At 43.6% G+C, this 135,000-nt stretch overlaps 7 protein-coding genes and 1 non-coding gene across 9 annotated transcripts in view; 5 read left to right on the top strand and 3 right to left on the bottom strand.

Moving 5' to 3' along the window:
• dctn1a (dynactin 1a) overlaps positions 1–12,386 on the top strand; it is a 31,791-nt gene extending 19,405 nt beyond the window's left edge. Inside the window, exons 15-27 of the mRNA XM_063008269.1 lie at positions 1,114–1,282; positions 3,456–3,518; positions 3,733–3,945; positions 4,094–4,255; positions 5,298–5,429; positions 5,928–6,053; positions 7,478–7,620; positions 7,775–7,941; positions 8,074–8,201; positions 8,456–8,648; positions 10,243–10,316; positions 10,404–10,493; positions 11,873–12,386. Of these exons, the coding sequence (XP_062864339.1) occupies positions 1,114–1,282; positions 3,456–3,518; positions 3,733–3,945; positions 4,094–4,255; positions 5,298–5,429; positions 5,928–6,053; positions 7,478–7,620; positions 7,775–7,941; positions 8,074–8,201; positions 8,456–8,648; positions 10,243–10,316; positions 10,404–10,493; positions 11,873–12,013 (1,801 nt within the window). The 3' untranslated portion in view covers positions 12,014–12,386. The remainder of the gene's footprint in view (positions 1–1,113; positions 1,283–3,455; positions 3,519–3,732; positions 3,946–4,093; positions 4,256–5,297; positions 5,430–5,927; positions 6,054–7,477; positions 7,621–7,774; positions 7,942–8,073; positions 8,202–8,455; positions 8,649–10,242; positions 10,317–10,403; positions 10,494–11,872) is intronic.
• A 3,748-nt stretch (positions 12,387–16,134) lies between these two features.
• Positions 16,135–21,081, bottom strand: epdl1 (ependymin-like 1). The gene is made up of 6 exons (XM_063008758.1): positions 21,006–21,081; positions 20,273–20,307; positions 19,140–19,274; positions 18,197–18,383; positions 16,475–16,562; positions 16,135–16,337 (listed from the first exon to the last, which is right to left on the bottom strand). The coding sequence occupies exons 1-6, from the start codon at positions 21,079–21,081 to the stop codon at positions 16,220–16,222; spliced, it is 639 nt and encodes a 212-aa protein (XP_062864828.1). The 3' UTR covers positions 16,135–16,219.
• A 3,475-nt stretch (positions 21,082–24,556) lies between these two features.
• On the bottom strand, positions 24,557–41,035 carry alpk1 (alpha-kinase 1). Its single transcript, XM_063008747.1, has 14 exons — positions 40,892–41,035; positions 39,522–39,653; positions 38,198–38,352; positions 37,367–37,565; positions 36,424–36,483; positions 35,997–36,083; positions 34,877–34,953; positions 33,804–33,899; positions 33,505–33,609; positions 30,040–31,930; positions 29,267–29,420; positions 28,924–29,086; positions 26,923–27,109; positions 24,557–26,273 (listed from the first exon to the last, which is right to left on the bottom strand). The coding sequence occupies exons 2-14, from the start codon at positions 39,619–39,621 to the stop codon at positions 26,089–26,091; spliced, it is 3,459 nt and encodes a 1,152-aa protein (XP_062864817.1). The 5' UTR covers positions 39,622–39,653; positions 40,892–41,035; the 3' UTR covers positions 24,557–26,088.
• Positions 41,036–41,965: 930 nt separating this feature from the next.
• On the top strand, positions 41,966–42,057 carry trnar-ucu (transfer RNA arginine (anticodon UCU)). Its single transcript is given in 2 exon segments — positions 41,966–42,002; positions 42,022–42,057. It is a non-coding gene; the product is annotated as a tRNA-Arg (tRNA).
• Positions 42,058–44,663: 2,606 nt separating this feature from the next.
• On the top strand, positions 44,664–50,310 carry cldnd1a (claudin domain containing 1a). 2 transcript variants are annotated; one of them, XM_063008822.1, is made up of 5 exons: positions 44,664–44,872; positions 44,939–45,056; positions 47,917–48,024; positions 48,107–48,244; positions 49,923–50,310. In XM_063008822.1, exons 1-5 carry the CDS (start codon positions 44,756–44,758, stop codon positions 50,141–50,143), a joined length of 702 nt encoding a protein of 233 aa, XP_062864892.1. In that variant the 5' UTR covers positions 44,664–44,755; the 3' UTR covers positions 50,144–50,310. The 2 variants fall into 2 exon arrangements, with proteins under 2 accessions (XP_062864892.1, XP_062864891.1); XM_063008821.1 differs by having other exon boundaries at positions 44,664–45,056.
• Positions 50,311–53,313: 3,003 nt separating this feature from the next.
• LOC134326496 (N-acyl-aromatic-L-amino acid amidohydrolase (carboxylate-forming) B-like) lies at positions 53,314–61,567 on the bottom strand. Its single transcript, XM_063008675.1, has 7 exons — positions 61,413–61,567; positions 58,876–59,108; positions 57,744–57,939; positions 57,226–57,319; positions 55,200–55,307; positions 54,005–54,117; positions 53,314–53,824 (listed from the first exon to the last, which is right to left on the bottom strand). The coding sequence occupies exons 1-7, from the start codon at positions 61,446–61,448 to the stop codon at positions 53,627–53,629; spliced, it is 978 nt and encodes a 325-aa protein (XP_062864745.1). The 5' UTR covers positions 61,449–61,567; the 3' UTR covers positions 53,314–53,626.
• A 3,939-nt stretch (positions 61,568–65,506) lies between these two features.
• Positions 65,507–71,885, top strand: dctn6 (dynactin subunit 6). Its single transcript, XM_063008662.1, has 7 exons — positions 65,507–65,601; positions 66,624–66,688; positions 66,801–66,906; positions 66,977–67,065; positions 67,169–67,216; positions 68,839–68,981; positions 71,656–71,885. Exons 1-7 carry the CDS (start codon positions 65,564–65,566, stop codon positions 71,752–71,754), a joined length of 588 nt encoding a protein of 195 aa, XP_062864732.1. The 5' UTR covers positions 65,507–65,563; the 3' UTR covers positions 71,755–71,885.
• A 6,121-nt stretch (positions 71,886–78,006) lies between these two features.
• Positions 78,007–112,492, top strand: rbpms (RNA binding protein, mRNA processing factor). Its single transcript, XM_063008570.1, has 9 exons — positions 78,007–78,305; positions 88,208–88,285; positions 88,656–88,694; positions 92,447–92,509; positions 93,115–93,265; positions 104,712–104,839; positions 109,039–109,102; positions 110,277–110,454; positions 112,268–112,492. The coding sequence occupies exons 1-7, from the start codon at positions 78,252–78,254 to the stop codon at positions 109,093–109,095; spliced, it is 570 nt and encodes a 189-aa protein (XP_062864640.1). The 5' UTR covers positions 78,007–78,251; the 3' UTR covers positions 109,096–109,102; positions 110,277–110,454; positions 112,268–112,492.
• Positions 112,493–135,000: the final 22,508 nt, after the last annotated feature.

The following is a 135,000-nucleotide window of genomic DNA, read 5'->3' as shown; positions in this document are numbered from 1 at the left end:
TACACTTGTTGTTTTCAGATTGGTTCTGTGTCACACTTTTCGACTAGTCTCGTTATCCCTCGTTTTCATCGCACAGCCACAGGTGCCACGCCGAATAAAGTTAGCTTTATATGAGAATGATTAAAGCATCCGGGTGCAATTCGGCGGTCTCGCTTTCCTCCCAGGCTCAAATGCAACGGCTCGGTCTCTCTGGGTGAATAATTGAAGGAGGAGAGATGAAGCGGCCGATAAGCTGTTTCCTCTTCAGCTAGGTGTGAAAAACGGATCTGAGAACATCAGACGCCCTCTGTGTGAGACGGGAAAGGGCTGAGTGTGCGTTTCTGCTCAGTAGTGCTTTACTTGCTTTGTTTTATACACTGCACGGGCCAAAAGTTTGTGAACAGCCTTGACTATTTTGGTGTTGTTTGGTAGCGCTTTTAGACCAGTTGTAGCCTAGTGGTTAAGGTACTGGACTAGTAAGCAAAAGGTTGTTGGTTTAAACCCCACCACCACCAGGTTTTCACGGTTGGGCCCTTAAGCAAGGCCTTTTACCCTCAATTGCTTGGACTGTGTACTGTACCGTTTACCACTAGGTCTTGGGGCAGCATGGTGGTTCAGTGGGTCACACTGTTGCCCCACAGCAGAAGTGACCTGGGTTCGGTTCCAAGGCCCTTACTGTGTGGAGTTTGCATGGGTTCTCTACAGGAGCTCCAGTTTCCTCCCAGAAATCCCACAAGGCGTGTAAGTGAGGTGAACTGGTAACCTGTAACTATCTGTAGTGTCATAAATGTAACCCAAGTGTAAAACATCACCTTAAAATCTTAATAAATAAATAAAAGCACTAGATGATTTTACCCAAATTCTGCATCCAGTTGACTCACATCTAACCTACCAAACCATTTTGTAAACAGGAAAAGAGATTTCTTAAACTACTGCAGCAAAATCTTGTCTAGAATGTCATAGGAACGTTCCACAGCCCAGTAGCTGTGTGCTTGAAACCACTCTGGCTGCCTGGTGGCATTGTGGTTCGTGTGTGGCTAGTCAACCATGGAAACCAAGTCTGTAAAGCTTGTGTATGAAGTTTCAGTCGCTGTTATGTGTGATGATCTAGGTTTCTGCGTGTGTCTCCTCCAGGGCTCTGAACGAGTGTAACGTGGAGGTGTTTAAGCGGATGGGAACGCTGTACTCTGAGATGAGTGTGCACGAGCGCTCTCTGGACTTCCTCATCGAGCTGCTGCACAAAGATCAGCTGGATGAGACCGTGCAAGTGGAGCCTCTCACCAAGGCTATCAAGTACTACCAGGTATAAGAACACACATATACGTACGTATCGCTGTTCTGCTGCTGTCAGGCTTCCCAAAAATGTGCATTTCAATTAGTATTCTGTAGCCAGTGTGAGGGTGAGGGATCTATTAGATGTGGATCTGATGATACATGTGAGGGATCTATTAGATGTGGATCTGATGATACATGTGAGGGTGAGGGATCTATTAGATGTTGATCTGATGATACATGTGAGGGTGAGGGATCTATTAGATGTTGATCTGATGATACATGTGAGGGTGAGGGATCTATTAGATGTGGATGTGATGGTGCGTGTGAGGGTGAGGGATCTATTAGATGATGATCTGATGGTGCGTGTGAGGGTGAGGGATCTATTCGATGTGGATCTGATGGTGCGTGTGAGGGTGAGGGATCTATTAGATGTTGATCTGATGGTGCGTGTGAGGGTGAGGGATCTATTAGATGTGGATCTGATGGTGTGTGTGAGGGTGAGGGATCTATTAGATGTTGATCTGATGGCACATATGAGGGTGAGGGATCTATTAGATGTCGATCTGATGATACATGTGAGGGTGAGGGATCTATTAGATGTTGATCTGATGGTACATATGAGGGTGAGGGATCTATTAGATGATGATGATCTGATGGTGCGTGTGAGGGTGAGGGATCTATTAGATGTGGATGTGATGGTGTGTGTGAGGGTGAGGGATCTATTAGATGTGGATCTGATGGTGTGTGAGGGTGAGGGATCTATTAGATGTGGATGTGATGGTGTGTGAGGGTGACGGTGAGGGATCTATTAGATGTTGATCTGATGGTGCATGTGAGGGTGAGGGATCTATTAGATGTGGATCTGATGGTGCATGTGAGGGATTTTTTAGATGTGGATCTGATGGTGCATGTGAGGGATCTATTAGATGTGGATCTGATGGTGCGTGTGAGGGATCTATTAGATGTGGATCTGATGGTGCATGTGAGGGATTTTTTAGATGTGGATCTGATGGTGCATGTGAGGGATCTATTAGATGTGGATCTGATGGTGCATGTGAGGGATCTATTAGATGTGGATCTGATGGTGCATGTGAGGGATTTTTTAGATGTGGATCTGATGATACATGTGAGGTATCTATTAGATGTGGATCTGATGATACATGTGAGGGTGAGGGATCTATTAGATGTGGATCTGATGGTACATATGAGGGTGAGGGATCTATTAGATGTGGATCTGATGATACATGTGAGGGTGAGGGATCTATTAGATGTGGAGCTGATGATACATGTGAGGGATCTATTAGATGTGGACCTGATGGTGCGTGTGAGGGATCTATTAGATGTGGATCTGATTGTGCATGTGAGGGATCTATTAGATGTGGATGTGATGGTGTGTGTGAGGGTGAGGGATCTATTAGATGTGGATCTGATTGTGCATGTGAGGGATCTATTAGATGTGGATGTGATGGTGTGTGTGAGGGTGAGGGATCTATTAGATGTGGATCTGATGGTGTGTGTGAGGGTGAGGGATCTATTAGATGTGGATCTGATGGTGTGTGTGAGGGTGAGGGATCTATTAGATGTGGATCTGATGGTACATATGAGGGTGAGGGATCTATTAGATGTTGATCTGATGATACATGTGAGGGTGAGGGATCTATTAGATGTTGATCTGATGATACATGTGAGGGATCTATTAGATGTTGATCTGATGATACATGTGAGGGTGAGGGATCTATTAGATGTTGATGTGTTGAATGCAGCAGATCTGATGAGCATAAAGACCTGAAATACCTTCATATAAGGACAGAATCGTTATGACCAGACACCGGGCATCAGAACCGGACATCAGAGCAATGATTAAAAAGGCAACTGGTTTTGAGGAATGCTGTTTACCTGTTGAAATGATGTTCCTCTTTTAGGAGGATTCACCTCACAAAGTACAGAAGTTGAAGGACCTGGTATCAGACAAGACACCACAGAACCCTTTCAGATGTCTTGTGGAGTCCAAATCTGAGCTGGTCCTTATATTTTGGCTCATCAGTGTGCTCTATAGTTCAAAAATTATGTACTTAATTATAAAATTAATGCTTTTTTTACATTGTTTCAACAGTTTAGGGGGAAATAGGATGCAAGACAACCACATAATCAAGTGTCCCTGCATATTTTGTACTTATTTTTTGTTTTTTAATCTGTCGTAGCAACTCTACAGCATCCACCTGGCCGAGCACATCTGCACTGTCCAGCTGGCCGACCATATCAAGGTACACATCACACTCCTCATAGTCGACTAATACACAGGTCTAGGTGTGGAGGGGTGTGGGTTAGGTACAGCCCTCCTCGGACAGGGTCGTGGTCTGCAGCGGTAAGGAGGTACAACTGGGTAACTGGTGCTTCTTATATAGCGCCTCATATCAAACAGTTCGTCTCATGGGAGGCACTTCAGGTCAACATTTCCTTGTATGTGTGTCTTTTTAGTTCACCCAGAGCGCCCTGGACTGCATGGGAGCCGAGCTGGGGCGCCTGCGTTCGTTCCTGCAGCCCGGCCAAGAAGGGGCGGAGCTGGCTCAGCTGCTGAGGGACCTGGACCTGTCCCGCGGCGACATTCAGCAGTTCTGTAAGAAGATTCGCAGGAGGATGCCTGGCACCGATGCGCCCGGGATACCCGCAGCTCTGTCCTACGCCCCTCAGGTACGGTGTGCGTACCAGGGCTTAAGCCCCCCACCTTACCTGGGTAACACCTTGTGTTTAGAAAGTGGTCTCTCAGACACACACACACACACACACACTGAGTTCACACACTGCGTGAGGTTAATTTTAAGTGTGTGTGTGTGTGTAGGTGGGTGAGTCTCTGGCAGAGTGCAGGAAACAGTTGGGCTGCGTAGTTGCGGTCTTGCAGGAATCGGCCGCAGCTGGAGCGCAGCTCATCTCTACGGTCTCAGAACAGGAGGGGCTGGGCGCACCCACCCTGGAGGAAGCCATTTTCAAAGCGGTTGAGCAGGTACACACACACACACACACACGTTTTAATGTTTATATGGTTGTTTATTTATTTAATATGACATATCAGTGTAATGTGCTACGTGTGTGTGTTTAGGGCAGCATTAAAGGTGCGGTCAGCCACCTTGCTAAATAAAAAAATAAATCATGGTTTTAAATGTTCTCTTGTCTCCATATGGCCACGCCCACATACGACCACGCCCTTTAGTGTCATGCACAGGCAGAGCAACCTAGTGAAAACCTATCGACCCGCCCGATCTGCTCCCTCTACTACCTACCTGATCAGCTGCCTCAGTAGAGAGGATTCTAATAAGGCATTGAACTCATGTGGCAGATTATTTAGACGCTCTGCTTTTGCCCCAGCGTAGTTTTAGCTTACTAAGCTAACACAGTTAGCCTCAGGATGTTCAAACCCGCCCTCCGTGTACTGAAAACACGTAAGCTGTCCCTGACCAGCCCCAGTTTACCAATAAACGACTTGTGTGCACCTTTATACAGATTAAACATCGATGAGAATTTGTTTACGTTAGAAAAGAACTCCGTTGGTTGCTCCGCATTGATTCGTCCGCCATGTTTGTAGTTTTTGTGCCGCGCTGAATGCTGGGCTTGCCTTCAGCTATGCCTCGTCATTCAGTCAGATCATTACTGAGGCGCCTCAGTAGGAGCATTTTAAGGGATCTAAGGATTTAGACACGCCCCCAAACGTCTTGGTTCCAGATACCACAGGGCACCTTCGGAGGTCTTGTGGGAGTCCATGCCTCTTGGTCAGAGCTGTCTGGCCACACGAGAGGGACGTGCACGATATCAGGGCTGCTGGTTTTAATGTTTCTGAGCCCTGCTGTGCACCAGAATTCTAGTAAATAAAAATAGACACACACACACACACACACACACACACACACACACACACTTCACGTTTCCTCTGTGAACTTTCAGCTCTTACAGTGCCGATGTGAGAAGTTAAGTAAGCAAGTATGATACCCTTCTCTCTCTCTCTGTGTGTGTGTGTGTGTGTGTGTGTGTGTGTGTACGTGTGTGCGCAGGTTCACGGCACTCAAGATCTGAACCCCCGAGAGTGTCTGCGCCAGTCATGCAGCGCAGTCATTACAACCATGAACAAGATGGGCACCGCCATGCAGGAGGGCGAGTATGACTCAGAGAAACCACAACGTGTGGTAAGACACACACACACACACGAAAAAAAAATGGAACTTGCAGCAACGTACTGTGGTGTGAAAAAGTAAATGCCCCCTTTTCTGTGTTGCATATTTGTCACCTAAACAAAATCTGCTAGATTAAGGACACTAAGCACAGCACACACACACACACACACACACACACACACACACACACACACAGTCGCCAGTCAAAAAGTACTTTGAGAATTTGTTTCTTTCACATCGCTTTGAAGCGAATGTAGTTCCACTTTGCAGAACTGATTTAAATCAGAAACAAGCTTTCACACATGAACTGTTTGCTTTCTGTCTAAAGATCAAGAGTAAAAAATAGACGCACATTTCTTGAACACAAACGTGTCTGACTCCCGTGCTAAATGGCCAGTCTTGAGTCTTTTATTGACTGATTGATTGACGTCTGCGTAGTGAAAGTAGGATGTATTAATCCAGCGCTGTGTGTGTGTGTGTGTGTGTGTGTGTGTGTGTGTGTGTGTGTAGGTTCCTCCTGTAGAGGTTCGCGCTGCCGCTCTGAGAGCCGAGATCACCGACGCCGAAGGACTCGGCCTTAAACTGGAAGACAGAGAGACGGTCATCAAGGAGCTGAAGAAGTCTCTCAAGATCAAAGTAAGATACATAAACACTGACACACACACACACACACACACACACACACACACCTCACCCACATTCTGCAACTCTGAGCAACGGCTTTTCCTTTGTGTTACTCAGTGCATCATTCAGTGCATGATTACACTCATTTACTCTCATTTTTAAAAAATTTTTATTCTATAAATGTATTGTATTAAATCTCTTCTCTTTATTTTACTTTTTTATTATTTAAAGAATTTTTTATCTCATTATCCATAGTTACTTTGGTTGAAAATTCCTCTTTTCTTTTTCTTCGTCCACCATACTGTTGTACCAATAGTCTGTCTGTCTCTTTGTCTGTGTGATTGTCTCTATATCTGTCCATCTCTGTCTGTCTCTCTGTCTTTGTGTCTGTCTTTCTCTCTCTGTCCATCTCTCTTTCTGTCTCTCTTTCTGTCTTTCTGTTTGTGACTGTCTCTCTGTCTGTCTTTCTGTCTCTGTTTGTGTGTCTGTCTCTCTGTTTGTCTTTCTGTCTGTCTTTCTGTTTGTGTGTCTGTCTTTCTGTTTGTGTGTCTGTCTTTCTGTTTGTGTGACTGTCTCTCTGTTTGTCTTTCTGTCTGTCTTTCTGTTTGTGTGACTGTCTTTCTGTTTGTGTGTCTGTCTCTGTTTGTCGTTCTGTCTGTCTTTCTGTCTGTCTTTCTGTCTCTCTGTCTGTCTTTCTGTCTGTCTTTCTGTTTGTGTGACTGTCTTTCTGTTTGTGTGACTGTCTCTCTGTCTGTCTTTCTGTCTTTCTGTTTGTGTGACTGTCTCTCTGTTTGTGTGACTGTCTCTCTGTCTGTCTTTCTGTCTCTCTGTCTGTCTTTCTGTCTCTGTTTGTGTGACTGTCTCTCTGTCTATCTCTGTCTGTATGTCTGCCTTTCTCTCTATCTGTCCATCTCTGTCTGTGTAACTGTCTTTCTGTCTGTCTCTCTATCTGTCATTCTCTCTGTCTGTATGTCTGTCTTCTTCTCTCTCTGTCCATCTCTGTCTGTGTGACTGTCTTTCTCTCTCTCTGTCTTTCTCTCTGACTGTCTCTCTGTCTGTGTGACTGTCTGTCTCTTTCTCTGTCTGTCTGTTTGTCTCTCTGTCTGTGTGACTGTCTCTCTGTCTGTGTGATTGTATGTGTGATTGTCTGTCTGTCTGGATGTCTGTCTTTCTCTCTCTCTGTCTGTCTCTCTGTCTGTTTGACTGTCTTTCTGTCTGGATGTCTGTTTGTCTTTCTGTCTGTCCATCTCTGTCTATTTATTTGTCTGTCATTGTCTGTATCTCTGTCTATCTCTCTCTCTGTGTCTATCTCTCTGTCTGTCTCTGTCCGTATGTCTGTCTGTCCCTCTGTTTAACAATTTCTCCCTGATCTGCATTTGTTTATTTGTATTATTTATGAATTTCTGTCTCTCCGTCCGTCTCTCTGTTTTTCTCAGGGAGAGGAGCTGAGCGAGGCGAATGTGCGTTTGAGTTTGCTGGAGAAGAAGTTGGACACCTCCACCAAAGATGCAGATGAAAGAGTCGAGAAAATCCAGACCAAACTGGATGAAACTCAGACCCTGCTGAAGAAAAAGGAAAAGTGTGTACTGTGTGTGTGTGTGTGTGTGTGTGTGTGTGTGTGTGTGTACCGTGTGTGTACTCTGTGTGTGTCGCAGGTTGTCGTTCTGTTTTCTAAAACCTTATCATTACCGTTTCTTGTGTGTGTGTGTGTGTGTGTGTGTGTGTGTGTTTAGGGAGTTTGAGGAGACGATGGACGCTCTGCAGGCTGATATTGATCAGCTGGAGGCAGAGAAGGCGGAGCTCAAGCAGAGACTCAGCAGTCAGTCCCGGATGACCATCGAGGGGCTGCGCGGATCACCGGCATCTGGCATCGCCTCTATCGTTACGGGAACCACTGCGGGTGAGATACAAACACACACACACACACACACACACACACACACACACACACATAAATAATAATAAAATTAGGAATAAATTAAACTAGGGTGTTTGTAATGCTGAACCTGTGTGTGTGTTTGTGTGATCGTAGGAGGTGTGGTCCCCGGTGTAGGACTGTCGGGTTCTGTACAGGTGGTGGACTCTCCTCTTCTAAAGCAGCAGATTGACGTTCAGAGACTCACCATCAAACACCTCAAGAATGAAAACTACAGACTGAAGGTGAGTGGCGGAGATGAAGACGCTGAGATTCTGGTTAGCAGTGATGAGAATCAGGACCAGGAAGGAGTTTATTAGACTTTAAAAACTTTAACGAGATGCTCCCACCTAGGGGTGATGGGAGACAATGACACCCGAAGTGTGTTCCTTATGTCCAGTCTACTCCGTAACTTTGTTTTGGTTGCCGTCACTGTAGAAGATCGACTCGTCTTTAATTATAAGATGGTTAAAACTCTCTTTCTTTTGGTCACTGACAGGCAGAGAAGATGAAGGCTCAGCTGGCGTCTCTCACTCCCCTAAGTGTGCCCAGCACGACCGGCGTGATGAAGGACGGCGCCCTGAACGATGGAGTTTCAGGAACGCTGTACCGCAAAACGGATCTGCTGCTGAGCAACCTGCTTAAAATGAGCGCAGGGGTCAAAGTGGTGGACATCACCGGGAAAACGCCAGGTGTGTGTGTGTGTGTGTGTGTGTGTGTGTAAAAGATTAGATACATGCATAACGATGTTTACAGTGGCATTTAAAAGTGATAGATAGATAGATAGATAGATAGACAGACACAGACAGACAGACAGACAGACAGACAGACAGACAGACAAGATAGATAGATAGATAGATAGATAGATAGATAGATAGATAGACAGACAGACAGACAGACAGATTAGATAGAAAGATAGATAGATAGACAGACAGACAGACAGATTAGACAGACAGACAGACAGACAGGCAGGCAGGCAGATAGACAGACAGACAGATTAGACAGACAGACAGATTAGATAGATAGATAGATAGATAGATAGATAGATAGATAGATAGATAGATAGATAGATAGATAGATAGACAGACAGGCAGGCAGATAGATAGACTGATAGGTAGATAGATAGATAGACAGACAGACAGACGGATAGATAGATAGGTAGATAGACTGATAGACAGACAGACAGACAGATAGATAGATAGATAGATAGATAGATAGACAGACAGACAGACAGATAGATAGACAGACAGACAGACAGACAGACAGACAGACAGACAGATAGACAGCCAGACGGATGGACGGACGGACGGACGGACAGATAGATAGACAGACAGATAGACGGACGGACGGATGGACGGACGGACGGACGGACGGACGGACAGATAGATAGATATACAGACACAGATAACTTTATTAATCCCATAGGGAAAGTCAGTTATTACAGCAGCTGCAGGTACTTTAAAGCAAAAAGTATTAAAGTACAAATAATTTAAGTACACAAGTAATGTTGTACACACTGTGTAATTGAATAAATAGAATAAAATATTTAGTATGTCATATAAAAAACTTAAGAAGTACAATACAATACAATAAGTTCTTTCTGATTTCCAAACATATTGCACAAAGAGGACGTCATGAAATAAGCATCGTTTTATGGTAAAACACGCTAACAAGCTTGCGATTTAGAATCTCGGCTCGTTTCCTCATATTTGCTGTAATTACGACCTCTGCTGGCTGATCGATGGTGCTGCACAGAGACAGGGGATAAAGGGGATCAGTGTGTGACTCTCCGTGCACAATACAGATCTCCATATAAACCCGTCTGGTGCGTCGGAGGAGGGGGCGTGCGTTAGTTACGGCCCTCCTGGGTCAGGAGTGGAGGTGAAATACGTTTAGGGGATTGGATACGACTAGATTGGAAGGGAATTGTGGGAAATGCATAAAAAAAAAAACATTATTTTATTTATTTTAGTTATTAAGTTATTCAGTTATTCAACTCCTGTATCGTATAAGTCAGAATAGGAGACCTGCAGACGTGGCTAGACTGAGCTAGGGTCAGTTTTAATATCTGTACGAGAGGGACAGCTGATGACCGAAAAGAAAAGAGAGCTCCAGTTTGTCCACAGTGATGTGAATGACCAGTATAAAAATATAAGACATATTTAGTGCAGTCACTGCTGCTGTCCATGATGTAACCAGTTGCATTCAGCAAGAGAAGCCGTCAGTAAAGGTGCAAATACTTTTTTCCACACCCCTGTAAGCACTAAGTGTGTTGTTTGTGTGCAGTGAGTGCGAGTGCTCAGTTGTTGGAGCAGACGGCCCGGCTGCAGTCTCTCAGCGACGCCCTCGACAAGCTGAAGGTACCGACACGCCCAAGATTTCAGCATAATGCAGCTCTTTAATACACGTATGTTCACTCTCTCGCGTGTGTTTGTTGCTCTTTTCAGGGTGAGGTGTCGGAGCACGTGGTGAACCAGCAGACGGGAGCTCGGGTTCGCTCAGATTTTGCTACGTTCCCCTCTTCCTCCTTCGTCAAGGTGAGACAGACGGGCGTGGTCACCTTATATGGTCATATTTATGCACTTTGAATTCAGGATTCAGATTGTAATCGTAGTGGCGCAGCGGGATATTCTGCTAGCACACCAGCGCTGAGATTCTGAACTCCATCCAGCGGGCATAATTGGCAGTGCCTGCAGCAGACACGTTTCTGCTAGGGCGGGGATGACCGGACTATGCGGGTGGGGTCTTTAGACGCTGTACAAGGACCCTGATTAGCAGACAGAGATGCGCCTGTGCAGAATGCATGTGTGAAAAAGGGTTCCGTTAAGGGCTGTGCGCGGGTCTGCATAAATAAAATCATAAAATCATAATGTTAAAAGCATATCATTTACCTTATATAATTTTTTTATACAACTGTTAGCAGTGGGTGTGGTGAAAACACACCACTCACACAAAGTCCACATACTACTCATCATCCTACACTCCCGAGAACAGGGCGTGTCTAAATGCTTAGCTCCCTCAAAATGCTCCTACTGAGGCGCCTTAATTCTGAGTGATGATCTGACTGAATGACGAGGGAGCGTCCGACGCCTCCTCAGCGCTGAGGGCAATCCCAGCATTCAGTGCGGCACGACTTTCGTCATAAAAGACGACACATATGGCGGACGGATGGAATACGGGGCAACCAACAGAGTTCTTTTTAAATGTAAATAAATTCTCGTTGACGTTTAATTTGTATAAAGGTGTAATTATGCCGCTAAGGTGGCGCAGCGGTAAAAAGACGCGCTGCAACCAGGGCTGGATTGTGAGTACGTGGTATCGAATCCAGCAACGATTGGCCGGTTGCTCGGTTGGGGGGGGGCGGGACAAAGAACCGGATGTGGGTCCTCTCTCTGTCAGAATGCGATTACGACATTCTGCCGGCTGATTAGAGGCGCCTGCACGAGAGATGAGGAGGAGCGCCCTTAGGGTGTGTCTCTCCGCATGCAGCGCTAGGTGGCGCCAAACTCATAAGTGTGTGGGTGGCAAAAATGCATCCGGCTGCTGCTCGTGTTTCGGAGGGGATACGGGGTAGCTTCGATCTCCTCGGTCAGGGCGGGGTTCGGCATAGACAGAGAGGAAGCACGATGCAAAGTGAACAATTGTAAATAAATAAATGTAAAAAATAAAGGTGTAATTATAGGAGTTGTTTATTTGTAAATTGGGACGTCAGGGACAGTTTAAGCGCTTTCGGTACGCGGAGGGCGGGTTTGGAAATGTTTGAACGTCCTGAGGCTAACTGTTCGCTTAGTACGCTAAAACTGTGCTGACGTAAAAAAAGAGCGTCTAAATAATCTGCCTTATGAGTCCATATCTTATTAGAACTTAGTGTATAATACAGCACTGATTGGTTCTTGATTCTCTCTGTGTATATCAGGCGGAGGAGGAGAAGAAGACGTGTGGCACGGTTCTGGTGGGTAAGGTGATGTTCCCCTGCACCCGCGGTGAGGAGCGCTCTCACTCCCTCGTCCTGTCACAGCATCAGCTCCAGCGCGTGCACCGCCTCCTCATGACCTAAAGAGATGCTCCTACACGGTTCTTCCTGTCCTCTCTCAGGAACTTCCTTCACCGGGCTTTCGTTTCTGCCACGCCAAAGAATCACCTCAGTTCTGTTTCTGCCGCTCCGGTTCCTCTCCATTCTTTAGCCATTTAGAAAGAAACGCTCTGAATGATCAAGTGCTGGAAGCGAAACCATGAAGTCGAGGATTTTTCTATTCCAGCTAAATGGATTCTGATTGGTTGAGCAAGATCGGCACCCAGTTTGCACCCCAATTTTATGGGAACTTATTGGAATGCTTTTCTGATTTGTCGTTTAGTTTCTATCCCACTCGAACCCTCTAATAAGCATTTACACTAATAAATAAATAAATATGTTCGAATATACATCCATACTTATCCTGGTCAGGGTCGCACTGGTTTACGGTGGTTTATGTGGTTCTGGGCACCAATCACACACCCCTTCCTCAGACATAGCCAATCATGTCTGTATATGTCAGGGCAGTGATAGCTCAGTGGTTAAGGTACTGGACTAGTAAACAGAAGGTTGCCGGTTTAAGCCACGTCACCACCAAGTTGCCACTGTTGGGTCCCTGAGCGAGGCCCTTAACCCTCAAAAGCGTCTGCTAAATGGTAAAAATGTAAACGTATATAGATGCCCGACTGGTGGATAGCATTGCTGATTCGAACCCTAAATCCAAAATGTACCACAGCGCTCCATATTTAAATCTATGAATAATAAATTAATATGATGGGAGTTCAGGGTTCCGTTCTCAGCAGGTGCTATCGACCTACTCTGACATGATTGGCTATGTCTGAAGTGTCCAGTGCTTCCTAAGAAACCCGACACGCCGGTGATTAAAAACGAAATGAAAATGAATGAAGCGCTCGGCAGGTTTAACCTTCGTTGCAAGCCGCTATAAATGAATTTAAATGCTTGATTCAAACATTGGATTCTTTTTATCACGAATAATTTCTATATGCATCTTTAAATGCCTTTAAATCTGTCTGAGGAAACGTAGTCGCAGGTTATTATGCAGTTTTAGAATCTATATCGAAAGCACTTGTTTTCAAAGCCTAGAATCACATAACGTTTTCACCGGGGACGCACAGATCTCACTATTTTTTATATTATTATTATTATTAGACTGTTATCAAAGCCTGGACAACAACCTATTCGGTGCTGATCGTTGTCCGGTGAGGATGCATCATTTGTCGTGATTGACTTATAAGTTGATGATGAATTTAAACGGGAAATAAAGGGAGTAGTTTGACACCCTCATCCCTCCTCAATCAAATGTTCTCATTCAGCCTATCGATCATATACTGGCTTGGTGCAGCATAGTTTTTCTCTGATTCTAGATTCAAACCAGTCAGTCCCTTTAGGAAGCCATACAAATACACTCGTATTATTTTACCACTTTCTTTAGCTTTTCCCGGTTTCATCACTGTTCATACGTGAGCTCACAGGTTTCTGAGATTGGCTGATTTGAACACTTCTCTATTTCACTCGGAGAGCCGAGCCTGTTAGTACCGCTGTATCAGCCATCTGATCGGGAGTTATAGTTAGAAATCGTCAGCTATGATTGTAACACACTGCCCCAAAATAATAAATAAATAGTGCTACGAAAAGAGCCAAAAAAATGAGAATTAGTCACAGTGTGCAAGAATCACAATGAGATCCTGGTGAGATCAAAAGAGCTGTAATGTGTCGAGTGTAATGATCGATGGATTGTGGGTCGCTTTTTTCTCGTTTGGTCCATGAATTTTCCCAGGCAAAACAACACCTTGCTGTTATGCTCTACAATCTGGTCCCACTGCGGTTTACAAGATGTAACACTTTAGTTTATGTGGGTACAGAGTTTAAAAGACCCTGATCTAGAGGAAGCTGGGTGGACTAGTTCCATGAGTTCAGTAATTACGTAACAGCCTGATGAACGGGTGAATCTCTGTGAAGCTTATTGTTATTCTCTCAGAGAACGCACGACAGGACAAAATCAGAATCTCTCATCAGAGTAAAAATAGAAAGAATTTCTGCCGCAGACTTTGTCAGGGGGTGTAAAAATGCATCTTTGGCTTCCACTTCCCCCCTCAAATGACGTACCATGTACTACACAGGTTGTATAATGTCATTATGTCAGGAGCATATAGATGAAGTAATGCAAAACAAATCTAAAAATAGGCTTTTATGACAGAACTGTGACCTGGTTTGCTAAAAACCTGCAGGTAAAGAACAATCGGTGAGGTGACTTTAACTTCACTGGTCATTTGGCTCTCTGAGTAACCTGGCGAGAGGAATTACTTTGATTCTATGGATCACAAAAGATGCAAACATCAGGCGTCAAATATGTCTTGATCAGAAAATTAAATGTCAAATTCAGTATCAGTTCAGGATTCAGTAAATCTGTCCATCTTCAGCCCTCACGCTTACTAACATACTAATAAAACATGAAAAATGAAGCTCACTCTGCTTATTTACGTGTATTATGAGCGAATAGGACAGCAGACTGAAGGATGTATTAGCTACGGTGTAGGTTTGCACAAAATTACACCCAATAAAAGGACCAAACCAGCACCAGCCTAAAAACAACACTAAGAGTTCCTGCTCATAATGATTTTATTGACTAAAAAATGAATTTAAAAGATCCGTCACCTATCACTGGCATTATAATATCCGGCTGGGCGCATATACGGACAATGATTGGCTTGTCTCAGGGTGGGAGGGAGGGAGGGACGTAGGGTTTCCTGGTGACTGCTGCAGTTACGACCTCTGCTGGCTGATCAACGGCGCTGCACAGAGACGGGGGATAATGGAGATCAGTGCGTGACTCTCCGTGCACGATACGGATCTCCGTATAAACTCGTCTGGTGCAGACGTGTGTTTATCACGGCCCTCCTCTAAATTGGGGAAATTGAGGAAAATGCAAAATATATATATAAATATATACGTATATTATTTATAAACTCGACCATCTAGCGTATTCTGTTATAGTTTTGTTTACGTTATCATCACATTTCATTTCATACACCTCATTATTTTCTGCTCATTATTAATTTCTGACGGCTCTCAGATCCCTAGTGTTGATCCGTGTAACAATGTTTATCGGCTTTTGCATTTAAATTTCAATAATAAATGATAATAAAAATGATTTTATTGGGTCATTAATTTGAAGCACATGATTTATTTCACCAGCTGACTGAATTCTGCATTTGTCTTATCAGTTTTGGTTTCAGAAAGACGCTACAAGCCCTGCCATCGCCAAGTTGCCGCTGTTGGGCACCTGAGCAAGGCCCTTAACGCTTAGGAGCGGCATGGTGGCTCGCCTCACAGCAAGAAGGAGTTTGCATGTTCTCCCCGTGTCTGCGTGGGTTTCCCACAGTCCAAAAACATGCAGTCAGGTTAATTGGAGACACTGAATTGCCCCCCCCCCCCCAAAGCCCTAATTGGATCAGCGGTTAAGAAAGTGAGTGAGAAAAGAAGCTAATCATAAACTCCGCCCAGTCATTGTAGTGTGTGTGTGTGTGTGTGTGTGTGTGTGTGTGTGTGTGTGTGTGTGTGTGTGTGTGGGGTTAATAATTTAGACATGTCCAATTCCCCCATGCATTTTTAACCTTTGTATGATAAATATTTGTAATTTTGCTACAGTACTGTGACAAAAGTATTGGGACACCCCTTGTAATTATTGAGTTGTCTCCAAATATGTCATCATTTGATTGTGAGCGAGACCTTCTGGTTCACCATGGGTGCCTGACCTCGGAATAGGCATACATTCCCACAGACAGACTCCAAAATCTTGTGGAAAGCCTTCCCATAAGAGCAGATGCTGCTATTGCCTTAACAAGGAGGGTGGTGGTCCTACCAAATTAATATTAAACATGGTTGGGGCAGTTGTAGCCTAGTGATTAAGATACTGGACTAGTAATCGAAAGGTCGCTGGTTTAAGCCTCACTACTGCCAGGTTGCCAAAGGTGGGCCCTTGAGCAAGGCCCTTAAAACTCAATTGCTTAGATAATATACTATCACAGTACTGTAAGTCGCTTTGAATAAAATGTGGGGTGTCCAGATACTTTTGGCCAAAAAGTGTATATCAGACTTCATGAACTGTGACATTAATGATAAACATGTAAAGTAAGAAGACACACTGACTTCTGAAGCTCTGGTTTATTTTAAACAGTGATCACATGTATGTTAGGCGTGACTGTTCATTAATAGGATGAAGAAGTCGAATCAGAAGAAGACGCTGAAGAAATCTCCTTCCTTCTCTGTTTCCACAGCAGCATCCAGGCAGAAATCTGGAACCATCAACTTACCCGGGTCCTCGATACCAAGAACGATGTCAAAAAAGCTAAAAAAAATAAAATAAAATAAAGAAGATTTAATAAAAGAATATCAGACAGGACAGAGAAGTCATGAATGCGCTATGATGGTGCTATGATGGTGCTATGAAGGCCTAACGTATAGGTACAGTTGGCGCGCACTTACGTGGTGAGGATCCAGTCGGTCTGTGGCGCTTTATAGAGAGAGCTGATGGGGAGGCAGCCGAACTCGGTGTAACTGAGAATGTACTTGGCTACGGAGACAGAAACACGACACCGTTACAGAGAAAAACACATCGTACACCCAGAAGTCTCGAATGGACTTCTTTTGGGTTCTTGACACATAGATAGGAGAGAATAAACAACCACAACAAGAGAGCCAGGTCATCAGGACAAGTATGTACATACATAAAGGAGAAGGGACGCTTCTTGTATACAGAGATGGTTGGTTAGAAAGAGGAGTACAGGAGGCCATCTATGTCCAGTTAAAACGACCACCTTTAAACAGAGGTGGTGGTTTACGACACAACGAGGGATCTTCACAAAGTGAAGCTCAAAGAAGCTTTAAGGGGAAGAAGATTTTCTTGCGATGATGATGATGATGATGTGAAAGCAGCGCTGCATCAGTGGCTACGAGCTCAACCGAGAACATTTTTTGCTGACGGCGTTAAAAAGTTGGTACGACGCTGGAAAAATGCATCGGAAGGCGACCCACATGTTGGCAGGGTGGGCCAACGACTCTGAGGACCACCTCCAAGGAACAACCCGACTAGAAGTTGAATACATGGGGCTCCTCATCACGTTTACATTTTCAGCATTTAGCAGGCGCTTTTATCCAAAGCGACTTACAGTAGTGTGACAGTATATTGTCTTTTTTGGCATTTGAGGATTAAGGGCCTTATAGACCCAACCTGGTAGTGGTGTGGCTTGAACCAGCAACCTTTAGGTTATTAGTCCAGTACCTTATCCGCTACAACTGGCTACAACTGTCTTTAGAACCGAGGAAGCCTATGGTTCTTCAGGCCGTTGGTACTAAAGGTCTTCAAGAACCTAAAATAGAAGTCCAGTCTCCTCCTCAACTCAAGCGCTCAACACTACCATGACCTGGATGACTGAGAACCTCCACAGAATACATGGCCAGAAGTATGTCAACGCTCCCCAATCCAAAACCAAGGCCGTTAATATCACCCCAAACCCTCCTTCGCGGCTACGTTTACATTTTTATGGCATTAAGTGGACGCTTCTATTTAACACGACATACAATCGGATGGAAAATGGAAAGACTCTCTGCAAGATGTTGGAGAGCCTGTTGGAATTTGGGACTATTCTGTCTGGCTCACAATCGGCATTTCAGTTCATCTTTGTTGTAGCCTAGTGGTTAAGGAACTAGATTAGTAATCAAAAGGTTGCTGGTTCAAGCCTCACCACTGCCAGTTTGTCACTGTTGAACCCTTGAGCAAGGCCCTCAACCCTTAATTGCTTAGACAGTATACTGTCATAGTCTGCTAAATGCTGAAAACGTAAGTCATTTATTTATATAGCGCTTTTTGCAATAGACATCGTCTCAAAGCAACTTTACAGAATCCAGGACCAACAGACCAAAAAAACCCTGCTGAGCAAGCCGAGGGCGACTGCCTTTATAACTACAGGAGGTAACCTTGAGAGGAACCAGATGGGTAGAGTTAAAGTCCACTTGGGTGGCACTTGGGATTCAGTGTTTCCAAAAAGTTAGAAGCATATAATTTCTATGAGTTATTCTACACACCTTTTAAAAGGGGCGTCCACATAGTTTTGTCCATTCAGTGTATGTTTAAATCAACTTCCCAGATCTAATTCTGAACACCAAGCTTGTGATTATTAGTGCTGTTCATGTGTGAGTGGTGTTTACCTTTATCTTCGGGTATTTCACCAATCCAGGAGTTGGCGAGGAGACCCTGTCCAGGACCAGCGAGGCTCCCCAGCACCACCTGTGCCCAGAATTTGGCGTCGGACGGGATCTGCATGGGCTGGAATGAACCGGTCAGTTTCTGTTTCTCACACGTCTGCTTGGCTTCGTCGATCACAAATATCACACCCTGAGGAGAAGGTGAATGAGAGGAGAGTCAGTTCAGTCGTCAGGTCGACCCGGTCCTTCTTTCCTTCTTATCGCTAATGTGGTGGTTTTTCATCAGTGACCTGATGTTAGTGGTCATCACACTGGACGAGGCTACAGTTACTCCATCGGCTCACCAAAGGGCTACGACAATAATTCGGGAGCCTGGCGACATCTAATCCTTGATTTGGTGACTCTTTGAGAGATCTTTGCCTTCCTAAGCCTCCTCACCACGCATGGGCATTAAATGCATCCTTTTCAAGGTTGGTGCAATCATTTCCTGACCAACATCCATTCAAATGCTGTCATATTTTGACTGAACGGGCACAAATTCCCACAGACCCACTTCACAGTCTTGTGAGAAGCCCTCTCAGAAGAGCGACTATTCATCTACAACAACATGGGTCCTGGAGAGCTGGGTTAGATCCTCACCACCTTCTCTCCACCACACTAGAGTCTTTTAAACTTTGAGGTACCATGTAGGCACCCTCTGGTTTTATTTCATCTGCCAAAACATGCCAGTAGATGGACTGGCTTGTCAAAATTGTCTCTAGTGATGTGTGGTGACCTGCGATGATTTGGCAGCCATCCTTGACCAGGACCAAGCAGTTATCAAGCACAAGATCAGTGTCCGTTTTTAATAGTTTATTTGTAGGTGTAGTAATTGTGTGTGTGTGTGTGTGTGTGTGTGTGTGTGTGTGTGTGTGTGTGTGTGTGTGTGTGTGTGTGTGTGTTGTACCTCTTTAAAAAGGAGCAGAAAGTCCTGATTGAACGTTTGGTTCTTTTCATGGCCGATCTCTCCGATACGAATGCGCTGGCCGATAGCGTCGTAGACGTACTTCCCAATCATGTCAAACTCTAACTTTTGACTCGACTGAAAAAGAGACAAGTTAAAAATCAACATTGCAGCAACAGTTTAAGGAAGGCCCTTTCCTGCACAGAGCCCGGACCTCAGCCCCACTCAACAGCTCTGGAATGAACCGGAACATCGACTGGAGCTTCTTGATCAACGTCAGCACCCAGCAATAGAAACGCTGTCATGTTTTGATTAAGCGAGCACAAATTCCCACAGACATTCTGTTAAAGTCTTGTGAGAAGCCGTCTCAGAAGAGCTGCTGTTCAGTCTCTGGACTGGAGTGACAGAATGGGAATCATCTACAGGCAAGCCACAACAGGACAGAATGGCTTTCTTAAGAGAGATATTACAGGAGCAAAAGATAATGAAGCTTACGAAACATGAAACATAAAGGAGGCTCAATGATGTTTTGGGGTTGCTTTAATGTCTCAGGCACTGGGTGCCTCAAGTCTGCAGTGCACAGTGGTGGAGCAGAACAATCCGCTAGCACACCAGTACTGGGATTCTGAACCTCAGCACTGCTACCGGTCAGCTGGGCGCCCCCTAGCGGGCATAATTGGCAATGCCTACAGCAGGCAAAGTTGGCAATCAAAGCCTAAGTGCAAATTCACCGAAAAGTAAAGGTGAATAAAAAGGGATTGTGGATTGTGCACCTTCCTCGGACACGACCAGAGTTTCCAGCAGCAGAAGACCAACTGACTTTGCTAAATTGGGAAATAAAGGGAGAAAACCTACAGTCCAGTGTCAGAAAGCTGTGTTTGAGTCACAGGACATGGGTCCTTCAGCAGCACACTGACCCAAGAACAGATGAGTGGAAAACACTGGACCGTTCTGTTGTTCTGACTAAACAAATCAGCAGATAAGATCAGGTCTCATGATGGTGGACCTCAAAATGTCAAAATTTGCTGTTTCCCCCATAATACGACCACTCATGCATGTCATGCTGCTGACCCATCACTGGTTACACCATTTCTGATTGCTTAATGCTAATAAAACAGGAAACATTGACCACTTACCACAGTGACCTTTCCCTGGAGCAGTGGAGGAGTACCTGAAAGAAAATCCAAGGGTTTATTTCACTCAAATGAATCATTGTTTCCTCCCCAACACTTTCTTTAAGCTCCTTTGGCAGCAACATCTTGATTTAGGCAGTTTATCTCATTATTCATGGGCAGATCCTTCACAATTGCTCCGTCAGATTAGATAGTGAGTGTCGGTGAACTGTCATCTGTAATGTATTCCAGAGACTTGCCTCAGAGCCACTCCATTGTTGTTTTGACTGCATGCTTTGGGTCATTGTCACTTGGAAAGGTTAACCAACGCACCACACTGAGTTTGCATGGACTTTCGTCATTATTTGGCTGCATCCATCCATCCCTCGATTTTACTGGTATCCCTGCCCCTGTAGTCAAGAAGCAAGAAGCTTCTCGGCTACAGGGGCATGGTTACCAGTAAGCATTGAGGGATGGACGAATGCAGCATCCTAGAAGAAAACCCCCTCCAAAGTCCACGCAAACTCAGACTGGGGTGTGGGTTAATGACCTAAAGCATGCAGTCAAAACAACACTGGAGGACATTAAAGATATCTAATCTGACAAAGCAAATATAGCAAAACTGCCATGATTATTGGGATAAACTGCCTAAATCTAGGTGTGCAAAGGTTGTATTACAACATAAAGCATGCACACACGCACACACACACACTCACACACTCTCACACACTGTAGAGTTAACGTTAGTCAGACTTACGGCATGGTTGGGGTCTCTGCGCCGAACAGCCTCCCGCCACCAAGAGCAGCAAAGCAGAAAACACACCGAGCTGCATTATTACTGAACTGTACTGCCACTATAGCTCCCTACTTCTGCTACCGCTCTTTATACACACCAGCTTTTACTTCCTGCTTCACGTGGGTCCAATCAGAGACTTCAGGTTGTGTTTGTTGACTCGGTGTGGAGTCTCGTGATCACACCTCGCGTATCTCTGTAGTGTTACATCATGGAAACAGTGTGTAACCAAACACTCACCTTGCTTGGTCACCTTTGTGAGTCAAAGCAAGATCACAGCAAGAAGGACCTGGGTTCCATTCGCATGTTCGTGTGTCCGTGTGTCCGTGTGTCATGTGGGTTTCCTCCGGGTGCTCCGACAATGGTTTGCTTCCTCCGTCTAGACATTTTTGCCCAATAAATCAGGCCCACCACGACCCTGACCAGGATAAATCAGTGGTAAAACATACAGTGAATAATCGACAGCTTGTGTTTCTAAAATCATGACGATTACTCCAGCATCTCAACACAAACGCTCTCTCAATGTAACTTGATTTTCTTGTTTCGCAACTTAAAAAAAAAATCCCGTTTTATTTGGTCTTGTGATTGTGGTGGTGTGATTATCACGCTCGATTTTACACAATGCAGACAAGCTTATTCTTTAAATGTCAAAATTCTTTTAGCACCCTGAACAAACGGAGTAAATAAGAACACAAATCACACTCACCTCGCTATATAAACCACTATAAAAGTTCCACATTAATATTTACTGTCAAAAAATGTCCCTACACTCATTCATTGTCTGTTTTACCACCGATTTATCCTGGTCAGGGTCACGGTGGGTCAAATTCACTAGGCAAACGGCAGGAAACACCTTGGACAGGTCGCCAGTACATCACAGGGCACAAACACTCACACTTGGGGTGAGTTAGAATCTCCATTTCACATGATTGCTTTTCTTTATACTGTAGCAGACACGGGGAGAACATGCAAACTCCACACAGAAAGGACCCGAACTGCTCCACCTGGGAATCGAACCCAGGACCTTCTTGCTTTGAGGCGACAGTGCCACCCACCGAGCCACCGTGTAATGACTTGTTATTTTTATTTAACGCTTTTAGGGATGGCATGGTGGCTCGGTGGGTAGCACTGTCACCTCACAGCAAGAAGGACCTGGGTTCGATTCCCCAGGGTCCTATCTGTATCGAGTTTGCATGTCCCTGTGTGTCTTTGTGGGTTTCCTCCGGGTGCTCCGGTTTCCTCCCACAACTCCAAATTGTTCCACAAATGTAGGAACTGTTTTAGCACCCTGAACAAACGGAGTGAACCAGGATTCATTTCTAATACTAGTCACAGTCACCTTTCTAAATAAACCACGGTAAAAATGTCCTTACACTCATTCATTGTCTGTTTTACCACCGATTTATCCTGGTCAGGGTCACGGTGGGTCAAATTCACTGAGCAAAAGGCAGGAAACACCCTGGACAGGTCGCCAGTCCATCACACGCCACACACACACAACACAATAGGGTAGTTTAGTATCTCAAGTTAATCTGACTGTACATCTTTGTACTGTGGGAGAAAACCGGAGCTCCCAGAGGAAACCCACACAGACACAGGGAGAACATGCAAACTCCACACAGAAAGGACCCGGACCGTTCAACCAGGGAATCGAACTCAAGACCTTCTTGCTGTGAGGCGACAGTGCTACCCACCTAGACGCCGTACCCCTTTCCTAATTATTGGGTTCAGATATTTCGGACACACACACACACACATAAAATCATACATTCATTGTCTGTTTTATTTTGGTCAGGGTCCCCGTAGGTTTGATTCATCACAGGGCCAGTCCATCACAGGGCAAACACAGATGTGGGGAGAACATGCAAAATCCACACTGGGTTTGATTCCTCAGATTGCTCAACCTGGGAATTGAACAGGTGACAGTGCTACCCACTGAGCCTCACAGCAAAAAGGTCCTGAGTTCGATTCCCAGGTGAATCAGTCCGGGTCCTTTCTGTGTGGAGTTTGCATGTTCTCCCCGTGTCTGTGTGGGTTTCCTTCGGGTGCTCCGGTTTCCTCCCACAGTCCAAAAACATGCAAGTGAGGTGAATTGGAGATACTAAATTGTCCATGACTGTGTTTGATATTAAACTTGTGAATTGATGAATCTTGGGTAATGAGTAACTACCGTTCCTGTCATGAATGTAACCAAAGTGTAAAACATGACGTTAAAGTGCTAATAAACAAACAAACAAAAAAATACAAGTGCAAGCAGGAGTTTCATCTCAGATTTTATTTGTTTACTTCTTTTCCAATACACCACAATATACAGATTTCAAAATAATAGAATAAAATAAATCAGTATCATTAAATAAACCTAAATGCTGTAAACAAATCAAAACTGTCCCCAAAACTGAGTTTAAAACATAACAGTATTTATACAACATTTATACACTGGACTGGATCATTATTGGACATTTATTTAAGATGCTTATAGCTTTATGACAACAGTTTAGGGAAGGCCCTTTCCTGTGCACAAAGCAAGCTCTATATAGACATGATTGGACAAGGAACTCTAGTGTCCTGACCTCAAAAATGATTTTTTCTAACTAAATAAGCACAAATTCCCACAGACACACTTAAAAAATTGTAGAGAAAACCTTTTCCAGAAGAGTAAAGGCTGTTATAGCAGCAAATTGGGATGATGGGGTTGTATATATATAATCTGATCTAATTTCTTCAGCAGTTACAGTAGCTCGTCTGTTGGATCGGACCACACGGGTCAGCCTTCGCGCCACACGTGCATCAATGAGCCTTGGCCGCCCATGACCCTGTCGCCGGTTTACCACTGCTCCTTCCTTTGGACCAATTTTGATAGATACTGACCACTGCAGACCGGGGACACACCCCACAAGAGCTGCAGTTTTGGAGACCCGGTCGTCTAGCCGTGATGAAGATAATCAGTGCTATTCACTTCACCTGTCAGTGGTCAGAATGTTGTGCCTGGTCGTGTGCCTGTTAGTGCAAAACATGCTGTAATTCTAGGGAACCTGCACCCACCGTGACCCTGACCAGAATGGTGGAAAAACGTAAGAATGAAATACGTGGAGCGAACGTGAGAACAAATCACAGACATCACCATGACTTGCAGGACCGAACCTTTTAAAAACAGTAAAGAGCTGAAAAGATTAAAACACACAAGGAGTACAGAGGGTGTGTGTGTGTGTGTGTGTGTGTGTGTGTGTGTGTGTGTGTGTGTGTGTGTGTGTGTGTGTGTGTGTGTGTGTGAGTGTGTGTGTGTGTGTGTGTGTGTGTGTGAGTAAGTGTGTGTGAGTGTGTGTGTGTGTATGTGTGGGAGAAAGTCTGATAAGAACCATGCGTCCCATGATTTATTACTACACCGTCACGGTCACCTGAGTGTTTTGCTATTTCATTTCTGCATTTTCTCCCAGTTTAGTCATACCCAGTTCCTCTTCCTCTGCTGGAGCCCCCGATGCGTAAGCGCTCTACCGACCCCTTCTTAAACCCCCCCCCCCCCGTACTTCGGTGGATCGGCGCATGAGGTCGGTCTAGCGCATGGAGAGTCACTCGCTGCTCTCCACTTCTGTGCAGGCGCCTCGGGCTAGTGACCAGGGTCCTTACACGGCGTCGAAGACCCCGCCCACTTTTTAGTCCTGTCTTTTCCCACCCAGCAGACTAGTGGTCGATTTCATCCAGTTATAAATACTAACAACCACTGGAATTGTAAAAATATGAGTTAAATACACACTACATGTCCAAAAGTATGTGGACACGCCTTCTAACAATTACATTTATTGCTAACGGGTGTATGAAAATGTTATAAGGTAAATAATTTAGACAGTGGAAGCTTAGTGGTTAAGATACTAGACTAGTGGACAGGATGTAGCCTTGTGGTTAAGGTACTGAACTAGTAATTAAAAGGTCGCTGGTTCAAGCCCCACCACTGCCAGGTTGCCACTGTTGGGCCCTTAAGCAAGGCCCTTAACATGCAATTGCTTAGACAGTATACTTTACTTTAGATCAAAGCATCTGCTAATTGCCGTAAATGTAAATGTAGTGATAATAAGGTTGCCGTATATAAATGTAACATTGTCGCAACAGTTTGGGGAAGTCCCCTTTCTCTTTCAGCAAGCTCTATAAACACATCAACACAATACTGTAAGAAAGGACGACAAAATCAAAACGTTTATAAAAGATTCCTTGTGAACCGTCAGTGAAAAAAGCCTAAAGCTGGAGTGTGTAGTGAAGCACTGATGCAAAAGTGTTAAGACAGCTCGACAGATCTGCACAGTCGTTACTCTAATTCTCTAATTCATTCATATCACTGGCACAAAATGAACTCAAGTACTGAACTAGGACGGTCAAGGCTCGCTCTGACGACACAGACGGAACCTCGGTGCCGTTTTATACCGGACAAAATAACACGGTGAAGCTTCTGCTTCTGGAAAACCATCGAAACAATCCGCTCGCTTATCCTTCAGCTAAAGCGATACTATTTACATTTCCAGCATTTAGCTGACGCTTACAGTACTGTGACAGTATACAATCTAAGTAACTGAGGGTTAAGGGCTTTGCTCAAGGGCTCAACAGTGGCCACCTGGAAGTGCGTGGGGCTTAAACGGGCAACCTTCTGATTACTCGCCCTCCATCCATTTCTCCAAAGATTTGTGTCTCAAGGTGAATCGAGGAGAGCCGGATCATCACACGTCCCCTCCGAGACGTGTCCGATCTGCAGCCACTATTTATCACCTGCCGGTGTTGCTCTTTTAACCAAATTCCCACAGACACAGTTTAAAATACTGTGGCAAGCCTTTCCAGAAGAGTAGAGACTGTTGACAGTATACAATCTAAGTCATTGCTCAGGGGCCCAACAGTGGCAACCTGGCAGTGCGTGAGGCTTGAACCGGCAACCTTATGATTACTGGTCCAGTACCTTTACCACTAGGCTACAGCTGTAGCTATTTGTGTGCAAATCAGCTCCAGTCGCTCCACACAGAGCCCTGGTCTCATCTCAAACGTGTAGTAGTGTTGGCGTGTTGGCGTGTTAGCGTGTAGTGAGCGTGTGTAGCGCCGCGGCGCTGCAGATGGAGTTGCACTCGCCGTGTTGATCCTGCAGGAACTTGGTGATGCCGCTCAGGTGGAAATTGTTAGCAGATCTGGGTTTCCTGAGCGTGTGGATCTGAGGGTCAGTGAGGTACATCAGGCCTTTACCATTCCCCGACACCCAGCCTGAACACACACACACACACACACACACACACACAGAGGAAAAGACCTCAATTCTGAACACTCCATTTACAAAATACACTATGAGGCCAAAAGTATTTGGACGCCTGACTGTTTTAAAAACGAATGCGAGTAACTCTATATGATCTCCACAGGCTTCTCACAAGACTTTGAAGTACGTCTGTGGGAATTTGTACCCTATAAATTCTGCTGCTGCTGTTTAGCTCCTCTGCCCTCCATCCATTTCTCCAAAGATGTGTGTCTCCAATCTAATCTAGTCATAGAGCCGGATCAACTTCCAGTGTTTGGTTCCCGCACAGAGCCTGGATCCGAACACCTTGCTCACAAATGCTATTTTAACCAAATTCCCACAGACACAGTTACAAATACTGTGGCAAGCCTTTCCAGAAGAGTAGAGGCTGTTGTAGTCACAAGGGATTCCATATTAACTGATTAATGATTAATGTCAAACAAAGTCATGGTAAAGAATCTATACATTTCTGGCCATATCCTGGAACTCCTGCGTTAAGAGCTCGTTATCACGCCTTTTATCAGTGTTTATCATGAACACACATCGGTGTGACGTGGTATTAGGTGTGTGTGTGTGTGTGTGTGTGTGTGTGTGTGTGTGTGTGTGTGTTTGATGCGGTACCTTGCAGGTCCACCACCACCTCCTGCTGTTTGGAGAACATGTAGGTGAAGTGGCCGAAGGCGAGGCCAAACTCTGTGGTCGAGTGCTGCTTGTTGGTTTTTGATGTGTTGTTGGTGAGTTTGATGAATTTTCCCAGCATGTACGGCTCCACCGATACACAGGCCACGATGGAGTCGCTCTCCAGGAGCTACAGGAGAAAATATAAACCAGGGTTATACGGTTCCAAACTGTCCATACATGGATACAGGTGATCAGATGGATGGATGGATGGATGGATGGATGGGAGGGTGTGGGTGGATCGACTGATATACAGTGAATGAATGAAGGAGGATGGATGGATGGATGGATGAATGGGTAGGGAGGTTAGATAGATAGATGGATGGATGGATGGATGGATGAATGGATGAATGGGTAGGGAGGTTAGATAGATGGATGGATGGATGGATGGATGAATGGGTAGGGAGGTTAGATAGATGGATGGATGGATGGATGGATGAATGGGTAGGGAGGTTAGATAGATGGATGGATGGATGGATGAATGGGTAGGGAGGTTAGATAGATGGATGGATGGATGGATGGATGAATGGGTAGGGAGGTTAGATAGATAGATGGATGGATGGATGGATGAATGGGTAGGGAGGTTAGATAGATGGATGGATGGATGGATGGGAGGGTGTGGGTGGATCGACTGATATACAGTGAATGAATGAAGATGGATGGATGGATGGATGGATGGATGAATGGGTAGGGAGGTTAGATAGATGGATGGATGGATGGATGGGAGGGTGTGGGTGGATCGACTGATATACAGTGAATGAATGAAGGAGGATGGATGGATGGATGGATGGATGAATGGGTAGGGAGGTTAGATAGATGGATGGATGGATGGATGGGAGGGTGTGGGTGGATCGACTGATATACAGTGAATGAATGAAGGAGGATGGATGGATGGATGGATGGATGAATGGGTAGGGAGGTTAGATAGATGGATGGATGGATGGATGAATGGGTAGGGAGGTTAGATAGATAGATGGATGGATGGATGGATGAATGGGTAGGGAGGTTAGATAGATGGATGGATGGATGGATGGATGAATGGGTAGGGAGGTTAGATAGATGGATGGATGGATGGATGGATGAATGGGTAGGGAGGTTAGATAGATGGATGGATGGATGGATGAATGGGTAGGGAGGTTAGATAGATAGATGGATGGATGGATGGATGGATGAATGGGTAGGGAGGTTAGATAGATGGATGGATGGATGGATGGGAGGGTGTGGGTGGATCGACTGATATACAGTGAATGAATGAAGGAGGATGGATGGATGGATGGATGGATGGATGAATGGGTAGGGAGGTTAGATGGATGGATGGATGGATGGATGGATGAATGGGTAGGGAGGTTAGATGGATGGATGGATGGATGGATGGGTTCGGGTGGATGGTTGGATGGGTGGTTGGATGGGTGGTTGGATGGGTGGTTGGATGGGTGGATGGATGGGTGGTTGGATGGGTGGATGGATGGATGGATGAATGAATGGGTAGGGAGGTTAGATAGATAGATGGATGGATGGATGAATGGGTAGGGAGGTTAGATAGATGGATGGATGGATGGATGGGAGGGTGTGGGTGGATCGACTGATATACAGTGAATGAATGAAGGAAGATAGATAGATGGATGGATGGATGAATGGGTAGGTCGGTAAGATAGATAGATGGATGGATGGATGAATGGGTAGGTCAATAAGATAGATAGATGGATGGATGGATGGATGGATGAATGGGTAGGTCGGTAAGATAGATAGATGGATGGATGGATGGATGGATGGATGGATGAATGGGTAGGTCGGTAAGATAGATAGATGGATGGATGGATGAATGGGTAGGTCAATAAGATAGATAGATGGATGGATGGATGGATGGATGAATGGATGGATGAATGGGTAGGTCGGTAAGATAGATAGATGGATGGATGGATGGATGGATGATGAATGGATTACCAGCAGGATCTCGGAGGGGATGTAGAAGATCTGGGTGGTGATGTTGTTCTCATAAAGACGTTTGTTGAACTCCATGACATAGAACTGAGCCGTCATCTGTCTCTCCACATCGCTCAGGTGTGTGTGGATCTTCTTCTCCTTCAGATAGTCCTTCCCTACATAACTACACCATAAAACACACACACACTTCTGGAACATGCGGAGAATCACGCTATGCTCTAAGCATTTCTCCACCACTTACAAATTCTATCCAAACTTCCTTCTCAGACACGAGCGATTGTGTCTGTTGGGCACCTGGCTAGGCCGGTAGCACCACTGGCATTGGAACTTGAGAGGAACTGACCTGGCCAGCAGGAGCTCCTGGTGCAGGTACTGAACCCTGAACGGCTTCCTCTGGTTGCCTTTGATATCCACGTTCAGAACTTCACCCACGTACACGCTGGTTTCACAGCCCGTCCACGAGTCCGTACTCTTGGAGTATTTTAGCACCAGCGCACCTGAAACAACCCAACGTTCCCAATTTAGTCATTTCCAATTCCCGAACTGACCAAGAAGATGTGGATCACCACATACCCCTCCAACATGTGTCCAATCTGAGGCCACTTTTTATCACCCGCCAGTTTCGTGTTCCCAATGAGCCACATCATATTGTTTGATTCATTTTCATCAACTGCTTTATCCTGGTCAGGGTCACGGTGGGCCGGTTCCATGGGTAAACACTAAGCTTAAGGCAGGAACACCTTGGACAGGGCGCCAATCCATCACAAAGCTACGGTCAATCATGTCTGTGTAGACGTCCGAGGCTCTGTGATGGATTTGCGGCCTGTCCAAGGGCAGTTGTAGCTTAGTGGTTAAGGTACTGGACTAGTAATCAAAAGGGTACAGGTTCAAGCCCCACCACTGCCAGGTTGTCACCGTTGGGCCCTTGAGCAAGGCCCTTAAGTCTTGTACACTGTCACAGCACTGTAAGTCACTTTGGATAAAAGCGTCAGCTAAATGCCGAAAACGTAAATGGTCCGAAGTGATGTAAAGATTCCAAGGGAACCCGGACCCACCGCGACCTTGACCAGGATAAACACGAGGTAAAACATGAAAATGAAAGAAGCAGAAACATACTGTAGGCTCGGTCGTGGTGGCGGAGTTGGAAGGGTCTGCTGGGAAGTCTCCTCAGCAGGCAGGCCTGGCACACTCCTGAATACAGACTTTTGTAGTCCTGCTCCGTCAGAACTACACTTCCCATGATGCAACCCTGAAAACAACTACAAACATTCCCGCCGGAGGAGCTGGACGGATTTTGATCCTGCGGCGCCGCTGAAGACATCTGACGAGGTCTGGAGTCGTCATCTTCAGTCCCGACGTGATGAGGAACCTTCACGCTACCTCTGCTCCTCCCTGGCGTCTCCTCGGGCTGCACCAGTTCGAACGAGTCGCTGGACGGTAACGACGCGGGTCGATTTCCAGCCCCGTTTGCGCCGGCTAGCGCAGCCCTCGAGACGCCACGGCTCAGGAAAGACATCTCGGGATCTTCTGAGGACCCTGGCGCTCCGGTTGGCGACGCTGAAGGTTTGGCGTCTACGTACTCAAAGGGACTGTCGGGACCGTCGTCGGTCTCCAACGTCGCACATTTCTGGTTCGCTGCCTGCTCGCTACTTTGAGGTGACCTAGGAAATGAGATACTTAGCCAGGAGGAACCAAGACTACCGCTTAGAGACCCTGAGGAAGTTCTTGTCTTGGTGTAGTTGGTTCCTGGAAGGTTGTTCTCACTTTCCAAGGTGCTGCAAAGTTCATGTCCAGTCTGAACCTGAGTCTGTACATCTTTATTCACAGTTTCTGACCCGGCTATGCTATTTTGAGGGCTGGCGCTCGCTAGGAAGGAAAAATCATCGCTAGTATGATTGCTAGCATCAGCGACGTGGGCGGCTTTACTTTCGCCGCAGTCGTCCTCACTTAGCGAGGTGGTGCAGAACTCTTTCTGATGGTTTAGCGATCGATTCACGGTTTCTGACCCGGCTAGGCTATTTTTTGACAAATCAGAACTCGATGGATTGTTAGCGCTAGCGCTGTTAGCACCGTTGGAGTCATTTCCAGCGTTTCGCGCAGGTTCGTCCTGTGCATTAGCATCATCCTCTTCTGTAAAGCAGGCCGGATTGACCATAACGTGAGAGGACCAGCTGCTCCCGGACCAGTTCAGCCAGGAGGATCCCAAACTGCTGCCGCTCCGAGACGTTCCGGAAATCGAACCTCCAGTGATCCTCGACCCTCGATTCCCGGGCGGCTCCTCGCTATCCAGCGCGGAATCGTAGGTTTCCATCTGAAACCTTTCCAGGAGAGAATCTGTGGCCACTTGTTGAGGGATCTCGTTGGATCCCGGATCCACTTTGTCTGACTTGCAGTCTTTGGTGGGACAGTTGGTCGGGAGGGATTCTGTCCGCGTTTGGAAGGCGGTGATGCAGTTAGCATGGCGTGCATCCTGACCGCTTCCTGGATTCTTCTCCAGCGAAAAAGCCTCGCACACGGATCTGTGGTGCTTCTGGAAACCCTGCATTACTTTCCCAAAATCGGCGATGGTGAACGGGACGGGTGTGTCCTCCATGCTGCGGTAACTGTCCGGGATGAACGAACGCGGGTCGGAATTCGCGAAGAGCTTCACTTCGAGAAGCGTCTTCACGCGCCGCACCCTGGCCATCACCTCGGCGGAGAGCGCCGGCTTATCCGAGTCGTCCCTGAAGCAGTAGGGATACAGGAGCGCCAGGGCTTCCTGACAGGCCTGAAGAGCCGCTCTGACCTCTCCGCTTAGGCCGGAGATCCACTTGTTGGTCACGGCTAGGCAGTACGCCGCTCTGAGCAGCGTCTGCAGTTCCTGATGGCTGGTCACCACCTCTTCGTCTTTCTTGGTCAGCAAGCCGTTCTCGAAGGCCTCCTTGGCCGAGCTGAGGTGGACGTTCTGTCTCTCAGAGGGACAGTGTTTGGAGAAGCTGTAGGACAGCAGGCAGGTTCCTCGTGTCACCTAGAGGACGTTTGTGAGACAGGAGAACGTGATCATCGCCTGGTCTTACAGCGGCGGCCAAAAGTCTGAGACCGCCCTCTAACTGAACACCTCAAAGCTAATTTGAACTAGAAGTACGAGGGATCTTCAAAAAGTTTCCGCACTTTAAAACTCTTGTTTATTAAGAATTTCTACATCGTCGCTTTACGATGCATTTTTCCAGCGTCGTACCAACTTTTTAATACCATCATTTTGGTTAAGCGTGTAGCCACTAATGCGCCGCTGCTTTTCACATCATCATCACATAAAAATCTTCTTCCCCTTAAAGCTTCTTTGAGCGTCCAAAAAGGTGGAAATCAGATGGAGCTAAATCCAGACTATAAGCGTCTCTCAGTCTCTTGGACACGACAGATTACTCCTCCTCCCACCCTCAGCGCTTATAACCACAATATAAAAGTGAGGAAACTTTTTGAAGATCCCTCGTATTAATACGTAATTATATCCCAATAATACTGCTACGATGGAATGCTACTGCGTCAATTACATTGTATGACCTCCAAACCCCAGTTTTAACTGGTTTAGACCAGAGTATAAAGGGTGATTATTTCCTTTCCTTCTTATCACACTCTCCGAGTTTTCATGTGACTCTCTCAGTACGATCCTTCTCTACAGACAAGAATATTAATTTTTTTATTAGGATTTTAACAATATGTTTTACTCACTTTGGTTACATTCATGACAGGACAGTTAAAGGTTTTAATGTCAAACACAGTCATGGACAATTTTGTATCTCCAGTTCACTTCACATTCACGTCTTTGGACTGTGAGAGGAAACTGGAGCTCCCAGGGAGAACATGCAAACACCACACAGAAAGGACCTGTACCGCTCCACCTGGGAATCGAACCCAGGACCTTCTTGCTGTGAGGCGACAGTGCTACCCACCGAGCCACCCAGACAAGAACTCATTAAGGGTTTTTCCAGCACAGGACCTAAAACCCCATCCAGCACTTATAGGGGCACTTGAGGACAGAGGACTCTTTCAGAACCAAAGTCACTCTGGATCTTGAACTGGTTCCATTCAGGCTCCTTAGAACCTTTTACTGGAATCAAGGAGGGTTCTGCAGCAACACGCCCACAGATGTCGTCACTGTTTATCCTGAAAAACCTACTGTTCTTTGGTTCCTATTTATTTTTGGTGCAAGTGTACCAAATGGTTTGATATTTGTCGTGTGAACGGGATCACCAACGCTGGTCGAAAAGGACCGGGAGAAGGCCGAGCATTCAGTGACATCACAAGATGCTCATTGGGATATTGTGAAATATCGAGTCTGTGCAGCTTGACTTCACGTTTGTATGTGCTGATTTGTAATAAAATAAATAAAATGATTGTATTAAATTCTAGGAAAATGCAAAAAAGAAGCACTTTTCACCAGTGGGATCAGACTTCTGCACCTCCATTAGTATATTCAGTTTATTAATACATACAGTATAAACAGCAGCAAGGAAGCTTTCAGGTGGTTCCTCAAGAAGAAACGGTCAAAAATTAAGAACTATTTAGGTGACGTTTTAAACAAAACGAAGGAAAGTTACACACCATATGAGTGAGAACGTACAGAGACCCGTACTGACTGTACACCGCCGCCAGCTTAGCAACCTGAGCTGCGCAGAGCAGCCGATGACTGCAGTCTCCCAGAATCCCCTGCAAAATCAGTTCAGATGTTATTACAGCTAAAGCTAACATGAAGCTGAAGCTGCATGAAAAGAGCAACGCTGGCACGAACGTCGTTAAACCGTCGAACCACCACGGCGCTACGTTCAGACCTTATTTCAAAACGTTTTCCACCGTAAATAGAGAAACTGTGACTTTAGAACACGGGACTGTTCGATTCCTACCAGGTTAACGTGACGTGTCTTCTGGAGCGTAGCAAAATCTTCATCCGTCATCGAGATCAGAGTGTTAGCCAGCAGGCCGAGAGACGTTCCAATACCCTGTTACGTATGAGCAGAAACACATCAGCAATAACTCTGTTTATATCACCTGTCGGGTACACTCACTTAACCGCTTATCCAATTAGGGTCGAGGGGAGTGCTAGAGCCTATTCCAGCTTTTCAATGGGTGCAAGGCACACAGTAACACCCTGGACAGGGCGCCAGTCCATCTGAGTCCATACACACACACACACACACACCCATTCACCTACAGGGCAATTCAGTGTCTCCAATTAACCTGGCTGCATGTTTTTAGACTGTAGCAGGAAACCAGAGCTCCCGGAGGAAACCCACACAGACACGGGGAGAACATGCAAACTCCACACAGAAAGGACCCGGACCGCCCCGCCCCGCCCCGCCTGGGGATCGAACCCAGGACCTTCTTGCTGTGAGGTGCCAGTGCTACCCACCGAGCCACCGTGCCGCCCTGCCGCCCTGTTGGGTACACTGTATGGTCAAAAGTATCTGGATGCCTGACCATGAGCTTGTTTTATATCCCATTACGCTGGAGTTCCTTCACATCAGACCTGTCAAATTAAATCTTTAATTAATCCCACACGCCCCTCCATCCTAACAAATAAGATCTGCTATTAAGAGGTGGCGAACACCCACCAGAGTGCCCATGCTAGCATAAAAACAAATTTAACAACAGTTATGATGGTTTATATTTGCATTTCTGGCATTAAGCAGATGTTACAATTATGACTGAACACAATTTGAGTAATTAGGGGTTAGAGGCCCTGCTCGGGGGCCCAATAGTGGCAGCTTGGCAGAGATGGAGACTGAACCAGCAACCTTTTGATTGCTAGTGCAGTACTTTAACCACTGAGCTACCAGCCCTGTTCTGGCTGTGTCCTGCCATGAGCGCCAATTCAGATCAGAGCTGTGCTGTTACAAGAAATGACCACACACTCATCAGCCAATCAGAAGCCAGGATTTTATTAAATTATAATGAACGTAAAAACGAATGTTTGTACCTTTTTATCAGGAAGAGGAAGCACATGGAAACCAATCAGTGAAGCCCAGAAGAGTTCTGCTGCCTCCAGCCACAAGCCTGAAACACACACACACACACACACACACACACACACACCTCTGACCACTTCTTACAATTACAGCTACCACATATCATTATTATTATCTTTATTATTATTATTAATAATAAGAGTAGTGTGTCAGCACTCGTATCTCTGGATTGTGTACACACAGAAATAAAGAATGAATAAAACCTCGCAGATAAGAGCAGCGAGTTTAAATGTTAATGGACTTTATACTTGGTAAACGTTAGCAGATAACACAATTTACTCTCAAGTTCAAACGAACAGCCGGCCAGACGCCTACACGGACGATGATTAGCTCACCTAAGAGAGGGAAGGCTGCAATTACGACCTCTGCTGGCTGATCGATGGCGCTGCAAATAGACGGGGGATAACGGGGATCGGTGCGTGACTCTGCGTGCGATACAGATCTCCATATGAACCCGCCTGGTGCAGGTGAAAAGAAGCGGTCGTACAGCACACATGTCAGAAGGGGGCGTGTGTTAGTTACTGCCCTCCTCAGTCAGCAGCAGTAGAGGAGAAATACCGTCGGGGGAATTTGGTATGACGAGGTTGTGAAAATGAAGCTGACTGAAGCAAAATGAAGCATCAAAGGAATGCTCAGACGAAAAAGGGGCATCATTTTATTAAAAAATAACACGACACCCTTTTTTCTTCCAATTTAGCCTAGCCAATCCGCTACCGGGGACCCCAACGGCGCCCAAGGAGGGTGTATATTCGCCTGACACACACTCCCTCCGACGTGTGCGCGGTCCTACCAATCCCTTCTTATTCGCCCGTACTTCGGTGGAGCTTCACGTACAGAGAGCCACGCCCTGATCTCTTTCAGTACAGGCACCCTGTGGAACCAAAGTCCCTACACAGCATTGATAACCCCACCCCTTAGTCTGGTCTTTCTCGCCCAGCAGACTGGAGGCCGTTTGTGCCCGAGATTCGAACCCGTGCCAATTGTAAGCACGCGAATGGATCTGTTATGCTGTAGGGTCGTGTCACATCTACACGCTGTGAGATCTGCTACTGGGGGGTCACACATACACACCTAGTTTCTGCAGCACCTGCCCTCGAACCTGCACGCTGACCGCCTGTACCAGAACCTGATCGCTGTCCCGCTGGTACTGCCAGCATCCTGTCAAAGAAGTAAGTACAATTACTAACTGTATCTGGTACAGCATATTGATGTACGCTACAGGGCCAAAAGTATTCGGACGCCTGACCGTGACCTTGCTGGACGTCCCGGTCCTAAACAAACAGTGGGAACTGTCAGGTCAGGGCTCTGTGCAGGATGCTTTTCTTCATGCTGGAACAGGAAATGACCTTCCCTAAACTGTTGCTGCAACATGTGAAGCATGTCATTCCCTTTATATTACACCTGTTAGTAACTGTTGTGGTCGAAACGCATGAACTCAATCCTTAAAAAAGGCGTCCCAATACTTTTGGCTGATAATCTCCTGGTGTTTTGGACTAACCGGTTGCTCCACTGTTGTTGATCAGACTGCTCAGTATGAACTCGGCTTTCTGCAGTTTACCTGAAACAAACAGGTTAGGGAGTTACCACTGTGTTTCGTTTTCCACTCTTTACCTCATTCGCCAGACAGATGCACCTAGTGGGCAAACGATGCATCACCAGTAAGAGGAACCTCTGACCGAGACGAGCACTGACCAAATGTTATTCTGCTAAGAGCGTATCAGGTGCAGGAGTGTTGTTGGGATTTTTAAACACACCAATGCTGGGAGGAGGACAGCGCTCCAACCAAAAATATAAAGCCAGCAGCATCAAACAGTGGTCAGTGGTAGCTCAGCGATTAAGGTCTAGGACTAGTAATCAGAAGGTTGCTGGTTCAAGCCCCACATCTGCCAGGTTGCCACTGTTGGGCCCTTGAGCAAGGCCCTTAACCCTCAATTGCTTAGACAGTATACTCTCACAGTGCTGTAGGTCACTCTGGATAAAAGCGTCCGCTAAATGCAGAAAATGTAAATTTTTGTGTTCCTAATAAAATCCCAACAACACTGCTGCACCTGATACAGTCATACCGGAACAACCCACTTTACCAAGTCTTTACCACTCAGTGCCACGGCAGCGCTGGGAATGAGAGCGGTCCACCACCCAGACACCATTCGGTCAGCGAGGGTCCTACAAGAAGGTCCTACAAGTCATACATTACGCAATGAATGTACACAACGTGGCAGTCGGTTAAGGTGCTGGACCGGTAATCAGAAGGTCGCTGGTTCAAGCCCCACCTCTGCTAGGTTGAACCCTGGATTGCCAGAAATGTAAACGTACACAAGACAAGTCAGGTGTCCCTAATAAAGTGGGTGATGAGTGTTCACACTACCGAATACAAAACCAGTTCATTCATTTGGGGGCAGTAATGCTGCTACTGGGATTTAGTACCAGAACTATGATCCTACCGGCGTTGAGGTAAACTCGGGCCTGCCGAATGACGATCTGAGGCGCGACCGGGGTTTCTGGGTAGCGCCTGTGTAGCGCTTTAGCGATCTTCAGCAGCGTGTGAGAGCCGTCCACCAGGTAGAAGAAACGATCCAGGAGAAACACCACCGACATGGACCAGCCGGGTTCTCTGGCCCTGATGGACTCCCTGAGGAGAACCTGTACAGAGGAATGAAAAAAATCATTTAATCATTCATTCATTCATCATTTCAAATGTCATAAATGTGTTGTACAGTTTATGAGCAAAAGTATTGGGACACCCATTTACCAGCATTATTTTAAGTGACTTACAGTACTGTGACAGTATACAGTCTGAGCAATTGAGGTTTAAGGGCCTAATCAAGGGCCCAACAGCAGCAACCTGGCATTGGTGGGGCTCGAACCAGCGACCTTCTGATTACTAGTCCGGTACCTGAATCGCTAGGCTACAACATCCCTCCTTCTAATTCGTGTTTCTGCATGAGCTGCTAACAGGTGTAATAAATTAATTATAAAAAGGCAGTTATGTGCTTCCAACTGTGCAGCAACAGTTTAGGGAAGGCCCTTTCCTGTTCCAGCATGAGCGAGCACAGAGCCCTGACCTCTCAACCAGCTCTGGGATGAACCGGAACACCAACGTCAGTGCCCATGCCATACAAATGCTCTTCTGACTAAATGGGCACGAAATCCCACGGACATATTTCAAAGTCTTGTGAGTGGTGGACACAGCCCTAATGCTTTTAAATCAAGGTGGCTATGCAGAACCCTGGACCCAGATGCACCCATGATGCATCCCGTTCATTCATCAGTACCAGCAGTTGGGGCAGATGTTTGCCGATCAGCTGTGTGGTGTTCACTTTGTCCTCTGATGTCACAGAGCGCTTGTACTGCCACTTCTCCTCCACGAACGGCCACTTCATCTCCACGGCCTCCTGCAGGAGCGTGCTCAGCTCAGCCGGGAGCTCGCCTGCAAGAGAAAGGTCATATCGGTCAATCAGGCATGGAGCTGGACCATACGATTCAGGAATACACACACATTCACTCACCTTCTGCACCCGAGAACCTGTAAACCCACTCGGATATGAGTCCCAAACACCTTGAACCCAAATTGAACCCAAGTGCCTATGAGTATGTGCACCCGCTCCACCAGCTGCGCCACTGTGCCGTAATGATGACATTAAATCGTTTTGCTTAATTTATTACAACTAAACATAGACGTTGATCTGAGGTGTTTATCCTTTTGTATAAGACTTGAATGAATTATAACTTCCGGATGCCCTTCCTGAGGCAACCCTCCTATTTATAGGGACTTGAGACCTGCACTAGTGGGTAGAGCCTTGGGGTATTAATCTGAAGGTTTGGGGTTCAAACACTGTTGGGCCCTTGAGCAATGTCACATAACTACTATACTACTATATACTATAACTACTATATCCTTTATCTCTCAATTTAGTCATTTCCGATTCCCAATTGTGAATCCGATGTTGCCTGCACAACCCCCGATCTGATCAAGGTGAGCAGGATTCCATGTATCACATATGGAAAGCCACGACCGGTTGTGTTTGTGTGGATCTGCTCAGCTGAGATTCGAACACTCTGCAGTGGTGTGCTGGCACGTTAGCCTGCTGCGCCACCCAAGTGCCCACAAGTTTCCCGTTACCTGTGGCAAATTAGAATGTCTCTTTGTCCCTAATTATGTAAGAATCTATCACATATTTTGCCAAATTTGCCTATTAAAGGTTGTGTAGGTGCTGCACAACAACATCTGTCCTAAGGAGATGGGTTAAATCCTCTACTCTGGTCACCGTATGTGAGGAGTTTTGTATGTTTTCCCCATGTCCCAGTGGATTTACTCTGAATATGCTGGTTTCCACTCACTCCGCTGCACTAAATTGTGATTGATTGGTTAAATTAATTAATAAATAATAAGTACGTGAGTAGAAATGGAAAATACAACAAATTGTGTTGTGTGCAAAAGTTATAGCACAATTTGTCCATGCCCTGTGATGGACTGGCGACTTGTCCGGGTGTTTCCTGCATTTCGCCCAATGAATCAGACCCACTGTGACCCCTACCAGGATAAAGTGATGGTAAAACAGACACTGAATGAATGAATGCAAAAATGTCTACGATTACCCTTGGAATGATCGAACGTCTCCTTGTTCTCATCAGTGATGTTTGACCCCGCCAGGCGCAGACATTCCTCCAGCTGTACCGCCAACTCTGAGGTGTTCATCACTTCACTTTGCTCCGTCTCCTTCCAACTCACTGTTTAAAACATGTAGATTAGAACTGAATCAAGCTGGGGAAACCCGGGGTGAGTGGGATTTACTGATTGTCTTCATGGAAAAACCACATGTTAAAGTAACACCTACAAACGTCAAAAACGTATTATTGTGCATTGTTTCCTCTTATTTCTTTCTGGTTCCTAATTTAGCCAAATCCCTACTGCTACTGACTTTTAACAGATACAAAAGAACACACTATGCTCTCTATATTTCATTGCACACCAGACAGTGACTCCTCGTCCTTTTTTCCATCCCCCAGGCACAATTCTGTCTGCAGAGGGCCCAACCAGGCCAGTTGCACTGTTAAAACTGGAGCCTATGTCTCTGCCAGTGACGGGCTAGCGCACCAGACAATTTCACTACCTGTGCGGCATTGCCGTGTTGTTTCTCTTTCTATTCTTCATAGGGACAACACAAAAAGCACAGGGCAGTCTTCAAATGTTAATGCTTTTGTAGAAGTGGGCACAGTGGCACAGTTGGTGTAACATGAATCCCTGGGACCTGGGTTCAATCCCTGCCTAACTGGTCACTGTTAACGAGGAGATTGGTGTGTGACGCCTCAGGCTTGATAGATGCCCTGTCCAGGGTGTATTCCTGCCTTGCACCTTGTGTTTTTAGGTAAACCAGAGCTAGGACGAAGCAGCTACTCGAGATGAATGAATAAATGAACTCATTTGAGTCTATAAAGAGAAGGAGAAGCAAAGGTAGGAAACTCCTGTGAAGATGGGGAGAACATGCCACACTTCTAGGTGTACATGGGACCCTGGAGTTGTAATTGATAGATTAGATTAAATTTGATAGATGAATAAATCAATAGATAGATAGATAGATAGATAGATAGATAGATAGATAGATAGATAGATAGATAGATAGATAGATAGATAGATAGATAGATAGATAGATAGATAGATAGATAGATAGATAGATAGATAGATAGATAGATAGACAGACAGACTGATAGATTGATAGATAGATAGATAGATAGATAGATAGATAGATAGATAGATAGACAGATAGACAGACAGATAGATAGACAGACAGATAGACAGACAGACAGACAGATAGACCCTTTTCCGTCACTGTAAGAACTTAGTTACCTGCTAAATGAAATAATTACAATAGAAATGAAAAGTTGTAGGTTAATTCTAGGGTGTAAAAACTGATCACCCGTTTCATTTACATTAGTTATGAATGTAGTGAAGTTATTATGATTCTTACCGGGTATAAACTTCTGTTTCTGTTCAGATCTGTGTTGTTTAAAGGTCTGCTGTGTTGTGATTATATCTGGGTTGTTTGTATGAGTGTCACGTATTTTCCATGTTGTTGTAGCTCCGGAATTTCCTCATGTATCTGCTGGGTTATATGACTCCCTGAACCGATTCAGCCAAACGATTCAGACAATGCCTCGCTTAATCCAAAACTGATCCAATCATTTAACGATTCACTGATTCAAAACGGGTCGATTCACTGCTTCAGAGCTGATCAATTCAGCTAAGGATTCGAAGATTTAAAATGTAAAGACTTAATCGATCAAGTTAGCTGTTAATGATTTAGTTAGAAATATAATCTTAAAAAACAGATCGATTAAGATACGGATGAGCTGATTCGAAACTGTTCAATTCAGACAGTGATTCACTGAATCGAAACTCTTAAACACAATACATTGACGCCACCTGTTGATTCGATTCTGTAACTACAGACTAATATAACGTCGGTCTTAAAATGCCACCCAAAATGCAGTTTTTACATTATTAACTTCTCCAAACACACTTATCAAAGCGATATAATTGAGAGTTTTATTGTTAAAACGTCTGATTAATCAGTGAAAACTATGCGAGACACGATAGCGGTAACAACTGCTCCCCGATCATTACGGAGTCGTTTGACTGAATCGGTCCGTATGAATCAGATTCATCTAGACTGATCCTGGATCAGCTGAACTGGACACGGGTTTGTTTCGGTGATGTAAAACTTTTGAGAGTGTCAACAAACTTACAATGTAGAGAAAATTTCGTAAGTATTTAAATATTTTAATGAAAAATAATAAAATATGAGTATTATACGAGTATTATTAGCGTTTTGGTTTTCAGTCTGAACTAGCTCAGTTTGTTAGCACGGTGAATAATCGTGCTAACAGTTTGTTCCTGTTTACAACATTCATATTACAATAAACTAAATCACTTTATAAACACATAATGCGACTTAAAATCTACTTTTGTGCGCAATTAAACTGTTAAACTCGAGTTTAAACCTGCCTTAGTTAAAAGGCTTCGGGAGCTTCATGCAACAAGTGGCTCCGTGGCGCAATGGATAGCGCATTGGACTTCTAGTCAAACACTGGAGAGGTGATTCAAAGGTTGTGGGTTCGAGTCCCACCGGAGTCGCGTTTTGACTTTACTTTTAATTACTGTTTTATCTCTAGAGAAAGAAACTTGAACTAAAATATATTTATAGATTTAAAAAATAAACTCACTAAAAAGTGTAAAAAGACACAAAAGTTACACGAGTCTATAGAATTCAACACGGTCACATCTTACATCGATTATTTACTTCATTTGTCCTATTTATTCTAAATAAAATTTACAAAGTTATACTACATGTCCTGTTAGTCTCTCGATTCAAATCTATATTCAAAACTATTAGTTTTAAAGTCATTGTTTTAGTTTAAATGAAGAACTACAACTCTCTAACACAACAAACTACAATACCCAGAATTCCGTTCAACTCAGCCGACAGAAGCAACGAATGCTGGGTAATCGTAAATGTAAACTTCAAGGCAAGTTGTTTTCTTAAGAGAATACTACTTTTAAGTTCAAAAAGTGTATGTATTATTGTTATTATTACTATTATTATTATTATTTAAATAGCTCAAATAGGTCAAATTCTTCAAAAATATTTATTTTATTTGTCCTATTTATTTTAAATAAAATACATAACGTTATACTACATTTACTATAAGTATCTAAAACCTAAATAAACTTCTAGTTTAAAAGTCATTGTTTTAGTTTAAATAAAGTACTACACCCCTCTAATGCAACAAACTACAGTACCCAGAAGCAGACAGAAGCAAGGAATGCTGGGTAGTCGTAAATGTAAACTTTAGGCAAGTTGTCTTACGATTTTTTAGTTAAAAAGATTTTGTATTATTGTTATTATTTCTTATATTGTTATTTTTAAATAGTTACACGAGAATTCAGCTCAGTCAAATCCTTCAAAAATATTTAATTTATTCGTCCTATTAATTGTAAATAAAATTAACAAAGTTAAACTACAAGTAGTGTACTACAACTACAAGTACTACAACCCTCTAACACAACAAACTACAGTACCCAGAATTCCAGCTCAGCTGACGGAAGCAAGGAATGCTGGGTAGTCATAAATTTTAAATTTTTTACATTTTTAGCATTTAGCAGACACTTTTATCCAAAGTGACTTACACAGTGAGCGGAACACGATGAGCAATTGAGGGTTAAGGGCCTTGCTCAGGGACCCAACAGTGGCAACTTGGTGGTGGTGGGGCTTTACTAGTTTACCAGTTTACTAGTCCAGCACCTTAACCACTGAGCTATCACTGGCAAGAACAAAGATATTGTATTATTGTTATTATTGCAATTATTATTTTATAAATAGTTACACAAGTAAATAAAATAAATATAACACGTGCTGTAAGTGTCTCAAATCTAAAGAAACTTCGTTTTTAAGTCGTTTTAGTTTAAATAAAGTCACACGTACATAAATCTACACACACTTGCACATATACATACATTAACGCACTTAGATTCTGACACACAGTTATGCTTACTCATACACACACACACAAACTAACACACATACACTCACATACTTAATTGCACACATATCTACACTGTGACACATAATTACTCTCTCTCTCTCTCTCTCTCTCTCTCTCTCTCTCTCTCTCTCTCTCATACATACATACATACACTCATATGAACTAACACACACACTCAAACTTACATGCACATACACTTACACACGCACAACCAACACAGTCTTGTTCCCTGGACTCCAACACATTCAGCTACTTAGTGACTGTATTACTTGCATCTTTTCACAATATTGCATTTGTTTTGCACCTCACTTTTTAATATCTGCTGTTATGTAAACTCTACGCTGCTAACTGTATATCAGAATATGTGTTAATCTCACTTATAATTTACTCAGTACCCTGTACTGGCCAACACTCTTGTCTCACTTAATTACTTTTTAGATTAAAAAGGTTTTTTGTATTTATTGTAGTGGTTGTTTATCTGCACTGTGTATATTGTCTTGTTTTGCACTTGTTTGTTCTATGTTGCACCCTGGTCCTGGTCCTGGAGGAACGTTGTTTCGTTTCAGTATGCACTTGTGTAGAGCTGAAATGACAATAAAGCCCCTCTTGAACCCTCTAACACTATAAACTACAGTACCCAGATTCCATTCAACTCAGTGGACAGAAGTAAGGAATGCTGGGTAGTCGTAAATGTAAAATTCAGGCAAGTTATCTTATTTTGTATTATTGTTATTATTACTATTATTATTTTGTAATATTATTATTGTTATTATAGATATTTTTAGGTTATTATTGGTACTGTTGTTATTGTCGTTATTATTGCTATTATTATTTATTGTTGCTTTTGTAGATTCACATTTAAAAGAATAGAATCCTACATACTTCACAAGCTTGAAAACCCTTCAAAACAACAGTACCCACAATCCCATGCTCTAGTCTGCTGACCGGGATATGAAGGGATTTATTTCCAAAAGCTCAGCAGCTCAAACAGCAACATTTTGTGGATTTTCTAGATTCTTTAGATTATTCGGTGCTGCGGTTTATCGGTCGGTCTGTGCGGGTGTGTGACCGCAGTGCTGGTTAAAAACACTCTGGTGTGTTGATGTGAATGCTGGAGGGTCGGATGGATGCAGGAGTGGAACAGATGGACTGAGGATAAACACACACACACACACACACACACGCAGTAATCAGGTCACATCAGCTCTGAGACACAGGGGTGCAGGGGAACCGCAGTATGCTCCAGGACCGGTTATAAGCTCCACAGTACCAGCACATAACGCTTCAGTATGGTGGAGAACCGCTCGGTGACGGCGCTGGTGATCGCCGCGGTGCTCAGCCTGCTCGCCTCGGTTTACCTGTCCGCCGCCGTGTGCACGCGCTACTGGTACCTGTACACGAGCCCGGCCGTGCGTCACGAGCACAACGCCACCGAGCTGCGCGCGCTGCACGAGGAGTTCAGGAACGGAGAGGAGTTCGACGAGAAGAGCACCAGCGACGGGCTGTTCCTGCTCAACGGTACCGTGGGTCTGTGGGGGGTCTGTGTTAGTGTACCTGCTGATACCACAACCCAGTGGTACAAGGAACCAGGTGAGATCAGCAATAATAATAATAATAATAATAATAGATATCAGTCTGTGGGGGGTCTGTGTCACTGTACCTGCTGATACTAAAACCCAGTGGTACAAGGAACCAGGTGAGAACAACAATAATAATAATACTAATAACAATAATAATAATAACAGTCTGTGGGGGGTCTGTGTCACTGTACCTGCTGATACCAAAACCCAGTGGTACAAGGAACCAGGTGAGATCAGCAATAATAATAATAATAATAATAATAATAATAGATATCAGTCTGTGGGGGGTCTGTGTCACTGTACCTGCTGATACCAAAACCCAGTGGTACAAGGAACCAGGTGAGATCAGCAATAATAATAATAATAATAACAGTCTGTGGGGGGTCTGTGTTAGTGTACCTGCTGATACCAAAACCCAGTGGTACAAGGAACCAGGTGAGATCAGCAATAATAATAATAATAATAACAGTCTGTGGGGGGTCTGTGTTAGTGTACCTGCTGATACCAAAACCCAGTGGTACAAGGAACCAGGTGAGATCAGCAATAATAATAATAATAATAACAGTCTGTGGGGGGTCTGTGTTAGTGTACCTGCTGATACCAAAACCCAGTGGTACAAGGAACCAGGTGAGATCAGCAATAATAATAATAATAATAACAGTCTGTGGGGGGTCTGTGTTAGTGTACCTGCTGATACCAAAACCCAGTGGTACAAGGAACCAGGTGAGATCAGCAATAATAATAATAATAATAACAGTCTGTGGGGGGTCTGTGTTAGTGTACCTGCTGATACCAAAACCCAGTGGTACAAGGAACCAGGTGAGATCAGCAATAATAATAATACTAATAACAATAATAATAATAACAGTCTGTGGGGGGTCTGTGTCACTGTACCTGCTGATACCAAAACCCAGTGGTACAAGGAACCAGGTGAGATCAGCAATAATAATAATACTAATAACAATAATAATAATAACAGTCTGTGGGGGGTCTGTGTCACTGTACCTGCTGATACCAAAACCCAGTGGTACAAGGAACCAGGTGAGATCAGCAATAATAATAATACTAATAACAATAATAATAATAACAGTCTGTGGGGGGTCTGTGTCACTGTACCTGCTGATACCAAAACCCAGTGGTACAAGGAACCAGGTGAGATCAGCAATAATAATAATACTAATAATAATAATAGATATCAGTCTGTGGGGGGTCTGTGTCACTGTACCTGCTGATACCAAAACCCAGTGGTACAAGGAACCAGGTGAGATCAGCAATAATAATAATACTAATAACAATAATAATATCAGTCTGTGGGGGGTCTGTGTCACTGTACCTGCTGATACCAAAACCCAGTGGTACAAGGAACCAGATGAGATCATCAATAATAATAATAATAATAATAACAGTCTGTGGGGGGTTTGTGTTCGTGTACCTGCTGATACTAAAATCCAGTGGTACAAGGAACCAGGTGAGAACAATAACAATAATAATAATAATAGGTATCAGTCTGTGGGGGGTCTGTGTTAGTGTACCTGCTGATACCAAATCTCAGTGGTACAAGGAACCAGGTGAGATCAGCAATAATAATAATAATAATAATAATAATGGGTCTCAGTCTGTGGGGGGTCTGTGTTAGTGTACCTGCTGATACCAAAAACTCAGTGGTACAAGGAACCAGGTGAGAACAACAATAATAATAATACTAATAACAATAATAATAATAATAACAGTCTGTGGGGGTCCTGTGTTAGTGTACCTGCTGATACCAAAACCCAGTGGTACAAGGAACCAGGTGAGAACAACAATAATAATAATACTAATAACAATACTAATAATAATAGGTATCAGTCTGTGGGGGGTCTGTGGCACTGTACCTGCTGATACCAAAACCCAGTGGTACAAGGAACCAGGTGAGATCAGCAATAATAATAATACTAATAATAATAATAATAGATATCAGTCTGTGGGGGGTCTGTGTCACTGTACCTGCTGATACCAAAACCCAGTGGTACAAGGAACCAGATGAGATCAGCAATAATAATAATAATAATAACAGTCTGTGGGGGGTTTGTGTTAGTGTACCTGCTGATACTAAAATCCAGTGGTACAAGGAACCAGGTGAGAACAATAACAATAATACTAATAATAATAATAGGTATCAGTCTGTGGGGGGTCTGTGTTAGTGTACCTGCTGATACCAAATCTCAGTGGTACAAGGAACCAGGTGAGATCAGCAATAATAATAATACTAATAATAATAATAATAATAACAGTCTGTGGGGGGTCTGTGTCACTGTACCTGCTGATACCAAAACCCAGTGGTACAAGGAACCAGATGAGATCAGCAATAATAATAATAATAATAACAGTCTGTGGGGGGTTTGTGTTAGTGTACCTGCTGATACTAAAATCCAGTGGTACAAGGAACCAGGTGAGAACAATAACAATAATACTAATAATAATAATAGGTATCAGTCTGTGGGGGGTCTGTGTTAGTGTACCTGCTGATACCAAATCTCAGTGGTACAAGGAACCAGGTGAGATCAGCAATAATAATACTAATAATAATAATAATAATGGGTCTCAGTCTGGGGGGGCCTGTGTTACTGTACCTGCTGATACCAAAAACTCAGTGGTACAAGGAACCAGGTGAGAACAATACTAGTAATAATAACAGTTATATTAATAGCAACAACAATAATAACAGTTATAATAATAATAACTAATAATAGTAATAATGACAACAATAATAATAACAGTCTGTGGGGGGGCTTGTGTTACTGTCCCCGCCGATACCAAAACACAGTGGTACAAGGAACCAGGAAAGGTTTGTGTAATAGTGTGTGTGTGTGTGTGTGTGTGTGTGTTAGACCCTCAGATGGTGATGGAGTGTGTGAGTTTCACCCTGTCTCACCAGTTCACGCCCAAGTACAAAGAGCCAGGAAACCATAACAGTGGAGAGGACATGATACGCACCTGTGAGTACGGTTTTGTTTATTATAGTGCTTGTTTATGTGCTGTATGTAGTTCATTTTTATCTCTTATTTCTGTTCTGTGTAGATCTCTGGAGGAGTCAGTTCCTCCTGCCGCTGCTCTCGTTGGCTCTGGTGTTTTTGGGGGGGCTCGTTGGATTCTGTGCTTGTATGTGTCGTAGTTTCAGTCCCACCCTGGGCATCGGACTCCTCCACCTTCTCGCGGGTGAGTGACCTGTTCAGTATGAATAATTAACGACAGGAGTTAGAGCTGTGCTCACGTAACAGAGCTTTAATTCTGAAGCTATTGAGACTACCTGCTAGACCGGTGCTGGAGCCTATCCCAGCTTTTCAATGGGCTCAAGGCACACAGTAACACCCTGGACGGGGCACCAGTCCATCGCAGGGCAGACACACATACACACACACACACCCCTTCTTACCTTCCTACTGAGAGGCGACAGTGCTAAAATTATTATATTATTATAGTATTATAATATTAAAATAAGTATCATATATTATAATATTATTATAATAAAATAGTATTAAAATAAGTATTATATTATAGTATTTATATAATAAAATAATATTAAAATAAGTATTATATATTATAGTATTATTATATTAAAATAGTATTAAAATAAAAAGTATATATTATAGTATTATATTAAAGTAGTTCTAAAATAAGTCTTATATATTATAGTATTATTATATTAAAATAGTATTAAAGTAAAAAGTATATATTATAGTATTATATTAAAGTAGTTCTAAAATAAGTATTATATATTATAGTATTATTATATTAAAATAGTATTAAAATTAGTATTATATATTATAGTATTATTATATTAAAATAGTATTAAAATAAGTATTATATATTATAGTATTATTATATTAAAATAGTATTAAAATTAGTATTATATATTATAGTATTATATTAAAATAGTATTAAAATTAGTATTATATATTATAGTATTATTATATTAAAATAGTATTAAAATAAGTCTTATATATTATAGTATTATTATATTAAAATAGTATTAAAATTAGTATTATATATTATAGTATTATTATATTAAAATAGTATTAAAATAAGTATTATATATTATAGTATTATTATATTAAAATAGTATTAAAATTAGTATTATATATTATAGTATTATTATATTAAAATAGTATTAAAATTAGTATTATATATTATAGTATTATTATATTAAAATAATATTAAAATAAGTCTTATATATTATAGTATTATTATATTAAAATAGTATTAAAGTAAAAAGTATATATTATAGTATTATATTAAAGTAGTTCTAAAATAAGTATTATATATTATAGTATTATTATATTACAATAGTATTAAAATAAGTATTATATATTATAGTATTATTATATTAAAATAGTATTAAAATTAGTATTATATATTATAGTATTATTATAATAAAATAGTATTAAAATAAGTATTATATATTATAGTATTATTATAATAAAATAGTATTAAAATAAGTATTATATATTATAGTATTATTATAATAAAATAGTATTAATTTAATAAAATAGTATTTCAATAGTATTAAAGTAAGTATTATATATTATAGTATTATTATATTAAAGTAGTAGTAAAATAGTAGTACAATAGTATTAAAATAGTGTTATATATTAATATATAAAGGGAATTACATGCTTCTAACTTTGCAGCAACAGTTTAGGGAAGGCCCTGTCTTGTTCCAGCATGAGCGAGCTGAAGAAAAGCTCAGTTTAAAGAAACTCCAGTTTTTGTCACCGATGTTTCTTTATAACTCGACACTTCGGTGGTTGTAATTCCTTACGCCCGACTCTAGATCAGTTCTGTAAATATTATCACTAATGACCTAACTGATGCTCCTCCTCTCCTCCCGTGTCAGGTGTGTGTTCTCTGGCCTGTGTGTGTTGTTTCATGGCCGGGATGGACCTGCTGCACCGCGTCTCGGTCATCCCCGATCAGGTGGACGGCTCTCTGGGTTGGTCGCTGTACCTGGCGCTCATCTCCTCTCCCCTGTACATGATGGCGGCCGCGCTGCTGATGTGGGCCGCACGGAACCAGGGCAAGAGCTACGAGCACATCGCTGCCTACCGGGTGGCATAGAGCCTGGCATCAATCCCACAATGCCCAGCACTACACGTAAATACACTGTACGGACAAAAGTATTCTGTACCCCTAATAATATGTCTTTCCACAACAGTTGCTAACCAGTGTAATAGATCAATCATATAAAGGGAATCATTTGCTTCTGACTTTGCAGCAACAGTTTAGGGAAGGATCTTTCCTGTTCCAGCATGACACAAGAAATGAACTGGAACATCAACTGAGGCTTTCTCACCCATACAAATGCTGTCATCTTTGGACTGAATGAGCACAAATTCCCACAGACATACTCCAAAGTCTCATGAGAAGCCTTTTCAAAGGAGCGGCTGCTGTTCTATCCCATAGAGGTGGGACGTCAGACAAGCTCATGGTCAGGCGTCCAAGTACTTTTGGCCATATAGTGTGTCATATTAAAACCACTACATGGCCAAAAGTATGTGGACATCCCAGACATCGTGTTCCCAAAGCCACTTACTCAGTAGATTAGGGAACATGACTGCTGGGAGCATTCCGATTCATCTCAGAAGTGTGGGATTTGGATGGGATTAGGATTAAGGCTAATTTAGAAGCCTAACCCATCTATAAATCATCCCTCCTTTAACTAAGGTCACACCCATTTCAGACTTCTGGACTGTAAGGTGTTTCTGATCCCTCCAGAGTCCAGTGGTGGTGTGCTTTACAACACTCTGGCGACTCAGATCCAGATGAACGGTTCTTGTGCTGATAAGACCTCTGAGTCCAGATGAAGGGCCATGTCCTGTTTATCATGGTTGAGCTGTTGTTACTCCTGGAAATCTGATGACTAGAGAGCTGGTGTGGCTCGATTTGTCGCACCTGTTAGCAATGAGTACGGTTGAAACATCCAAATCTACACAATAAGTGGCGTCCACATACTTATGATCATTCCATGAACTACATAAAAATCGTACGGTAGGGTCGGGGTTTGGGATAGAGCCTAAACTTGGCATCTGATGAATGTTTACTAAATGTGGACGCTAGGCTGTTGCATTGTGGGATTTCCCGGCTCTTATAAATCAGGCGTGGGATTGATTGCAGTGCATAACTACTGTACTAATTCAGGGATGGATTAGTTTCCCTTTAATTACCGGCTGCAGTGTTTCATTAGCTTTACCTGCATGGCTGTGCCAGTCTTCACCTCCTTCCTTTCTGGTCCAGAACCGTGTGTAGGTGTGGCTCAAACAAGATGTCCGGGTCTAGAGAATCCCAGACCCCTCACAGACCTGGGTTCAGTCTCTAAGCGAGAGTTAGCCAGTTCAGTAGGTGTAGTCGGCACTAGTCATGAGTAGTTAAGGAACACACGGGCTGTAGCGTGACAGTTCTCTTGGGCACAATGGCACAGTTCTTTGTGTGTATCCGCCGCCGGCTGGTGTAAAGAAGCTGCCTGAGACTTCACATGTCAGAGAGAGCAGGTACTGAGTTACGGTGCAAATAAATACGAAGGAAAAGAGACAGAAGGGACGAACTCAAGCACAATGTTTATGTTTCGAAGTACAATCAGGTACAAATTCGGGCACATCCTTTAGTACTACTACTACTACTACTATTATTATTATTATTATTACAATTAGTCCTCTACATACCAACCGTTTCGAGAGCTCGTTCGCATAGAAAAAAAACACAGAGTTCCTTACATTTACTTTGACTTTTATTAGATGTCAGACAGGATGAACCCGAGATATTTCATCTTTTATCTGCTCAACTTCATTTAATTTATTAATAAACATCCATTCCTGCATTTCAGGCCTTCAACACATTCCAAAGAAAGTTAGGACGGGGGCAGTTTAGGGCTAGTAATGAGGTTAAAACACTAAATAATGATGTGATTATAAACAGGTGATTGTGATCGTGGTTTGGTACAAAAGCAGCATCCAGGAAAGGCTGAGAGTCTCTGATGAGTAAAGATGATCAGAGGATCCAGTTTGTCCACAAATGTGTGAGAAAATGATCGAAATGTTTAAAAACAATGAACCTCAAAGAAAGATTGGAAGGGATTTGCATGTTCTCCCTCTACAGTGCAGAATATCATTAAACCATTCAAGGAATCAGGAGGAATTTCAGTGTGTAAAGACCAAGGACACAAGCTTAATCTGAACGCTCGTGATCTTCCATCCCTCAGACGGCGCCGCATCAAGAACCTCCACTCAACACTAGCTGATATAACCACATGGGTGAGGGATTAGTTTATCAAACCTTTATCAAGCTCTACAATACAGAGTTACTGCACAAATGATACTTAAATGTTTACTGTGCAAAAAAGAATCCTTATGTTAACCATGTCAGCATTCCAGGACGCCGTGTGCTCTGGACCATCCAACACTAAATCACTGAAACACTAAATCACTCGGTCTCCTCGGTGCCAAAACGTCTTTTAAGTGGTGAAAAGGAACGGCAACATTACAAAGTGGTAAATGCTTTACTGTCCCAACTTTTTTTGGAATGTGTTGCAGGCCTGAAATGCAGGAATGGATGTTTATTAATAAATGAAATGAAGTTGAGCAGATAAAACATGAAATATCTCAGGTTCATCCTGTCTGACATCAAATAAACGTCAAAGTAAATGTAAGGAACTCTGTGTTGCATTGATTTGGGGTTGTACATGAAATAATGTGTAATTATTTATAATAATCAAGAATTTGTAATCGCTCCTGGGAAAAGTGGTGATGAAATACATGAAATAGAGTTTATGTATCCATATCATGTATGATTATGCTACGCTTACAAAACCTGTATAACACGCTGTCGCCAAATTTGGAATTCCGGCACAGTTTGGCATTTTGCACTTACAGTATTTAAACACACAGACATGGACGTTCATATGTTTGAAAGTTCACGAGTTGAAGGTTGGTATGTGGAGGACTTACTGTGTTTTTATACTAATTGTTGTTGTGTTATTTATTGTGTTGCTGTAACAAGATGTTTGTGATAATACCAGTTATTTATTTATTTATTATTAATTTATCCACAGTATGTATTTATCCCGTTTTTTTATAATCTTTTTTTTATAATTTAATAGTCTAGCGTTTTTAACTTTGATTTAAAGCCTGAAATAACACTAAGATGTGAAACATTACTTCTACTGAACTTAGCTGGACTGACTGGACAATCGGTGGGAAGAGCGTTGACGTTTAGCGTGTGATAATCCCGCGTTGTGAATGTATCCCGTAATGTTATTATGCAACACCGTGACGTTCTTTCCTGAGGTTTGCATGTAGTGTTACGTGTAAAACTGTAATATAAAAACTCCAGCGTGTTCTGTTGTCTGGTCTTGTGTTTATATGGTGATGGGGAGCCCAGTTATCACACTCAGCGCCTGAGGGAGGGAGGCTCGACGCTTATCTCTACTTTACATTAAAACTAACCGTGCACTCACCAACACTTCATTTCTAATCTACACTAATTAAAAGTCCAGTACATCCTGTAATCACCAGTCCATCACGTCCACGTTTATTCTGAGTCTCTTCTTCACGTCCTGCTGCACCGGATGGTCGGGATCTCCACCTTCCTTCTCCTCGCCAGAGACAGAGCCACGCCCTTCTCGTAGCGTAAGCACTCGTTAATGAAGAACGGGTAGAGCGCCTCTCTGCCCTTGTACCTCAGAGTCTCTCCGGAGAAAGAGAGGAAAACCGGGTCGCCCGGGTGCAGGAGACAGAAATCACGATCCTAAAACAGACAGATGTGGGAGATGGTGGGGGTCATGTGGTACGATTTGTTTTGGGTTATCTTGCTCGTATAATTTTAATAATAGTTAATAAAGCATAATTTTGTAGCAATATACGTACAGTAACACTTGCAGTCAACTTTTAGCAAAACTATATATAGACAGTAAGTATGAATGTAGACCTGAAGTTCGGGGTGCACGGCGGCTGTGATGTGGCGTGTGTCAGGATCCTGAGGGTAATCGATGTTTTCCACCATCGTATAGACGTCCACCGAACCTCCTTCAAACTGGCTACCTGTAACAGAAGATCACAGTCATAAGTGACAAAACCAGTTAGGATTTAACATGCCGGTTTAGTAGTAAAAGTACTGGATTAGAGATCAGAAGGTCCACCTTCGTCAAGTTGCCACTCTTGGACCCCTGAGCAAGGCCCTCAACCTTCAAATGATGAACATGAGGATCGCCACAGTGGATCATTCATCTGCATTTGATTTGGTACAGTTTTTACATTGGATGCCCTTCCTTTATCCGGACTGGGGACCTGCGCTAAGGGTGTACTGATGTGTGTCCTCACAGTGGCTAAATTCATGTACCGCCATGTGCCCTGTATTTGTGAACCCAGCCCAGATTTCTGGCACTTACGCTTGAACGCTTGATGTCATAATTGTACGTCAGTTTGGATAAAAGCGCCTGATAAATGCCATAAATGTAAACATACATCCTATATGTAGTAGATGGATGTACTGTATAACAATGGCGTCTTTCACCCCTCATGGACACTTGTTACAGTTTTATAAAAAGGTTTGTAAAAATCTGTTCATTTCCTTTCATTACTTTAGCCTGCTGCAGTATAGTGGTTAAAGTACTGGACTAGCAATTGGAAGATTGCTGGTTGAAGTCCCACCAGTGCCAGGTTGGGCCCTTGAGCAAGGCCCTTAAACCTCAAGTGCTCAGACTGTATACTGTCCCAGTACTGTAAGGTGCTTTGGATATAGGCATCTACTAAATGCTGTAAATGTAATTTCCTTTATATAAAACGTATTTATAGGGCAGTTGTAGCCTAGTGGTTACGGTACTTGACTAGTAATCGAAAGGTCACTGGTTCAAGCCAGGTTGCCACTGTTGGGCCCCTGAGCAAGGCCCTTAACCCTCAATTGCTTAGACAATATAGTGTCACAGTAATGTAAGTCACTTTGAATAAAAGCGTCTCCCAAGTCGAGGCAGGAGTTCACCCTGACCAGGTTGCCACTCACTTACACACGGGGCAGTTTTGAGCAGGTAGTTTACCATCCACATGCTTCAAAAAGTAGGACAAAACCAGAGTTTTAGCAAAGCAAATTTAGCAAAGCACTCTGGGTAGCGAAGTCTTTCTGGTACCTGAGTTGAACAGCCGCACCCAGTCGAGCGTTAGCTGAACCGCTTCCTGCATGGCGGTGAAGACGCTGGCTCTGATGACGCCGTGCGGCTGAGGGCCGATCTCGATGGCTGCGGACGGGTGAAAACAGTCGATCAGATAAAAATAAATGACTTTAATTATGATGTAAGAATTTAGCAAAGTCAGCGCAACAGGTCGCGCGACTCTTTCGTTCGAATGCCGGCGGAAGCACCGGGTCGGTTTCTGCGCACGGTGCAAAAACGAAACGTATCGAGGCCTCTCAGACGAATCCCCTCAATAAAAGTCATAATGAAATGGAGCGCGGCGAAGCGCTGGGCAGCGGCTCCATAAATTAATACATCTGCATAATTCCACAGAGTGCTGGAGTCAGCGCCGGAGGTTCCTTATCGCTACAGCGGCCATGAAAACTGACAGAGCGAATCGGCCTCGAAAACGCTTATAATAAACGGACGTTTATTCATCTGGCAGATATAATAATCTAAAGTGGAGTGTAGGTGACGAGTCGAGCTCAGCACTGAGCAGTCAGTGATTTACTGTACAGTCCTGGGATCTGAACTTACAACCTGGCGGTCACTAATGCAGAATCCAAGCTGATGAACCAGCACTACTGGGCTTTCATACCATTATAAAGTCTTTTAGGGGAAATAATGCTTCAGTAAGGAGTTAGATACTGAATTTTTTATTTGAGCTGATTGGTGTTAACATTAAAACCACCTCCTTGTTTCTACACTCACTGTCCATGTTATCAGCTCCACTTACCATATAGAAGCACTTTGTAGTTCTACAATTACTGACTGTAGTCCATCTGTTTCTCTGCATGCTTTGTTACCCCCTTTCACCCTGTTCTTCAATGGTCAGGACCACCACAGAGCAGGTATTATTTAGGTGGTGGATGATTCTCAGCACTGCAGTGACACTGACATGGTGGTGGTGTGTTAGTGTGTGTTGTGCTGGTATAAGTGAATCAGATACACTCACTGTCCACTCTATTAGACACTCCTACCTAGTCGGTCCACCTTGTAGATGTAAAATCAGAGACGATCGCTCATCTATTGCTGCTGTTTGAGTCGGTCATCTTCTAGACCATCAGTGGTCACAGGACGCTGCCCACGGGGCGCTGTTGTCTGGATATTTTTGGTTGGTGGACTATTCTCAGTCCAGCAGTGACAGTGAGGTGGCACAGCAGGCTAATGCTGTGTTGGTAGCACATCGTCACTCGAGTCGTTTGGAATTTGAAAGTAGTTAAGATACCGTAGAGGTTAAAGTACAAGACTAGTAATCAAAAGGTCACTGGTTCAAGCCCCACCACTTGAGCAAGACCTTTAACACTCAATTGCTTAGACCAGCCTTTCTCAACCGGGGTGCCGCCTGGCTTCGTCAGGGGTGCCGTCAAAAATATTCTGACGTTACTGATATTATGAAATAAATTTAAAATACAAAAAAGTCAACTTATCATGAAAATGTAGACCATTAGCCGCCTCAAACATCAAAATTTGTCTCACACGCCCCTTTCCCCATGCTACAACGTCAAGTGTAAGTTGTTTAATACATTTTAGACAGGGCTGACTTGAGATTTTGCATACTTTTAAAGGGTGCCGTGACTGAAAAAAGATTGAGAAACACTGGCTTAGACTGTATACTGTCACAGTATTGTAGGTCACTTCGGATAAAAGCGTCTGCTTAATGCCAAAAATGTAAATGTAAATGGGTGGCACAGCAGACCAATGATGGGTTGGCATTCTCCACCACTCAAGTCTTGGTGGTAATACCATCCTGGCTGGGCGCTCAACAGACTGAGACTGTGCTGAGACTTGTGTTCTACATCACGGCCTCCTTCACTACATTGTTCTGTGTTTTTATTAAATAAAGCATGAAGACGTGTTGATGTGAGGCTGAGTGACGTGGTTTATATTTTAATTAGATGCTTAAAGCTCGGTTGACCGTCATTATTTGCATCTTTACTGATATTTGGTGATGCCGTGTGATGGTAGCCGTTCATAGACTCACCGAATCCATGTTTACCGATCGAGCACAGTGAGCTGGATTCACTCTGAGGAACATCGTAGTGGACGTACCTCACCGGAATAGTGGCCATCTCCCTCTAAACACACACACACACCAAGATGTATTTATTCTTTCATTGTCTGTTTTACCTTCACTTTATCCTGGTCAGGGAGTTCTATTTACTGGGTTAATGGTAGAAAACACCCTAGACGGGTCGCCAGTCCATCACACATTTATGCACGTCTTTGGGCTGTGTGAGGAAACTGGAGCACCCAGAGGAAACCCACACGAAAATGGGGAGAACATGCAAACTCCACACAGAAAGGACCCTGACCGCCGGAGCACCCACAGACAGCAGTCCGAGGAGGGACAAGCCACAATTTGCTGACAGATCGTTGGTATCTGGTACGGACCAGACCAGTGCAGACCAGTTTCTGCTGGTAACATCCTGGTATGAAGTTGTCTTGTGGATAAATAATAATAATGTAATGAATTATTGCAGTGCGTGTGTTTGCTCTCACCTGCAGATGTTTGCAGATGTGTAGACAGATCCAGTCGTGGTCGGAGCAGGTGATGAGACACAGCCCCACGTTGGCTGTGCTGCTGTGTAGATCACAGATCAGATCCACGGCAGTCGAGCTTCCTTTAGGTCCGAGCAGAGCGTTCAGCTCCTGAGCACGAACCACCTCGTACGCCGTCTCATCAGAGACACGAGCGCTGAGACGCAGAGGGAAGAGGATACGACTAAAAAAAACACGGCTTACAGCTTATACACTGTACTGACAAAAGTGTTGGGACACCTCTTATAATTAGTGAAACAACAGTCGCTAATAGGTGAGAGATTACATGCTTTCAAGTTCACAGAAGCAGTTTAGGGAAGGCCCTTTCCTGTTCCACCATCAGCATTATGTGTGTATGTGTGTGTGTGTGTGTGTAACCTCAGCGCTGTGTGTCTGTACGTGTGTGTGTGTGTGTGTATAACCTCATTGTTGTGTGTGTATGTGCGTGTGTGTAACCTCAGAACCTGTGTGTCTGTACGTGTGTGTGTGTGTGTATAACCTCAGTGTTGTGTGTGTGTGTGTGTGTAACCTCAGTGTTGTGTGTGTGTAACCTCAGTGTTGTGTGTGTGTGTGTGTGTGTAACCTCAGCATTGTGTGTGTAACCTCAGCGCTGTGTCTGTACATGTGTGTGTGTGTGTGTATAACCTCAGTGTTGTGTGTGTGTGTGTGTAACCTCAGCGCTGTGTGTCTGTACGTGTGTGTGTGTAACCTCAGTGTTGTGTGTGTGTGTTTGTGTGTGTAACCTCAGTGTTGTGTGTGCGTGTGTGTGTAACCTCAGCATTGTGTGTGTAACCTCAGCGCTGTGTCTGTACATGTGTGTGTGTGTATAACCTCAGTGTTGTGTGTGTGTGTGTGTGTAACCTCAGCGCTGTGTGTCTGTACGTGTGTGTGTGTGTGTAACCTCAGTGTTGTGTGTGTGTGTTTGTGTGTGTAACCTCAGTGTTGTGTGTGCGTGTGTGTGTAACCTCAGCATTGTGTGTGTAACCTCAGCGCTGTGTGTGTGTGTGTGTGTGTAACCTCAGCGCTGTGTGTGTGTGTGTGTGTGTGTGTGTAACCTCAGCGCTGTGTGTGTGTGTGTGTGTGTGTGTGTAACCTCAGCGCTGCGTGTGTGAAGCAGTGGTCCAGGTCCGTCTCCGTGTAGTGCACACACTGCTTCACGGCACGCGGGTTGGACATCACTGTAACTACGGTAACAGGCTCCGGCGCTCCACCCCTCCTCTTCCTCCTCATCCTCTCTCGGAGCAGGTAAATTCCCGCCAGCTCATTGCCGTGGGTACCAGCGCACAGGGCCACGCGGGCTAGCGCCGGTGACGTGGCCGTGTCCACCTGCATCACATGACCACAGGGGTCAGACAGGTCACATGATTACTGGTCAGTTAGAATTACTGGCTCGTACTACATAAATTCATTACAACAAACAAATCACTTCAGTTGAATGGACTCTGGTCACGGTGGTGCGGTGGGTATCACTGTCACCTCACAGCAAGAAGGACCTGGGTTCAATTCCCCAGAGTCCTTTCTGTGTATAGTTGGCATGTTCTCCTCTGGAAGCTCTGATTTCCTCCCACAGTACAAAGACGTGTAGTCAGATTAGTTGGAGCTACTATAAATTACACTGTTTGTGTGTGTGTGTGTGTGTGTGTTTGCTCTGTGATGTACTAGTGACCTGTCCAGAGTGTTGGGCTTTTTGCCAAATGAATTGGACCCACCGCAACCCTGACCAGGATAAAGTGGTGCTAAAACAGACAATTAATGGATGAATAAATGGACTGGTGGTTGCTCAGTGGTTTCAGTCATTAAGAAAGCACCTGGGTTAGACCCTCACTTCCGGTCACTGTCTGTAAGATGTTTAACATGTTCTCCTAGCATCTAAACATCTCCCACTGCAACCCTGACCAGGATAAAGCACTGCTAAAACAGACAATGAATGGATGAATGAATGAATGAATGAATGAATGGACTGGTGGTTGCTCAGTAATTTCAGTCATTAAGGAAGCACCTGGATTAGACCCTTACTTTTGGTGACTGTATGATATTTAACATGTTCTCCTAGCATCTAAGCATCTCCCACCGCAACCCTGACCAGGATAAAGCACTACTAAAGCAGACAATGAATGAATGAATAAATTAATGAATGAATGGACTGGTGGTTGCTCAGTGGTTAAGGTCATTAAGGAAGCACCTGGGTTAGACCCTCACTTCCGATCACTGTAAGATGTTTAACATGTTCTCCTGGCATTTAAGCATCTCCCACTGCAACCCTGACCAGGATAAAGCGGTGGTAAAATAGACAATGAATGAGTGAATTAATGAATGGATGAATGAATGGACTGGTGGTTGCTCATTGGTTTCTGTCATTAAGGAAGCACCTCGATTAGACCCTCACTTCCGGCCACTGTCTATAAGATGTTTAACATGTTCTCCTAGCATCTAAGCATCTCCCACTGCAACCTTGACCAGGATAAAGTGGTGGTAAAAACAGACAGTAAATTAATTAATGGATGAATGAATGGATGGACTGGTGGTTGCTCAGTGGTTTCGGTCATTAAGGAAGCACCTGGGTTAGACCCTTACTTTTGCTGACTCTCTGTATGATGTTTAACATGTTCTCCTAGCATCTAAGCATCTCCCACCTCAACCCTGACCAGGATAAAGCACTGCTTAATCAGACAATGAATGAGTGAATGAATGAATGAATGAATGAATGAATGGACTGGTGGTTGCTCAGTGGTTTCGGTCATTAAAGAAACATCTCGATTAGACCCTCACTTACAGTCAATGTCTGTGAGATGTTTAACATGTTCTCCTAGCATCTAAACATCTCCCACTGCAACCCTGACCAGGATAAAGCGCTGCTAAAACAGACAATGAATGGATGAATGAATGAATGAATGAATGGACTGGTGGTTGCTCAGTGGTTTCGGTCATTAAAGAAACATCTCGATTAGACCCTCACTTACGGTCACTGTCTGTAAGATGTTTAACATGTTCTCCTAGCATCTAAGCATCTCCCACCGCAACCCTGACCAGGATAAAGCGCTGCCAATGCAGACAATGAATAAATGAATAAATGGACTGGTGGTTGCTCATTGGTTTCTGTCATTAAGGAAGCACCTGAATTAGACCCTCACTTCCGGTCACTCTCTGTAAGATGTTTAACATGTTCTCCTAGCATCTAAGCATCTCCCACCGCAACTCTGACCAGGATAAAGCGCTGCTAAAACAGACAATGAATGAATGAAGGAATAAATGAATGAATGAATAGACTGGTCATTGCTCAGTGGTTTCGGTCATTAAAGAAACATCTCAATTAGACCCTCACTTACGGTCACTGTCTGTAAGATGTTTAACATGTTCTACTAGTGTTTAATTCAGGTACTTTGGTTTCTTTCCACCTTGTAAAACATGCAGAAGGTGGATTTGCCGTGCTAACTCGCCTCTGTTATTAAGTTATTAACCAGATGAGAGAGTGCTAGTGCCAGGTGTTTCATAATGGTGCCGGACCCACCATGACCCTGACCAGAGAGTTTGTTTTATAGAGAGTGGCAGATGAGGGTTGCTCAAGGGTCCAACAGTGTCTGCTCTTCCAAAGCTCCAGCTACGTAGCAGTTGCAGATGGTGAGATCTTACCTCGTGTCTCAGATGCCAGGGTCGTTCAGTTTCCATCTCTCACCCCTGCCAGTCTGGATGCCACCGCTGATGCCCGACCTACAGATGAGACGGGACGAGCCGATCCTGACGTGAAGGTGGCATGAGCTGAGCTCTCGCTGGATGAGAGAAGTTTGGTGGTCCGGTTCCTCTGCTGCAGTTTCCCTCTGACCATTCTCCTCGCCTCTCTACTATAGTTCAACTGAGTCAGCAATCACACACACACACACACACACACACTCACATTTTCTCACATTCAATCACATATACTTGCTCTTACTCATACACACTCACTATCACACACACACATAATCACATCAAACTCTCTCTCGCTCTCTCTCACACACACACACACACACACACACACACACTTATGCCTCCTCTCTAAATTTATAGTGAGTTTGGGTGTGTGCTCTGCAGTGCACCCCCCAGTTACCCTGCTTTCTCACCCTCTCTCACTCTCTCTCTTGCTTTCACGCTCTCTCTCTCTCTCTGCAGATTTGTGCGCTATGCCAATATTCTGCCCATCGTATTTTACTACCTGCCCTGCTCTAACACGCTCATTATCACCTCGTAAACATTCTATAGGAACACCACAGAAACACTCCAGGGTTTCTAAACATGTTCTCCATCCAGCACCAGCACATCTGGATGGAATCATGGACCCCAATCATTTCAACAAATTCGTACCGAACTCCGTCTCGCTTCAGGATCTCTCACGTGTGTTTCAACAGAAGCTGTAAATCCTATAGACTAAACTGTCATCAATCATATATGGATGGCTTGGTGTCCTGTCCGGGGTGTGTTACTGCACTGCGCCCAGCGATCACAGGGAAACCAGACCCACTGTAACCATGACCAGGATAAATTGGTGATAAAAACCTGAAATTAAAATGAATTGAGCTGAATTGAACGTGCAGTTTAATCGCTCGAGTCACTCAGTACTGTGGTAAAAGTTGTAAAACGTAAACAATACAAAGGTCAGGGTGGGTTAAAGTGTGTACGCAGGTTTATTTTTGATTAAATTATACATCTGAGTGCGTTTTATGTAAAATATAGTTCATTTATTTGGCTGGTAATGATGAAGTGCGGTAACACTATAAGAAAACATGCTGGGTGCCCAGGTGGCGCAGCGGGATATTCCACTAGCACACCAACACAGAGATTCTGATCTCCTCGGTTCGAAACTCAGCGTTGCCACCGGTTGGCTGGGTGCCATCTGGCGGGCATAATTGGACTAATTGGACACCGTATCTGCAGGGTGGGGGCCGGACTATGTCTGGGTGTGTAAGGACCCTGATTGGCGGAAGAGACGCCTGTGCAGTATGCAGGAGCGAGAAGAGGAGGGCTGTACACGTGTCAGAAGAGGCGTGTACAGCGACGTGCTCTCCTCGGTTGCAATCGGGTATCCCTCAGCAGCGGAAGACAAAATTGAGTCGCTAAATCGGGAGGAAAATGGGGAGAAAATGCATTAAAAAAAACAGTAAAGATTTGTTTTTCCTGCATTGGTCATTTAGGGGCAGACTGTGGGCACAAACTGGGCTGATTGGGATAGTGGTATAGGCTCCATCCTATTGGCCTTGGGCTGTTTTGTATTCATTTTGTTTGGTTTTTTGGAGACTATATGTACATAACATTCACATATTTGTAATCTAGCAGATGCGACACAGTTGTGACAGTCTAAGCAATCAAGGGTTAAGGGCCTTGCTTTAAGGGCCCAACCGTGCCAACCACTAGGCTACAGCTGCCCTGTTGTGTATTTGTCACATATGTATATATGACAAATTTAACTTTGTTGATTCTCTGAGACTGAAGCTAATTACTATTCCAATCTCTGGTCCAGTCTGAGAGGGTTGGCAACCCTGCATTGGCTCTCTGTGAAAAGACAACTGACAGCATTAAAAAAAAGGGTAGCACACACTGGCCCAGGACTATTTACTATTGTGGCTTTGCCCAAAGTTACTGGCAGCTCTAAACAAGAAGTATATTTTATACAGGCTTTTCGTGTAAATCCCATAATGAACCCAAAATTAAATCAACAAACAATGTGGTTTCCTTTGATGTAGCTTTTAAAGAGGTGTTAGGGACAATGGTAGCCTAGTAGGTAGAGCTTTGGGCTCTCAACCGGAAGATTGTCAGTTCAAATCCAGGCTCTGCTGTGCAGCCATTGTTGGGTCCTTGAGCAAAGCCCTTAACCCTGTCTGCTCCAAGGGCGCCGTACGATGGCTGACCCTGCATACTGTACATCTGTACTGTATATGTATATATGACAAGTAAAGGATATCTTATCTATCTTATCTTAGTAAATTAAATGTTCATTTTACTTAAGTAAAGAAGGTCTTTATTATTCTTCAGAAGACAGCAAGAGACTCTGCTGATCGACCAAGTGAGGAAGTTTATTTCAACACCTAGATGCCTGTCTTCATAAAGTTCTGATGGGTGGATTTAAATGAGCCAGACTTCTGACATTGTATTAAATTAAATGCATGCAGCTACATGAAGCCAGAATAGAAAACGCTCCAGTGGGATAACGTGGCAGGTCTGATGGTGGACGTGGGAAGAGTAGTCCAGGTGGGAGTTCCAGTAGTCCAGCTGTGAAAAGAGAAGAAATAGAAGATAGAGAGAGGATGAGAATCTGAGTGTTGTTCATACCATAGAGAAGTATGGCCCCATCTTTCTTATGCTGTGGGCTAGAACCGACATAATCAGATTAGGTTGGCAACATGAGCCAAGAAGGATAGCTGGCTATTCATGACAACATCAATATATGTTCTGATGGGTGGATCAAGGGGTGCATTAAGTGAGATGACAAGATCCTGGTGTTGTGATATAGTCCCAGGAATATACACAGATCAGTCATAACATTAAAACCACCTCCTTGTTTCTACACTCACTGTCCATTTTATCAGCTCCACTTACCATATAGAAGCACTTTGTAGTTCTACAATTACTGACTGTAGCCCATCTGTTTCTCTGCATGCTTTGTTAGCCCCCTTTCATGCTGTTCTTCAATGGTCAGGACCCCCACAGGACCACCACAGAGCAGGTATTATTTAGGTGGTGGATGATTCTCAGCACTGCAGTGACACTGACATGGTGGTGGTGTGTTAGTGTGTGTTGTGCTGGTATGAGTGGATCAGACTGCTGCTGGAGTTTTTAAATACCGTGTCCACTCACTGTCCACTCTATTAGACACTCCTACCTAGTTGGTCCACCTTGTAGATGTAAAGTCAGAGACGATCGCTCATCTATTGCTGCTGTTTGAGTCGGTCATCTTCTAGACCTTCATCAGTGGTCACAGGACGCTGCCCACAGGGCGCTGCTGAATGGATATTTTTGGTTGGTGGACGATTCTCAGTCCAGCAGTGACAGTGGGGTGTTTAAAAACTGTCTGATCCACTCATACCAGCACAACACACACTAACACACCACCACCATGTCAGTGTCACTGCAGTGCTGAGAATCATCCACCACCTAAATAATACCTGCTCTGTGGGGGTCCTGACCATTGAAGAACAGCATGAAAGGGGGTAACAAAGTATGTAGAGAAACAGATGGACTACAGTCAGTAATTGTAGAACTACAAAGTGGACAGTGAGTGTAGAAACAAGGAGGTGGTTTTAATGTTATGGCTGATCGGTGTATACCAGCTCAGTCCTGTTGGAAATAAGCATTAGATGATAAGATGAGATTTATAATAAGTTTTCTGCCAGACATACTGAGATGCAACCTGAAACCTGGGTGTCTGGATATAAAACGGTAGAAGCAATAGATAGGAAAGCAGAAAGCAGCAAGAAAGCAGGTGTATATGGAACAACTAAGTGATTAAATGTTGTTTTTTTGTAAGAATCAATGACAAACTGATATTAGTCATGTTTGTATTGTCATTGTGTTATAATGGATGAAGTGTTATTGTTGGGGAATTTTGCACTGATTCTGAGCCATGTATCGAGTATTTTGTAAAATTAAACATGTATACAAATTAAAATACGTGTAAAAAACACTGTTAATGTGTTTAAAGAAAGTATTTACACGAAGTAGATGCTAGTGAAAATTCGTGTAAGTCCTCAGACATGCTCAATCAATTCCTTCACTCGCCTGTAAGCAGGCTGTGCAATCGAGAACCGATAGTCATGGCGGACCCGAATTCTAAACAAGCCAACCAGAAAAGGTTTGTGACTGATTCTTTTATATATATTTACTTTGTTTTCCCAGAAATTTTCTCTCTAACGTCCCTATTTTAAGGATTGTTTGTTAATATATCTGCGTAACTCTGATTAAGCTGAAAAGTTACCACACCCATTAAAGATGCTACATGCTAACAGTGCTAACAGTACCAGCAGTGTGTTTTGTTATTTTAGTTCTAAATTTCTCTCTGCTGCACATTTTTAAGCTTTTTCTCTTTCTGACTTATAAAACATGTTTGTTTTTGAGTCAGATCATATCATCAGTATATACAGTATATAGATAGATAGATAGATAGATAGATAGATAGATAGATAGATAGATAGATAGATTATACAATAGATAGATAGATAGATTATACAGTATATAGTTAGGTAGATAGATAGACAGACAGACAGATAGATTATACAATAGATAGATAGATAGATTATACAGTATATAGATAGATAGATAGATTATACAATATATAGATAGATAGATAGATAGATAGATAGATTATACAATAGATAGATAGATAGATAGATAGATAGATAGATTATACAGTATATAGATAGATAGATAGATTCAACTTTGTCATTGCTCAGTACAGGTACAAGGCAACATAATGCAGTTAACATCTACCAAAGTGCAAATAGTAGCATTGTGCAAAAAAAAAAAAAAACGCCCCCCAGAGAATAATAGTAAATCTATATATCTATGATTAATATATAATTATAACTATAGCTATTTACATTTATGGTATTATGTCTATGTCTTATGTCTACATAGTACTATATACATAATAGTGAGTGGCACAGTGCATAGCACTGTCGCCTTTCTGGGTTCGATCCCCAGGTGGGGCAGTCCGGGTCCTTTCTGTGTGGAGTTTCCTGCTTTTTGCCCAATGAATCAGATTCACCGCAACCCTGACCGGGATAAAAAGCAGACAGTGAATGCGGTTTGTTCGTATAAAGTGTTAAATGTAAATATAAATGTAAGGTATATAATCATGCTTCTGTGTTTGTGCAGTGTGAAAATCGCTGCTGGTGGGGTGGTGTGTGTGGAGAGTGAAATAAGAGGAGATGTCACCATTGGTGAGGAGCTTCATAATTATAACTACACACAGATGTTATGATGTCCTGTACATGCAATATAGTTATTCAGACTTAGTCTGATATAATACTGTGTGCTGTGTGCTCGCTTCAGGACCCAGGACGGTCATCCATCCCAAAGCTCGGATTCTGGCAGACGCCGGCCCTATCGTCATCGGAGAGGGTAACCTGATAGAAGAGCAGGCGCTCATCCTCAACGGGTAAGGTTTCATCCAGAAGACGTTCAGGGATGTAGGACGTGTGACTGAATCGCTGCTTGTTTGTTTGCAGTTATCCTGAAAACATCCTGCCTGATTCTGAAGGATATGAACCCAAGACCATGACCATAGGCACCAACAACGTTTTCGAAGTGGGCTGTGGTACGGTCGCCACCCTAATTTAGCATTACTACAGAAATATATATCCAAGTTTATTTTTTAGACACCTAAATGATAATATCTGTGTTTTATTTGATGTCTGCAGTGTCCCAGGCGATGAAAATTGGGGACAATAACGTCATAGAATCAAAAGGTAATGCAGCTTTAAAAACAAATCTGTGTTTTTGAGTTGATCATCGTTACTTTGTGCAATATTCCAAAAACAGTGCGTCGAAAAAAGACGAATTTAGACGATTTTAATTCCACAAGTAAATACTAGTCCAGTGTTAGCAGTGTAGCATCAGTTTATCGAACCCTTTTTCTTTGGGTGTGTGAGGTGTCAGAGCTGCGTTCATTCAGTTAGCAGTGCTAGGAAATAATTAGACATATCTAGTTTATTTAATCTCATTCTAATTCATCCGGATGATCCTCCATACCAGGCCAGGGGTTTTCAAAGAAAAATGGGTTGCAGGGAAAAAAAAGAAGATAAAACTTAAATAAACTAGTGTGTGAGCGCCCCCTTGTGGAGGCTTTATGTTACATCTTGAAAACCGAGTGATGCCAAGTTCACACTACACAACTTTCCAGTTGTTCAGATGGCTGTACAGTTCACACTACACGACTGGAACTCTTGTAATCGGGAGTCTTTTGAGTCGTTGTGTAACTACGTTTTGTCACGTGAGAAGTGACGAGGGGTTTAACGATACCACGTCCGAAAATGCACGTCGACAAGTAGCGAGAGATCAAAGTTGTTTGTGCGCTGATGTGCAGCGTAAACGCATGTAGGAAAAAATAAATGAACCAGGGTGAAGGAGTGGGTTTTGGCTGCACGGCCAGCGGGGATCGTCCGTTCTGTAGTGAGCTGGAAGGCAAATAAATATCTTTTGCAATGCAGCGTGGGTATTTTGGTTTGGCGTAGACGTTAAGTCACAAACACTGTAAAGCTTGTGTGTGTGTGTCGATGTGTTCTGATAGAAACTATATCATGCCCCACACATTTACACCCCGCCTCCCCCGGGTTTCCCTTCCGTATCTTGCGTTCAAAACGATCACAACCTGATCGCAGCACCTTTCACTCTATGTGATTTTGTCACGACAGGTCCAGATATATAACGTTAAAATCAGGGCAGAAATCGCGTAGTGTGAACCAGGCAGAAGTTGCATTGTGTTGCCTGGGTCGTGTTAAAAATCATGGACAAAGAAATCCTGCTCTAGGCCACCCAGGGTGGATGGAGGTCCCAGTTGTGTCTGTTTCCTCACAGACTCACAATTGACTGTGTGTCTTTAGGGGGGCTGAAAGGGGGCTGAAACAGGGTTCACACTTTGTAAGATCTCTCCCTTGAGTGTGTGACAGCCACGGCCTCAGCCTATTTGATGGGGGATGAGTGGTGGCGGTACTGATAAGGTTTCATCAATATTTAATTAGTCAAGGGGGCGATTACTTTTATGATTAAAACCCTTTAATGGTCTGCTCAGCCATTTGGTTCAGCTTACTTTGAGTAAAAATAATCTGTATTTTAATAATCTTGTATCTACTCCTTGGTTGACGTGTTAAACTCATAAATATTGGTAGATGGTTTTAAGAGAATCGCCTTTCTAACCTTTATGTCAACTTGAAGCTGCAGCTGAACAATCATCCATGAAAGTTTCATTATTTTTCTGATCATCTCATTGAAACATGATTTTCATTATTTTGAGACCATTAAAGGTTTAATATGCATGATTCAGAACTTTGCGGCACGTTAGTTTAGCGCGTGTACCCTCCGATCCTTCTAGCCGAGGTGGGCCGGAACGTGATCTTGACTAGCGGCTGCATCGTCGGCGCCTGCTGTACGGTCGACACGTGTGAGGAGATTCCTGAGAACACGGTCATCTACAGCAGCAACTGTATGAGGAGAGTACAGACGGAGAGACCGCAGGTAACACACACACACACACACCCATAAGAATTTTAGAATTCATATGTTTTAGCCACAATAGGTGCAGTAAATCAGTCATATAAAGGGAGTGATATGCTTCCAACCTTGTAGATACAGTTTAGGGAAGGCCCTTTCCTGTTCCATCAAAGCGAGCTCGGTTTATAGAAACTCTGAGTTCTGACCTCGATCGCTGGAAGCTTTCTTGATCAGCATCATCGTCTGAATGGGCACAAATTCCCATACACACACACACATACATACATTCAAAGTATTGGGGAAAGCCTTGTCAGGAGAGCGGCAGCTGTTCTAGATGAAAAAATCAGTCTGTTTTAATGTTGGTTTTTTAGATGGGACGTCCAACAAGCTCATGGTCAGGTGTCCCGATACTTTTGGCAACTTGCTATTGGTGAAGGCAGCAGCTGTTCAGCCTGATACATAAGGTTCAGAAACATGATAAATGCTGGAGACACTGCAGGCTAGAGCTCGCAGGTTTAAGTCACACACCGATCCCCATATAAACCTGCCTGGTGCAGGTGAAAAGAAGTGGTCGGCACTGCACAATTCCATGAATGTGACCTTTCGTGTAAACGTGGCGTTAAGAATGTAGTTAAATAGGTAAATAAATAATCGGATACGACTTAATTTGGGGGAAATGGTGGTAAAAACATGCTGGACAATATTGAAGCCTTAGTAACTGTATCATGGAGGCCTCTCCAAAATTAGTCTGCCACACTTGGTCCACATCTTTATACCCTTCTACTTTATTTCCTACATATGCCCAACACATTAAAAGAAATCTTCACCCAAGATAATTCACAAATAATCCTTTATCCTTAATAATATAAAACTAAACACACACACATATACAGTGTATCACAAAAGTGAGTACACCCCTCACATTTCTGCAGATATTTAAGTATATCTTTTCATGGGACAACACTGACAAAATGACACTTTGACACAATGAAAAGTAGTCTGTGTGCAGCTTATATAACAGTGTAAATTTATTCTTCCCTCAAAATAACTCAATATACAGCCATTAATGTCTAAACCACCGGCAACAAAAGTGAGTACACCCCTTAGTGAAAGTTCCTGAAGTGTCAATATTTTGTGTGGCCACCATTATTTCCCAGAACTGCCTTAACTCTCCTGGGCATGGAGTTTACCAGAGCTTCACAGGTTGCCACTGGAATGCTTTTCCACTCCTCCATGACGACATCACGGAGCTGGCGGATATTCGAGACTTTGCGCTCCTCCACCTTCCGCTTGAGGATGCCCCAAAGATGTTCTATTGGGTTTAGGTCTGGAGACATGCTTGGCCAGTCCATCACCTTTACCCTCAGCCTCTTCAATAAAGCAGTGGTCGTCTTAGAGGTGTGTTTGGGGTCATTATCATGCTGGAACACTGCCCTGCGACCCAGTTTCCGGAGGGAGGGGATCATGCTCTGCTTCAGTATTTCACAGTACATATTGGAGTTCATGTGTCCCTCAATGAAATGTAACTCCCCAACACCTGCTGCACTCATGCAGCCCCAGACCATGGCATTCCCACTACCATGCTTGACTGTAGGCATGACACACTTATCTTTGTACTCCTCACCTGATTGCCGTCACACATGCTTGAGACCATCTGAACCAAACAAATTAATCTTGGTCTCATCAGACCATAGGACATGGTTCCAGTAATCCATGTCCTTTGTTGACATGTCTTCAGCAAACTGTTTGCGGGCTTTCTTGTGTAGAGACTTCAGAAGAGGCTTCCTTCTGGGGTGACAGCCATGCAGACCAATTTGATGTAGTGTGCGGCGTATGGTCTGAGCACTGACAGGCTGACCCCCCACCTTTTCAATCTCTGCAGCAATGCTGACAGCACTCCTGCGCCTATCTTTCAAAGACAGCAGTTGGATGTGACGCTGAGCACGTGCACTCAGCTTCTTTGGACGACCAACGCGAGGTCTGTTCTGAGTGGACCCTGCTCTTTTAAAACGCTGGATGATCTTGGCCACTGTGCTGCAGCTCAGTTTCAGGGTGTTGGCAATCTTCTTGTAGCCTTGGCCATCTTCATGTAGCGCAACAATTCGTCTTTTAAGATCCTCAGAGAGTTCTTTGCCATGAGGTGCCATGTTGGAACTTTCAGTGACCAGTATGAGAGAGTGTGAGAGCTGTACTACTAAATTGAACACACCTGCTCCCTATGCACACCTGAGACCTAGTAACACTAACAAATCACATGACATTTTGGAGGGAAAATGACAAGCAGTGCTCAATTTGGACATTTAGGGGTGTAGTCTCTTAGGGGTGTACTCACTTTTGTTGCAGGTGGTTTAGACATTAATGGCTGTATATTGAGTTATTTTGAGGGAAGAATAAATTTACACTGTTATATAAGCTGCACACAGACTACTTTTCATTGTGTCAAAGTGTAATTTTGTCAGTGTTGTCCCATGAAAAGATATACTTAAATATCTGCAGAAATGTGAGGGGTGTACTTACTTTTGTGATACACTGTATATACAAAACAAATAGAACCAGCATAAAACACTGATTTATGCCATGAATGTCATAGATATGAAAACATGGCATTATAAAGACAAACAAACAATCAAACTACTTTATTTACCCGTCAGCGTAGCGTGTTGTTCTCACTGATGCATCGCTGTGTTTATTTAAACAGCCTCAGACTCTGCAGCTGGACTTCCTGATGAAGATTCTACCCAACTACCACCATCTGAAGAAAACGCAGAAGATTAATCCCACTCCAGCCAGGACCTAAACCAACACACGTCATTCTCATACTAGTAGCACTTTCATTCATCACCTAGTTATGCTCAGTCCGATTATATAGTCATTAATTATCTGCTATTTTTATTTATTGTTGCCTCAAATTAAAGCTTTTCCATTCCAGTCATCCTCCCACTGTTGTTTCTGTGGTGTGTTAGATCCACCAGGGGGCGCCATAGCCAATCGCCAGCATTTACTATGGGTATTACAATCACTGGAGATAAATCGTAAATAGTGATTTGCATTAATGAGCCTTTATTCATTTTAATAGGGTTTGCTCACTGGTGCAGTGCAGCTTAGGACTTTGTGCAGCTCATGACCCCTTAATGTGCAAAACAAATAGATTTATTATGTTATTTGTACCATGATGTGAATGTTAAGGATGTTTAATATGTGTAATTTAGCTTTTGTGATGCTTTTTATTGCATAAATGCATCACAAATTCAGCTCCTCAAGTTTTTATTGCTGTTGGCTCTCTATTTCCTCGGCTGCTCCCGTTAGGGGTCGCCGGTGGATCGTGATCCGCATTATTGATTTGGCACAGTTTTTACGCCTCCCTATTTATCCGGGCTTGGGACCGGCACTACGATGCACCGGTTCACCGGGTACCGGGAACCTATAGGACAATTCAGTGTCTCCAATTAGCCTGACTGCATGTTTTTGGACTGTGGGAGGAGACCCACGCAGACACGGGGAGAACATGCAAACTCTGCACAGAAAGGACCCTGACTGCCCCGCCTGGGGATCGAGCCCAGGACCTTCTCGCTGTGAGGCGACAGTGCCGCCCCAGGAGAAGCTGTTGGCTGTTATAGCTTTATTATTTGCATTAGTACGAGCCCTCTAAATAAAGTGACCAGTTGCATACGACTGTATTTATAAATTACGTTTACATTTATGGCCCTTCTTCTTATTCTTCCGCTGCTGGGGATACCAACTGCGTTCGAGGAGGGTATATTTGCCTGCTCTACGCCCCGTCATTGTCAGTTGTCTCTAGTGCTTCGCACATGAGACGCATCCGCTTCCGTACAGGCGCTTCGCCTCGGTCTGCTAACCAGCATTTGAAGAACCCCGCCCAGCCTTTTCCACCTAGCAGACGCTGCCGGAGGCAGTGCCAATCGTGCCCGCTAGATGCTGCCCAGCCGACCGGTAGCAGAGCAGAGGTTCGAACCGGGTTAGTCTATTTTATCCGAAGTGACTTACAATTGTGATTGAATACAGTTTGTGCTTTTGAGTCTTAAGGGTCTTGATCAGCAGCGGTGGTGCTTGAACAGGCAACCTCCTGATTACCCTAACCAGTACCCTAACCAATGAGCTACCGCTACATCGCCGGCTCCACTTCTCATGTCAATACACTGAGAGGAAATTTCTCCAGATGATTAGAAGCTCTATATCTGCACGGGCTTATTCTGCTTCGACTTCAGCGGACCATTTTTGTGGTTCTTGAATTACATCTGAGCATCTAGCCGGATCACCTCCCAGTATAACATTTTTTTAAGATGTAAATCTTTGGCCCCCGACTGTAAGTACATCAGTTGTGCGCTATCTGATCGCTCAGTCGCCGTATCAAACCCCACTGAGCCACCGGAGCGCTCGTGTAAGCGATCTGTTTTTCTCTGAGGAGGCGTGTTGTGTGTTGTATTTATTGAAGGTCACTTGTTAGGCAGCGCGTGCTATAAAACCATCGTGACAGGCGACCTTCGGCTTGTGGTCTCTCTCCTGCAGATGTATGACCTTCAGTTTCTCTCAGCATGAATAACAATCTGCATTTTAGCATGTAGGAATCTCCAGTGATGCTGATGAGCTGTAACGTTACCAGCAGGATCAGTCAGGAATCAGTGTTTCTACACACACTGTCCATTTTATCAGCTCCACTTACCATATAGAAGCACTTTGTAGTTCTACAATTACTGACTGTAGTCCATCTGTTTCTCTGCATGCTTTGTTAGCCCCCTTTCATGCTGTTCTTCAATGGTCAGGACCCCCACAGGACCACCACAGAGCAGGTATTATTTAGGTGGTGGATGATTCTCAGCACTGCAGTGACACTGACATGGTGGTGGTGTGTTAGTGTGTGTTGTGCTGGTACGAGTGGATCAGACACAGCAGCGCTCCTGGAGTTTTAAAACACCGTGTCCACTCACTGTCCACTCTATTAGACACTCCTACCTAGTCGGTCCACCTTGTAGATGTAAAGTCAGAGACGATCGCTCATCTATTGCTGCTGTTTGAGTCGGTCATCTTCTAGACCTTCATCAGTGGTCACAGGACGCTGTCCACGGGGCGCTGTCGGCTGGATGTTTTTGGTTGGTGGACGAATCTCAGTCCAGCAGTGACAGTGAGGTGTTTAACACACACTAACACACCACCACCATGTCAGTGTCACTGCAGTGCTGAGAATGATCCACCACCTAAATAATACCTGCTCTGTGGGGGTCCTGACCATTGAAGAACAGGGTGAAAGGGGACTAACAAAGCATGTAGAGAAACAGATGGACTACAGTCAGTAATTGTAGAACTACAAAGTGCTTCTATATGGTAAGTGGAGCTGATAAAATGGACAGTGAGTGTAGAAACAAGGAGGTGGTTTTAATGTTATGGCTGATCGGTGTATGTTATGAGTAAAAAGAGGAATATGATGTAGACATGGGTGGCACCTACCAACACACTGTTTCAAGGCAGAACAACACCCTGGACAGGGAACCAGTTTATCTAAGGCCATCAAACTCTCAACCAGGGATTTGGAGCACACAAAAGAAGGCCATGCAAACACTGGGAGAACATGCAGAACTGAAACTGAGCACTCTCCTGTGCTATGGCTCTGTGGGTGGGTGGGTGTGGAGTACTGCCAACAGCTGACTGGATTAGTTATAGAAGATAAGGAGGAGAAGGAGGAGGTCTACCCTGTTCATGTCAGAAACAGCTGGAGGTTATCCACATCCACTTATCCACAAGTGTGTGTTTGAGGGGGTCTGTTTACCAGCCTCGACCACAGATATGAAAGCAGTCTCGTTCCAGTCCTGCTTCCTGTCGCTCTGTCGGGCCGCTGACCCTTTGCTGGGACACTCCGAATTGTGGTCAGTTTGATTTAGAGTGTTTAGAACTAGTTCGGAAAGGTCACAATGATACAAAACACTGTCTTAAAGCTTTGAGTATCCCAAAGACCACAGTGGCTTGAATAATTTTGAAGCAGAAGAGGTTGTTTGGCACAATCTCAAACCTTCCTAGAGTTACCCTGGCAAGATTGGTCTGCGAAGAAGGGCCTTTGACGGGAAATTAAGAATGAACCCATCGGACACCCTTAAAGAGCTCCAAATGTTCTGTGCTGAGATGTTGGATGGACAATAATCTCTTTACTGCTTCAACTATCTAATCCAAACATTAATGGCATGGTAGCAAGATAGAAACTGTTGAATAGAAGTCATGTGACAGCCTGCTTTAATATACTGTATATTAACTCTATATTAACTATATTAAATGATTTACAGTACCAGTGGTACATGGTAAAATCGCCTCTCTTACACTAACAGGAAATAAGCCTTGCAGTTAAGGTACTGGACTAGTAATTGGAAGATTGCCGGTTCAAGCTTCACCAATGCCAGGTTGTCACTGCTGGGCCCTTGAGCAAGGTCCTTAACCCTCAATTGCTCAGATAATATACTGTCACAGTACTGTAAGTCGCTTTGGATTAAAGTTCTGCTAAATGTCGAAAATGTGAATGTAAATGACCACACATGAAGCATCCATCAAGAATGACCCAATTTAACAACAATAAAGAATAAACTCACTTATAAAAACAGAATAAACCGAGCCAACCTTAAAATCAATACTGCTTATCACTATTATTACTAGTTATTTAGGGTACTCAGTCCAGCGTTAACACACATGACGGCACAAATGAAATAAATTCTGACATTAAGCCGTGATATTGAGGTGTTTATTAAAAATAATGTAAAAAATAATCCCAACTGCCTTAAATGGATATAAATATTTTAAGGAATGTTTTCTATGCAGGATGCTGTGGCACCCGTGTTCAGTGGCGTAACTCATGGGCCCCAGTGCAAAAAAATAAATAAAAATTGGGCCCCCTCAACAAATTTCATACATATATATACAGTATATATATGGAGGTGTGGGAATAAAGGCACACGACAAGGCTCCAGCACCCAAACTACCTATTGGGTCCAATGCTGGGGCCATACGGCAAGTCTCGTATACAAAACTAACTGCAGGACGTCCGAACGCACATGTATAAACCGGGTGCTGCATTCTGATTGGTTGAGCTGAATGTCACTCACATATCGCCGCTACAATATTGTAATATAATAATAAAAACCTGGCGAGTGCAGCATGGGCCCCAGTGCACCTGCCCCCCCGGTAGTTACGCCACTGCCCATGTTGAATCTCCTAAATATGCCTTCACATTTAATCTAGAACATTACAGAAGTGGTAGTTAATGCTTAAGCCAAAACAACTGAATTCAGTAGAAAGTCGCAGTTAAACAGTAACTCCAAGCATAAAAAGTCTCAAACTGGGCACAAGGAGCTTCTTTGCACTCTGTACCGAACCACGAACCACGTGAAAACAGCGTCTATCACAGGAATGAAGACGTGTAGGGCGGAGGCTCTGTGAGGAGGTGTAAAAACTCAACACGCATTAATTATGCACCGAAACCATGCATGTGACCAACCATGTCTGTAGCACAAAGTTCAGTTCTAGTAAATTTACCCAGTTCAAACAATCCCATCCCTATTCATACACCTGCCAGTGCTGAGGCTTCAAAACACAGATTTATTAACTTCAGCTAACAATGGGGAAGCTTCACTAACTTAAACTAGTGTATTTTAGCCTTAACAACTAAATACACTTGCATAAAGTACAGAAACATCCAACCATGAACTTGTAGACCTATGGACGTCCCATCCACCGCCCTCCCTGTGACCTTCGCTTTTCACAAGACTTTGGAGTGTCTGTGCGAATCTGTGCACATTCGTCTGAAGGTCTTTTGTGAGTTCAGGCATTAATGATGGACAGGAGACCTAGTGATCAACTTAGTGTCAATTCCAATTCATTCCTTTGGTATTTAATGGTTTTTAGGTAAGGCCACTGGAGTTCTTCCACATCAAACGTCCAATATTTCAAAAGTATATACAACAATAATCTTTGTGCAATTTAAATTACAAACTTAGAACATTTTCTTTAAATGTTGACTGTTTTTCTTTGATTGGAAGATGTATAATGAACAAACTGTACAAATAGGGCCAGTGATCTTGTCAAAACAGCTCTGACCCGCCCAGACATGGACTCCACAAGACGTCTGGAGGACTCCTGTGGTATTCTACATGTTGTGAGGTGGATCATCCTAAATCCTGGTGCATCTCCTTCGCAGCTAACCAAATGACTTGTCTGACCAGTTGACCTTCTTCCATTGCTCCGATGTCCAGTTCTAATGCCTCCGTACCTACTGTAGGTGCTTTTGATTGTGTTCAGGAGTTAGCATGGGCACTTTAACTGGCCTGTGACTACGCAGCCCCATAAACAGAAGGGTTCGATCTGCTGTATGATGGGACACATTAACCTCATCATCTGCAGTTTAATACACAGTAGATCTTCTGTTGGTTCAAACCAGACGCTGCAGCGTTCATGTTCTTTGGTATTAATGAGTCTTGGCCGTCCAACATCTGGTTGGGGGGTCATGGCTTGTTCCTTCTTGGACCACTGTTGGTTGGTACTCACCAAGGCTGCCTTTGACACCCTTCAACCCTTATCAGATTTACTCAGGTCTTTATTTATATTCAGTTTAAGAGATCATTAAAATACACTGTCATTGATGCGTAGGACATCAACACTGTGGTAAACATCAGCGTCTGAGTGGGTTACAAGCCAGATCCATGAGATGTTACATTTTATGACATTAGGATTATGTTAAGTTTTGTAAAGTATGAAATATTAAAATGAACAGAAGTATCTGAATCAGTCGAATGTCTTTCTTATCAAAAATTATAGCCAAAAACGGTACGAACAATGTAAAGATTCATTTAGAAGATTCGGCTCTTTTACATCTTATTCGATTGAACGTGACAAATCAGCGAGTTAAACATTCGAATCTTTTCAGTGTACTGTACAGTATTGCGTGTATAAGTGAGTCGATTCACTGAAAAGAATCATTTGAACATCGCAGCAGTGTGTGGTGAAATAACCGCCCATTTACGCGCCCCATGGCAAGTGATGCGCGCGAGGCAAACTTTCCCCTAGGACTCACGCGCACTCAGCGCAAGCAGAATTAACGGTTTCGCTATTTAAAAAAAATCAAAGCTCCTCAGCGCGAGACTGCGTAACGGTCGTTAGATAGTTAACACGGTAAATTAGTCTCAGATTATGTCGTTTAGTCGGTTTTTGTTGTAAATTAATACTTTGTTTTGGATGTTTACAATAAAATTATCATTACCGGAGGCACTGAGAAGGTTTTTCGCCGAGTAATTTCTGGTCAAGATGAACAACACACTCGAAAACGACTCCGAATATAACAACGGAACCGAGGAAGAGGTGAGTATTAATTATAAAAATATATTGTTTTATATCATACTATAAACATAAACATAATCCCAGAGTATTAAACCGACCTTGTAGCTATTTAAAACCTATAATACGTACATCATATTAATACTTAATAGTATTAATCAGTTACATTACAAACGCTTTTCGATGGGCTGTGTCTCAAACGGCTGTGTGTAGGATACGTAGTGCACTTCATCGTAGGTGAGATGTAATTGCAGTGCAGTAAACGTAGGGCGCCTGTATAGGGAGTGTGGAGCAATTTGCGACTTGCCCTCAACGTTTTTCCCGAAGAGAACTGCAATTCTTTCTGAATTAGAGACAGCTGGGATGAATTTACTTGAGAAAAATGTTGCTTTTGCGTCCAGTTTAATGAAATTACATTTGTATTCTTAAATAGAGTAAATATGCAGCCGTATTCAAACGTCTAAACACCCCTGATAAATGTTTTGTTAATTTGTTGTAATAAAAAATAAACAGACAGGGATGAAACGTAAATATGACTTTTCTTTATTTTTAGTTCTTAGTTCCCATTTAAATGCTAAGTTTAACAAAACAAAAACATAAAATATTAAATGTGTCATATATTTATTTATTTATCTGTTTCTGTTTCCCCCAACACGTTAAAATAACCTTATTTTTAATTAGGAGTGTCCAAACATTTGCATAAAATATCACTTGTATAAAAATATTCTTTTTAAAACCACATCCTGTCCACTTTTATATAAATGCACAGCATATTAAAATCCCTTTCTGTCTTTTATCATGAGTTATTGCACTGCATGAGCCCAGAGTTTGGGGACAAAATGTTTTAGTAATTGGAAAAAAGGGTTACAACATGTTCTTATTTAAAAATAAAATAGAAAATATACTATTGCACTTTTTTTGTTTGTCTGCATTTATTGTTTTTTTTTCTATAATGAAAAAAATGATTGGATATGCAATGTTCTCTCTCTAAATCATTAATATGCATACATTTCATAGGCATATTTTTTCCTGTTTCATGATTTTATAGTGTTCACACTATAAATTTCTATAAAACTAGGTAAAAATGCAAAATATAACGGCTACATAATTGTGCAGTTCCTTTATTTATCCAAAGTGACTAAATACAATCCAAGCAACTTCTGATTATTAGTCCAGTAGCTTAACTGCTGAGCTTCCACTGCCCAATCAAAAATCCAAATGCAATAAAAAACAAGTCGCAGTGTCAATTCAATAAATGGTTGTGAAAGACATGAAACTTTAAGTCTTACAGTGTGTGTATTTTTAAATACTTTATTACAATATAACACAATAATGTTATTGTTGACACCACAGCTGTATTTAATTCGGGTGGAGGCTTTCTAAGTAGACAGTAATTATGGACTAAGTTTGTAATCCTGAGATAAAGTTTGATTCATTTCCTGAATTGGAGGTATTTATGAGAATTGGAGAAAGTGCCGGCATGAACAATATGCCAATTCTTTTCAGTGTTTACTCACGGGCACATCGTCTGCCATAAAAATACAGGTTGGATCATAATCGGTCAGTTCAGACACTGGTTGGTTGGTTGGTTGGTTGGTTGATGGCACCTGTATGCAATTTATTCTAAATTTGATGGCTACATATTCTTAAAGAAGGACACTGGGCGTGTTTACCACTGTGATATAAATCAGCTTTTTATTATTTAAACACTGTTTTGTAATCGTTCGGAAGCGTTTTGCCTGAACAGATGTCAAAGTTACCCACGTCATTTGCACACCTGCATAACATGATAGTAACTTGTTTTGTTTGTTAGTTAGTTTGTTTTTTAACCTGCATCGGTAACAGTTGTAATGGTCATTATCCTCTTTGTTCTGGAGAACACAGTGTCCATTATTTCCCAGAAGTCCCAAAAGGTGGACTCCTCAGACCACCGCACAAATCAGGAAACACTGGGCGCCAATTCATTGCAGGGCCTTGGCCATCCCTTGTAGACATGGGATAGACGTCCAGCTTGCCGATATCACTGCTCGCATTCGAACCCGGATCTCAGCGGTGCTGGTCTAGTGTAATAGAGTCCCGATTTACAGTCATCATAAGCCCATTCAAGAGTAAATCTGCGAAATGACATTTACCAGCGAGAATAAACAAACACGCATTTCAATTAGCTCATGTAGCATTCCTTAGTGTTCACATAAAGCTAGCGTGGATGAAAAACCCGAAAGTGAGGAAATCATTACATCATACGCCGAGATTAATCATCGTCACACTGTAACGAGCCGTGTATTAATTGGAAATGTTGAAATCTTAATAACTGCCCAACACTTGGTCATGCTTTACATGCTTTAAATATGGTAATTACATCTTCATCATCTGCAGCTGTTGTCATTTTAAGCACAGATAACCCTCGTGAACATCTCGTTCAGACTGTGAAGGACACATGCCATGCTACTTTCTAGTAACCTCAAAAGACCAGCTGTTTATATGCCGTCATTCAACAGGACAGGTTTTTCTCAAAAGCACAGTCGCTGTTTGATAGCGCCGTTCACCTGTGGAGCTTTTATCTCGAGTGGAGAGTGCGGGGGTGTGTGTGTGTGTGTGCGGTGGGGGGGGTGAATATATACTGAAACGCCTAAAATAACATCGTCTTGCGGGCTCAGTATAGCAACGTATAAGTGATAAACCGTGCAAACTGAGCGTGTGTCATATACCCTTTTTAAAGTCTCCCGTGGGAATAGTGCTTAAAAGCATGGTCTGGTCAGATGATGATGAACCATGTGACCAGGCTGACCTCACAGGAACTTCTTAGTGGAAAACTAAAGATCTCTGGTGGCTATCAGGATGAGAAGTGAGGATGATGTATGTGTTTTTGAGGATGGAGGATGTGTGTGTATGGTTTCGACTCTCCTCCATGTACCACGGTAACTTGTCGTTCTGTACGTGTGTGTGTGTGTGTGTGTGTGTGTGCCTGTCCCTCTGTGCAGCTCTACATGTCAGCACAGGGCCAGATGCAGAGCAGCCTTTGTAAAGTGTGTGTGTGTGTATAAAACCAGCTCTGGCTCAGATGGCGGGTTTATTTATAAAAGCTCCAGGGAATCGTCATCTTATCTTGCCCATTTGTCGAGCATTTAAAAGACAACAAGGCTTAGTGTCAGAAACGGCTGTTTGAGAATGTGTGTGTGTGTGTGTGTGTGTGTGTGTGTGTGTGTATGAGAAAGACACGGAGAAAGAGACCGAGTTGAAAACAAACTTGATCAGAAGTAGGTCGTAGGTTCAGAATCACATTTCTCAAATCGTCCTGATATTGAATTATTACAACACGCATGATGACGCACGATACACCACGTACACCTACCGGCTTTAGGAGTCATAACATCCCTCAATGTATTTTCTACTTACACTATCTTGTAGGTTAGGAGGTAGTTTGTAATTGGTTAGTTTAGTTATAAGGTTGATAATAAGGTTAAAACCTGATCTGCTTGAACTGTCTTTAGTCCAAAGTTGCTTTGGATAACAGTTTCTGGCGGACACCTAGTGAAGAGCGTAGTGTGAACGGTAAATTTCTAATCAACTGTCATTAGCTTGAATTAAATGCGTGAAGCTGATGAGCCAAAACATTAGCACCAAGCTAATTCACACTACGCTCTTCACTAGGTGTCCGCCAGAAACTGTTATCCCAAGCAACTCTGGACTAAAGACAGTACACGTGCAGCAGATCTGATCTGCATACACACAGGAGTGACTTCGATTAGGGCCAAATCGGTTGAATGATCTACGAAACATCAAGGGGTGCTCACAAACGTCCAGGGTGGGTCCCCACCGACATCGGTCTGAAAACGGACACAACACAAACCTCCGACTGATGAAGATCTACTGTGGCTCCAGCTGGAGATGATTCAACCCTGGTGATGAAGTGAATGTGTCACAAAACAGTTCTTCAACCCCTTCTGTGTACGGGACTGAAATGCTCATAATAACTCCAGTCCATCATTGAAACCACCTATAACAGGCACGCGTGCATCAAAACAGGACATGGAAGGCCGCTCAGGTGGCACAGCCGTAGAAACACACGCCGGAACCAGAGCTGGGATCTTGAATGCTCGGCTGGCTGATTGATGGCGCCTGCACAAAGATGAGAGAGTGCTGTCAGGGTGTGTCTCTCCGTACACAACGCCGAGCTGCACCGCACTCGTCAAAGTGTGGGCGATAAGATGCACACGGCTGCTGCCCACGTGTCGGAGGGGGCGTGGGTTAGCTTCGGTCTTCTCAAACAGAGCGGGGATCGGCATCGGTGGAGAGGAAGCGTGACGCAATCGTGCAATTGGACGCCCTAAAAAGGGGAGAAAATGCATAAACAAAATATAAAAAGAAAAAACTGGACATGGAAGAAGGTCAACTGGTCTGACGATTCAGTTTGGAGCATTCAGTAGAGAAACTTCTGGTAATGTTCTGGTACCAAATACCACAGGACCATGTCTGGGCGGCTCAGAGCTGTTGTGACAGCATATTTGGCAGGTGGTCTTAACGTTTTGGCTCATCAGTGTATTTAAATAAATTCCTACATAGCAGGAGCTCACATCCAGCAATGTTCTGCATGGTCCTTGGAGAAGAGAACGATAATAAGCTGAAGTGCTGTTGATCTTTCGAACAAGTTGGCATAGGTGTGGCCTTTGTGACTGGCTATAAGCAACATTGACGGCTCTGATATTCATCCTTTTGAACGGTTTTGACTATTTCCAGTTGAATAGTTGTTTTATTAGCACAGCTGGTTGAAGAACGGCATGTGGCCAAACAAAAAGAAAGAAACAAGAATGTTTTTGTTATATGCAGTGACTTAAGGAAGGACTTGTTTTATTCTGAAGAGCATGCAGTGACCGGTTTCTCTCTGAGCTGAGTTGCTGTTGTTGTGGAAATTGGAACAAAGTTTTTTATGAATTTTCCTTGTTTACAGAGCAGTTAGTTTGTTTTTCATTACGATTGCTTATTATGTTGTGTAGGTTGCAGGAGTGTACAGCTTAATACATGTTTATTGGTTTCTGTGTGCACTGCTTTTATTTGTTTTTTAAAGCACTACATGGTTTACCCCCCCCGTGATGTTAATAATCTGCTCACATTATATCCAAACACACATCGATCTCTGAGCTCATCCGCTTGCTTGCTTGTTTGAAACGTACAGGCGATTGTACAGTGGGAACAATCTTCCCCTCACTGTTCACCAAGTCCCTTCAGTCTTGGTTTTTAAGTCAGAGCTAAAAACATACTTGTACAAACCTGCTTTCGAACACTGAGAGAATCCTTAGTGTTTGTGTTTTGCTTCATCTTATCCTTTTTATATTCATATGTTTATATGTTACAGCACTTTGGTTAATCTGGTGCTTTATAAACAAATTGTACTTACTTGTTACTCTTGGTTTGTGCTGCAAGGGTGAGCAGGCATGATCTCAACAAGGAAAAGAAAAAAGAAACCTTTTATGGTCATGAGTCACTGAGGAGTGAGAGAGAGGGGGGAATGAAATTAGGGGAAAGTAGAGAGAGAGAGAGAAAGAGCGAGAGGAATGAAATTAGGAGAAAGTAGAGAGAGAGAGAGGGGGGGGGGGGATGAAATTAAAGGAAAGTAGAGAGAGAGAGTAAAATGAGACACGAGCCTCCTCGGACTTCTCAGCTTAGATTCAGGAGCTATTAGTCAGGTGAACGTGGCTCATTACGTGTTTTTCCACTGCACATTCAAAACAACCGTTCCAACACTTTTAAACACATTAAAGAAAACAGAAAGAGTCACCATTATGAGTAGAACCTTCTGTCCATCATCACCACGATGCTATTGAGAAGTCCATCATGTAAAAAGAGCTCAACATTGATCTTTTATTAACTCGCTTAGCTGAGGAATTCTGCAGTGCAAACTTAATTTCATTGGAGACCTTTTGGACCTTTGGTACTGGAAAAACAACCTCTAGTTCTTCAACTAGAACCTTAAATATTAAAATGTTTGTACAAACTGATAGATCATAAAAAAACACCACTGTTTTCCTTTCCTGTTTCAGTAGGTCTGGTATCTTGTGCTGTGGAAAAAGCCTATATTGTGTGTGTGTGTGTGTGTGTGTGTTCATTCAAGCAGCAAACTACAGGAAGTGTTAGGTCAGAGCTTCGACCACTAGACACTCTTTCAAACATTGAGTTAAATAATTATTAACAAAACAGACTCAGACAGAGTTTTGTTTTAGTTTTAGCTTCTTTGAGCCTCCTCAGTTGTAAAACAGTCATTGTGCAGCGCAGTCATGATTCTCCACACACAAATATGGAAATTCCAGTGTTTCATAACGTGGAATCATTTTTAATCCACCTGTAGATTTAGAACTAAACACCAACCTGTGCTGATTGATTGGCTAGTGCCGCTTACATATAAAACTCAGTATAAAATCAACATTCGTCAGCATGAGGAAAGTACAACGGCGTATTAAATAAAGCCACTGTAATAAAGTCGAAATGATTATGAGAATAAAGTGGAGATATTATGGCCAAACAGCCGTCGTAGGCTCGGGTCTCAGTACCTGGATCATCAGCCTCCAATTCACGTTACTGTGGTTATCCAATAACCCGCGGTTATTTTTGGGTCGTTGTTTGTATTGTACGCTTCCATCTACGTGACGTGACGACTAAACCCGCCAATGCAACCATTTATAGGCAAGGCAGATTTATTTGTATAGCACCTTTCATACACAGTGGCAATTCAAAGTGCTTTACATAAGGAAAAAAAATAATAAAAAGCATTCAAACATTCCTGAGATCTAGAACCTCAGAAAGACTTCTTGCAAACATTTAGTTACAGTTAAGAGAACATGAAATAATAAAAAATTAAGAACATGAAAAACTAAAGGAAAATATAGTAAAATATACCCTACAATTTAGAGGATATGAAATTAAAAGAAGAGAGATACACGTTATTATAAGGGATTAATTATACATATTAACGGGGAGATTACAGTACTAAATACTAAGACTATCCCACAGACTGACAGCAGACAAAGTAACTTATACTCCCGGTCGTCACTAATAGTACAGTGTTCCAGTTCTACTGCCACACAATGACGCTCATATAGCGATTTCGTCCATGGTGATATCTCTGTCTTACATAGACAGGCGTCCCGGACGTCTTTACTGTTAATCCTTAAACTACGGGTCAGGTGGAACACACGGCGTCACCTTCTCTAGTACTATGGGCCAGACGGTATAGCGATGCCATAAAGCTTTAGTTTATCGTACGAGTCCATAAGGCTGGACCGGTGGCGCACGTTCCTCTAAATAAACACAGTTTATCACAGAGCCGCTTCGGCGTCCTGATGCTAGTAACAAACTGGTGCTGATGTGCAGGAGATCGAGGGTTTCTTTATTTGTGAAACCGATACAAAAGTATAACTTTACCAAATCATGAACATCCCTCATTTAACACAAGGAGGCCGCTATGGCCATAATATTTCGACTTTAATCTTGTAATCATTTCGACTTTAATCTAGAAAAAGAGCTGCAGGACTGTGTAAAAATAATAAGCAACAAAAATAAGCTCTTCTCCACAGTCACCTCCGATACAATACCCCACACTGCTCAAAAAGCTAATTATTTCTTACAACAGATGCCTCACCTGTAATCATTAACAAAAGCTTCAAAATAAAGTACAAAACTGCATTCTAAACAAAGCAAGGATGGAATGTAATATGCGAAAAGAACTAAAATCGTGCTTTAGTTCACACGGCTTGTGCCTGTATTCAATGACGAGTTACAAAACCAAATACTTTCTGTCTCCTGTTTACTTGAGACCTATGAGATGCACCTTAAATCAGTGTGGTCAGCGAGATGAAGGCCAGCTGGTGCATTAGAGCTGAAAAATAACAGCATCACGTCCGACTGTAAGATGAGGTGACACACAAAGCCGAAAGTCACGGGAGGCGATGCTGATCCATGGTACATCATGTCTAGTGATGCTTCAGTGCTGTGTACACACACATCAAGAGGTTCGAGTTTTAATAGTACGATATTTTCTGAGCACCAGCTGTGTGATTGTGTAAGAACATCTGATTACTTGATGATCTGACTTTAGAACCAGAGGAAACACAGCTTGCTTCTCAGAAAGGTTTGCTTGTTTCCACACCAGAGCGAGTCCTGGTAAAAGGGCCATAGTTATTCTTTATAAGAACCAACCCTCGACTATTTATTTACTGATTAAACCTCTGATTTTTGTGTAGTAAAATTACTTGGTTGGAACTGTTTAATAGAAAGACAACAAATCACGAGATTGTTCAGATCTGCTGTGACAAAATTAAAGGTGTGATATTATTCTCAGTAACACACAGCCTCTCATGATTAATGCTTCAATATAACAGAAACAAAGACAGGAATTCTGCTCAGGAAGAAACATTCATTCTAAAACACGGCTGCTTACGTGAAACTTTCAGATAAGAGAGCTAATCCACTCAGGGCTTCCAAACTGGCCAGATCAGAGTACAGCTTTGCTTTGTTTTGATGACTTTCTGCTGGTTGATTTCACTCAGGATTCACATGATCAGATGATCAGAGAGTTCAGCACGTATCCTTCTGCCAAAAATTCGTTTCTAATCTTCTGTTTCTCTTCTGTCTGGGTCCAAACGGCCCCATTTACATTTTTACTACGTGGAATGCTGTTGTATCTGCTTTAAATAAAATTGTACAACGATAACTGTTTCTAAACCAGGTTAGAGTTTGGGTTAGAGTGCTTATTAGAGGCAACGTTGTGATTATTAGTGGCTGTCTAGTTCTTCTCATCTGCTACAGTCGTATGTAAAAGTTTGGACACCCCTGGTGTGTTATTTGATTTTCAAAGTGAAAATAAGGCAATGCATTTTTTCCCAAATAACAAATCTGTGCACATTTTAATGTTCAATTATCATTTATTTGGGGTGTTTTCTGCCTCTAGCCCAGTAAATCTGACTCACTGCGACTTTAACCAGGATAATTTTAACATTGAAGAAAGGATAAAATGTAAAAAAAAAAAAAAAAAAAGTGGAATTTTCACTTTTTATTAATTTTTTTACATCTTTTCTTCAATGTTTTTTTTAAATGCATTTTCTCCCCTTTAGCGCGTCCAATTGCCCGATTGCGTCATGCTTCCTCTCCACCAATGCCGATCCCTGCTCTGAGCGAGGAGATCGAAGCTAACCCACGCCCCCTCCGACACGTGGGCAGCAAGCCGTATGCATCTCATCACCCACACAGTGACGAGTGTTGTGCCACCTAGCGTTGTGTACGGAGAGACACACACTAAGAGCACACTTTTCTCATCTCCGTGCAGGCGCCTCTTATCAGCCAGCAGAGGTCGTAATTGCACCAGTCTGAGAGAGAGACCCATATCCGGCTTAGTCCCGCCCATGTCTGAACAACGGGCCAATCGTTGTCCACGTGGCCGCTCAGCCTCAGCCGGCAAGGCAGAGCCGAGATTCGATACGATGTATTCCAGATCCCAGCTCTGGTTCCAGCGTGTGTTTTCACCGCTGCGCCACCCGAGCGGCTTTCTTCGATGTTGAAATGATCCTGGTCAGGGTCGCAGTGAGTCAGAGTTACTGAGCTAGAGGCAGAAAACACCCCGGACAGGACGCCAGTCTGTCACAGAGCCGGGCAATTAGTACCAATTGACCTGAGTACATGTCAAGGAGAACATGCAAACTCCACACAGAAGAACCCTGGTCACCTAAGTACTTGCTGTCCTTGCTGTGCCGCCCAGGAGACACGTAGCCAGTGCTGAATAGTGAATCTGCACAGAGATTAAAAAGGCTGCAGGACTGTGGAGTCGGACTATTTCTATCGTTTATGTATCTGTACTTTTTTTACATTCGAGTTCGCCTGATTTCTTACTGACATCAGTAAGCAAGCGTTGATGATAAAATGTCTCCTCTACCGCGCAGGTTCGGACTCTGTTCGTCAGCGGGTTGCCTTTGGATATCAAACCACGCGAGCTTTATCTGCTGTTCAGGCCGTTTAAGGTGAGCTACTCAAACGTTTGATATTTGATGATATAATGAATACATTTCTACATTCTGCATTGCCTCAGGTCCTCGAGTCCTGGGTTCGAACCTTGCCTCTAATCACTGTCTTAAAAAAAGCCTATTCAGGCCTGTGTGGGTTTATTCATTGCATACTGGTTTTATTCAGGAGGTGGATCGGCTGCTCTAAATTTGCCCTAGGTTTGTGTAAGTGGGAGAATGAGAGTGTGTTGCTCTGAATCAGATGACCGGTCATTCACAGGCCAGAATGTAAATGTGGCAAATGAATGTATTGACCAGTACCACTGTATCGTCCTAATAATTCAGAGAATCAGTAACAATCGTTCTATTTGTATTTTTTCTCTTATAGGGTTATGAAGGCTCACTGATCAAACTTACCTCAAAACAGGTGAGATGCTAAGAGACGCAAATCTCTCATTTGATGGTGCAATAACAAAACCAAAGTGTGGAATTAGACATTCATCACATAACATGTTCATTAATGTAATGTTCATTACATGTTAAAGCTATTCAGAGTTTTGTTTTTGATAGTAACAGTTAGAAACAGTTTGCAGTTGAAGTAAAAATGCATTTGAGCATTAAAACCGGAGCATTAAAGTAAACATTCATCCCACTAACGTACATGTTCTCTAAATTAAACTGACTGGTAACCCACACAATTATGCAGCCGACCGGTGGCAACGCCGAGTTTTGAACCGGCGGTATATCCCGCTGCGCCACCTGGGTGCCCTATCAGTGGCGTAACTACAGCGGGGGCAGGTACACTGGAGCCCATGGCAGGGGGGTGGGCCCTCCACGACATGAACTCAACCACCCACCTCACTGCCCCCCTGTTGGCTGCATGTATTATGCACGTATTATGGCAAGCCAAACAGGAATTATATAGCAAACACTGATCTATATATATATGAAATAAAACTGATATATATGAAATTTGTTGAGGGGGCACAAACTTTTTTTTTTGCACTGGGGCCCATGAGCCACTGCGCCCTATTTATTTGTTTTTACAATTATTCATCAGGCATCCTTACATGTCCATAATAAATATGGTTTAAGCATTATTAAACACTGTGACCTAGTTAGTAAGGTGGCTTTCTACCACGCTTCCAGTGTTTCCAAGTGAAGTCTCACTGACACACTGCAGCCCTGAGCAGAATATAGCATACGTAAAAATCAACGAGCGTTGGAAATAAATCCTTGCTTCCATCCGGTTTGAAATGCATGATGGCAGCAGTACTGGGTGTAACTGTGTGTGTTTTAGCACAACTGCAACTGGTGTTGCTTGTCTGGTCGTGTTTTGATGACTGAATCTCCACCGAGGATCAACAGCGTTTCACATCCTGCTCTGGAGAATTACTTTCAGACCAAAATGCCAAACACACTCTGGATGTGAAAATTAACACCCTGTGGTGAGAGAAAAAAAGAAAACAGAACGTGTTTCTGTAAAAAAGAGTCTCGGGTCCCAGTTTTCAGGCAGTGGTAGCTCACTGGTTAAACTACTGAACTGGTAAACTGGTCCAAGCCACACGACTGCCAGGTTGCCACAGTTGGGCCCTCGAGCAAGTCCCTTGACCTTCAGATGTATAAAGTCTCAGTCGTAAGTTGCTTTGGATAATTTCTTTAACATTTCCCCCCCAGTTTTCCAATTATCCGATTGTATTTCCACTCCTGACTAAGGGCCGTAGCGAATATACGCCCTCTCCGACATGTGTGCAGTCACACACCGATCGCCATTATCCCCCGTCTCTGTGCAGCACCATCAATCAGCCAGCGAAGGTCGTAACTGCAGCAGTTATGAGGAATCTCATTGGCCCGCCCTCCCCTAGATAAGCCAATCATGTCTGTGTAGGCCCCTCATTTGGCCGATAGCAGAGCTGAGATGCAAACTCGTAAACTCGAAATGTCAGCACTTTTGGGCTAGTGTGCTAGTTGCACCACCTGTGCTTTAGATTAAATTGTTTACTAAATGCCTTACATGTAAAAGGGATTCTTGTATTGTTGGAACAGAAACAATATAAGACATAAAATGAAATGATTGGACATCACTCGCCACTCCGTTCAGGGTAGAACCAATCCTGGTGATTTCTGCAAAAAGGTCCTCGATATTATTCCCATGACGTGTTTCCGAACTGGCACGGTTAGCGTCTGTAGGAACCATAGTTTTCAAACGAGTTTGCACACGTCGCTTTGCTTGTTCCATAATCGAAATTAAAGTTATACTATTTTATATAACTTGTCACTTATAATAACCGAATTTGCGGAGAGTTAATAGCGCTTAAATGTAAATAATTTTCGAGCTTGTCTAAGGTGCTGCCATTTTCCAGGTCTTCCCCACGTGACTCCTTAAACCCAGTTCTTAAGGGAGGTGCACCAGCATACCAGACTGCTGCACTACTTGAGCGCCAATTTGTTTTACAATTCTGTATCAAAAATGTTTTATTATGGTGTATAAATGAAAGGAACAATAATCGAAAGCTCAGCTGTATGCTAGCAAGGATGCTCCATGGTTTACCGTTTTGCATCAAATTGAATTTCTCAATGCATGATTCAAATGAATTTAGAGGTTTCGCCATCTACAGTCCACAACACTATTAAAGATTCATAAAATGAATAAAAGTAAAAAAGTAAAATTACAAGGGTGCTGCCTCGTCTGGGCTTAAGCTCATCAGAGACGAACTGACGCAAAGTGGAAACGAGTGCTGTGGTCTGACGTGGCTTTTTTTCGTCTGTGGTGTTCAGTCACTGATAATTTCCCCTCCTCTGTACAATGTGTTAATCGCATTTAAAAGCTGGACGGAAGCTGTAGCTTTCAGTGTAATAAAGTGTCCACAGAGTTTAGTTCTAGAACTAGTCCTTATCAACACAAGAACAAAAGGAAGCAAGAACATCACCACTTCCTGTAAGGGATAGAAAAATACAAGTGCCCGTTTGGTACAGCAGTGACAAGACTGTGTGTGTGTGTGTGTGTGTGTTCTAGCCGAAGCAATAACTGCGTTAAAGTAAATGAGTGGATTCCAGATATCACCATATATAGCACTAGAGCTCACAGTCACTATTTATAGCCGGCCTGCGTTCTCTCAGTAGGGACGGATGGAGTGTGTTAGAGAGAGAGAGACGGTGTACTGGTACATGGCATGGCCAGAAGGATGCAGACACTCCTTATAGAGACTGAGTTTAGCTTTAATATTAATAATATTTTTTTTATTTAAACAGTGCCTTTCAATACACCCAATGGCACTGTACAATAAAAGTAAAGTAAGATCAGAGTAAAAATAGAAATAAGAATAAATATTTACAGACGTGGAACGATACGTCGTTAACTTCAGCAAAGACTTTTCCTGTTCCAACATGGAGCATCGAATATGTGCAAGAAGACGTGGTGTGTGGAAACTCCAGTGGCCTGCACAAACTCTAACCTCAACCCTACCTTAACCCAGCACCTTTGGGACAAAGTGAAACCTCGATGGCTAGCCAGGCCTCCACAAAGACTTATTCCCACAGACACACTCCCAACATCCCAATAAATAGCACAGCTGAGATTTAAACCCAGTCCTTAAGGGAGGTGCACCAGCATACCAGACTGCTGCACTACTCGAGCGCCAATTTGTTTTACAATTCTGTACTGAAAATATTTTATTATGGTATAAATGGTTTAGTATAAATGGCAGGATCTATCATTACACCTTAAACACACACACACACACACACACACACACACACACAGATTGAAGTTAGTAATAGTGATTGTAGTGTGAAATTGAGCAAGAGCCACTAGTCTCGCTCGACTTGATCCTCCACCCAGGACTCGAGGAAGACGAGCATCAAGGATCTTCTCTGTTCTGGCACCCGAGTGGTGGAACGAACTTCCCCCGTCTGTCCGAACATCTGAGTCTCTCGCTGTCTTTAAAAAACGATTAAAAACCTTCATCACCTCTTTACTAAACACTTAAGCTGACTTGTACTTACTTACTAACGCTCTTATTAAAAAAAAAAACAAGAAAAAAGTCTGCTTTAGTCTGCTTAAACTAGAGTAATGTAATGTTCACTATGGAAGCTCTTCTGTAAGTCGCTCTGTAAATATATCACACTTCTATATTTTGAATATTTCACACATTGTCCAACACTGCTTGTGTTCGATAGCCAGTGGGTTTTGTGAGCTTCGACAGCAGATCAGAGGCAGAAGCTGCCAAGAACGCCCTCAACGTAAGTATCAGATCACGTGTACTACATATAACGTTATTCTTACAGCCACTGAAATGAGACTAACAGGTGTGATGTTTCTATAACGTGAGCGTTAACGTAGACTTTACCGCTCTAAATTGAATTATGCAGCAGGTATTTCAAATGACGTGCTGAATTAGTAATGACAGAATGAACAGAAATTTTATTTTATCATTTATTGCCAAGATTTATTTTAATTTAACAGTAACGCATGTGATTGATTTGTCTTAAAATAAAATGAAAACCTGAAAACCGGTTTTTAATCAGTTTCATTAATTTAAACTTGACATGGATTATTCAATTGCAGTGATGGTTAATTCAGATTTAAATGGTGATGTCCTCAGCATCCTTTAACTTTAGAAAGAAAGGTCAATCATTTCTGAATTATAAATATAAATTAGCTTGGGAACATAACAATTCTAGTTCTATTTACTTCAATGAAAATGTTTTAAATGGCTCAGTTTGACCTGAGGGTTAAAAAGAAGGAAATCTGCATGACCAGCTGAGCACAGTATTCGATATGGACGTTTCTCTGGCTCTTATTGCTCAAGAAATCGTGTCAGAGTTGAACTTGAACGTTTCTATAGGGAGTTCGCTTCGACCCAGAGATTCCTCAGACCTTACGGCTGGAGTTTGCCAAAGCCAACACCAAGATGGCCAAGAACAAACTGGTGGGGACGCCCAACCCTCCTCCTTCTCAGCAGAGCCCCGGGCCTCCCTTCATTAGCCGGGATGCATGTGAGTAACACACACAAACGTAATAAATTATGAGCAAAAAATGAGCGTAAATGAGCACAGCTTTGTGTGAATATCAGAGTAAAAATAAAGACATGTCATACTTTTAGAAAACAGCTTGATTCCACCCACTAGCTGATTCTTCCTTATGCCTGACTGCAACCAGTCTGGAAGGGTCAGTGTGGGCTAACACGTGTTTCCTTTAAAAGTGAATCAGTCAAACTGTTCCTGATACACTATAACAGAACAGCTAAACATGCCAGAGGCCCCAACTACTTATTTATGTACCTAAACTAACAGACACCTGAGAACAGAACACTTGACTAGGCTCTTTCACCAGGCCCAGTTCATTTGTTTCTTGGTACCAAAGTGGACTTGGCTTATCTGAATAGCTGAAGTGCAGTTCTGGAATAAACTCTATTAATAAAGTCCAAATGAGGTCTAAAGTATAAAAGGTTGTATAAACGTTGAGACAAAGCTTTTCTGCGATTTGTAATGGTACAGTTACTAAAGAAGAAAGCTTGGGGTGTGTTTTCCACTCTAATAAGTCACGGACAGACTGAAATTGCACCCTTCCTCCCTTCTGAGATCTTCAGATCGTGATTCATCTAATACCGTAATTCCGGTGAGATCTCAGAGCGAAACATCTCGGCGTATAAACCGCTGTCTGTCTGTGAGTCACTGAGAGCTTAATGCCGACTGAAATGATATAAAGCTCTGGTTCTCTGGCTTTGTATCAGCGGTGGTGCTGGGTAGGGTTGGGCGATATTGCCGATTTTCATACCGTCATACCGTCTTCAGAAAATACCGCGTTATACGGTATTACCGCGTGGGGTTGCGGACGTCTCTCTGTTAGTAACGGGTCGTTCGCGAGCGATCCGATTCTACTGAACGGCTCTTTCAAACGAACCGAGTCGCATCTCTGGGAACCGTTATATATTTATATGTTTTATATGTTCTTTTCATTTTTGCGCCGTTCTTATTGGTATCAGTACGGGGAATTAATCAGTCATAATAAAAGCTGTTTATTGTCGGAATTCAAATCCGAAACACTTTTAGTATCGCGACGAGTGAGCGCGACACACACACACACACACACACACACACACACACACACAGATAATATTAGATTGTATAAACTTGCACAAGTGTGTTTCTTTTGCAAGTTCGGGCTTGTCAGTGAATGTAACCGTATTCGGTACACAGATGTTGTATTGACATGCCAGCGTGTTGTGCCACCCCATCCCATAGTTTTAAGTGGCAAGATACTAACTGTTAGCTTAGCAGGCAAAACCCGATGGAATCGCTGTCTAAGTAGCGCGTTCGAATAACCTGCCTTATAATAAGTCATTGACCTATCAGAATCCTATATACTGAGGCAGCTGCCTGTGTAGGCAGTAAGACAGCAAGGCAGCTCACTAGGTGTTTGAACACACCCTATGTGAGCACCCCCACAACCAATCAGTGAGCTCCAACCGCCTACAACTCCCGCCCCTCCCTTATTGTGGATGCGCGCAGGTCTTAAAGTCTCCGTTTTCAAGGTGGACCTGAAGCGGAAATTTGGCGCTTCACATTTTTAAATACCGCGGTATACCATAATACCAAAGATTTGTATCACGGCCTTTTTAAAGATCCTGACGTGTCGCGGTATATCACGGTATGTTTTAATTTGTATGACTGGGACTTTTTATATGTCTGTGGCTCATTCTACTCTCCTAAGTACATAGAATATAACGCAGTTTAATTTCAGCACGTATATAATGAAGGTTTTGGCCCCACAAAATGACACAATATATGTATTATGGAATACGCGTGAAACAGTTGCAATAAATTCACTTTTTATTGTTTATGTAATATTTAAGTATTGTACAATTACCCTCGGCTCTTTCTTTAACAAATAAAACCACATTTGCAAACTCCACTGTACAACTCGACCACAGGTCTGTTGTAGAAAAGTGGACGACTTTAAATCTCACATCTTTTCACCTACACTAGATCGAGATCAGCTGCGGATCAGCTCTGTGTACGGAGAGACGCACCCTGATCCGCACTCTCTTCCCAGAGCAGAGGTCGTAGTTGCATCAGTTATGAGAGAGTCCCTATCCGGCTTAATGCCACGCTTATAACTGAGGCTTTCTTGACTGACATCATTGCCCAGCCATACGAATGTTCTTTGGACTAAATAAACACAAATTTCCACAGACATACTTCAAAATCTTGAGAATCCTTCTCAGAAGAGCAGCACATAGCGGTCACTCTATTTCAACACCATTTGATGGTTGAAATTGGACATCATGGTCAGGTGTACAAGTACTTTTGTCTATGTAGCGTATTTTAATACTCATGCCCGTTCGTAATGTTTACGGAATGATCACCTCATGTATTCATTCAGTTCAGGGCTCAGCAGAAATGTACACAAGGACCAGATCTGTCTGTGAGCTAAACAAACCTCTGCAAAAACCAAATTCCCGTATTGTGTCGTGTGCGTTTGCGCTAATTTCACGGAGTCGCTGTTATGATTTTCCTACGGGTGGACTCAATCGCGGAGCGTCGGCCCGGGAGAGGCGGAACCGACGCAATCTAAACTCGCCGTGAACCTAAATTAAGTAGAGTGGCTGGAAAAGAGGGCGGGGCCAGCCCAAGCCAACAGAAATAACGAACTGAAGGTTCACGTGTGAAAACAAAACCCCAATAACTAAATAAACAGTTCTGGAGTTTAGTATACGCTTGATGCGCTAATAAAAAATAATATATTCACGCGCTGCACCTATGCGCGCTTGTCCAGCGAGTGAGTTTCGAACCGGGAACCTCGGACTCTATGACACAGTGACTTAAACCGGAGAGCCACAGCGCCACTGGTGTCGATGCCGACGGTTTGGGATATAAAGGGCAAACAAAAGAATCGCCTTCTTGCGAATTCAAACAAAAGATGAGTTCGGAAAATCAGGGAAACTTAGATTATTCTCTTTCAATTAATTAATCATTCTTTTCTGCATTATTAACAAAAACAGAAAAATAAAATAAAATTAAAGAGCAGGTTCACGCCCGGGAGCTGAGAAGTTAGAGGCGTGCTTTTGAACTTTAATCTCAGTACTCCCGAGAATGGGCGTGACCACCTCAAAAGTTACAGAGCACCGAGCGTGTTCGCTCGTGCCGGCAAAGAAAGGGTAACAACCTCGATCCCCGTAGGGAACGAGTAGAGAGCCTGGAAATGGCGAGAAACTCCCCGCTTCACTTGAAGGACGGGGAGAAGAAAGGTCTTAAGGCTCTACCTCTAGCAACGAGGCGGAGTGACAGAGAAAGAGTACTGCGGATCCTCTGGTCGAGGAGGAGGCGCATTTAAATGGAAAGAAAGAAAAAGCGTTTCTCCTAGTAAAATCAGGAGAACGCAAAGAAGTCACACACTGACTAAATCTTTCCCTATAATGCTTTTATTACCTCGGCCCCTGGGCCTACCGCAAACTCTCTATGAGACCTCGCGTTACCTGTGTCCCTGACAACTAATGTGCAAGAGAGCACGAGAGAGGGTGTGACGAGGAAGCCTGGCTGAGCGCTATCTTAAATACACGCTCAGCCAGGTGTTCCTCGTGAACGCTGATTGCCCGAGGGTGTTTTGGGAGTTGTAGTTCTCCTCCCTCGGGGCATGTTACGGGCTGTATGCCCTCTGGTGGCCACTGGTGGAGTTTCGCGAAGTTGGCTCCCTCTGGTGGGCGCAAAGGGAGTCGATCGGCCACCAGCCGCGCGGGCACCAGAAGCCGCAGGTTGAGCCACGGTCTGGCTCCCTCCAGTGGCCGTGGGGTGTGCAGGCCGACTCCTAACAGTACCCCCCCGTCTTGGAACGGCTCCCGACGTTCCCATGCCAGCTGCCCTGTTTTCTCGGAATTCTCGGATTAGTGCTGGGTCTAAAATGTGGCGCGCCGGGACCCAGGTCCTTTGCTCAGGACCATAACCCTCCCAGTCGACCAGGTACTGAGTGGAGCCCTGGACCCGTCGTGAGTCAAGTAGACGACGGACGGTGTAGGCCGGCGCTCCATCTATGACTCTGGGAGGCGGTGGAGGTTGCTGCTGTGGGAGAGTCCGGCATAAGTAGGGCTTTAATCGTGATACGTGGAACGTAGGGTGAATCTTCATCGCTGGAGGTAGTTCCAAGCGATATGTGACAGGATTCACCCTTCTGATGACTTTAAAGGGTCCCACGTATCGAGGCGCTAATTTACCTGACTCGCCTCTGAGTGGTAGATCACGGGTGGACAACAACACGCGTTGTCCTAGCCGAAAACAGGGGGCTGCTTGACGTCTCCTGTTGGCTGTGCGCTGCATGGTTGCGGAACTGGCCTCCAGTGCGGCTTTAGCCTTACGCCATGCCTGTCTGCACTGGAGAACAAAGTGCTGAGCCGCTGGGGACCCTACCTCTCTTTCCTGGGTTGGGAAGAGTGGGGGGGGGAAACCAAACTGGCACTCGAAGGGTGACATGCCAATAGCCGAGTGCCTGAGGGTATTGTGAGCATATTCGGCCCAGGGGAGTTTGTCGGGCCATGAGCTCGGGCAGCCGGAGGTCAGGCATCTAAGGGAGCGTGTAAGATCCTGAATGACTCTCTCAGACTGTCCATTCGACTCTGGGTGGTACCCAGACGACAGGCTAACCGAGGTCCCCATGAGGCTGCAGAAGGCCCGCCAGAACCTGCTCACGAATTGGGGTCCACGATCAGACACAATATCGGTGGGTATGCCATGGGGTCTAATGACGTGCTGAAGGAGGATCTGGGCTGTTCGCTTAGCAGAGGGGAGCCCAGAAAGGGGTATGAATTTACACGCTTTAGAAAATCGATCCACCACCACCAGTATTGCTTTCAGACCCTTAGAGGAGGGCAGACCCGTGACGAAGTCCATCGCAATATGGGACCAGGGTCTAGAGGGGACCGGTAGGGGCAAGAGAAGCCCCTGGGGTCGAGCCCTAGGTCCCTTGTTTTTGGCGCAGACATCACAGGCTGCTATAAAGGAACGAACCTCCTCTTGTATGGCCGGCCACCAGAAACGGCGTCTCAAAAAATCTAGGGTGCGTGAGACTCCTGGATGGCCGGTGAGGTTGGAGGCGTGTCCCCAGAGAAGAACCTGGCGGCGCATGCTGGACGGGACAAATAGCTTGCCCTCGGGACCCCCACCCGGATCTGGTTCCCTGCGCTGGGCAGCAATGACCTTTCTCTCAATGTCCCAGGTGAGAGGAGCTACAATCTGGGCGGCCGGAAGGATGGGCTTGGCCTCTGAGTTAGGTTCCGGGGGATCCCACTGGCGGGAGAGGGCGTCCGGTTTGGCGTTTTTTGAACCTGGGCGATAGGAGAGGGTAAACTGAAACCTCCCAAAAAACAGGGACCAGCGAGCCTGCCTTGAGTTTAGCCTTTTGGCTTGCTGAATATACGCCAGGTTTTTATGATCCGTCCAGACCAGAAACGGATGAGGTGCCCCCTCAAGCCAGTGGCGCCACTCTTCTAATGCCAATTTTACTGCAAGGAGTTCCCTGTCTCCAATAGGGTAATTGCGTTCGGCTGGGGTAAGCCGATGGGAATAGTAGGCGCAGGGATGTAATTTCTGATCCTCCCCCGAGCGTTGAGAGAGGATCGCGCCTACCCCCACATCTGATGCATCCACCTCCACTATGAATGGGAGCTCCGGGTCAGGGAGCCGGAGCACAGGAGGAGAGATCAAGAGCTCCTTGAGGGTGTCAAGTGTCTTCTGGGCCGAATGGGACCACTGGAAAGAGCCTTTTGACCGTTTGGTGAGCTCAATGAGAGGAGCTGCAACTGAGCTAAAATTCCGAACAAACCGACGGAAAAAATTAGCGAAACCCAGAAAACGCTGAACTGAGCGCAATGAAGTGGGAACTGGCCAATTCTTAACCGCTTGGTTTTTGGCTGGGTCCATCCTAAGCTCACCATGCGAAACTATAAAGCCCAAGAAGGAGACTGAGGAGGCGTGAAACGTTGATTTCTCCAACTTCACAAACAAATGGTTTTGGAGGAGAAGTTGGAGGATCCTTCTGACGTGGACAATGTGGTCTTTGAGCGAGGAGCTATAAATGAGGATGTCGTCCAGATAAACAAATGCATAGCGGTCCAACGCCTCCCGAAGTACCTCGTTTATGAACCGTTGGAAGACCGCCGGAGCATTGGTTAAGCCAAAGGGCATGACCCTGTACTCGTAATGCCCAGTGGGAGTAATAAAGGCGGTCTTCCACTCATCCCCCTGTCGTATGCGTATAAGATTATAGGCACTGCGAAGGTCCAGTTTCGTGAAAATCTGAGCCTTCTGCAGTGCCTCGAACGCGGTATGCATAAGGGGGAGAGGATAACGGTCCTTAACCGTGATTACATTGAGACCTCTATAATCTATGCAGGGACGCAGGGTTCTATCTTTTTTGCCCACGAAGAAGAACCCCGCGCCTGCTGGTGAGTTCGAATGCCGGATGAAGCCCAGTGCCAGAGCTTCTTTGATATACTCTTCCATTGCCTTCCTTTCCGGGGCAGCGAGAGCAAATAGGTGACCTCTGGGAGGTGACGTACCTGGAAGCAAGTCAATAGCGCAATCAAAGGTCCGGTGAGGCGGCAATTGTTGGGCTTTGGCTTTACTGAACACCTCTGCTAGGTCGTGATAAACAGAGGGGACAGTAGTGAGGTCCGGAGAAGGAGCCAACAGCTTGCCCGGCAGATCACCAGGCGGCACTGACCGTATTAGGCATGACTCCTGACATCTGGGGCTCCATGAGTAGACCGTGCCCAACTTCCAGTCAATGACTGGGTTATGGAGTCTGAGCCATGGGTGACCCAAAATAACCTGCATTTTGGGAGAGCGAGTAATAAAAAAGGACAATGTTTCCGAGTGGTTTCCTAACCGCATGGTGATGGGAGGGGTCTTAAATCGAACGGAGCCCCCCCCAAGGGGATGACCGTCAATAGCTACTATGGGAAGAGGGGCGGCCAATGGTTGTGGAGTAAGCCCAAGGTGGCTAACAAGTTGAAGATCCATGAAGTTATTGGCGGCTCCAGAATCTATCCAAACTGCCATATTATTAGACGTCCCCTTATTCCAAACGAAAGTAGCCGTTAATGCAAGACCTAAGTCGGGGGCAGTGAGCCGGCCTCGACCCGAGCCCCCACTTAGGGACGGGCCGGCGCGTTTCCCGACCTTGACCGTCCGCGTTGGCGCTCCGAAACTTCGGGGCGTGCGCGAGAGGTGCCTATTTGCATGGGTTCCTCCCCGACTGGGGATGGACCCAAGGAGGTGGGAAGTTGGGACCATGATCCCCGTGTGGTGGTATGCCGAGCCGTCTCAACCCGTTCACGGGCTCGTTGTTTTAGACGGAGGTCGAGACGACTGACCACCTCGTATAATTGCCCTAAAGAGGAAGGAAGGTCTCGGGTGGCCAGCTCATCTTTGAGCTTTTCGCTGAGACCTTTAAGAAAGATGGCTCTAAGGGCAGCCTGGTCCCAACCACATTCGGCGGCTAGGGTCTTGAACTCAATTATATAATCGATGGCTGGGCGCGACCCCTGGCTCAACTCTAACAGCCGGGGTCCTGCCTCCTTGCCTCCCCGTGGGGCATAAAAGGTGTCCATGAGTGCTTTCGAAAACTCCTCAGCTGAGCTACACTCTGGTGCTTTCTGTTCCCATAGGGCCGTGGCCCAGAGCAAGGCACGGTCCGACAAGAGTGAAATCATATATGCAACTTTTGACCGTTCAGTAGGGAAACGGGAAGCCTGTAGCTCAAAAACTAAGGAGCACTGTAGGATGAAACCCCTGCATCGTTGAACCTCCCCTGAATAACGTTCTGGAGGGGCTATCGGGGGCTCGGTGGTATGGGTATGAGGCGAAGGACTGGCCGGAGGTTGAGACACCGTAAGCGAGCTAAAGCGTTCGGCCAGTTCGTTAAGCATACTTTCGTGTCTATGAATGACTGACTCCTGCAGCGTGACGGCCTGCTGCAGGGTTGTGTGACCCGCTGAGTCCATTGTTGGTCACACCCTTCTGTTCTGATTTTCCTACGGGTGGACTCAATCGCGGAGCGTCGGCCCGGGAGAGGCGGAACCGACGCAATCTAAACTCGCCGTGAACCTAAATTAAGTAGAGTGGCTGGAAAAGAGGGCGGGGCCAGCCCAAGCCAACAGAAATAACGAACTGAAGGTTCACGTGTGAAAACAAAACCCCAATAACTAAATAAACAGTTCTGGAGTTTAGTATACGCTTGATGCGCTAATAAAAAATAATATATTCACGCGCTGCACCTATGCGCGCTTGTCCAGCGAGTGAGTTTCGAACCGGGAACCTCGGACTCTATGACACAGTGACTTAAACCGGAGAGCCACAGCGCCACTGGTGTCGATGCCGACGGTTTGGGATATAAAGGGCAAACAAAAGAATCGCCTTCTTGCGAATTCAAACAAAAGATGAGTTCGGAAAATCAGGGAAACTTAGATTATTCTCTTTCAATTAATTAATCATTCTTTTCTGCATTATTAACAAAAACAGAAAAATAAAATAAAATTAAAGAGCAGGTTCACGCCCGGGAGCTGAGAAGTTAGAGGCGTGCTTTTGAACTTTAATCTCAGTACTCCCGAGAATGGGCGTGACCACCTCAAAAGTTACAGAGCACCGAGCGTGTTCGCTCGTGCCGGCAAAGAAAGGGTAACAACCTCGATCCCCGTAGGGAACGAGTAGAGAGCCTGGAAATGGCGAGAAACTCCCCGCTTCACTTGAAGGACGGGGAGAAGAAAGGTCTTAAGGCTCTACCTCTAGCAACGAGGCGGAGTGACAGAGAAAGAGTACTGCGGATCCTCTGGTCGAGGAGGAGGCGCATTTAAATGGAAAGAAAGAAAAAGCGTTTCTCCTAGTAAAATCAGGAGAACGCAAAGAAGTCACACACTGACTAAATCTTTCCCTATAATGCTTTTATTACCTCGGCCCCTGGGCCTACCGCAAACTCTCTATGAGACCTCGCGTTACCTGTGTCCCTGACAACTAATGTGCAAGAGAGCACGAGAGAGGGTGTGACGAGGAAGCCTGGCTGAGCGCTATCTTAAATACACGCTCAGCCAGGTGTTCCTCGTGAACGCTGATTGCCCGAGGGTGTTTTGGGAGTTGTAGTTCTCCTCCCTCGGGGCATGTTACGGGCTGTATGCCCTCTGGTGGCCACTGGTGGAGTTTCGCGAAGTTGGCTCCCTCTGGTGGGCGCAAAGGGAGTCGATCGGCCACCAGCCGCGCGGGCACCAGAAGCCGCAGGTTGAGCCACGGTCTGGCTCCCTCCAGTGGCCGTGGGGTGTGCAGGCCGACTCCTAACAGTCGCTTCCTTTAGTTTGTTTACTAGATGCTGGTTTATGTGGTTAGCTTGTTTACTGGGGTTACCGGCGGACTGTAGGGAAGCGAAACGAGTAATGGCTGCTTCGTTAAAGTGGCCATGACGCCAGAGCCATGAAGTAACACACACACACACACACACGCACTCCTGATGGAGATTCGGCTGCTTGTACATTCCTGTTGTGTGACCGTATTTTATCTTAATCTGTCTGAGTAAAATAAAATGCCCCCCGTGGCCTCTGAGCAGAAATATGAGAGGAGACAAATACCGAAGAACATAACGTAACGAGACACCCGTCCAAAACGGAGAAATGATGCCAATTAGTGTAAGACTCTGATCTGCTGTACGTTTGTTCCTGCTTTTATTTTAGATAAGATTACCTAACGTCAGGGAATAATTACCAGAATGTTTAAATAAAGCTGGAATAAACACCATAACACACAAGATGGGATTTTTCTGCTTTTTTTCTTTAGGTTTTTGTTATTTACTTTACTTAAAGTCAGCTGACTGGTGAAGTTGGGAATTATTCTAGCCCAATACTGCTTGTATCCAGGGTTTAAATCTCCAGTCGGGCTATCGGCTGGTCGGGCGCCTACATACAGACATGATTGGCTTTGTTTGAGAAAGGGGGAGGGTGGTCGAGGCCCTGTGATGCCCTGGCGTAACTAAGACCCTGACCAGGATGAAGCAGTGGTAAAACATGAGAATGAATGAAATGTATACATCCTCTTCAAATTTAGCACGTTTTCCTAAGCAATATACAGCGGTACCTTGTAACTCAACGTCCCCTAAACTCAAAATCTTTGAAACTCGACGTCCTTCGTCGAGAAATCCGTTCCCTTAAACTCAACGTTTCCTTTCAACTCAACGTGTGTGGCGACTGCCGCTTTGTTCAGCGCTCGGCTTGAGCGGTGCGAACACGAGACCAATCTGCATCAGTGTGGAATGAGGTGCAGATCCAGGGTTACAGCTCCACGTGTATCTGTGTTTATCTGGATTCTCCTCCCTGTTTCACTTTTAAACTTGTGTTACAGCTCCAGCTTCTGAGAAACGGTGAGAATCAGAATCAGCTTCTCCCAGAGTCTAAAACGCTTCTGGTTGAAAATAAAGCTTAACGTGGTTTAATGTAGTAAAAGAAGGAGACAGAAGCACTAAACTTCTCTTCATTATTACTGCTCATAAGTTCTCTCTCTGATTAAGAAGCATAAGGAAACAATAAAGAAGTGTTTGTAATTGTATTTTTTATATTATTTTTGTGTTATTTTCAGTGTTTAAGTGTCAAAAACAACCTCATTATTTTACATGAGACTAAAATATCTGCAGCTCCACGGGACCATGGACGCATTAACAGGTTTCCCAAACATCCTTATGGGGAAGAAATACCTTAAAACTCAACCCCACTCCCAGAACCAATTGACGTTGAGTTTCAAGGTACCTCTGTATAAAGTTTACATAAAAATAAAATAAAACTTAGTTACGATGCTGCAAATTTGACTTGATTTCCGTACACAAAAATGCAACAAAGAAATATTAAACAACAATTAAATGAAAAAGCTACAGAGCCACCAGCAACCATTTTAAACCCATCAGTAAAACTGGGTTCATAATTCACTAGTGGAAAGTTCATGAAGCCACAAATCATTTACCGACAGGTGAACCACACAAGATTTCCCAACATGCTCTATAATTTATTGTTTAAAGAACGTGTCGGAGGGGGGCGTGTGTCAGTCTCGCTCTCCTCAACCGGGGCAAGGATCAGCATCAGTAGAGAGGAAGCATAATGTAATTTGGTAATTGGATACGCCGAAAAAGGGGAGAAAAAAGAAGTTTTTTTCTACCCACAAAACAAATAAAAAGCACTAATTTAGAATTAATTAAGGATTTTCAGCCGAACGTCAAACGTCTCCTCACTGGTCAGATTGCTGTAGTTTAAAGAAGGTCTTACTGAATAATGACATGCTGTGTCTCACCTGATGAGCCCAATATAATTCATGAGCTTTATTAATATGCATAACATAAGTTATTTTATAAATCAGTTTGTTCTTTATTCTTTTATGTTTGAGTCTGAATCTCAGTTTCGTTCCTGTTATTCCACGTTCCTAGATGAGCTCACAGTTCCTGGTCTGTATCCTAGCAACCCTGATGTGTGGGCATCATACCCGCTGTACCCCGCTGATCTATCTCACACCCTTACGCCAGCTTTCACCTACCCCTCCTCTCTTCATGCTCAGGTAACACACACACACAATGCCATTACAGTTACATAGACCAGAGTCACGAGAATCTCTTCTAATAAAGCACTTCAGTAGTTGTAGTACTCATCTCATATCACCCCCAGGTGGAAGCAGCGAAAAAAAAGCTCATCTGTGAGCAGTATAGTTATTCTATTTTAAGTCCCTCCGCCCCCGCCGGTCCGTGGAATTATATTTTATATGAAACCGGTCCGTGGTGCAAAAGAGGTTGGGAAGCGCTGCTTTAGACCACCTTCAGGTTTACATTAATTACTTTTTACTTTGTAGTTTCCTTCTCCGGGCGGCACGATGGCTTTTATCAGTTTCTTCTACCCACAAATAAATAAAAGGAAAAACTAAATGAATAATCTGGCTAAACATGTATCCAGCACACTATTTTTTTATTTATTTTTTTATTTAACCTTTAATTTAACCAGGCAAGTCATTAAGAACACGTTCTTATTTACAATAACAGCCTGGCAAGTAGAAGAGTCTACTTGAGGAAGAGGAAATACATCATCATCAACAGGGGGAAAAAACAGAACAAAAATTATAATCATAATTATAAAACAGTCAATTCATAGTAAAACAAGTAAAAATATTCCTAATGCTGTTCTTACATTTTGAGAAGTTTTCTGGAGTGTGTTCCAATCTCTAGCAGCAGATAACTGAAATGATGAAGAGCCAAAGGCAGTGTATGTTTTGGGAATGTTTAGTTGAATGATGCTAGATGACCCGGTGTTATATGTAACAGACTAGTCCATATCCAGGGCTTAAGCTACTGAACTAATAGGGTTGTTGTAGTAGTTTATAATAAAGTAAAATAAATCCGCTGTAGCTCTGTAGCTCTGAACTCCCAGTAGACCCCCTCACTCATCGTCAGTAACAGATGGTAATCGTGATGCCGAGCACATTTCTGGAAATCCATTAGTGTTTAAAATACTTCAGTTAATTACTGAACTGTGTGTCAGTGTGGGCATTCGCTAGTCTGCCGTCCACAGCCGGTGTGGGTGTGGTGCACGCTGCGGAGGAATTGTAAACAATTAGAATTAAAGAATATTCAGTGTTTGTTGTGTTCAGTTTCTTATAGTTTTCTTAAGTCAAGTCAAGTCTAATTTATTCATATAGCGCTTTTTACAATAGACATCGTCTCAAAGCGACTTTACAGAATCCAGGACCAACAGATATAAAAAAAACCCGTCGAGCAAGCCGAGGGCGACGGTGACGAGGAAAAACTCCCTTAGAATTACAGGACGAAACCTTGAGAGGAACCAGACTCGGCAGGGACCCCCGTCCTCTTCGGGTGGCCTGGAGGAAACTTTAAATAAATAGGATTTACACAAATCATAGAAACACAAAATTAAATTGAACATATTTCATAAACGATGGATTGAGTTTAAAGCTGAGTAAGAATCCAGCAATATTAGTATCTTATATTTAAAGCACTTTTTAAGAGTATCTTGGTCATCAAGGAAGACAAACAATCAAATCCTGGACCAAATTAAACCTCTTAAATAAAGCACAGATAACCAAACTTTATTATTATGGACACACAATGAGAAAAAAAAATATTTATTGGACAGAGAAAGAGGACGGCCAGCAACAAGATAGATGAATACAGCAGAAGACGGACAGAGCAAAGACCCAAACAGAGTCAGAGCCCACTTGATAACAATATATATTTATATATATATATATACCTGTATATACACAACTATAATAATAATAATAATAATGTACATTTATTTATTTTATTAGGATTTTAATGTCATGTTTTACACTTTGGTTACATTCATGACAAGATTCATAAGTTCAAGTTTAATATCAAACACAGTCGTGGACAATTTTGCCTCACTTGCACGTCTTTGGACTGTGGGAGGAAACCGGAGCACCCGGAGGAAACCCACACATACACGGGAAGAACATGCAAACTCCACGCAGAAAGGACCCTGTCCGAATCGAACCCAGGACCTTCTTGCTGTGAGGCGACAGTGCTTCCCTCCGACTGTAGCAACTGTACAACTGTAGGGCAGGTTCTGGACTAGTAATCAGAAGGTTGCCGGTTCAAGCCCCACCACTGCCAGGTTGCCACCGTTGGGCCCTTGAGCAAGGCCCTTAACCGTCAATTGCTTAGACTGTGCACTCTCACAGAACTGTAATTCACTTTGGATAAAAGTGTCCCCGCTAAATGCCGTTCACCCATAATAATAATAATAATAATAATATGGCACCGGGGCAACCTGGGTACAAATCCTTTCCCCCTAGAAAATCCTAATGTTATCGTAGCTGCTATAAGGTTCAGATTTGCATCCAGTAATACCACTAATACTTTAACACATTATATTTAAACACTTTATACTAAATCAATATCCTGGCTTAACTTTCATCCAGCACATGAGTCCATATCCAGGGCTAAGCTACCAAACTAATAAGGTATTTAGGTATTGAGCCCCATCGTCACCAAGCTGCCACTGTAGGGTATTTGAGCACGGCCCCTCTGCAGGTCTGAGTACGGTTACAGTGGGAACATCACCCAAACCACTTTTAATACCAGCACACCACCAACTGATCAATAGTTTTAACACTTTAATAGCTGTCTAGCCGCCCACTTAAACACTGCGCTAAAAGAACCGATGGGAAATCGATGCCTTTTTCTGTCTCTGCGTTTGGCAGCTCTCACGGTAGTTCAGGCAGCGCCGTGCAGACGCTGGAGTTTCTTTAAACCGAGCTTTTCTTCATGCCGGAACAGGAAAGATCCCTCCCTAAACTGTTGCTGCGATGTTGGAAGCATGTGATTCCCTTTATATAATTGAATTATTACACCTGTCAGCAAAATTTCCCAGAGCCCTGGGAGCCCACACACGGCCCTGTAACAATCCCGCTGATCTAATGCCCGAATCATTTAATTGCGTGTGAGCTTTAATGTGGAAAGTTATAAAAGCACAGCGCCGTACGCCAGATCTCCCACCCGTCCCGTCTTCTAATTTACCGACTCTTTTTAACATGAGCTCGTATCGATCCGCCCTCCGAGAGAGGAAGCGAGGGAGGGAGGACTGAAATAGGTCCATAATATCCTTCTATTACGATATTGGATATAAAATAGGTGGGGTTTGATTCTACACAGATTATAAAGCAGGTAGTATGATGCATCCGGAACGCTCAGCTCGCTTCCAGTATAAACAAAGAGCAGCGCGAGTCCTAATGCAGTCACGTTCTAAAACAACGCAGAACACGTTTTAATATTTAATTAATGATATGATGCATTAAAAAAGCAATTTAATCATACAGTGTCGAACCGTCAGAGACCTCTAGGTTTGTTTTACAGTTAAAACCTTAATGTTTGTTTGTTTATTACACTTTGGTTACATTCATGACAGGAACGGTAGTTACTCATCACACAAGATTCATCAGTTCACAAGGTTATACAAGCATGGTATGACTTAAATACACTATAGAAGTATGTCTGTGGGGATTTGTGCCCATTCAGTCAAAAGAGCACTGATGTTCCGGTTCATCCCAGAGATGTTGAGTGTGGCTGATATCAAGAAAGAGCCTTCCCTAAACTGTTATTACAACTTTCAGTAACTGTGGAGGCTGAAACGCATGAATTCAACGTTCAAAAGGGGCGTCCCAATACTTTTGTCCATATGATGTATGATCAGAACGATGAATGTGAATCTCACACATCCTCAAGCCTTACAATATAGTCAAGCACTGACCTTAAAGGTTCTACAGAAACACTATGAGGCTGTAGGACTCCACCAAACCACAATTTTGTGTCTCCAGTTCACCTCACTTGCACGTCTTTGGAAACCCACGCGGACACGGGGAGAACATGCAAACTCCACACAGAAACCTTCTTGCCACTGTGCCCGAACCTTAACGGGTTACGCGTCTGTGTTGCATCACTCACACACGCCGCCTTTAAAGGGAATTCACCAAGTTCTATTACACACAGTGGAATCTGTAATAAATACTGTGTCCCATTAATTTGCTGGATTTTACATTTTACTACGTCTGCATTCTCAGACTGGTTCATAGCTGTTTGGATTATAAATGAATTGTATTGATTACTTCAAAAAGAACTCAAAAATATGAAATAATGTGCCATTTGAGACACACCCTTTCAGTCTCCTCTGCTCTGAATGTGATGTTTGAATGTGTGATTTATTGATGTATTATTTATGAAACCCCTGCAGTTCCGTTGGCTCCCTCCAGCAGATGCTCAGGGCTGGAAATCCAGGCAGTTCTGCTGAAATATGTGTAAGAAACAAACACAAACACGACGTTTACTACACTCCTACTTCCATTAGTTTGAGCTGTGGACACGCCAACATTTTACTACATAACTGCAAACCCGCTGACATTTTCACACCTGAGATTCATTAGTGCTTTTTTTTTTTATTAAAAATCTATTTATTTATAGATACAAAAGGGCATGTCTTGTATTTTAATCCTCCGTCACTGCAGAAGCTGCTAGGTTACTTTTAATAACCTAAAGATGCTTGCTAAGATGCTAGGAAACAAGTCTTTTGGAGTGTGTCTGTGAGAATCTGTGCCCATTCGGTCAATAGTGCTAGGAAACAAGTGAGGTCAGGCACTTAGGTTGGACAATATTGTGATAGAAGGATATTACATTTCAGTCCTCCCTCCCTCGCTTCCTCTCTCAGAGTGCAGATCAACGCTGAGCAGGATAAGGTGGTTTTATTATTATTATTATTATTATTATTATTATTATCAATAATCAAGTAAAGTGATTTTTTAAATTAGTTTAGTTTGTTTATTGTTAATCTGCTTTGTTACGTTTTCCGTTTGGCCTCATGTGAGCTCGATCACTCCTGAGCTTTGACCTTTTCTGAGTTTATAAACACATCATCGCACAGATTCACTTTTATAAATAGCTGAATGAACTTGATTGTTTATTTTAGGAGTACTGAGTGAAGGGTCCTGTAGATCCTTTAGAGGGAAATGCCAGCTGTACTCCTCTGACGTTTTGGAAAAGCTCTTATAGCCCCCTAACTCGTCTAAATAGACTGAGATGGAGGTTTGATGTAGTTCTTATAATTCGGTTAGGTTCCATGAGCGCATCAGATGTACTCCGATCTGAAAGCCATTCTACAGAATACACAGGGTGAACAACAGATCAGAAAGAGCTCAATTTGGCATTTGGTCACTGATTTGCCCCCAAAAATAGATTTAATTTGTCTCTGAATGCCCTAAACTCAGTCCTGAATGGGTGCGGTGGATGATTGAGGTTCTTCATGAAGACTCTTTCAGTTCTGTGAGGAAAGATGAAGGTGGAGACCTGTTTTGTGCTCCAAAACTTCACATAAAGGTTTTAATGATGCTTAAATCTGTTTGGGGAGGTCATGAGGGGAGCTTGATGTTATCCTGGTGTCCATAATAATAATAATGATGTTTTTATTCTTGTTTTTAGGTTCCCTATGTGTGATGGTGGCAATGGATGGCCTTGGTCAGGCTGCAAACCTTTCTTTCTGCCCTCCCCAAACCCTCCTCTCCCCTCTTTCTGCAGTTTTTTCTCTTCATTGTTTTCTGTTTGAATCCAAAGCAAACCAGGCGCCTCCAGGTCTCCGTTGTTCAGTCAGAGAGCACAGGTGAGTTCACGTGTACTGTGTCATGTTTATGTAGTACACAATATACGTTATAACAAGTGAAATAAGTTCATAACCCAGCTCAATGGAAAGTGGGGAGCGGAGCACAGGGTTAGAAATCATTCCAGGATCAGAGAGGTGACTGTTGGGAGAGCCGGGATTCGAACCCTTTCTAATTAAAAACCAGTCCAGAAAGAGAGAGTCCAGTTTCCTCAAAGACTCCTAAAACATGCCAGTAGGTGGACTGTTTTGTTTTGTAGTCCAGTTTCCTCAAAGACTCCTAAAACATGCCAGTAGGTGGACTGTTTTGTTTTGTAGTCCAGTTTCCTCAAAGACTCCTAAAACATGCCAGTAGGTGGACTGTTTTGTTTTGTAGTCCAGTTTCCTCAAAGACTCCTAAAACATGCCAGTAGGTGGACTTTTGTTTTGTAGTCCAGTTTCCTCCAAGACTCCTAAAACATGCCAGTAGGTGGACTTTTGTTTTGTAGTCCAGTTTCCTCCAAGACTCCTAAAACATGCCAGTAGGTGGACTGTTTTGTAGTCCAGTTTCTCCAAGACTCCTAAAACATGCCAGTAGGTGGACTGTTTTGTAGTCCAGTTTCTCCAAGACTCCTAAAACATGCCAGTAGGTGGACTGTTTTGTAGTCCAGTTTCCTCCAAGACTCCTAAAACATGCCAGTAGGTGGACTTTTGTTTTGTAGTCCAGTTTCCTCCAAGACTCCTAAAACATGCCAGTAGGTGGACTGTTTTGTAGTCCAGTTTCTCCAAGACTCCTAAAACATGCCAGTAGGTGGACTGTTTTGTAGTCCAGTTTCCTCCAAGACTCCTAAAACATGCCAGTAGGTGGACTGTTTTGTAGTCCAGTTTCTCCAAGACTCCTAAAACATGCCAGTAGGTGGACTGTTTTGTTTTGTAGTCCAGTTTCTCCAAGACTCCTAAAACATGCCAGTAGGTGGACTGTTTTGTAGTCCAGTTTCTCCAAGACTCCTAAAATATGCCAGTAGGTGGACTGTTTTGTAGTCCAGTTTCTCCAAGACTCCTAAAACATGCCAGTAGGTGGACTGTTTTGTTTTGTAGTCCAGTTTCTCCAAGACTCCTAAAACATGCCAGTAGGTGGACTGTTTTGTAGTCCAGTTTCTCCAAGACTCCTAAAATATGCCAGTAGGTGGACTGTTTTGTAGTCCAGTTTCTCCAAGACTCCTAAAACATGCCAGTAGGTGGACTGTTTTGTTTTGTAGTCCAGTTTCTCCAAGACTCCTAAAACATGCCAGTAGGTGGACTGTTTTGTAGTCCAGTTTCTCCAAGACTCCTAAAACATGCCAGTAGGTGGACTGTTTTGTTTTGTAGTCCAGTTTCTCCAAGACTCCTAAAACATGCCAGTAGGTGGACTGTTTTGTAGTCCAGTTTCTCCAAGACTCCTAAAACATGCCAGTAGGTGGACTGTTTTGTAGTCCAGTTTCTCCAAGACTCCTAAAACATGCCAGTAGGTGGACTGTTTTGTAGTCCAGTTTCTCCAAGACTCCTAAAACATGCCAGTAGGTGGACTGTTTTGTTTTGTAGTCCAGTTTCTCCAAGACTCCTAAAACATGCCAGTAGGTGGACTGTTTTGTAGTCCAGTTTCTCCAAGACTCCTAAAACATGCCAGTAGGTGGACTGTCAAATGGTTTGTGTGAATTTTATTCAGATAATTGAATGAAATTGAGCCGGATGAAAGGGCAAGAAGAAAGATAAAAAAAAAAGAGAAATCTGTATGGTATGTAACGTCTGTCTCTCTCTCTCTTTTTCTCTCTCTCTCTCTTTCCCTCCCTTCCACCAGGTCACCACCACTTTTCCTGGGTTCAAAGTGCAAATCAAGACCAGCCCTGCCTCCATCACACACGCCCCTCTCTCCCTCTTCTCTGTTTCATCACTAACACTTTAATAGAAGGAGTGCTGGGTCCTGGGATCTGATGTGTATGATGTTTTTTCTTATTAAATTACATGTATTGGTTTAATAGGATTATTGATAAAAACACCAAATGCTGCAGTAAGACAGATTTAACTTCGGTCTCAGTGGTTACTTTCACACATTTCATGAAAGACTAAGCAGCAAGTAGTTCGATGCCATTCTTAAAAGCCATTTCAGTTTACGTTTGGACCACTTTGACTACGTTCACACTGCTAGATTAAAGGTGGCGCTTGTAGCTTTGAAATGTTACCCTGTGCACCTTTAAAGTAGAACATTATGGTAGCCAGTAGACAGAAATACTATATACAAATAGTTGTTTAATATGGATCATATTAATATGGATATACACAGAGGGGCCAAAATGTGTACTCAATTTAATAGATGTTATTACCCTGATAAAGTGGTTGTTAATTAAATGTAAAAGTAAGATGAAGAGCAAATGTAAACTATTATTATAATAATTATTATTACTATAAAAGCAGTTAAGGGTCCGGAGCCCAACATAGGCAACTCAACACTGGTTTGGGTTTGAACCAGTGACCTTCTGATCACTAGTGCAGTAGCCTAACCACTAAGTTACCACAGAATTGAATAGAATGAGCGCCGTTGTATAGAATGAATCTATACAAAAATAGATTTTCATATCCCAGCTTGTTTGGAAGCTGGGTTCAGAGCGCAGGATCGGCCATCGTACTGCGCCCCTGGAGCCGAGAGGGTCAACGGCCTTGCTCAAAGGCCCAACAGTGGCTGCGTAATAGCCCAAAGCTCCACTGTTCCCACAGCACTGTTAATGTAAACAATCTAACACACATAATCAGCACTCTTCTAGTGTGAACGTAGCTGAAGGTGAAATCGTCTGGATAGACACTGATAGCGGTCGGGCTGAACCTTGGCTCTTAAATGTTGATCCTCTGGATGAATTTAGGTGTGTGTCTCGCACCCAAATACACACAACCACCTAGCCAACATGTGTGTGTGTGTGTGTGTGTGTGTGAGACTCCTTCTATTAAAATGTCGTGGTTGGTTATTAATGGATCTTTTTATTATGAATGTTATCGTTGCTGTTGCTATTTTACACTGATTATATTAGAAAACTCTTCCCGAGTTCAGGCCTGACTTTGCTGAAATAATGATGCTGTACATTTTTAGACATTTTGAAGACGAATACAGAAGTATTTTTATAATCAAGTGAATGTTTTCAATACTGTCTGTGCTACTCATGTGAGCAGTTTAACATAGTATTGTTTTATCGTTCTGGTTCATTCCAGCTGCCAAAGACAATCGAACTGGTTTTCTCTCATATAATGACTAATAATAATAATAATAATTTCTAGAAACACTTTATAATTACGAAGCTCTGTGTGATTAATGAGTTCTACAGGAGTTCTTAATATGTGACGCCACGTTGTCGCATTCATGTCCTGTAACGTGACCAGTTGTGGTTCACGACTGCTGCCGGCTGATCGATGGCGGCCGCACAGAGATCGGTGCGTGACTCCATGCGCGATACGGATCTCCGTTTGAACCCGCCTGTTGCAGGTGAAAAGAAGCGGTCTGTACCGAACACGTGTCGGAGGGGGCGTGTGTTACAGGTACACGCTGCAGGAATCGTTCAAGCACAAGAGTCCCTGAACTCCACAAGTAATCAATCAGCCAAGCTGCGCTCGGTGTTGCATTGCGCTGACATGGCTGGATTACTGACCGGGCCAGTGGGGCCAGCGCCCAGGGACCCTTGAGGTCAGGGGGCCCCGGGGGGGGCCCTGGCCCCAAACATTTTGCGATGCCTATCAACATTTATGATACAATATATTTTTATTTCCGAGGGCCCTCCATTTAAGGATCCTCTGATTATTAGGGACTTTGACCCCAGGGCCTCTTGGGGGCCCTAGCCATGCTTCTGGCTATTAGGGGTCCTAGGAAAGAAGGGGGCATATTTTTAGAGGGCCCTGGTTATGAGAGCCCCTACCAGGGGGCCCTAGAGAAGAGCAGGGCATACCATTAGAGGGCCCTTGATCACGAGGGCCCCTGCTATGGGGCCCTTGACTTCCATAGAAGTCGTTTACCATGGCTCCTTGACTTTCTAGGGGCCTACAAATTGCCAACTCTTTGCCCAGGGGCCCAGACTATCCTTAATCCGTCCTTGTGCGCTAACCATGTCTAAATCAGTGAGAATTGAATATGACTAAATCGTGAGAGGAAATAAGATCAGATGAAACGGAACGTATTTAAAAACATTAGTGTTAGAAAAGCTGCAGATTTGTGCATGACTGTAGAATAGTTGTTTCTGATTAGCTCGTTTTCTACAGCGCGTGTGTGTGTGTGTGTGACGTTATTATGGGATGGAACGTTGCAGTCTGATTTTCCGAGTGTGTTCCGACAGCAGATACTGTATAAAATGTGGCTGGAAATAAAATCACTTTTATAGAACGCTACATCATCATCGTGTTACGTCAGTGTTTTAACAGGAAGGGAGTTAAAAATCCACTCCACCACTCCCCAAGCGGGGCGGTCCGGGTCCTTTCTGTGCAGAGTTTGCATGTTCTCCACGTGGCTGCGTGGGTTTTCTTCCAGGAGCTCCGGTTTCCTCCCACAGTCCAAACACATGCAGTCAGGTTAATTGGAGATACTGAATTGCCCTATAGGTGAATGTGTGTGTGTATGTGTGCCCTGCGATGGACTGGCGCCACGTCCAGGGTGTTTCTGTGTGCCTTGCGCCCATTGAAAAGCTGGGATAGGCTCCAGCACCCCTCACGACCCTGATAACCTGGATAAGCGGTTAAAAAAGTGAGTGAGTGAGTGTTTCTGTCTGAAGGTTGTTTTTTTTGTTTTGTTTTGGTGGTGTGATAACGAATCCATCTCTTACACACCGAGGATCTGGGTTCAATTCTCACCTCTGCTCACTCCCTGAGTTCTGCCTGGATTTCCTTTGCACACTTCATGCAGTAAGTGGATTGGCCACTTTCATTTGCTCCCTGTGTGAGTCAAAACAAAACAGACCCAATAATATCATCATTAACAACAACAGGAGTTAATGTTTGTAATGCCGGATGCCTTTACTGACGCAACTATCCTCTTAGCATCGACACCTTCATAGCTGTAGCTCTGTGCAGGACAACACAGACGGGATTATTTACATTCCTGTGTTTTTGTGGGCTCGTTATTTTCTATTCCGTTTTATTTGCTTTTATAAGATTGGATGGATTTACACAGTAAGAATGAACTGTTCTGGCCTGCAGCTCTAACACACACACACACACACACACACATTCATGATTCTGCTATTTAGATACCACACGACCGAGTTCAAACAGTTCCCAGTGAAAGGTTTTAGATTACTCTCGTCCACATGACAAAATATTTTAATTCTTTTTTCATTTATTTTTACCAGCTACACCATTAAGACCGGGCACAGGGCAGGGACACGCCCGGGGCAGGGTGGCAACCCATCACATGACATTCAAAATCTTAAAGCAGGAGCAGCTGTTTAAAGCAGCTAATTCACCTTCTGCATGTTTTAGGAAGTGAAGGAAACTAAAGTGCACACAGGACATAGGGAGAACATGCACAACTCACGCAAAGTGGCTGGGGAGGCGGACCAGAACCACCAGGTAACACTGGACAGGGTCCAGGGACTATTAAGTGTGAACAATCAGTTTGTGTTTTTTTTCTGTGTGTAAGTGCATATGTGAGTGTGTGTGTGTGTGAGTGCGTGTGTGTTTGTGTGTTATGATGCAGGTCACATGACTTATAATAATAATAATATAATAAACAATAATAATGATAATATAATGATAATAATAATATAAAAATGATATAATAATAATAGTAATATAATAATAATATAATAATGATTATAGTAATGTTAATAATATTAATATAATGTTAACAATATTAATATAATGATAATAACAATATAATAATAATAATATAATGATAATAATAACATAATAATAATAATATAATTTACATTTTTAGCATTTAGCAGACGTTTTTATCCAAAGCGACTTACAATTATGACTGAACGCAATTTTGAGCAATTGAGGGTTAAGGGCCTTGCTCAGGGGCCCAACAGTGGCAACTTGGCGGTGGTGGCACTTGAACCGGCAACCTTTAGATTACTAGTCCAGTACCCTAACCACTGAGCCATCACTGTCCATATAATAATAATAATAATATAATGGTAAAAATACTTATGATAATAATGATAATAATAATAACAATATGATAGTATAATAATGATAATAATAATATATAATAATTAGAATAATAATAATTAATAGTAATAGTGATAATAACATTAAATTCGAGAAAAATGCAAAATTGCAGCATTTATACCGGTGGGCTCTAACACTGCTGTACCGGAGGGTGTTTGTCGCCATCTAGTGTTAAAGCGTGTAATTACACGATCAACATCAAATGTAGCCGAACTCGAATGCTGCCATCATTCAGTCACAAACCCCCCCGAAAGGATGCAAAAGTCCTTTAAATCCCTTGTTAAAATGCACGTCTGTTGCAATTTTTAAATTAAAATAAAATTAGTTTAATTAGAATAGTACATTTAGTTGACATGATTAAAGGTGAAAGCATAACTAAACATATTTTTGTCTTGATGAGATCAAGCATTACTTTAAAGATTAAGGTATACAGTGGTACCTTGTAACTCGACGTCTCCTAAATTTAAAATCTTTAAAACTCAACACACTTCGTCAAGAAATTTGTACCCTTAAACTCAACGTGTTCAGTTTGTTTTTTTGTGAAATGTATTTATTTAATTTCGAATTAACAACGAACAGCTCGGAAAAAACGTCATCAAAGTGTGAATCTGATCTGAATCTGCATCAGTGTGGAATAAGGTGCAGATCCAGGGTTACAGCTCCACATGTATCTGTGTTTATCTGGATTCTCCTCCCTGTTTCACTTTTAAACTTGTGTTACAGCTCCAGCTTCTGAGAAATGGTGAGAATCAGAATCAGCTTCTCCCAGAGTCTAAAACGCTTCTGGTTGAAAATAAAGCTTAACGTGGTTTAATGTAGTAAAAGAAGGAGACAGAAGCACTAAACTTCTCTTCATTATTACTGCTCATAAGTTCCTCCACTAATCACATTCCTCACTCGCTGTTTCACTACAATAAGTCACGTTAAGGTTTGTGCGTCGCCGCCACACTTCATAGGAAATAACGGCACTTCTCATGTGAATGCGCCGGTGCTGAACGGAATACAGTATTCCTAGATCAAGCATCTCCACCATTAAGAAGCGTCAGGAAACGATAAAGAAGTAAAACTAAAGTGCAGCTTTTATTGTATTAATTGTATTTCAGTGTGTTTATATTATATTTGTGTTATTTTCAGTGTTTAAGTGTCAGAAACAACCTCATTATTTTACATGAGACTAAAATATATGCAGCTCCACGGGACCATGGACGCATTAACAGGTTCCCCAAACATCCTTATGGGAAAAAATACCTCCAAACTTAACGTCTTTAAAACTCAACGCCCCTCCCAGAACCGACTGACGTCGAGTTTTGAGGTACCGCTGTATATCGGTACATCCAGATTCAGTTTTGGGCTCCAGTCTGCTGATAATTTAGTTTCCTCTGTAGCTCCTGTGTTGTTATTTTGTTGGTTCTCTCTAAGTTCTGAGCTCTTTAGAACTAGGCAGTTGTAGCCTAGTGGTTAAGATAGTGGACTAGTAATCGAAAGGTCACTGGTTCAAGCCCCACCACTGCCAGGTTGCCACTCTTGGGACCTTGAACAAGGCCTTTAACCCTCAATTGCTTAGACAGTATTCTGTCACAGCACTGTAAGTCTGATATTGTTCTAATATTTAGTGCTTATTATATCCGGGCTTACCTCCCAGAGCCTGCGCCACCCAAGTGCCCTCTTCTGTGGTGTGATATAAACTTAATTAAAGGAAGCCACAGACCCTGACACATGCAAAATCTATTCTAAATCATAGGTTGTGTGTGTCACTAATGACTGGCACAGTACAAATATTGCGTTCATGCTTAAACACCACACACACACACACACACCCTCATACCCGCCTCACATTACAGCTTGTGTTATCCAGCTTATCAGCTCTGATGTAAATGAAGTTTAAAACCCCACACAGTTATCATCAGAGAGCAGATCCTGGATCAGTGTGTATCCAGCGCTCAGGCCGGAGTGGAGATAAACTGATCCGTGTGTGGGTGTGTGTGTGAATAATGTACCTGGTTGTTTATTTGAACTCTGCTGACAGTGCATTTACTATTTGATGCTTGACTAAATTCACATCCTTAAACACACACACACACACACACACACACATGCTATGCCACCCACAGCAGCAAGCAGGCACCTGCATTGCCCACAGATGTGAGTTTGTGTGGTAATGAAGCGGCACCAGGCGCCATGCTAAACCTCTCTCTCATGATTCACTTCTTCACCCCCCCCCCCCCCCCCCCCCCCGTGGATATATTAGAATAGATAAGTATACACCGATCAGCCATAACATTAAAACCACCTCCTTGTTTCTACACTCACTGTCCACTTACCATATAGAAGCACTTTGTAGTTCTACAATTACTGACTGTAGTCCATCTGTTTCTCTGCATGCTTTGTTACCCCCCTTTCACCCTGTTCTTCAATGGTCAGGACCCCCACAGAGCAGGTATTATTTAGGTGGTGGATCATTCTCAGCACTGCAGTGATACTGACATGGTGGTGGTGTGTTAGTGTGTGTTGTGCTGGTATGAGTGGATCAGAGTTTTTAAACACCTCACTGTCACTGCTGGACTGAGAATAGTCCACCAACCAAAAACATCCAGCCAACAGCACCCCGTGGGCAGCGTCCTGTGACCACTGATGAAGGTCTAGAAGACGACCGACTCAAACAGCAGCAATAGATGAGCGATCGTCTCTGACTTTACATCTACAAGGTGGACCAACTAGGTAGGAGTGTCTAATAGAGTGGACAGTGAGTGAACACGGTGTTTAAAAACTCCAGCAGCGCTGCTGTGTCTGATCCACTCATACCAGCACAACACACACTAACACACCACCACCATGCCAAGAACAGCGTGAAAGGGGGCTAACAAAGCATGCAGAGAAACAGATGGACTACAGTCAGTAATTGTAGAACTACAAAGTGCTTCTATATGGTAAGTGGAGCTGATAAAATGGACAGTGAGTGTAGAAACAAGGAGGTGGTTTTAATGTTACATCAAACTGATGTAAAATCGATAATTAACATGTTCCACTCACTAGCTTTGTGTAACGTAAGGATCTGTCAGTGTTTGACCCCCTTCTTTATAGATTTAATCCATGGCTACGACACTGAATCTAACCTTCAGACATCAAACTATTTCAACAGGATGAATCTCCTGATAATGAAGCTTGGCAGAGGTATTTGGGCTGGGATTGATCCCACATGATTCTGATTAACGCATGACCACATTATCTCGGCGCACCATGAACGATTTCATTTCTACACGCTGCAGTGATGCTTCGATGATCGAGATTCAGCTCATGTGATCCCAAACACAAGAGGCTTTTATAATAACAGAATTACAACTGCCTGCTGTATGTGGGAATTTGTGCTTATTCTGGGAAGAAAGAGGAGCCTGACTCTCAGTCGATGTTCCGGTTCGTTCCAAAGCTGTTGAGTCAGGGCTCTGTGCAGGCTGCTGAGGTTTCCAGCTTACTGAGCTGACTTTATGGAGCTCTGTGGACAGGAGCACAGTCATGCTGGGTGTTCCTGCCTTGCACACCGTGTGACCCACTGGAACCCTGACCAGGATAAAGCAGTTGATAAAAAGGAAATAGCAGCTGAAGAATTTAGCGTTGGAAAATAAACATCACTTCTTTATCATCGTCAGGTTCACACTGCAGTCCAGTATACTGGTGTAATAAATGAATTATATGAAGGAAACGATATGCTTCCAAGTTTGCTGCAACAGTTTAGGGAAGGCCCTTTCCTGTTCCAGCATGAGTAAGCTCTATAGAGAAGAACCTCCAGTGTCCTGCACAGAGCCCTGACCTCAGCACCACTCAACAGCTCTGGGATGAACCGGAACACCAACTGAGAGCCAGACTTTTTTTTCTTTACCGTCATCAGTGCCCAGCCTAGAATAAGCACAAATTCCCACATACACACTTCTCAGGTAAGTGGCTGCTGTCGTAAATGAAAAGATCACATACGCGTTTGTTTTGAAAGCAGGACGTCCGACAAGCTCACGCTCATGCGTCCACATACTTTTGGTCAAACAGTGTGATGTAAGCGCTGCATTTTAGTCGAGGTGTTTTTTTATGGTAATAGGCCGTTAATCCTGCCGTTACCTGCAGTGACCTGTGTATTGAGGGCCTGAGCTTTTAATTACACACTTCCTGGACGTGGAACCTTCTCGGTTTCTCAGCTCCGTTTACCACCATTCAGCGTCCGAACAAAAGAGCCTCCTGTCTCTCTCTCTCTGTGTGTCTCTCTCTCTCTCTGTCTTACTCTCTCTCTCAGGTTCCTACACGTCTTTGTGAGCCGTGTAAACAACGACACCCGCGTGTGGAGTTAAAGTAACCAGCTCCTTAAACCTGTGTTTGTTTTGTGATGCGTAATAACGTCGCTTTAAGCCGCGCCGCCGCCGCCGATTGTCCTTAATGAGCTCCCGCGGCTTTCTCAGAGGGAACCATCACAGCTCAATAGAAACTGTTTTACTCTCCAGGTACCAGATGCTGCTGCACTCAGGCTCAGAACGTCCACGACCGACTGACGCGTAACCTTCACACGTTTCAGTCCTGGTTAAGTTTAGGTCTGGAAGCTCAGTCTGCTGTGAACCAGAAGCTGCTGAGATACGTTTACATTTAGCGGATCACTTTTATTCTTCCTCATAGCTGTGACCTCCTCTGTACACCCCCACCCAAACCCTTAAAAACTCATTTTTTCACCTCATTTCTGACACTTTGCACCTCAAATCTTTATATTCTGCTATTATTGACTGCAGGTTTTATGTCTGTGTTGTTTTTCTTTCTTTTTATATGATTCATTTATGTTGAGAAGTCGGGTTCTTACTGTGCGGAGTTTGCATGTTCTCCCCGTGTCTGTGTGGGTTTCCTCCGGGAGCTCCGGTTTCCTTCCACAGTCCAAAAACATGCAGTCAGGTTAATTGGAGACACTGAATTGCCCTATAGGTGTATGTGTGTGTGTGTCTGCCCTGCGATGGACTGGCGCCCCGTCCAGGGTGTTACTGTGCGGCCATTGAAAAGCTGGGATAGGCCCCAGCACCCAACCCGGCAACCCTGATTGGATAAGCGGTTAAGAAAGTGAGGGAGAGTGTGACGACATCAAGGGGCGTGTCAGGCTATAGAGTAAAGAGAAAGCAACAATTTAGTTGTGTTGGCACAAATTCCCACAGACAAACAACATACAAAGTCTTGTAAGAAGCTTCTCAGAGGAGCGTCTGTTGTTCCGGCTCAATAGATCACACAGAGGGTCACTCTATCACTTTAATAATGTTTGTTTTTGAAACTGGGTGTCCGACAAGCTCACGGTCAGGCGTCCAAATACTTTTGGCCACATTGTGTATTAGAAAATAATAATTCCTGGATTTAGTCTCGTCCCAACCCGTCACCTCACAGATTTTCTCCATCATTAGATCTAGCTGAAGATGATCGAACAGCTTTAACACGTTTTGTTTATTATTGAATGGTTGAATTTTTCCCATCATGCCTGAACAAACCGAACCACTTCCTGTCACTTCACATAATTACCGATTGACCTCATTGGTTGCGCACCAAAAGGTCAAGAGGCAGATTGAACTTTAGAGGAGCACAATGCACAAGGTCAAGCTCCTCAAGCTGTAGAACATGAATGGGAAGGTGGGATGGGTGGATAATCCCAGCAGTGATGTTACACGTGACCTCTGTTTCAACCGTAAAGAAAAATAACGCAAAGAAATCACACTTGCTGCTCTGTCCTATATTCTGTTACACATTATACAATATATGGCCAAAAGTATTTGGACGCCTGATCACGAGCTTGCTGGACGTCGTTAAGTTGGTATTTAACTAACGTGACCTCTGTGTGATCTATTCAGCTAGAACATCAGCCACTCTTCTGAGAAGCTTCTCACAAGACTTTGAAGTATGTCTGTGGGAATTTGTGTGTGTCTCTCTGTGTGTGTGTGTGTGTCTCTCTCTGTGTGTGTGTGTGTGTCTCTCGCTCTGTGTGTCTCTGTGTGTGTGTGTGTGTGTGTGTCTTTGTGTGTGTGTGTGTGTCTCTCTCTCTTTCTCTGTGTGTGTGTCTCTCTCTGTGTGTGTCTTTCTCTGTGTGTGTGTCTCTCTGTGTGTGTGTGTGTCTCTGTGTGTGTGTGTGTGTGTCTCTCTGTGTGTCTCTCTGTGTGTGTGTCTCTCTCTCTCTGTGTGTGTCTCTCTCTGTGTGTCTCTCTCTGTGTGTGTGTGTCTGTGTGTGTGTGTGTGTCTGTGTGTGTGTGTCTTTCTCTCTGTGTATCTCTGTGTGTGTGTGTGTCTCTCTCTCTCTGTGTGTGTCTCTGTGTGTCTGTGTGTGTGTGTCTGTGTGTGTGTGTGTCTGTGTGTGTGTGTCTGTGTGTCTGTGTGTGTGTGTCTTTCTCTCTGTGTGTCTCTCTCTGTGTGTGTGTGTCTCTCTCTCTGTGTGTCTCACTCTGTGTGTCTCTCTCTGTGTGTGTGTGTCTGTGTGTGTGTGTGTGTCTGTGTGTGTGTGTGTGTCTGTGTGTGTGTGTCTTTCTCTCTGTGTATCTCTCTGTGTGTGTGTGATCTAATCAGCTAGAACATCAGACACTCTTCTGAGAAGCTTCTTACAAGACTTTAAAGTATGTCTGTGGGAATTTGTGCCCAGTTAGTCAGTATAACTGGGGGCTTATGTCGGTCAAGAAAGTCTCAGTTGATGTTCCAGTTCATTCCAGAGCTGTTGAGTGAGGCTGAGGTCAGGGCTTTTCTTCACGTCTTTATAGAGCTTGCTCATGCTGGTATAGGACAGGGCCTTCCCTAAACTGTTGCAGCAAAGTCAGAGGCATATCATTTCCTTTATAGAGGGACTGTGTTTCAGTTTATCATCAGCGTCAGGATTTAGTGCTGGATAAACAGCAATCATGAGTCCATGAATATGTCTCGCTTATTCAGAAGTGGGCAGTGATAGCTCAGTGGTTAAGGTACTGGACTAGTAATCAGAAGGTTGCTGGTTCAAGCCCCACCACTGCCAGGCTACCACTGTTGGGCCCCTGAGCAAGGCCCTTAACCCTCAATTGCTGAAAGAATTGTGTTCAGTCGTAATTGTAAGTCGATTTGGATAAACGTGTCTGCTAAATGCCGAAAATGTAAAATGTAACTGAACTACACAGAGCTCTTGAAACCATCCACTCATCAAATCAGTGATGTCCATCAATCCATCTACCCTGACCAGGGTCGCAGCAGATGCAGTTTCACCAGAAAACACTTGGCATAAGGCAGGAATTCCCTGGGAGCTTTGGTCTTTACCCCCTCAGACCTCAGCCAGTCCTGTCTGTCACAGCGCCGCTGAGATCCGGGTTTGAATGCGCCGGTGGGTTCACATATACACAGCTGTGCTGCGTCATCTGTAGCCTAAAGTCATAAAACAGCAGTGGATCTAAACCTCAGCACCGAGACACAAACGTGAGCTTTATTTTTTACAGATTCTCTGAGCGAGCGAGATGAGATTAAATCTGAATGTCTGAGGTGCGAGCAGCATGATGAAGAATGTGCATAAAAGCCCAGCACACCATCACGGCTCAGTTATTCAACTCAGATCTGATGAACAGTATGAAACCCGGTCGTATCGCAGATAACCTCCAACCTACAAACACCAGAGAGACGTGATCCAGATGTTCAGTACAGATTACAGCAGAGGGAGAGCGAACGGAGATGAGGGATACGCCGAAAAATAGAGAGGGGTGAAGGGTTAATGCTCTATATAACAGCATGTGGAAGTTTGAATCAGTCACTGGTGTGTGAATATTTTCCTGAACCACCTTCAGTTCCTCATCCGAACGATTACTGACTCACTGCCAACCTGTCCGACATTTAAAGATCCATACAAGCGATGAGTTCACAGCCCATTACACTCTAAACCTCCTGTTACTAAACCTCTCGTCCTCCCGGAGCAGATCAGGTAACGAGGATTAACCTCCACCACTGCCGCTGCTGCTGCTGCAGGATTGGAACTGTGCAGATGAATGCGTCTTTATCAAACCACACTATATAAACAGTACATTTCTGAGAACACCGGGCTCTGTGTTCATCCTTCCTAATCCCTTCCTTTCATCAGATTTCCTAAATTCACACCCAGAAAATTTAAATGATTGTTTATTTAGTTAATTTTACTGCCCTCCTCATACTGGTCAGGGTCCTGGTGGGGAAACGCTAAGTGGTGTGTTTCAAATTTACAGTATATAGAATGAAAAAACAGGTGTGATCTGCACTTCCTATTTATTATATTTATTATTTATTATATTATTACATATTTTTTATTCATTATATTATTATATATTATTTATTTATTATTTTATTATATAATATCTATTTATTATTTAATATGATTTATTTATTTATTATTTCATTGTATATTATTTATTTATTTTTTATTGTGTATTATTTATTTATTATTTTATTATATATTTTTTATTTATTTTATTATTATGTATTATATATTTTTTATTTATTATATTAATTATAATGTATTATTTATTTATTATATTATTATATATTTTTTATTTATTTTATTATGTATTTTTTATCTATTATTTTATTATCTATTATTTTATTCTTTTATTATATATGATTTATTTATTATATTATTATGTATTTTTTATTTTTATTATTGTGTATTATTTATTTATTATTTTATTATGTATTATTTTATTTACTATTTTATTATATATTATTTTTATTATATACTATTTATTTATTATATTATTATATTTTATTTATTTATTTATATATTATTTATTGATTCTTTTATAATGTATTATTTATTAATTATTATTTATTTATTCATTTATTTATACATTATTATTTACTGCATGTATTTACTCATAACATCCATTTTAGCTCTCTAACATTACCTGCTTAAGCAACTTGTATGTTAACCCCCCCCAACCCTAACCTTCCCCCCTTCCCACACACACACACACACACGAACACACAGACACACCACATAATGTCAAATATTTATTGTCTGCGGTACTCGGTGTCCACTGTGAGTCGTGACCAGCTAACTATTCAACATTAATTCGACTATCTATGAGCAGAGGATCTTATCTTAGACAGATCAACCTTAGATCGATTTCAGGGATAAAGTAGGGATTTTAGAAGACGGTAGTTGTCAGCATGAAGACATTTTATATATTTATATGTTCCAGGAAATATATGAGAGTTTTGTGCAGTTCCAGCATACTGTAGAAGTCACAAACACACTGACACAATGGCCAGTACAGAGAGCTGTAATAGGCGTGGGACAAATGTGTGCAAATCCTCTTAAGAGAACGAGGACAGAAACAAAAGAAATAAAGAGGATTACGGGGATTATTGGGTAAATCCTGATGGCCTCTTCCTCTCTTAATTGAGCCTGGTGAGCTCTGAATTACTCCTGTTACTGTAGTTAAAAACACTAAACTGATTTTCTGTTGTTTTTGGGCCTTATGTTCACCTAGAGAGGGGGCAATTACTTTAGTACTTTAGTAGTGTTACGTGGGTCAGTCTGGTGTCTGCCAACCCAGTAATCGAGCAACACGTAATCAAGGATCGTCTCCAGATCTGGACATGACGTTTTTTCTAGGGATCTGGGATGCTGAGCTGGTGTTGTTCTGTCTCTCACTTGCGCTGATTCTACCTTTCTGGTTCTAATTTTTACTCTCTTGTAATCAGGGGGGTCTGAGTCTCTGATTTGGGGTCTTTTTGTTTATCTACATCTTCAGCTTCTTCTCAGGCTGCCATGTCACCACTGTTGCTCCTGCTGGACTGCTGGATGTCCAAAACCGCTGATAAAATAATGACATCAATTATTCCAGGCAAGAAAGGTTTTTTTTCTTGCCATTGTTGCTCTTGGTGGTTCATGAAGGGGGTTTTGGAAACAGAACTTCGTAAGGTAGTTAATGTACAGTATATCAGCTAATCCACCTTTTTGCAGGCGTAAAAACAAGTCTCTGGTGGAAACACACATGGTTCTAACCTTCCTACAGACAGTAGACCTGGGCTGAGGTTTAAACTCCCCAGTTTCGTAGGAACCCTGGTGCCCAAAAGCTAAAGTATGTAGACACATTACCATGAGCTTGTAGGACATCCTGTTCCTAAACCATGAGTGTAAATATCTACAGTCACATTTTCAGCATTTAGCGGACACTTTAATCCAAAGCGTGACAGTATACAATCTAAGCAACTGAGGGTTAAGGGCCTTGCTCAGGGACCCAACAGTGGCAACCTGGCAGTGGTGGGGCTTGAACCAGTGACCTTTCCATTACTAGCCCAGTACCTTAACCGCTAAGCTGCAATATAATATTGTCCCCAGTTTGTCACAGCCTCCTCTGTTCTAAATGTGTCTGTAGGAAGAGAACAGAAATGGTCCTGTCCTGAACCCAGTGTTTCCAGGGGCTGTTAGGTACTAGATTAGTAATCAGAAGGTTGTCGGTTCAAGTCCCACCACCTCCTCCAATGTGCTACTCTCGGGCCAAGTTGTATTTAGTGATGACTGAGTAAAAACATCTGCTAAATGCATAAGTGTACAGTGGCTCGGTGGGTAGCAAGAAGGCTCTGGGTTCCATTCCCAGGTGGAGCAGTTCAGGTCCTGCAGCCAGACCAACTGGATATACAAAATTGATGTGTGTGTGTGTGTGTGTGTGTGTGTGTGTGTGTGTGTTTGCCCTGACCCATCGTGACCCTGAATCGAATAAACCGTTGGTAAAACAGACTGTGAATAAACAAATGCTGCAAAGGTAAATGCTTCCAGGGAAACCAGACCCACTGACCAGGACAAAGCAGAAGGAAACAAATGCAAATGAAAATGAATTTGATTATCAGAGTGATAGACGTGCGATGCAAGACGTGTAACGTTCTAGATCGTGTAACCGATTAGTGGCTGCGTAAACAACCACACACACACACACACACACACACACGAATGAAATTGTAGTAAATTACAGAGAGAGCGAACAGAACGAACCTGAGGTGAGAGGGCCGTCACAGTTTGCTTTTGCCACGGGGCAGGATTAACACATAAGAGGGCATTTAACACACTCAAGTGTCCCCTTTCAGCCCTGCCTGTGGGAAACCGGCCTACACACACACACACACACACACACACTAGTGCTGACTCTACACTGTTAGCCTGATCTGATTCACACCGGCGCTGTCGGGACACGTTCGCCTTTTCGATCGATTCCGCTCACTTGCATTCCATCCACACACCGCGCCGCCAAAACCTCGATGTTTTTGGCCCGGGTGACCCCCGCGGAGGTCGCGGCGAGGTCACCTGGGATGGAGAGGTCACGTAATGACAGAGCGCGTCGCGAGTAAAAGTAAAGGAGGAAACCGAAGGCGAGAGAAACAAAGCGGAGATTAGCGTCGCTCTGGAGCACAGGGAACGTCCGCTGGGCGCGAGGTCGTCCCTCTTTAGGTTCCCGGCGGGTTTAATTGGCGGGTTGCGTGGCGCTGATGCGCGTCTGATTGACTTTAACGCTCCCCTCTAACACAGATGTGCAAAATCCCAAAGCCAGAGCTTAACTCATACAACATCTGCTCGGTCAGAGAGAAATCACACACTTCAGTTGTCCTACATAAAAACTTACTTACTAGTCCAGCATCTTAACCACCGAGCTACTCTGTCCTAATGGAACTAACCTTATATGACCAAAAGTATTTGGACGCCTGACCTTTAGCTTAACGGACGTCCTGAGTGACCACCATGTGACCTCTTCAGCTAGAACAACAATCTCTCTTCAGAGAAGGCTTCTCACAAGACTTTAGTGTGTCTGTGGGAATTTGTGCCCATTCAATATTCAATATTCATATGACTGGGCAATGATGTCAGTCAAGAAAGCCTCAGTTGATGTTCTGGTTCATCCCATAGCTGTTGAGTGGGGCTGAGGTCAGGACTCTTGTTTAGGCCTTCCCTAAACTGTTGCTGCAAAATCAGAAGCATATAAATGAGGCAGCTGTAGCCTAGAGGTTAAAGTAATGAACCTCAAAAGGTCGCTGGTTCAGCCTCCACCACTGCCAGGTTGCACTGTTGGGCCCTTGAGCAAGGCCCTTAACCATCAATTGCTCAGACAGTATACACTGATCAGCCATAACATTAAAACCACCTCCTCGTTTCTACACTCACTGTCCATTTTATATAGAAGCACTTTGTAGTTCTACAATTACTGACTGTAGTCCATCTGTTTCTCTGCATGCTTTGTTACCCCCTTTCATGCTGTTCTTCAATGGTCAGGACCCCCACAGGACAACCACAGGTATTATTTAGGTGGTGGATGATTCTCAGCACTGCAGTGACACTGACATGGTGGTGGTGTGTTAGTGTGTGTTGTGCTGGTATGAGTGGATCAGACACAGCAGCGCTGCTGGAGTTTTTAAACACCTGCTGGACTGAAAATAGTCCACCAAGATGGCCAACTCAAACAGCAGCAATAGATGAGCGATCGTCTCTGACTTTACATCTACAAGGTGGACCAACTAGGTAGGAGTGTCAAATAGAGTGGACAGTAAGTGGACACGTATTTAAAAACTCCAGCAGCGCTGCTGTGTCTGATCCACTCATACCAGCACAACACACACTAACACACCACCACCATGAAAGTGTCACTGCAGTGCTGAGAATCATCCACCACCTAAATAATACCTGCTCTGTGGTGGTCCTGTGGGGGTCCTGACCATTGAAGAACAGGGTGAAAGGGGAGTAACAAAGCATGCAGAGAAACAGATGGACTACAGTCAGTAATTGTAGAACTACAAAGTGCTTCTATATGGTAAGTGGAGCTGATAAATTGGACAGTGAGTGTAGAAACAGGGAGGTGGTTTTAATGTTATGGCTGATTGGTGTACAGTCACAGTACTATAAGAAATTAAAAGGGGCGTCCCAATACTTTTGTCATTAACTACAGGTTGGTGAATCCAACTTCATTATATTTTATTTAGGCCTTTGCTTTAAATGAAAATTAAATCAGGTGTCTCATTATTTAGTGACGTGGCTTTATCCAGTGGTGCCTCGTTGACCGCTGCCTGAGCGTCCCGTGTGTCGTCCCTTTGTCCCTCCTGTATGACAAGCGAACAAAACCTCGGTTAGTTTTCCCCTTTGACTGGGTTTTAGGTCCGACGCAACACAACAGCGCAGCAGCAGAGTCGTTCTAACCCTGCTGAGTCCTGACGAGTCCTGCTGAGTCCTGACGAGTCCTGCCGGGTCCTCCCGTGAGCTCGGCTTCTTATCTTATTAGGGCCGCTGCTTTGCTACAGCTGGCGGGGGGCGCGTAGTGTCTCGGTCAGTGCGCTGCAGGGGTTCCTTCATTTCCTCTGGCCATGTTCAAAATCGTTTCTGTTGCATGAAGAGAGACGGAGGAGTGAAGTGGAATTTTTATTTTTTACTATCAAGTTATCCTGGTCAGATTCACCATGAGACTGATGTCTGGGACACCAACCCGCTGCAGGCCTCGGCCACCCCAGACATAGCCAATCATGTCTGGGGTCATGTAGGTGCCTGACTGGCTGATAGCACCACTGAGGATTCAAACCCTGGACCCTGATGCTTGTGGGCTGGTAAGTTTTTTCCTCCTTAATTTCTGGCACAACTCTGCTTATTGCATCTGGGTTTGGGATCAGCACTGTGAGCTCACTGACAAGTGCACCTCCTAACAGCGGGGCTGTTCATCCACCTCCCCCCCAGACACAGTCGATCATGTCTGTATGTAGGTGCCTGACCGGCTGATAGCACCACTAAGGACTTAAACCCTGGATCCTAATGCTTGTGGGCTGGTTAATTGTATCCGGGCTTGGGATCAGCACTGTGAGCTCACTGACAAGTGCACCTCCTAACAGCGAGGCTGTTCATCCACCTCCCCCCCAGACACAGTCGATCATGTCTGTATGTAGGTGCCTGACCGGCTGATAGCACCGCTGAGGACTCAAACCCTGGATCACGATGCGTGTGGGCTGGTGTAATTTACGTTGCACTGCTGCGTATTTAATAGTATGTATTTAACTCTTAATGCTTATAGTATCTGGGCTTGGGACCAGCACTGAGAGCGCACTGACGTCGTCCACCTCCCCCTCAGACACAGCCAATCATGTCAAGCACCGCTGTGGGCTAGTGTGCCACCCAGAGTCAGGATGTAAACCCCACTTATCGTGGTTCACTGCCACACTCAGTGAATCCCACCGAAATGAATAAAAGCTCACGTCAGTTCTCATAACACCTCCATGTTCTGGGTTTGTTTTGTTTTCGGGTTTGGTTTCTCCTCATGTGTGTGGCGCTCTGATGTCCTGAAGCTTGTTTAGTTCTGCCCTCATAGCGGTCCGGTTTTGTTTGGACTCTTTTCGATTCAGGTCTGGTTGCACAGTTGCCAAACACGAACCATCAGAGGAGCTCGGGGCGTGTCTGTCGTGACCAGGGAGAGTCCGAGAACAAAACACAAAGAGAAGAAGGAGAAGAGAGAGATGAAAACAGAGGAGGTTCAGGTGGGCTTACACTTCATTTGTAGTTTTTTATCAGCGCACCATCAGAGATGAATAGACTGAGGTTTGTTAAGTTATCTGTTCTCACCGTCTCGCGGTTCTGGGTTCGACTCTTTGAACTGAAGGTGTTGGAACGGAGGGTGAAGTGATGTGAGCAGTTCACGTTATTGTAACGGCAGGAGCCGATATCACGGCTAGCGCCCACTAGGATTTGTACGTTGGCTCAATGACATGACACGGTGGCATGGTGGAAGATTTGCAGGACTCTGGACCCACCCTGACCCTTACCACCGAGCACATTCACACTCAAGCACAGTGAATTCATCAGAATTTAGATGTCATAAAGTCTCAAGTGTCAGAAGCATTTTCCTACAAATTTAGAACAATTATAAATAAGCCAGTGCCCAGGTGGCACAGACACGTGCCCAGACAGGGGTGTAACTATTAGGGGGCAGGGGGTTCAGGTGCACTAGGGCCCATGGCGGGGGGTGGTATCCCTCCACGACATGAACTAAACCCCCCACCGCACTTCATATATATTTCCAATATATGAAATTTGTTGAGGGAGCCCCAAATTTTTTTTTTTGTTCGCCACTGTGCCTGGCCATCCGTCCAAAAACAGGATACATCTGACCAGTCTACCATTGCTCCGATGTCCAGTCAACACGTCTGCAATTTGATCCACACTAGAACTTCTTTTGGTCAGTACCAGTTGTCATAAGTCTTGGCTGCCCAGCAACCTGTCGGCGGTTTGTGCCTCTGATCGTGTCATTTTCTGCTCTCTAATAATAATAACGCTCCGGCCGTTTAAACCCGCAACACACACACTGTGTAAATGTTCCAGCCAGCTTCCGGCGTTAGTGATGAAGCGTCGCTCCCTACTTAAAATGGTGGAATACCCTACGTAGTGCACTTCACAGTAACAGATCATGTGAATGGAACGCTCCTACAGAATCGGCGCTGATGATTGTAAGAATCGCTTTCTGAACCAATCAGAGCTTCTGATTGTAATTGTTAGTAAGAAATGCTGTTATTTGCATTTATTCAGTTTGCAGCGTCACACAGATGACGTGGTAATGAAACGCTCGATCGGCTTTATAACGACTTCCTGTTTTACTTCACCACCGGGAAAAGTTTGGAGGTTTTTAATTATAAGCACATTTACAAAATAACGGATTCTGTTCCTAATGGGACGCACGCTTATAAATGTAATAGCATCTGGAAGAACAGAAGCTAAGGTAAGCAGCGGTTATGATTGTTTTGCTGTGTTAGTGATTTTGGCCGCTGTGCCATGATTTATAGCGCTTTTGTTCTGTAATGAAAACAAAACGTATCAGTTGAAGCTTTTTTTAACTGGAACCTAGGAAAGTAAAGACACGAAGTAAAACGGCTAAATACACTCGCTAATCTGTTGTTGTTTTTTATCTGAACTTACAGATTATTTCTGCGCTATATTTATTTCTACGCTACATTTCCAATATATGTTTTGTGTTTATTATATTGACTCGTGACTCGACTCGGACTCTAGCCTAAAGACTCGTGACTCGACTCGGACTCGTATTTTGTGACTTGTGAACATCTCGGGTCCAAATGTTTTGGCTCATCAGTGTATCATCAGTTTATTATTAAAATAATGATTTATTTTTATATGGCATGTGTGTCTAACTGTCCATTTTAAATATCAGCAGATCAACTCTTTCTAAGGAAAACTCTGCATGTTTGCAGTCACAGCTGTGACGATCAGAGACCATCAGACGTTCCGGTGTCAGTCAGTAACAGACTCAGTATTGAGTCGTCTCGGTAAATTACGCCCTTGTTTTCTGAAACTGTGACTTTTTTTTCCACTTTTGCAGGCATAACAACAGCGTCTCCTTTCATCTGCGTCTGAGATCGGTCTGATCTGGTCCGTCTGATGGTTACACCTCACTATCAGACACTGAGGTGTTATTGTGTACGAGCGAGGAACGGTTAGAGTCGTTCCCATAACAGACGAGCTGAGATAGTGAGATGAAACCCGCTGATGTCTCTGAGCTGCTCACGTCTGATGGGACCGTTTCCCTTCTGTCTCGTTCTGTCTCGGCTTTTCTTCCCACGTTGTTTTTTTTTACTGTGTGTGTGTGCGGTAAACCTGAACAGTCACAAGTTCCTCTGTTTAATCCGTGTTTCCATCTCGCAGCGTTCTGTTGTGCTTAGATTTATCACGTTATCCTGAAAACCTCCAACCTGCTGATTATTCATGTGTGAATTCATGCAGATGTTAACATGTGTACAAAATCACTCATATGAAGGAAATTATGTGCTTACAACTTTGCAGCAACAGTTTAGGGAAGGTCCTTTCCTGTTCCAGCATGAATAAGCCGCACAGGGCCGGAACATCAACTAACCGAATGGGCACAAATTCCCACAGACGTGCAACACTCAAACTCTTGTGAGAAGCTTCTCAGAAGAGCGGCTGTTGTTCTAGCCAATGATGTTTGGCCACAGTTAGTTAGTATAAATCATATAAAGATAACGATATGCTACACGTGTTGCAGCAACGGTTTAGGGAAGGTCCTTTCCCGTTCCAGCATGAGCGAGCTCTATAAAGACATGAAGAAGCTCCAGCATCCTGCACAGAGCCCTGAGCTCAGCCCCACTCAACAGCTCTGGGATGAACCGGAACATCGACTGAACATCAGTGCCCTGCCATACTGACTGAACGGGCACAAATTCCCACAGATGAGCAACTCTCAAACTCTTGTGAGAAGCTTCTAGCTGAAAAGATCACAGAAGGGCGTCCAACAAGCTTATGGTCAGGTGTCCGAATACTTTTGGTCTTAGTTTGTAAGTATAAATCATATTGTTGCAGCAACAGTTTAGGGAAGGCCCTTTACTGTCCTCTCATGAGCGAGCTCTATAAAGACATTAAAAAATGACTCGGTTTACAAACCGAGAACTCCAGCGTCCTGCACAGAGCCCTGACCGTACAGCTCTGGTATGAACCGGAATATTAACTGAACCTTTAAACAACATGGGCACAAATTCCCACAGTCTTTTGAGAAGGCTTTTCAGAAGAGCAGCCTTTGCTCTAGCTGAAAATATCACACAGAGGTCGCTCTGTTTTAACAGTGTTCGCTTTTAAAATGGGACGTCCGACAAGTTCGCAGTAAAGCGTCCAAATACTTTTGGCCATATAGTGTATAAAATCCTGTCAGTCATTCCAATGTGGATTCTCATGTTTAGAGTTCACAGTCCATGTGGTGAAACGTCACAGTTACCGACACAGTCATGCTGGAACAGAGAAGGACCTTCCCTAAACTGGGAGGCATGTAATTCCCTTTATATGGTTGATTTATTACACCTGTTAGGAACTGTTGTGTCTAGAACACATGAAATCAGTCATTAGAAGGGGCGTCCCAATACTTTTGTCCATGTAGTATATTTATAATGCTGGACAGGTTCACAAGCTGGATCAATGATTCACAGGGCCATGAGCGCTCAGAACGGCCGAGGAGAGATGCGATCACCCAATCATCAGCAAATTTCATAACGAGGAGCGTTTCCAATAAAAATCTATCCTGGTCTATTTAGGGCTGAAGGTGTTGGGAGTAAAAGTAACCAGTTCAGCATTCACTGGTTCTCTCTTCAGATTTGCACTCTTAACACGGTAAACACATGGCTGCACAGGTCAGGGACGCTGTGGAATGACGGGTCATCCTTCCACCCCAAACCCTGCAAACAGCCCAGACGCCATTCCCCCCTCCCCAGACCATAAACACAGACGACAGGCTCCCAAAAACCAGAACCCACGTGTTGGAGCGTTAGCAAATATTAACGACATTAAATAGTCAAGAGTTCCACACTGCTGTAGCTTCATTAGTCTGGACGCTCACCTTCATAAACTCGAACCCTGACACACCGAGGCTTGAGCTCTTTAGT

Source organism: Trichomycterus rosablanca, chromosome 14, assembly GCF_030014385.1.
Source record: "Trichomycterus rosablanca isolate fTriRos1 chromosome 14, fTriRos1.hap1, whole genome shotgun sequence".
Lineage (NCBI taxonomy): Eukaryota > Metazoa > Chordata > Actinopteri > Siluriformes > Trichomycteridae > Trichomycterus > Trichomycterus rosablanca.
This window is presented reverse-complemented; position numbering and strand designations above follow the sequence as displayed.

Excerpts from the sequence above, each read along its gene's own strand:
- cldnd1a (XM_063008821.1), top strand. The coding sequence starts at position 44,756 with ATGGTGGAGAACCGCTCGGTGACGGCGCTGGTGATCGCCGCGGTGCTC. Across the intron at positions 45,057-47,916 it reads CCAGTGGTACAAGGAACCAG|ACCCTCAGATGGTGATGGAG; the intron begins GTGAGATCAGCA and ends TGTGTGTGTTAG. Across the intron at positions 48,245-49,922 it reads ACTCCTCCACCTTCTCGCGG|GTGTGTGTTCTCTGGCCTGT; the intron begins GTGAGTGACCTG and ends CTCCCGTGTCAG.
- epdl1 (XM_063008758.1), bottom strand. The coding sequence starts at position 21,081 with ATGCAGCTCGGTGTGTTTTCTGCTTTGCTGCTCTTGGTGGCGGGAGGC. Across the intron at positions 19,275-20,272 it reads TCCAGGGAAAGGTCACTGTG|TCGAGTCAAAAGTTAGAGTT; the intron begins GTAAGTGGTCAA and ends TCTCTTTTTCAG. Across the intron at positions 16,563-18,196 it reads TGAAATACCCGAAGATAAAG|CCAAGTACATTCTCAGTTAC; the intron begins GTAAACACCACT and ends CTGTCTCCGTAG.
- dctn6 (XM_063008662.1), top strand. The coding sequence starts at position 65,564 with ATGGCGGACCCGAATTCTAAACAAGCCAACCAGAAAAG. Across the intron at positions 66,689-66,800 it reads AAGAGGAGATGTCACCATTG|GACCCAGGACGGTCATCCAT; the intron begins GTGAGGAGCTTC and ends TGCTCGCTTCAG. Across the intron at positions 66,907-66,976 it reads CAGGCGCTCATCCTCAACGG|TTATCCTGAAAACATCCTGC; the intron begins GTAAGGTTTCAT and ends GTTTGTTTGCAG.
- alpk1 (XM_063008747.1), bottom strand. The coding sequence starts at position 39,621 with ATGAACACCTCAGAGTTGGCGGTACAGCTGGAGGAATGTCTGCGCCTG. Across the intron at positions 37,566-38,197 it reads AACATCTGCCCCAACTGCTG|GTTCTCCTCAGGGAGTCCAT; the intron begins GTACTGATGAAT and ends TCCTCTGTACAG. Across the intron at positions 36,484-37,366 it reads CCGAGTTTACCTCAACGCCG|GTAAACTGCAGAAAGCCGAG; the intron begins GTAGGATCATAG and ends TGTTTGTTTCAG.
- rbpms (XM_063008570.1), top strand. The coding sequence starts at position 78,252 with ATGAACAACACACTCGAAAACGACTCCGAATATAACAACGGAACCGAG. Across the intron at positions 78,306-88,207 it reads ACAACGGAACCGAGGAAGAG|GTTCGGACTCTGTTCGTCAG; the intron begins GTGAGTATTAAT and ends TCTACCGCGCAG. Across the intron at positions 104,840-109,038 it reads CCTCCTCTCTTCATGCTCAG|TTCCGTTGGCTCCCTCCAGC; the intron begins GTAACACACACA and ends AAACCCCTGCAG.
- LOC134326496 (XM_063008675.1), bottom strand. The coding sequence starts at position 61,448 with ATGGAAACTGAACGACCCTGGCATCTGAGACACGAG. Across the intron at positions 57,320-57,743 it reads ACATCTGCAAACATCTGCAG|AGGGAGATGGCCACTATTCC; the intron begins GTGAGAGCAAAC and ends GTGTGTGTTTAG. Across the intron at positions 53,825-54,004 it reads CCGTGCACCCCGAACTTCAG|GATCGTGATTTCTGTCTCCT; the intron begins GTCTACATTCAT and ends TGTCTGTTTTAG.